This window comes from Hypanus sabinus, chromosome 30 (genome assembly GCF_030144855.1).
Source record: "Hypanus sabinus isolate sHypSab1 chromosome 30, sHypSab1.hap1, whole genome shotgun sequence".
Lineage (NCBI taxonomy): Eukaryota > Metazoa > Chordata > Chondrichthyes > Myliobatiformes > Dasyatidae > Hypanus > Hypanus sabinus.
Window position 1 is genome coordinate 2,817,996 of NC_082735.1, and position 144,179 is coordinate 2,962,174.

The window sequence follows — 144,179 nt, forward strand, 5'->3', positions numbered from 1 at the left end:
CAGAACGTAGATCTCACCATGTCCTGTCCTACCTCTGGTGGAACGTACATTTCACCATGTCCAGTCCTACCACTGGTGGAACAAACATCTCACCATGTCCAGTCCTACCTATGGCAGAACTTACATCTCACCACGTCCTGTCCTACCTATGGCAGAATGTACATGTCACAATGACCTGTCCTACCTCTGGTGGAACGTACATCTCACCGTCCTAGCTATAGCAGAACATACATCTCAACATGGCCTGTCCTACCTATGGCAGAATGTACATCTCACCATGGCCTGTCCTACCTATGGCAGAACGTACATCTCAACATGTCCTGTCCTGCCTATGGCAGAACGTACATGTCAACATGTCCTGTCCTACCTAAGGCAGAACATACATCTCACCATGTCCTGTACTAGCTCTGGTGGAACTTACAACTCACCATGTACTGTCCTACCATTGGCAGAAAGTACAAATCACCAAATCCTGTCCTACCTGTGGAGGAACATACATCTCAACATGGCCTGTATTACCTCTGGCAGGATGTAAATCTCACCATGTCCTGCAGTACCTATGGTGGAACATACATCTCACCAAGTCCTGTCCTACCTGTGGCAGAAATTACATCTCACCAAGTCCTGTACTACCTCTGGTGGAACATACATCTCACCATGTTCTGTCCTACCTATGGCAGAACGTACATCTCACCATGTCCTGTCCTACCTATGGCAGAACGTACATGTCACCATGTACTGTCCTAGCTATAGCAGAACATACATCTCAACATGGCCTGTCCTACCTCTGGCAGAATGTACATCTCACCATGTCCTGCACTACGTATAGTGGAAAGTACATCTCACCATGTCCTGTCCTACCTCTGGTGGAACATACATCTCACCAAGTCCTGTCCTACCTGTGGCAGAAATTATATCTCACCATGTCCTGTACTACCTCTGGTGGAACATACATCTCACCATGTTCTGTCCTACTTATGGCAGAACGTACATCACACCATGTCCTGTCCTACCTCTGGTGGAACGTACATTTCACCACGTCCAGTCCTACCTCTGGTGGAACAAACATCTCACCATGTCCAGTCCTACCTCTGGTGGAACGTAGATTTCACCATGTACTGTCCTAGCTATAGCAGAACGTACATCTCACCATATCCTGTCCTACCTATGGCAGAACGTACATCTCACCATGGCCTGTCCAACCTCTGGCAGAATGTACATCTCACCATTTCCTGCACTACGTATGGTGGAACGTACATCTCAGCATGGCCTGTCCTACCTCAGGCGGAACATACATCTCACCATGTTCAGTCCAACCTGTGGCTGAACATACATCTCACCATGTTCAGTCCTACCTCTGGCAGAATGTACATCTGATCATGTTCGGTCCTACCTATTGTGGAACGTACATCTCATCTTGTCCTGTCCTACCTATGGCTGAACGTATATCTCACCATGTCCTGTACTACCTATGGCAGAACGTACATCTCACCATGTCCTGTCCTACCTATGGCATAATGTACATCTCACCATGATCTGTCGTACCTATGGCAGAACGTACATATCACCATGTCCTGTCCTACCTCTGGTGGAACGTACATTTCACCATGTCCTGTCCTACCTATGGCAGAACGTACATCTCACCATGTCCTGTCCTACCTATGGCAGAATGTACATCTCACAATGACCTGTCCTACCTCTGGTGGAACGTACATCTCACCGTCTTAGCTATAGCAGAACATACATCTCACCAAGTCCTGTCCTACCTATGGCTGAAAGTATATCTCACCATGACATCTACTACCTATGCCAGAACGTACATCTCACCATGTCCTGTCCTACCTATGGCATAATGTACATCTCATCATGATCTGTCCTACCTATGGCAGAATGTACATCTCAGCATGTCCTGTCCTACCTCTGGTGGAACGTACATCTCACCATGTCCAGTACTACCTATGGCAGAACATACATCTCAACATGTCCTGTCCTACCTATTGCAGAATGTACATCTCACCATGTCCTGTACTACCTATGGCAGAATGTACATCTCACCATGCCCTGCACTACCTATGGTGGAACGTACATCTCACCATGTCCTGTCCTACCTATGGCAGAACGTATATCTCTCCATGACCTGTCCTACCTAAGGCAGAACGTATATCTCACCATTTCCTGTCCTAGCTATGGCAGAACGTACATCTCAACATGTCCTGTACTACCTCTGGTGGAACTTACATCTCACCATGTACTGTCCTACCAATGGCAGAACGTACAACTCACCAAATCCTGTCCTACCTATGGTGGAACATACATCTCACCATGGACTGTCCAACCTCTGGCAGAATGTACATCTCACCATGTCCTGCACTACCTATGGTGGAACGTACATCTCACCAAGTCCTGTCCTACCTCTGGTGGAACATACATCTCACCAAGTCCTGTCCTACCTATAGTGGAATGTACGTCTCACCATATCCTGTCCTACCTATGGCAGAACGTACATCTCACCGTGTCCTCTCCTACCTATGGCAGAATGTACATTTCACCATGATCTGTCCTACCTATGGCAGAATGTACATCTCAGCATGGCCTGTCCTACCTATGGCAGAACGTACATCTCACCATTTCCTGTCCTAGCTACGGCAGAACGTACATCTCAACATGTCCTGTCCTACCTAAGGCAGAACATACATCTCACCATGTCCTGTCCTACCTCTGGCAGAATGTAAATCTCACCATGTCCTGCACTACCTATGGTGGAACATACATCTCACCAAGTCCTGTCCTACCTGTGGCAGAAATTACATCTCACCATGTCCTGTACTACCTCTGGTGGAACATACATCTCACCATGTTCTGTCCTACCTATGGCAGAACGTACATCTCACCATGTCCTGTCCTAACTCTGGTGGAACATACATCTCACCAAGTCCTGTCCTACCTGTGGCAGAAATTACATCTCACCATGTCCTGTACTACCTCTGGTGGAACATCCATCTCACCATGTTCTGTCCTACCTATGGCAGAACGTACATCTCACCATGTCCTGTCCTACCACTGGTGGAACGTACATTTCACCATGTACAGTCCTACCTCTGGTGGAACAAACATCTCACCATGTCCAGTCCTAACTATGGCAGAACGTACATCTCACCATGTCCTGTCCTACCTATGGCAGAATGTACATGTCACAATGACCTGTCCTACCTCTGGTGGAAGGTACATCTCACCGTCCTAGCTATAGCAGCACATACATCTCAACATGGCCTGTCCTACCTATGGCAGAATGTACATCTCACCATGTCTTGTACTACCTATGGCAGAATGTACATCTCACCATGTCCTTTCCTACCTATGGTGGAATGTACATCTCACCATGTCCTGTCCTACCTATGGCAGAACGCACATCTTACCATGTCCTGTACTACCCCTGGAGGAACATATATTTCACCATGACCTGTCCTACCTATGGTGGAACATACATCTCACCATGGACTGTCCTACCTCTGGCAGAATGTACATCTCACCATGTCCTGCACTACCTATGGTGGAATGTACATCTCACCATGTCCTTTCCTACGTATGGTGGAACGTACATCTCAGCATGGCCTGTCCTACCTCAGGCGGAACATACATCTCACCATGTTCAGTCCAACCTGTGGCTGAACATACATCTCACCATGTTCAGTCCTACCTCTGGCAGATTGTACATCTGATCATGTTCGGTCCTACCTATTGTGGAACGTACATCTCATCTTGTCCTGTCCTACCTATGGCTGAACGTATATCTCACCATGTCCTGTACTACCTATGGCAGAACGTACATCTCACCATGTCCTGTCCTACCTATGGCATAATGTACATCTCACCATGATCTGTCGTACCTATGGCAGAACGTACATATCACCATGTCCTGTCCTACCTCTGGTGGAACGTACATTTCACCATGTCCTGTCCTACCTATGGCAGAACGTACATCTCACCATGTCCTGTCCTACCTATGGCAGAATGTACATCTCACAATGACCTGTCCTACCTCTGGTGGAACGTACATCTCACCGTCTTAGCTATAGCAGAACATACATCTCACCAAGTCCTGTCCTACCTATGGCTGAACGTATATCTCACCATGACATCTACTACCTATGCCAGAACGTACATCTCACCATGTCCTGTCCTACCTATGGCATAATGTACATCTCATCATGATCTGTCCTACCTATGGCAGAATGTACATCTCAGCATGTCCTGTCCTACCTCTGGTGGAACGTACATCTAACCATGTCCAGTACTACCTATGGCAGAACATACATCTCAACATGTCCTGTCCTACCTATTGCAGAATGTACATCTCACCATGTCCTGTACTACCTATGGCAGAATGTACATCTCACCATGCCCTGCACTACCTATGGTGGAACGTACATCTCACCATGTCCTGTCCTACCTATGGCAGAACGTACATCTCTCCATGACCTGTCCTACCTAAGGCAGAACGTATATCTCACCATTTCCTGTCCTAGCTATGGCAGAACGTACATCTCAACATGTCCTGTACTACCTCTGGTGGAACTTACATCTCACCATGTACTGTCCTACCAATGGCAGAACGTACAACTCACCAAATCCTGTCCTACCTATGGTGGAACATACATCTCACCATGGACTGTCCAACCTCTGGCAGAATGTACATCTCACCATGTCCTGCACTACCTATGGTGGAACGTACATCTCACCATGTCCTGTCCTACCTCTGGTGGAACATACATCTCACCAAGTCCTGTCCTACCTATAGTGGAATGTACGTCTCACCATATCCTGTCCTACCTATGGCAGAACGTACATCTCACCGTGTCCTCTCCTACCTATGGCAGAATGTACATTTCACCATGATCTGTCCTACCTATGGCAGAATGTACATCTCAGCATGGCCTGTCCTACCTATGGCAGAACGTACATCTCACCATTTCCTGTCCTAGCTACGGCAGAACGTACATCTCAACATGTCCTGTCCTACCTAAGGCAGAACATACATCTCACCATGTCCTGTCCTACCTCTGGCAGAATGTAAATCTCACCATGTCCTGCACTACCTATTGTGGAACATACATCTCACCAAGTCCTGTCCTACCTGTGGCAGAAATTACATCTCACCATGTCCTGTACTACCTCTGGTGGAACATACATCTCACCATGTTCTGTCCAACCTATGGCAGAACGTACATCTCACCATGTCCTGTCCTAACTCTGGTGGAACATACATCTCACCAAGTCCTGTCCTACCTGTGGCAGAAATTACATCTCACCATGTCCTGTACTACCTCTGGTGGAACATCCATCTCACCATGTTCTGTCCTACCTATGGCAGAACGTACATCTCACCATGTCCTGTCCTACCACTGGTGGAACGTACATTTCACCATGTACAGTCCTACCTCTGGTGGAACAAACATCTCACCATGTCCAGTCCTAACTATGGCAGAACGTACATCTCACCATGTCCTGTCCTACCTATGGCAGAATGTACATGTCACAATGACCTGTCCGACCTCTGGTGGAAGGTACATCTCACCGTCCTAGCTATAGCAGCACATACATCTCAACATGGCCTGTCCTACCTATGGCAGAATGTACATCTCACCATGTCTTGTACTACCTATGGCAGAATGTACATCTCACCATGTCCTTTCCTACCTATGGTGGAATGTACATCTCACCATGTCCTGTCCTACCTATGGCAGAACGCACATCTTACCATGTCCTGTACTACCCCTGGTGGAACATATATTTCACCATGACCTGTCCTACCTATGGTGGAACATACATCTCACCATGGACTGTCCTACCTCTGGCAGAATGTACATCTCACCATGTCCTGCACTACCTATGGTGGAATGTACATCTCACCATGTCCTGTCCTACCTCTGGTGGAACATACATCTCACCAAGTCCTGTCCTACCTATGGTGGAATGTACATCTCACCATGTCCTGTCCTACCTATGGCAGAACGTACATCTCACCATGGCCTGTCCTACCTATGGCAGAATGTACATCTCACCATTTCCTGTCCTAGCTACGGCAGAACGTATATCTCAACATGTCCTGTCCTACCTATGGCATAACGTACATCTCAATATATCCTGTCCAACCTAAGGCAGAACATACATCTCACCATGTCCTGTACTACCTCTGGTGGAACTTACAACTCACCATGTACTGTCCTACCAATGGCAGAAAGAACAACTCACCAAATCCTGTCCTACCTGTGGAGGAACATACATCTCAACATGGCCTGTCCTACCTCTGGCAGAATGTAAATCTCACCAAGTCCTGCACTACCTATGGTGGAAAGTACATCTCACCATGTCCTGTCCTAACTCTGGTGGAACATACATCTCACCAAGTCCTGTCCTACCTGTGGCAGAAATTACATCTCAACAAGTCCTGTACTACCTCTGGTGGAACATACATCACACCATGTTCTGTCCTACCTATGGCAGAACGTACATCTCACCATGTCCTGTCCTATCTCTGTTGGAATGTACATTTCACCATGTACTGTCCTACCTATGGCAGAACGTACATCTCACCATGTCCTGTCGTACCTATGGCAGAACGTACATCTCACCATATACTGTCCTAGCTATAGCAGAACATACATCTCAACATGGCCTGTCCTACCTCTGGCAGAATGTACATCTTACCATGTCCTGTCCTACCTCTGGTGGAACATACATCTCACCAAGTCCTGTCCTACCTGTGGCAGAAATTACATCTCACCATGTCCTGTACTACCTCTGGTGGAACATACATCTCACCATGTTCTGTCCTACCTATGGCAGAACGTACATCTCACCATGTCCTGTCCTACCTCTGGTGGAACGTACATTTCACCACGTCCAGTCCTACCTCTGGTGGAACAAACATCTCACCATGTCCAGTCCTACCTCTGGTGGAACGTACATCTCACCATGTACTGTCCTAGCTATAGCAGAAGGTACATCTCACCATATCCTGTCCTACCTATGGCAGAACGTACATCTCACCATGTCCTGACCTACCTCTCGTGGAACATACATCTCACCATGTCCTGTCCTACCTATAGTGGAACATAGAGCTCACCATGGCCTGTCCAACCTCTGGCAGAACGTACATCTCACAATTTCCTGCACTACCTACGGTGGAACGTACATCTCAACATGGCCTGTCCTACCTATGGCAGAATGTACATCTCACCATGTCCTGTCCTACGTATGGTGGAACGTACATCTCAGCATGGCCTGTCCTACCTCTGGCGGAACATACATCTCTCCATGTCCAGTCCAACCTGTGGTTGAACATACATTTCACCATGTTCTGTCCTACCTCTGGCAGAATGTACATCTGATTATGTTCGGTCCTACCTATTGTGGAACGTACATCTCATCTTGTCCTGTCCTACCTATGGCTGAACGTATATCTCATCATGTCCTGTACTACCTATGGCAGAACGTACATCTCAACATGTCCTGTCCTACCTATGGCACAATGTACATCTCACAATGTCCTGCACTACCTATGGTGGAACGTACATCTCACCATGTCCTGTCCTACCTATGGCAGAACGTACATCTCACCATGTCCTGTCCTACCTATGGCAGAACGTACATCTCACCATGATCTGTCCTACCTATGGCAGAACGTACATCTCACCATGTACTGTCCTAGCTATAGCAGAACATACATCTCACCATGTCCTGCACTACCTATGGTGGAAAGTACATCTCACCATGTCCTGTCCTACCTCTGGTGGATCATACATCTCACCAAGTCCTGTCCTACCTGTGGCAGAAATTACATCTCACCATGTCCTGTACTACCTCTGGTGGAACATACATCTCACCATGTTCTGTCATACCTATGGCAGAACGTACATCTCACCATGTCCTGTCCTACCTCTGGTGGAACGTACATTTCACCATGTCCTGTCCTACCTATGGCAGAACGTACATCTCACCATGTCCTGTCCTACCTATGGCAGAACGTACATCTCACCATGTACTGTCCTAGCTATAGCAGAACATACATCTCAACATGGCCTGTCCTACCTCTGGCAGAATGTACATCTCACCATGTCCTGCACTACCTATGGTGGAAAGTACATCTCACCATGTCCTGTCCTACCTCTGGTGGATCATACTTCTCACCAAGTCCTGTCCTACCTGTGGCAGAAATTACATCTCACCATGTCCTGTACTACCTCTGGTGGAACATACATCTCACCATGTTCTGTCATACCTATGGCAGAACGTACATCTCACCATGTCCTGTCCTACCTCTGGTGGAACGTACATTTCACCACGTCCAGTCCTACCTCTGGTGGAACAAACATCTCACCATGTCCAGTCCTACCTCTGGTGGAACGTACATTTCACCATGTACTGTCCTAGCTATAGCAGAACGTACATCTCACCATATCCTGTCCTACCTATGGCAGAACGTACATCTCACCATGTCCTGACCTACCTCACGTGGAACATACATCTCACCATGTCCTGTCCTACCTATGGTGGAACATACAGCTCACCATGGCCTGTCCAACCTCTGGCAGAATGTACATCTCACCATTTCCTACACTACCTATGGTGGGACTTACATCTCAACATGGCCTGTCCTACCTACGGCAGAATGTACATCTCACCATGTCCTGTCCTACGTAAGGTGGAACGTACATCTCAGCATGGCCTGTCCTACCTCTGGCGGAACATACATCTCACCATGTCCAGTCCAACCTCTGGCTGAACATACATCTCATCATGTTCTGTCCTACCTCTGGCAGAATGTACATCTGATCATGTTCGGTCCTACCTATTGTGGAACGTACATCTCATCTTGTCCTGTCCTAACTATGGCTGAACGTATATCTCACCATGTCCTGTACTACCTATGGCAGAACGTACATCTCACCATGTCCTGTCCTACCTATGGCAGAAAGTATATCTCAACATGTCCTGTCCTACCTATGGCAGAACGTACATCTCAACATGTCCTGTCCTACCTAAGGCAGAACATACATCTCACCATGTCCTGTACTACCTCTGGTGGAACTTACAACTCACCATGTACTGTCCTACCAATGGCAGAAAGTACAACTCACCAAATCCTGTCCTACTGTGGAGGAACATACATCTCAACATGGCCTGTCCGACTCTGGCAGAATGTAAATTTCACCAAGTCCTGCACTACCTATGGTGGAAAGTACATCTCACCATGTCCTGTCCTAACTCTGGTGGAACATACATCTCACCAAGTCCTGTCCTACCTGTGGCAGAAATTACATCTCACCAAGTCCTGTACTACCTCTGGTGGAATATACATCTCACCATGTTCTGTCCTACCTATGGCAGAATGTACATCTCACCATGTCCTGTCCTACCTCTGGAGGAACATACATTTCACCATGTACTGTACTACCTATGGCAGAACGTACATCTCACCATGTCCTGTCCTACCTATGGCAGAACGTACATCTCACCATGTACTGTCCTAGCTATAGCAGATCATACATCTCACCATGTTCTGTCATACCTATGGCAGAACGTACATCTCACCATGTCCTGTCCTACCTCTGGTGGAACGTACATTTCACCATGTCCTGTCCTACCTATGGCAGAACGTACATCTCACCATGTCCTGTCCTACCTATGGCAGAACGTACATCTCACCATGTACTGTACTAGCTATAGCAGAACATACATCTCAACATGGCCTGTCCTACCTCTGGCAGAATGTACATCTCACCATGTCCTGTACTACCTCTGGTGGAACATACATCTCACCATGTTCTGTCATACCTATGGCAGAACGTACATCTCACCATGTCCTGTCCTACCTCTGGTGGAACGTACATTTCACCACGTCCAGTCCTACCTCTGGTGGAACAAACATCTCACCATGTCCAGTCCTACCTCTGGTGGAACGTACATTTCACCATGTACTGTCCTAGCTATAGCAGAACGTACATCTCACCATATCCTGTCCTACCTATGGCAGAACGTACATCTCACCATGTCCTGACCTACCTCACGTGGAACATACATCTCACCATGTCCTGTCCTACCTATGGTGGAACATACAGCTCACCATGGCCTGTCCAACCGCTGGCAGAATGTACATCTCACCATTTCCTGCACTACCTATGGTGGGACTTACATCTCAACATGGCCTGTCCTACCTACGGCAGAATGTACATCTCACCATGTCCTGTCCTACGTAAGGTGGAACGTACATCTCAGCATGGCCTGTCATACCTCTGGCGGAACATACATCTCACCATGTCCAGTCCAACCTCTGGCTGAACATACATCTCATCATGTTCTGTCCTACCTCTGGCAGAATGTACATCTGATCATGTTCGGTCCTACCTATTGTGGAACGTACATCTCATCTTGTCCTGTCCTAACTATGGCTGAACGTATATCTCACCATGTCCTGTACTACCTATGGCAGAACGTACATCTCACCATGTCCTGTCCTACCTATGGCAGAAAGTATATCTCAACATGTCCTGTCCTACCTATGGCAGAACGTACATCTCAACATGTCCTGTCCTACCTAAGGCAGAACATACATCTCACCATGTCCTGTACTACCTCTGGTGGAACTTACAACTCACCATGTACTGTCCTACCAATGGCAGAAAGTACAACTCACCAAATCCTGTCCTACTGTGGAGGAACATACATCTCAACATGGCCTGTCCGACTCTGGCAGAATGTAAATTTCACCAAGTCCTGCACTACCTATGGTGGAAAGTACATCTCACCATGTCCTGTCCTAACTCTGGTGGAACATACATCTCACCAAGTCCTGTTCTACCTGTGGCAGAAATTACATCTCACCAAGTCCTGTACTACCTCTGGTGGAATATACATCTCACCATGTTCTGTCCTACCTATGGCAGAATGTACATCTCACCATGTCCTGTCCTACCTCTGGAGGAACATACATTTCACCATGTACTGTACTACCTATGGCAGAACGTACATCTCACCATGTCCTGTCCTACCTATGGCAGAACGTACATCTCACCATGTACTGTCCTAGCTATAGCAGAACATACATCTCACCATGTTCTGTCATACCTATGGCAGAACGTACATCTCACCATGTCCTGTCCTACCTCTGGTGGAACGTACATTTCACCATGTCCTGTCCTACCTATGGCAGAACGTACATCTCACCATGTCCTGTCCTACCTATGGCAGAACGTACATCTCACCATGTACTGTCCTAGCTATAGCAGAACATACATCTCAACATGGCCTGTCCTACCTCTGGCAGAATGTACATCTCACCATGTCCTGCACTACCTATGGTGGAAAGTACATCTCACCATATCCTGTCCTACCTCTGGTGGATCATACTTCTCACCAAGTCCTGTCCTACCTGTGGCAGAAATTACATCTCACCATGTCCTGTACTACCTCTGGTGGAACATACATCTCACCATGTTCTGTCATACCTATGGCAGAACGTACATCTCACCATGTCCTGTCCTACCTCTGGTGGAACGTACATTTCACCACGTCCAGTCCTACCTCTGGTGGAACAAACATCTCACCATGTCCAGTCCTACCTCTGGTGGAACGTACATTTCACCATGTACTGTCCTAGCTATAGCAGAACGTACATCTCACCATATCCTGTCCTACCTATGGCAGAACGTACATCTCACCATGTCCTGACCTACCTCACGTGGAACATACATCTCACCATGTCCTGTCCTACCTATGGTGGAACATACAGCTCACCATGGCCTGTCCAACCTCTGGCAGAATGTACATCTCACCATTTCCTGCACTACCTATGGTGGGACTTACATCTCAACATGGCCTGTCCTACCTATGGCAGAATGTACATCTCACCATGTCCTGTCCTACGTAAGGTGGAACGTACATCTCAGCATGGCCTGTCCTACCTCTGGCGGAACATACATCTCACCATGTCCAGTCCAACCTCTGGCTGAACATACATCTCATCATGTTCTGTCCTACCTCTGGCAGAATGTACATCTGATCATGTTCGGTCCTACCTATTGTGGAACGTACATCTCATCTTGTCCTGTCCTAACTATGGCTGAACGTATATCTCACCATGTCCTGTACTACCTATGGCAGAACGTACATCTCACCATGTCCTGTCCTACCTATGGCAGAAAGTATATCTCAACATGTCCTGTCCTACCTATGGCAGAACGTACATCTCAACATGTCCTGTCCTACCTAAGGCAGAACATACATCTCACCATGTCCTGTACTACCTCTGGTGGAACTTACAACTCACCATGTACTGTCCTACCAATGGCAGAAAGTACAACTCACCAAATCCTGTCCTACTGTGGAGGAACATACATCTCAACATGGCCTGTCCGACTCTGGCAGAATGTAAATTTCACCAAGTCCTGCACTACCTATGGTGGAAAGTACATCTCACCATGTCCTGTCCTAACTCTGGTGGAACATACATCTCACCAAGTCCTGTCCTACCTGTGGCAGAAATTACATCTCACCAAGTCCTGTACTACCTCTGGTGGAATATACATCTCACCATGTTCTGTCCTACCTATGGCAGAATGTACATCTCACCATGTCCTGTCCAACCTCTGGAGGAACATACATTTCACCATGTACTGTACTACCTATGGAAGAACGTACATCTCACCATGTCCTGTCCTACCTATGGCAGAACGTACATCTCACCATGTACTGTCCTAGCTATAGCAGAACATACATCTCAACATGGACTGTCCTACCTCTGGCAGAATGTACATCTCACCATGTCCTGCACTGCCTATGGTGGAAAGTACATCTCACCAAGTCCTGTCCTACCTCTGGTGGAACATACATCTCACCCAGTCCTGTCCTACCTGTGGCAGAAATTACATCTCACCATGTCCTGTACTACCTCTGGTGGAACATACATCTCACCATGTTCTGTCCTACCTATGGCAGAACGTACATCTCACCATGTCCTGTCCTACCTCTGGTGGAACGTACATTTCACCACGTCCAGTCCTACCTCTGGTGGAACAAACATCTCACCATGTCCAGTCCTACCTCTGGTGGAACGTACAATTCACCATGTACAGTCCTAGCTATAGCAGAACGTACATCTCACCATATCCTGTTCTACCTATGGCAGAACGTACATCTCACCATGTCCTGTCCTACGTATGGCGGAACATACATCTCACCATGTCCAGTCCAACCTGTGGCTGAACATAAATCTCACGATGTTCGGTCCTACCTCTGGCAGAATGTACATCTGATCATGTTCGGTCCTACCTATTGTGGAACGTACATCTCATCTTGTCCTGTCCTACCTATGGCTGAACGTATATCTCACCATGTCCTGTACTACCTATGGCAGAACGTACATCTCACCATGTCCTGTCCTACCTATGGCATAATGTACATCTCACCATGATCTGTCCTACCTATGGCAGAACGTACATCTCACCATGTCCTGTCCTATCTCTGGTGGAACATACATCTCACCATGTCCAGTACTACCTATGGCAGAACATACATCTCAACATGTCCTGTCCTACCTATGGCAGAATGTACATCTCACCATGTCCTGTACTACCTATGGCAGAATGTACATCTCACCATGTCCTGCACTACCTCTGGTGGAACGTACATCTCACCATGTCCTGTCCTACCTCTGGTGGAACATATATCTCACCAAGTCCTGTCCTACCTATGGTGGAATGTACATCTCACCATGTCCTGTCCTACCTATGGCAGAACGTACATCTCACCATGTCCTGACCTACCTCTCGTGGAACATACATCTCACCATGTCCTGTCCTACCTATGGTGGAACATACAGCTCACCATGGCCTGTCCAACCTCTGGCAGAATGTACATCTCACCATTTCCTGCACTACCTATGGTGGAACGTACATCTCAACATGGCCTGTCCTACCTATGGCAGAATGTACATCTCACCATGTCCTGTCCTACGTATGGTGGAACGTACATCTCAGCATGGCCTGTCCTACCTATGGCAGAACGTACATCTCACCATGTCCTGTCCTACCTATGGCAGAACGTACATCTCACCATGTACTGTCCTAGCTATAGCAGAACATACATCTCAACATGGCCTGTCCTACCTCTGGCAGAATGTACATCTCACCATGTCCTGCACTACCTATGGTGGAAAGTACATCTCACCATGTCCTGTCCTACCTCTGGTGGATCATACTTCTCACCAAGTCCTGTCCTACCTGTGGCAGAAATTACATCTCACCATGTCCTGTACTACCTCTGGTGGAACATACATCTCACCATGTTCTGTCATACCTATGGCAGAACGTACATCTCACCATGTCCTGTCCTACCTCTGGTGGAACGTACATTTCACCACGTCCAGTCCTACCTCTGGTGGAACAAACATCTCACCATGTCCAGTCCTACCTCTGGTGGAACGTACATTTCACCATGTACTGTCCTAGCTATAGCAGAACGTACATCTCACCATATCCTGTCCTACCTATGGCAGAACGTACATCTCACCATGTCCTGACCTACCTCACGTGGAACATACATCTCACCATGTCCTGTCCTACCTATGGTGGAACATACAGCTCACCATGGCCTGTCCAACCTCTGGCAGAATGTACATCTCACCATTTCCTGCACTACCTATGGTGGGACTTACATCTCAACATGGCCTGTCCTACCTATGGCAGAATGTACATCTCACCATGTCCTGTCCTACGTAAGGTGGAACGTACATCTCAGCATGGCCTGTCCTACCTCTGGCGGAACATACATCTCACCATGTCCAGTCCAACCTCTGGCTGAACATACATCTCATCATGTTCTGTCCTACCTCTGGCAGAATGTACATCTGATCATGTTCGGTCCTACCTATTGTGGAACGTACATCTCATCTTGTCCTGTCCTAACTATGGCTGAACGTATATCTCACCATGTCCTGTACTACCTATGGCAGAACGTACATCTCACCATGTCCTGTCCTACCTATGGCAGAAAGTATATCTCAACATGTCCTGTCCTACCTATGGCAGAACGTACATCTCAACATGTCCTGTCCTACCTAAGGCAGAACATACATCTCACCATGTCCTGTACTACCTCTGGTGGAACTTACAACTCACCATGTACTGTCCTACCAATGGCAGAAAGTACAACTCACCAAATCCTGTCCTACCTGTGGAGGAACATACATTTCACCATGTACTGTACTACCTATGGAAGAACGTACATCTCACCATGTCCTGTCCTACCTATGGCAGAACGTACATCTCACCATGTACTGTCCTAGCTATAGCAGAACATACATCTCAACATGGACTGTCCTACCTCTGGCAGAATGTACATCTCACCATGTCCTGCACTGCCTATGGTGGAAAGTACATCTCACCAAGTCCTGTCCTACCTCTGGTGGAACATACATCTCACCCAGTCCTGTCCTACCTGTGGCAGAAATTACATCTCACCATGTCCTGTACTACCTCTGGTGGAACATACATCTCACCATGTTCTGTCCTACCTATGGCAGAACGTACATCTCACCATGTCCTGTCCTACCTCTGGTGGAACGTACATTTCACCACGTCCAGTCCTACCTCTGGTGGAACAAACATCTCACCATGTCCAGTCCTACCTCTGGTGGAACGTACAATTCACCATGTACAGTCCTAGCTATAGCAGAACGTACATCTCACCATATCCTGTTCTACCTATGGCAGAACGTACATCTCACCATGTCCTGTCCTACGTATGGCGGAACATACATCTCACCATGTCCAGTCCAACCTGTGGCTGAACATAAATCTCACGATGTTCGGTCCTACCTCTGGCAGAATGTACATCTGATCATGTTCGGTCCTACCTATTGTGGAACGTACATCTCATCTTGTCCTGTCCTACCTATGGCTGAACGTATATCTCACCATGTCCTGTACTACCTATGGCAGAACGTACATCTCACCATGTCCTGTCCTACCTATGGCATAATGTACATCTCACCATGATCTGTCCTACCTATGGCAGAACGTACATCTCACCATGTCCTGTCCTATCTCTGGTGGAACATACATCTCACCATGTCCAGTACTACCTATGGCAGAACATACATCTCAACATGTCCTGTCCTACCTATGGCAGAATGTACATCTCACCATGTCCTGTACTACCTATGGCAGAATGTACATCTCACCATGTCCTGCACTACCTCTGGTGGAACGTACATCTCACCATGTCCTGTCCTACCTCTGGTGGAACATATATCTCACCAAGTCCTGTCCTACCTATGGTGGAATGTACATCTCACCATGTCCTGTCCTACCTATGGCAGAACGTACATCTCACCATGTCCTGACCTACCTCTCGTGGAACATACATCTCACCATGTCCTGTCCTACCTATGGTGGAACATACAGCTCACCATGGCCTGTCCAACCTCTGGCAGAATGTACATCTCACCATTTCCTGCACTACCTATGGTGGAACGTACATCTCAACATGGCCTGTCCTACCTATGGCAGAATGTACATCTCACCATGTCCTGTCCTACGTATGGTGGAACGTACATCTCAGCATGGCCTGTCCTACCTCTGGCTGAACATACATCTCACCATGTCCAGTCCAACCTGTGGTTGACCATCCATCTCACCATGTTCTGTCCTCCCTCTGGTAGAATGTACATCTGATCATGTTCGGTCCTACTTATTGTCGAACGTACATCTCATCTTGTCCTGTCCTACCTATGGCTGAACGTATATCTCACCATGTCCTGTACTACCTATGGCAGAACGTACATCTCACCATGTCCTGTCCTACCTATGGCATAATGTACATCTCACCATGATCTGTCCTACCTATGGCAGAACGTGCATCTCACCTTGTCCTGTCCTACCTCTGGTGGAACATACATCTCACCATGTCCAGTACTAACTATGGCAGAACATACATCTCAACATGTCCTGTCCTACCTATGGCACAATGTACATCTCACAATGTCCTGCACTACCTATGGTGGAACGTACATCTCACCATGTCCTGTCCTACCTATAGCAGAACATACATCTCAACATGGCCTGTCCTACCTCTGGCAGAATGTACATCTCACCATGTCCTGCACTACCTATGGTGGAAAGTACATCTCACCATGTCCTGTCCTACCTCTGGTGGATCATACATCTCACCCAGTCCTGTCCTACCTGTGGCAGAAATTACATCTCACCATGTCCTGTGCTACCTCTGGTGGAACATACATCTCACCATGTTCTGTCCTACCTATGGCAGAACGTACATCTCACCATGTCCTGTCCTACCTCTGGTGGAACGTACATTTCACCACGTCCAGTCCTACCTCTGGTGGAACAAACATCTCACCATGTCCAGTCCTACCTCTGGTGGAACGTACATTTCACCATGTACAGTCCTAGCTATAGCAGAACGTACATCTCACCATATCCTGTCCTACCTATGGCAGAACGTACATCTCACCATGTCCTGTCCTACGTATGGCGGAACATACATCTCACCATGTCCAGTCCAACCTGTGGCTGAACATACATCTCACGATGTTCGGTCCTACCTCTGGCAGAATGTACATCTGATCATGTTCGGTCCTACCTATTGTGGAACGTACATCTCATCTTGTCCTGTCCTACCTATGGCTGAACGTATATCTCACCATGTCCTGTACTACCTATGGCAGAACGTACATCTCACCATGTCCTGTCCTACCTATGGCATAATGTACATCTCACCATGATCTGTCCTACCTATGGCAGAACGTACATCTCACCATGTCCTGTCCTATCTCTGGTGGAACATACATCTCACCATGTCCAGTACTACCTATGGCAGAACATACATCTCAACATGTCCTGTCCTACCTATGGCAGAATGTACATCTCACCATGTCCTGTACTACCTATGGCAGAATGTACATCTCACCATGTCCTGCACTACCTCTGGTGGAACGTACATCTCACCATGTCCTGTCCTACCTCTGGTGGAACATATATCTCACCAAGTCCTGTCCTACCTATGGTGGAATGTACATCTCACCATGTCCTGTCCTACCTATGGCAGAACGTACATCTCACCATGTCCTGACCTACCTCTCGTGGAACATACATCTCACCATGTCCTGTCCTACCTATGGTGGAACATACAGCTCACCATGGCCTGTCCAACCTCTGGCAGAATGTACATCTCACCATTTCCTGCACTACCTATGGTGGAACGTACATCTCAACATGGCCTGTCCTACCTATGGCAGAATGTACATCTCACCATGTCCTGTCCTACGTATGGTGGAACGTACATCTCAGCATGGCCTGTCCTACCTCTGGCTGAACATACATCTCACCATGTCCAGTCCAACCTGTGGTTGACCATACATCTCACCATGTTCTGTCCTCCCTCTGGTAGAATGTACATCTGATCATGTTCGGTCCTACTTATTGTCGAACGTACATCTCATCTTGTCCTGTGCTACCTATGGCTGAACGTATATCTCACCATGTCCTGTACTACCTATGGCAGAACGTACATCTCACCATGTCCTGTCCTACCTATGGCATAATGTACATCTCACCATGATCTGTCCTACCTATGGCAGAACGTGCATCTCACCTTGTCCTGTCCTACCTCTGGTGGAACATACATCTCACCATGTCCAGTACTAACTATGGCAGAACATACATCTCAACATGTCCTGTCCTACCTATGGCACAATGTACATCTCACAATGTCCTGCACTACCTATGGTGGAACGTACATCTCACCATGTCCTGTCCTACCTATGGCAGAACGTACATCTCACCATGTCCTGTCCTACCTATGGCAGAACGTACATCTCACCATGATCTGTCCTACCTATGGCAGAACGTACATCTCACCATGTACTGTCCTAGCTATAGCAGAACATACATCTCAACATGGCCTGTCCTACCTCTGGCAGAATGTACATCTCACCATGTCCTGCACTACCTATGGTGGAAAGTACATCTCACCATGTCCTGTCCTACCTCTGGTGGATCATACTTCTCACCAAGTCCTGTCCTACCTGTGGCAGAAATTACATCTCACCATGTCCTGTACTACCTCTGGTGGAACATACATCTCACCATGTTCTGTCATACCTATGGCAGAACGTATATCTCACCATGTCCTGTCCTACCTCTGGTGGAACGTACATTTCACCACGTCCAGTCCTACCTCTGGTGGAACAAACATCTCACCATGTCCAGTCCTACCTCTGGTGGAACGTACATTTCACCATGTACTGTCCTAGCTATAGCAGAACGTACATCTCACCATGTCCTGTCCTACCTATGGCAGAACGTACATCTCACCATGTCCTGACCTACCTCAAGTGGAACATACATCTCACCATGTCCTGTCCTACCTATGGTGGAACATACAGCTCACCATGGCCTGTCCAACCTCTGGCAGAATGTACATCTCACCATTTCCTGCACTACCTATGGTGGAACGTACATCTCAACATGGCCTGTCCTACCTATGGCAGAATGTACATCTCACCATGTCCTGTCCTACGTATGGTGGAACGTACATCTCAGCATGGCCTGTCCTACCTCTGGCTGAACATACATCTCACCATGTCCAGTCCAACCTGTGGTTGACCATCCATCTCACCATGTTCTGTCCTCCCTCTGGTAGAATGTACATCTGATCATGTTCGGTCCTACTTATTGTCGAACGTACATCTCATCTTGTCCTGTCCTACCTATGGCTGAACGTATATCTCACCATGTCCTGTACTACCTATGGCAGAACGTACATCTCACCATGTCCTGTCCTACCTATGGCATAATGTACATCTCACCATGATCTGTCCTACCTATGGCAGAACGTGCATCTCACCTTGTCCTGTCCTACCTCTGGTGGAACATACATCTCACCATGTCCAGTACTAACTATGGCAGAACATACATCTCAACATGTCCTGTCCTACCTATGGCACAATGTACATCTCACAATGTCCTGCACTACCTATGGTGGAACGTACATCTCACCATGTCCTGTCCTACCTATAGCAGAACATACATCTCAACATGGCCTGTCCTACCTCTGGCAGAATGTACATCTCACCATGTCCTGCACTACCTATGGTGGAAAGTACATCTCACCATGTCCTGTCCTACCTCTGGTGGATCATACATCTCACCCAGTCCTGTCCTACCTGTGGCAGAAATTACATCTCACCATGTCCTGTGCTACCTCTGGTGGAACATACATCTCACCATGTTCTGTCCTACCTATGGCAGAACGTACATCTCACCATGTCCTGTCCTACCTCTGGTGGAACGTACATTTCACCACGTCCAGTCCTACCTCTGGTGGAACAAACATCTCACCATGTCCAGTCCTACCTCTGGTGGAACGTACATTTCACCATGTACAGTCCTAGCTATAGCAGAACGTACATCTCACCATATCCTGTCCTACCTATGGCAGAACGTACATCTCACCATGTCCTGTCCTACGTATGGCGGAACATACATCTCACCATGTCCAGTCCAACCTGTGGCTGAACATACATCTCACGATGTTCGGTCCTACCTCTGGCAGAATGTACATCTGATCATGTTCGGTCCTACCTATTGTGGAACGTACATCTCATCTTGTCCTGTCCTACCTATGGCTGAACGTATATCTCACCATGTCCTGTACTACCTATGGCAGAACGTACATCTCACCATGTCCTGTCCTACCTATGGCATAATGTACATCTCACCATGATCTGTCCTACCTATGGCAGAACGTACATCTCACCATGTCCTGTCCTATCTCTGGTGGAACATACATCTCACCATGTCCAGTACTACCTATGGCAGAACATACATCTCAACATGTCCTGTCCTACCTATGGCAGAATGTACATCTCACCATGTCCTGTACTACCTATGGCAGAATGTACATCTCACCATGTCCTGCACTACCTCTGGTGGAACGTACATCTCACCATGTCCTGTCCTACCTCTGGTGGAACATATATCTCACCAAGTCCTGTCCTACCTATGGTGGAATGTACATCTCACCATGTCCTGTCCTACCTATGGCAGAACGTACATCTCACCATGTCCTGACCTACCTCTCGTGGAACATACATCTCACCATGTCCTGTCCTACCTATGGTGGAACATACAGCTCACCATGGCCTGTCCAACCTCTGGCAGAATGTACATCTCACCATTTCCTGCACTACCTATGGTGGAACGTACATCTCAACATGGCCTGTCCTACCTATGGCAGAATGTACATCTCACCATGTCCTGTCCTACGTATGGTGGAACGTACATCTCAGCATGGCCTGTCCTACCTCTGGCTGAACATACATCTCACCATGTCCAGTCCAACCTGTGGTTGACCATACATCTCACCATGTTCTGTCCTCCCTCTGGTAGAATGTACATCTGATCATGTTCGGTCCTACTTATTGTCGAACGTACATCTCATCTTGTCCTGTGCTACCTATGGCTGAACGTATATCTCACCATGTCCTGTACTACCTATGGCAGAACGTACATCTCACCATGTCCTGTCCTACCTATGGCATAATGTACATCTCACCATGATCTGTCCTACCTATGGCAGAACGTGCATCTCACCTTGTCCTGTCCTACCTCTGGTGGAACATACATCTCACCATGTCCAGTACTAACTATGGCAGAACATACATCTCAACATGTCCTGTCCTACCTATGGCACAATGTACATCTCACAATGTCCTGCACTACCTATGGTGGAACGTACATCTCACCATGTCCTGTCCTACCTATGGCAGAACGTACATCTCACCATGTCCTGTCCTACCTATGGCAGAACGTACATCTCACCATGATCTGTCCTACCTATGGCAGAACGTACATCTCACCATGTACTGTCCTAGCTATAGCAGAACATACATCTCAACATGGCCTGTCCTACCTCTGGCAGAATGTACATCTCACCATGTCCTGCACTACCTATGGTGGAAAGTACATCTCACCATGTCCTGTCCTACCTCTGGTGGATCATACTTCTCACCAAGTCCTGTCCTACCTGTGGCAGAAATTACATCTCACCATGTCCTGTACTACCTCTGGTGGAACATACATCTCACCATGTTCTGTCATACCTATGGCAGAACGTATATCTCACCATGTCCTGTCCTACCTCTGGTGGAACGTACATTTCACCACGTCCAGTCCTACCTCTGGTGGAACAAACATCTCACCATGTCCAGTCCTACCTCTGGTGGAACGTACATTTCACCATGTACTGTCCTAGCTATAGCAGAACGTACATCTCACCATGTCCTGTCCCTACCTATGGCAGAACGTACATCTCACCATGTCCTGACCTACCTCAAGTGGAACATACATCTCACCATGTCCTGTCCTACCTATGGTGGAACATACAGCTCACCATGGCCTGTCCAACCTCTGGCAGAATGTACATCTCACCATTTCCTGCACTACCTATGGTGGGACTTACATCTCAATATGGCCTGTCCTACCTATGGCAGAATGTACATCTCACCATGTCCTGTCCTACGTAAGGTGGAACGTACATCTCAGCATGGCCTGTCCTACCTCTGGCGGAACATACATCTCACCATGTCCAGTCCAACCTCTGGCTGAACATACATCTCATCATGTTCTGTCCTACCTCTGGCAGAATGTACATCTGATCATGTTCAGTCCTACCTATTGTGGAACGTACATCTCATCTTGTCCTGTCCTAACTATGGCTGAACGTATATCTCACCATGTCCTGTACTACCTAAGGCAGAACGTACATCTCAACATGTCCTGTCCTACCTAAGGCAGAACATACATCTCACCATGTCCTGTACTACCTCTGGTGGAACTTACAACTCACCATGTACTGTCCTACCAATGGCAGAACGTACAACTCACCAAATCCTGTCCTACTGTGGAGGAACATACATCTCAACATGGCCTGTCCGACCTCTGGCAGAATGTAAATTTCACCAAGTCCTGCACTACCTATGGTGGAAAGTACATCTCACCATGTCCCGTCCTAACTCTGGTGGAACATACATCTCACCAAGTCCTGTCCTACCTGTGGCAGAAATTACATATCACCAAGTCCTGTACTAACTCTGGTGGAATATACATCTCACCATGTTCTGTCCTACCTATGGCAGAATGTACATCTCACCATGTCCTGTCCTACCTCTGGAGGAACATACATTTCACCATGTACTGTACTACCTATGGCAGAACGTACATCTCACCATGTCCTGTCCTACCTATGGCAGAACGTACATCTCACCATGTACTGTCCTAGCTATAGCAGAACATACATCTCAACATGGACTGTTCTACCTCTGGCAGAATGTACATCTCACCATGTCCTGCACTGCCTATGGTGGAAAGTACATCTCACCAAGTCCTGTCCTACCTCTGGTGGAACATACATCTCACCCAGTCCTGTCCTACCTGTGGCAGAAATTACATCTCACCATGTCCTGTACTACCTCTGGTGGAACATACATCTCACCATGTTCTGTCCTACCTATGGCAGAACGTACATCTCACCATGTCCTGTCCTACCTCTGGTGGAACGTAAATCTCAGCATGGCCTGTCCTACCTCTGGCGGAACATACATCTCACCATGTCCAGTCCAACCTGTGGCTGAACATACATCTCACGATGTTCGGTCCTACCTCTGGCAGAATGTACATCTGATCATGTTCGGTCCTACCTATTGTGGAACGTACATCTCATCTTGTCCTGTCCTACCTATGGCTGAACGTATATCTCACCATGTCCTGTACTACCTATGGCAGAACGTACATCTCACCATGTCCTGTCCTACCTATGGCATAATGTACATCTCACCATGATCTGTCCTACCTATGGCAGAACGTACATCTCACCATGTCCTGTCCTAACTCTGGTGGAACATACATCTCACCATGTCCAGTACTACCTATGGCAGAACATACATCTCAACATGTCCTGTCCTACCTATGGCAGAATGTACATCTCACCATGTCCTGTACTACCTATGTCAGAATGTACATCTCACCATGTCCTGCACTACCTATGGTGGAACGTACATCTCACCATGTCCTGTCCTACCTCTGGTGTAACATATATCTCACCAAGTCCAGTCCTACCTATGGTGGAATGTACATCTCACCATGTCCTGTCCTACCTATGGCAGAACGTACATCTCACCATGTCCTGTCCTACCTATGGTGGAACATACAGCTCACCATGGCCTGTCCAACCTCTGGCAGAATGTACATCTCACCATATCCTGCACTACCTATGGTGGAACGTACATCTCAACATGGCCTGTCCTACCTATGGCAGAATGTACATCTCACCTAGTCCTGTCCTATGTATGGTGGAACGTACATCTCAGCATGGCCTGTCCTACCTCTGGCTGACCATACATCTCACCATGTTCTGTCCTACCTCTGGTAGAATGTACATCTGATCATGTTCGGTCCTACTTATTGTCGAACGTACATCTCATCTTGTCCTGTCCTACCTATGGCTAAACGTATATCTCACCATGTCCTGTACTACCTATGGCAGAACGTACATCTCACCATGTCCTGTCCTACCTATGGCAGAATGTACATTTCACCATGATCTGTCCTACCTATGGCAGAATGTACATCTCACCATGTCCTGTACTACCTATGGCAGAATGTACATCTCACCATGTCCCGTACTACCTATGGTGGAACGTACATCTCACCATGTCCTGTCCTACCTCTGGTGGAACATATATCTCACCAAGTCCTGACCTACCTACGGTGGAATGTACATCTCTCCATGTCCTGTCCTACCTATGGCAGAACGTACATCTCACCATGTCCTGTCCTACCTATGGCAGAATGTACATCTCACCATGGCCTGTCCTACCTATGGCAGAACGTGCATCTCACCATTTCCTGTCCTAGCTATGGCAGAACGTACATTTCAACATGTCCTGTCCTAACTATGGCAGAACGTACATCTCAACATGTCCTGTCCTACCTAAGGCAGAACATACATCTCACCATGTCCTGTACTACCTCTGGTGGAACTTACAACTCACCATGTACTGTCCTACCATTGGCAGAAAGTACAAATCACCAAATCCTGTCCTACCTGCGGAGGAACATACATCTCAACATGGCCTGTCCTACCTCTGGCAGAATGTAAATCTCACCATGTCCTGTACTACCTCTGGTGGAACATACATCTCACCATGTTCTGTCCTACCTATGGCAGAACGTACATCTCACCATGTCCTGTCCTACCTCTGGTGGAACGTACATTTCACCATGTCCAGTCCTACCTATGGCAGAACGTACATCTCACCATGTCCTGTCCTACCTATGGCAGAATGTACATCTCACAATGACCTGTCCTACCTCTGGTGGAACGTAGATCTCACCGTCTTAGCTATAGCAGAACATGCATCTCACCAAGTCCTGTCCTACCTATGGCTGAACGTATATCTCACCATGTCCTGTACTACCGATGGCAGAACGTACATCTCACCATGTGCTGTCCTACCTATGGCATAATGTACATCTCACCATGATCTGTCCTACCTATGGCAGAATGTACATCTCAGCATGTACTGTCCTACCTCTGGTGGAACGTAGATCTCACCATGCCCAGTACTACCTATGGCAGAACGTACATCTCAACATGTCCTGTCCTACCTAAGGCAGAACGTACATCTCACCATGTTCTGTCTTACCTATGGCAGAACGTACATCTCACCATGTCCTGTCCTACCTCTGGTGGAACGTACATTTCACCATGTCCAGTCCTACCTATGGCAGAACGTACATCTCACCATGTCCTGTCATACCTATGGCAGAATGTACATCTCACAATGACCTGTCCTACCTCTGGTGGAACTTACATCTCACCGTCTTAGCTATAGCAGAACATACATCTCTCCAAGTCCTGTCCTACCTATGGCTGAACGTATATCTCACCATGTCCTGTCCTACCTGTGGCAGAAATTACATCTCACCAAGTCCTGTACTACCTCTGGTGGAACATACATCTCACCATGTTCTGACCTACCTATGGCAGAACGTACATCTCACCATGTCCTGTCCTACCTCTGGTGGAACGTACATTTCACCATGTATTGTCCTACCTATGGCAGAACGTACATCTCACCATGTACTGTCCTAGCTATAGCAGAACATACATCTCAACATGTTCTGTTCTACCTCTGGCAGAATGTACATCTCACCATGTCCTGCACTGCCTATGGTGGAAAGTACATCTCACCAAGTCCTGTCCTACCTCTGGTGGAACATACATCTCACCAAGTCCTGTCCTACCTGTGGCAGAAATTACATCTCACCATGTCCTGTACTACCTCTGGTGGAACATACATCTCACCATGTTCTGTCCTACCTATGGCTGAACGTACATCTCACCATGTCCTGTCCTACCTCTGGTGGAACGTACATTTCACCACGTCCAGTCCTACTACTGGTGGAACAAACATCTCACCATGTCCAGTCCTACCTCTGGTGGAACGTACATCTCACCATGTACTGTCCTAGCTATAGCAGAAGGTACATCTCACCATATCCTGTCCTACCTATGGCAGAACGTACATCTCACCATGTCCTGACCTACCTCTCGTGGAACATACATCTCACCATGTCCTGTCCTACGTATGGTGGAACGTACATCTCAGCATAGCCTGTCCTACCTCTGGCGGAACATACATCTCACCATGTCCAGTCCAACCTGTGGTTGAACATACATTTCACCATGTTCTGTCCTACCTCTGGCAGAATGTACATCTGATTATGTTCGGTCCTACCTATTGTGGAATGTACATCTCATCTTGTCCTGTCCTACCTATGGCTGAACGTATATCTCACCATGTCCTGTACTACCTATGGCAGATCGTACATCTCACCATGTCCTGTCCAACCTATGGCATAATGTACATCTCACCATGATCTGTCCTACCTATGGCAGAATGTACATCTCACCATGCCCTGTCCTACCTCTGGTGGAACATACATCTCACCATGTCCAGTACTACCTATGGCAGAACATACATCTCAACATGTCCTGTCCTACCTATGGCAGAATGTACATCTCACCATGTCCTGTACTACCTATGGCAGAATGTACATCTCACCATGTCCTGCACTACCTATGGTGGAACGTACATCTCACCATGTCCTGTCCTACCTCTGGTGGAACATACACCTCACCAAGTCCTGTCCTACCTATGGTGGAATGTACATCTCACCATGTCCTGTCCTACCTATGGCAGAACGTACATCTCACCATGTCCTGTCCTACCTATGGCAGAATGTACATTTCACCATGATCTGTCCTACCTATGGCAGAATGTACATCTCACCATGGCCCGTCCTACCTATGGCGGAACGTACATCTCAACATGTACTGTCCTACCTATGGCAGAACGTACATCTCACCATGTCCTGTACTACCTCTGGTGGAACTTACAACTCACCATGTACTGTCGTACCATTGGCAGAAAGTACAAATCACCAAATCCTGTCCTACCTGTGGAGGAACATACATCTCAACATGGCCTGTCCTACCTCTGGCAGGATGTAAATCTCACCATGTCCTGCACTACCTATGGTGGAACATATATCTCACCAAGTCCTGTCCTACCTATGGTGGAATGTACATCTCACCATGTCCTGTCCTACCTATGGCAGAACGTACATCTCACCATGTCCTGTCCTACCTGTGGCAGAATGTACATTTCACCATGATCTGTCCTACCTATGGCAGAATGTACATCTCACCATGACCTGTCCTACCTATGGCAGAACGTACGTCTCACCATTTCCTGTCCTAGCTATGGCAGAACGTACATCTCAACATGTCCAGTCCTACCTATGGCAGAACATACATCTCACCATGTCCTGTACTACCTCTGGTGGAACTTACATCTCACCATGTACTGTCCAACCAATGGCAGAACGTACAACTCACCAAATCCTGTCCTACCTATGGTGGAACATACATCTCACCATGGACTGTCCTACCTCTGGCAGAATGTACATCACACCATGTCCTGCACTACCTCTGGTGGAATATACATCTCACCATGTCCTGTCCTACCTCTGGTGGAACATACATCTCACAAAGTCCTGTCCTACCTATGGTGGAATGTACATCTCACCATGTCCTGTCCTACCTATGGCAGAACGTACATCTCACCATGTCCTGTCCTACCTATGGCAGAATGTACATTTCACCATGATCTGTCCTACCTATGGCAGAATGTACATCTCACCATGGCCCGTCCTACCTATGGCGGAACGTACATCTCAACATGTACTGTCCTACCTATGGCAGAACGTACATCTCAACATGTCCTGTCCTACCTAAGGCAGAACATACATCTCACCATGTCCTGTACTACCTCTGGTGGAACTTACTAATCACCATGTACTGTCCTACCATTGGCAGAAAGTACAAATCACCAAATCCTGTCCTACCTGTGGAGGAACATACATCTCAACATGGCCTGTCCTACCTCTGGCAGGATGTAAATCTCACCATGTCCTGCACTACCTATGGTGGAACATATATCTCAGCAAGTCCTGTCCTACCTATGGTGGAATGTACATCTCACCATGTCCTGTCCTACCTATGGCAGAACGTACATCTCACCATGTCCTGTCCTACCTGTGGCAGAATGTACATTTCACCATGATTTGTCCTACCTATGGCAGAATGTATATCTCACCATGGCCTGTCCTACCTATGGCAGAATGTACATCTCACCATTTCCTGTCCTAGCTACGGCAGAACGTACATCTCAACATGTCCTGTCCTACCTATGGCAGAACGTACATCTCAACATGTCCTGTCCTACCTAAGGCAGAACATACATCTCATCATGTCCTGTACTACCTATGGCAGAACGTACATCTCTCCATGTCCTGTCCTACCTATGGCAGAATGTACATCTCACCATGACCTGTCCTACCTATGGCAGAACGTACATCTCACCATTTCCTGTCCTAGCTATGGCAGAACGTACATCTCAACATGTCCAGTCCTACCTATGGCAGAACATACATCTCACCATGTCCTGTACTACCTCTGGTGGAACTTACATCTCACCATGTACTGTCCAACCAATGGCAGAACGTACAACTCACCAAATCCTGTCCTACCTATGGTGGAACATACATCTCACCATGGACTGTCCTACCTCTTGCAGAATGTACATCACACCATGTCCTGCACTACCTCTGGTGGAATATACATCTCACCATGTCCTGTCCTACCTCTGGTGGAACATACATCTCACCAAGTCCTGTCCTACCTATGGTGGAATGTACATCTCACCATATCCTGTCCTACCTATGGCAGAACGTACATCTCACCATGTCCTGTCCTACCTATGGCAGAATGTACATTTCACCATGATCTGTCCTACCTATGGCAGAATGTACATCTCACCATGGCCCGTCCTACCTATGGCGGAACGTACATCTCAACATGTACTGTCCTACCTATGGCAGAACGTACATCTCAACATGTCCTGTCCTACCTAAGGCAGAACATACATCTCACCATGTCCTGTACTACCTCTGGTGGAACTTACAACTCACCATGTACTGTCCTACCATTGGCAGAAAGTACAAATCACCAAATCCTGTCCTACCTGTGGAGGAACATACATCTCAACATGGCCTGTCCTACCTCTGGCAGGATGTAAATCTCACCATGTCCTGCACTACCTATGGTGGAACATATATCTCACCAAGTCCTGTCCTACCTATGGTGGAATGTACATCTCACCATGTCCTGTCCTACCTATGGCAGAACGTACATCTCACCATGTCCTGTCCTACCTGTGGCAGAATGTACATTTCACCATGATTTGTCCTACCTATGGCAGAATGTACATCTCACCATTTCCTGTCCTAGCTATGGCAGAACGTACATCTCAACATGTCCTGTCCTACCTATGGCAGAACGTACATCTCAACATGTCCTGTCCTACCTAAGGCAGAACATACATCTCATCATGTCCTGTACTACCTATGGCAGAACGTACATCTCTCCATGTCCTGTCCTACCTATGGCAGAATGTACATTTCACCATGATCTGTCCTACCTATGGCAGAATGTACATCTCACCATGACCTGTCCTACCTATGGCAGAACGTACATCTCACCATTTCCTGTCCTAGCTATGGCAGAACGTACATCTCAACATGTCCAGTCCTACCTATGGCAGAACATACATCTCACCATGTCCTGTACTACCTCTGGTGGAACTTACATCTCACCATGTACTGTCCAACCAATGGCAGAACGTACAACTCACCAAATCCTGTCCTACCTATGGTGGAACATACATCTCACCAAGGACTGTCCTACCTCTGGCAGAATGTACATCACACCATGTCCTGCACTACCTCTGGTGGAATATACATCTCACCATGTCCTGTCCTACCTCTGGTGGAACATACATCTCACAAAGTCCTGTCCTACCTATGGTGGAATGTACATCTCACCATGTCCTGTCCTACCTATGGCGGAACGTACATCTCAACATGTACTGTCCTACCTATGGCAGAACGTACATCTCAACATGTCCTGTCCTACCTAAGGCAGAACATACATCTCACCATGTCCTGTACTACCTCTGGTGGAACTTACAACTCACCATGTACTGTCCTACCATTGGCAGAAAGTACAAATCACCAAATCCTGTCCTACCTGTGGAGGAACATACATCTCAACATGGCCTGTCCTACCTCTGGCAGGATGTAAATCTCACCATGTCCTGCACTACCTATGGTGGAACATATATCTCACCAAGTCCTGTCCTACCTATGGTGGAATGTACATCTCACCATGTCCTGTCCTACCTATGGCAGAACGTACATCTCACCATGTCCTGTCCTACCTGTGGCAGAATGTACATTTCACCATGATTTGTCCTACCTATGGCAGAATGTACATCTCACCATGGCCTGTCCTACCTATGGCAGAATGTACATCTCACCATTTCCTGTCCTAGCTACGGCAGAACGTACATCTCAACATGTCCTGTCCTACCTATGGCAGAACGTACATCTCAACATGTCCTGTCCTACCTAAGGCAGAACATACATCTCATCATGTCCTGTACTACCTATGGCAGAACGTACATCTCTCCATGTCCTGTCCTACCTATGGCAGAATGTACATTTCACCATGATCTGTCCTACCTATGGTAGAATGTACATCTCACCATGACCTGTCCTACCTATGGCAGAACGTACATCTCACCATGTCCTGTACTACCTATGGCAGAATGTACATCTCACCATGTCCTGCACTACCTATGGTGGAACGTACATCTCACCATGTCCTGTCCTACCTCTGGTGGAACATATATCTCACCATGTCCTGTCCTACCTGTGGCAGAATGTACATTTCACCATGATTTGTCCTACCTATGGCAGAATGTACATCTCACCATTTCCTGTCCTAGCTACGGCAGAACGTACATCTCAACATGTCCTGTCCTACCTATGGCAGAATGTACATCTCACCATGTCCTGTACTACCTATGGCAGAATGTACATCTCACCATGTCCTGCACTACCTATGGTGGAACGTACATCTCACCATGTCCTGTCCTACCTCTGGTGGAACATATATCTCACCATGTCCTGTCCTACCTGTGGCAGAATGTACATTTCACCATGATTTGTCCTACCTATGGCAGAATGTACATCTCACCATTTCCTGTCCTAGCTACGGCAGAACGTACATCTCAACATGTCCTGTCCTACCTATGGCAGAACGTACATCTCAACATGTCGTGTCCTACCTAAGGCAGAACATACATCTCACCATGTCCTGTACTACCTCTGGTGGAACTTACAACTCACCATGTCCTGTCCTACCTATGGCAGAACGTACATCTCACCATGTCCTGTCCTACCTATGGCAGAATGTACATTTCACCATGATCTGTCCTACCTATGGCAGAATGTACATCTCACCATGGCCCGTCCTACCTATGGCGGAACGTACATCTCAACATGTACTGTCCTACCTATGGCAGAACGTACATCTCAACATGTCCTGTCCTACCTAAGGCAGAACATACATCTCACCATGTACTGTACTACCTCTGGTGGAACTTACAACTCACCATGTACTGTCCTACCATTGGCAGAAAGTACAAATCACCAAATCCTGTCCTACCTGTGGAGGAACATACATCTCAACATGGCCTGTCCTACCTCTGGCAGGATGTAAATCTCACCATGTCCTGCACTACCTATGGTGGAACATATATCTCACCAAGTCCTGTCCTACCTATGGTGGAATGTACATCTCACCATGTCCTGTCCTACCTATGGCAGAACGTACATCTCACCATGTCCTGTCCTACCTGTGGCAGAATGTACATTTCACCATGATTTGTCCTACCTATGGCAGAATGTACATCTCACCATGGCCTGTCCTACCTATGGCAGAATGTACATCTCACCATTTCCTGTCCTAGCTACGGCAGAACGTACATCTCAACATGTCCTGTCCTACCTATGGCAGAACGTACATCTCAACATGTCCTGTCCTACCTAAGGCAGAACATACATCTCATCATGTCCTGTACTACCTATGGCAGAAAGTACATCTCTCCATGTCCTGTCCTACCTATGGCAGAATGTACATTTCACCATGATCTGTCCTACCTATGGTAGAATGTACATCTCACCATGACCTGTCCTACCTATGGCAGAACGTACATCTCACCATTTCCTGTCCTAGCTATGGCAGAACGTACATCTCAACATGTCCAGTCCTACCTATGGCAGAACATACATCTCACCATGTCCTGTACTACCTCTGGTGGAACTTACATCTCACCATGTACTGTCCAACCAATGGCAGAACGTACAACTCACCAAATCCTGTCCTACCTATGGTGGAACATACATCTCACCATGGACTGTCCTACCTCTGGCAGAATGTACATCACACCATGTCCTGCACTACCTCTGGTGGAATATACATCTCACCATGTCCTGTCCTACCTCTGGTGGAACATACATCTCACCAAGTCCTGTCCTACCTATGGTGGAATGTACATCTCACCATATCCTGTCCTACCTATGGCAGAACGTACATCTCACCATGTCCTGTCCTACCTATGGCAGAATGTACATTTCACCATGATCTGTCCTACCTATGGCAGAATGTACATCTCACCATGGCCTGTCCTACCTACAGCAGAACGTACATCTCAACATGTCCTGTCCTACCTATGGCAGAACGTACATCTCAACATGTCCTGTTCTACCTAAGGCAGAACATACATCTCACCATGTCCTGTCCTACCTCTGGCAGAATGTAAATCTCTCCATGTCCTGCACTACCTATGGTGGAAAGTACATCTCACCATGTCCTGTCCTAACTCTGGTGGAACATACATCTCACCAAGTCCTGTCCTACCTATGGCAGAATGTACATTTCACCATGATCTGTCCTACCTATGGCAGAATGTACATCTCACCATGGCCCGTCCTACCTATGGCGGAACGTACATCTCAACATGTACTGTCCTACCTATGGCAGAACGTACATCTCAACATGTCCTGTCCTACCTAAGGCAGAACATACATCTCACCATGTCCTGTACTACCTCTGGTGGAACTTACAACTCACCATGTACTGTCCTACCATTGGCAGAAAGTACAAATCACCAAATCCTGTCCTACCTGTGGAGGAACATACATCTCAACATGGCCTGTCCTACCTCTGGCAGGATGTAAATCTCACCATGTCCTGCACTACCTATGGTGGAACATATATCTCACCAAGTCCTGTCCTACCTATGGTGGAATGTACATCTCACCATGTCCTGTCCTACCTATGGCAGAACGTACATCTCACCATGTCCTGTCCTACCTGTGGCAGAATGTACATTTCACCATGATTTGTCCTACCTATGGCAGAATGTACATCTCACCATGGCCTGTCCTACCTATGGCAGAATGTACATCTCACCATTTCCTGTCCTAGCTATGGCAGAACGTACATCTCAACATGTCCTGTCCTACCTATGGCAGAACGTACATCTCAACATGTCCTGTCCTACCTAAGGCAGAACATACATCTCATCATGTCCTGTACTACCTATGGCAGAACGTACATCTCTCCATGTCCTGTCCTACCTATGGCAGAATGTACATTTCACCATGATCTGTCCTACCTATGGCAGAATGTACATCTCACCATGACCTGTCCTACCTATGGCAGAACGTACATCTCACCATTTCCTGTCCTAGCTATGGCAGAACGTACATCTCAACATGTCCAGTCCTACCTATGGCAGAACATACATCTCACCATGTCCTGTACTACCTCTGGTGGAACTTACATCTCACCATGTACTGTCCAACCAATGGCAGAACGTACAACTCACCAAATCCTGTCCTACCTATGGTGGAACATACATCTCACCAAGGACTGTCCTACCTCTGGCAGAATGTACATCACACCATGTCCTGCACTACCTCTGGTGGAATATACATCTCACCATGTCCTGTCCTACCTCTGGTGGAACATACATCTCACAAAGTCCTGTCCTACCTATGGTGGAATGTACATCTCACCATGTCCTGTCCTACCTATGGCGGAACGTACATCTCAACATGTACTGTCCTACCTATGGCAGAACGTACATCTCAACATGTCCTGTCCTACCTAAGGCAGAACATACATCTCACCATGTCCTGTACTACCTCTGGTGGAACTTACAACTCACCATGTACTGTCCTACCATTGGCAGAAAGTACAAATCACCAAATCCTGTCCTACCTGTGGAGGAACATACATCTCAACATGGCCTGTCCTACCTCTGGCAGGATGTAAATCTCACCATGTCCTGCACTACCTATGGTGGAACATATATCTCACCAAGTCCTGTCCTACCTATGGTGGAATGTACATCTCACCATGTCCTGTCCTACCTATGGCAGAACGTACATCTCACCATGTCCTGTCCTACCTGTGGCAGAATGTACATTTCACCATGATTTGTCCTACCTATGGCAGAATGTACATCTCACCATGGCCTGTCCTACCTATGGCAGAATGTACATCTCACCATTTCCTGTCCTAGCTACGGCAGAACGTACATCTCAACATGTCCTGTCCTACCTATGGCAGAACGTACATCTCAACATGTCCTGTCCTACCTAAGGCAGAACATACATCTCATCATGTCCTGTACTACCTATGGCAGAACGTACATCTCTCCATGTCCTGTCCTACCTATGGCAGAATGTACATTTCACCATGATCTGTCCTACCTATGGTAGAATGTACATCTCACCATGACCTGTCCTACCTATGGCAGAACGTACATCTCACCATGTCCTGTACTACCTATGGCAGAATGTACATCTCACCATGTCCTGCACTACCTATGGTGGAACGTACATCTCACCATGTCCTGTCCTACCTCTGGTGGAACATATATCTCACCATGTCCTGTCCTACCTGTGGCAGAATGTACATTTCACCATGATTTGTCCTACCTATGGCAGAATGTACATCTCACCATTTCCTGTCCTAGCTACGGCAGAACGTACATCTCAACATGTCCTGTCCTACCTATGGCAGAATGTACATCTCACCATGTCCTGTACTACCTATGGCAGAATGTACATCTCACCATGTCCTGCACTACCTATGGTGGAACGTACATCTCACCATGTCCTGTCCTACCTCTGGTGGAACATATATCTCACCATGTCCTGTCCTACCTGTGGCAGAATGTACATTTCACCATGATTTGTCCTACCTATGGCAGAATGTACATCTCACCATTTCCTGTCCTAGCTACGGCAGAACGTACATCTCAACATGTCCTGTCCTACCTATGGCAGAACGTACATCTCAACATGTCGTGTCCTACCTAAGGCAGAACATACATCTCACCATGTCCTGTACTACCTCTGGTGGAACTTACAACTCACCATGTCCTGTCCTACCTATGGCAGAACGTACATCTCACCATGTCCTGTCCTACCTATGGCAGAATGTACATTTCACCATGATCTGTCCTACCTATGGCAGAATGTACATCTCACCATGGCCCGTCCTACCTATGGCGGAACGTACATCTCAACATGTACTGTCCTACCTATGGCAGAACGTACATCTCAACATGTCCTGTCCTACCTAAGGCAGAACATACATCTCACCATGTACTGTACTACCTCTGGTGGAACTTACAACTCACCATGTACTGTCCTACCATTGGCAGAAAGTACAAATCACCAAATCCTGTCCTACCTGTGGAGGAACATACATCTCAACATGGCCTGTCCTACCTCTGGCAGGATGTAAATCTCACCATGTCCTGCACTACCTATGGTGGAACATATATCTCACCAAGTCCTGTCCTACCTATGGTGGAATGTACATCTCACCATGTCCTGTCCTACCTATGGCAGAACGTACATCTCACCATGTCCTGTCCTACCTGTGGCAGAATGTACATTTCACCATGATTTGTCCTACCTATGGCAGAATGTACATCTCACCATGGCCTGTCCTACCTATGGCAGAATGTACATCTCACCATTTCCTGTCCTAGCTACGGCAGAACGTACATCTCAACATGTCCTGTCCTACCTATGGCAGAACGTACATCTCAACATGTCCTGTCCTACCTAAGGCAGAACATACATCTCATCATGTCCTGTACTACCTATGGCAGAAAGTACATCTCTCCATGTCCTGTCCTACCTATGGCAGAATGTACATTTCACCATGATCTGTCCTACCTATGGTAGAATGTACATCTCACCATGACCTGTCCTACCTATGGCAGAACGTACATCTCACCATTTCCTGTCCTAGCTATGGCAGAACGTACATCTCAACATGTCCAGTCCTACCTATGGCAGAACATACATCTCACCATGTCCTGTACTACCTCTGGTGGAACTTACATCTCACCATGTACTGTCCAACCAATGGCAGAACGTACAACTCACCAAATCCTGTCCTACCTATGGTGGAACATACATCTCACCATGGACTGTCCTACCTCTGGCAGAATGTACATCACACCATGTCCTGCACTACCTCTGGTGGAATATACATCTCACCATGTCCTGTCCTACCTCTGGTGGAACATACATCTCACCAAGTCCTGTCCTACCTATGGTGGAATGTACATCTCACCATATCCTGTCCTACCTATGGCAGAACGTACATCTCACCATGTCCTGTCCTACCTATGGCAGAATGTACATTTCACCATGATCTGTCCTACCTATGGCAGAATGTACATCTCACCATGGCCTGTCCTACCTACAGCAGAACGTACATCTCAACATGTCCTGTCCTACCTATGGCAGAACGTACATCTCAACATGTCCTGTTCTACCTAAGGCAGAACATACATCTCACCATGTCCTGTCCTACCTCTGGCAGAATGTAAATCTCTCCATGTCCTGCACTACCTATGGTGGAAAGTACATCTCACCATGTCCTGTCCTAACTCTGGTGGAACATACATCTCACCAAGTCCTGTCCTACCTATGGCAGAACATACATCTCACCATGTTCTGTCCTACCTATGGCAGAACATACATCTCACCATGTCCTGTACTACCTCTGGTGGAACTTACAACTCACCATGTACTGTCCTACCATTGGCAGAAAGTACAAATCACCAAATCCTGTCCTACCTGTGGAGGAACATACATCTCAACATGGCCTGTCCTACCTCTGGCAGAATGTAAATCTCACCATGTCCTGCACTAACTATGGTGGAAAGTACATCTCACCATGTCCTGTCCTAACTCTGGTGGAACATACATCTCACCAAGTCCTGTCCTACCTGTGGCAGAAATTACATCTCACCAAGTCCTGTACTACCTCTGGTGGAACATACATCTCACCATGTTCTGTCCTACCTATGGCAGAACGTACATCTCACCATGTCCTGTCCTACCTCTGGTGGAACGTACACTTCACCATGTCCAGTCCTATCTCTGGTGGAACAAACATCTCACCATGTCCAGTCCTACCTATGGCAGAACGTACATCTCACCATGTCCTGTCCTACCTATGGCAGAACGTACATCTCACCATGTACTGTCCTAGCTATAGCAGAACATACATCTCAACATGGCCTTTCCTACCTCTGCCAGAATGTACATCTCACCATGTCCTGCACTACCTATGGTGGAAATTACATCTCACCATGTCCTGTCCTACCTCTGGTGGAACATACATCTCACCAAGTCCTGTACTACCTGTGGCAGAAATTACATCTCGCCATGTCCTGTACTACCTCTGGTGGAACATACATCTCAACATGTTCTGTCCTACCTATGGCAGAACGTACATCTCACCATGTCCTGTCATACCTCTGGTGGAACGGACATTTCACCACGTCCAGTCCTATCTCTGGTGGAACAAACATCTCAGCATGTCCAGTGCTACCTCTGGTGGAACGTACATTTCACCATGTACTGTCCTAGCTATAGCAGAACGTACATCTCACCATATCCTGTCCTACCTATGGCAGAACGTACATCTCACCATGTCCTGACCTACCTCACGTGGAACATACATCTCACCATGTCCTGTCCTACCTATGGTGGAACATACAGCTCACCATGGCCTGTCCAACCTCTGGCAGAATGTACATCTCACCATGTCCTGTCCTACGTATGGTGGAACGTACATCTCAGCATGGCCTGTCCTACCTCTGGCGGAACATACATCTCACCATGTCCAGTCCAACCTGTGGCTGAACATACATCTCACCATGTTCTGTCCTACCTCTGGCAGAATGTACATCTGATCATGTTCGGTCCTACCTATTGTGGAACGTACATCTCATCTTGTCCTGTCGTACCTATGACTGAACGTATATCTTACCATGTCCTGTACTACCTATGGCAGAATGTACATCTCACCATGTCCTTTCCTACCTATGGCAGAACGTACATCTCACCATGTCCTGTCCTACCTCTGGTGGAACATACATCTCACCATGTCCAGTACTACCTATGGCAGAATGTACATCTCACCATGTCCTGTACTACCTATGGCAGAATGTACATCTCACCATGTCCTGCACTACCTATGGTGGAACGTACATCTCACCATGTCCTGTCCTACCTCTGGTGGAACATATATCTCACCATGTCCTGTCCTACCTGTGGCAGAATGTACATTTCACCATGATTTGTCCTACCTATGGCAGAATGTACATCTCACCATTTCCTGTCCTAGCTACGGCAGAACGTACATCTCAACATGTCCTGTCCTACCTATGGCAGAATGTACATCTCACCATGTCCTGTACTACCTATGGCAGAATGTACATCTCACCATGTCCTGCACTACCTATGGTGGAACGTACATCTCACCATGTCCTGTCCTACCTCTGGTGGAACATATATCTCACCATGTCCTGTCCTACCTGTGGCAGAATGTACATTTCACCATGATTTGTCCTACCTATGGCAGAATGTACATCTCACCATTTCCTGTCCTAGCTACGGCAGAACGTACATCTCAACATGTCCTGTCCTACCTATGGCAGAACGTACATCTCAACATGTCGTGTCCTACCTAAGGCAGAACATACATCTCACCATGTCCTGTACTACCTCTGGTGGAACTTACAACTCACCATGTACTGTCCTACCATTGGCAGAAAGTACAAATCACCAAATCCTGTCCTACCTGTGGAGGAACATACATTTCAACATGGCCTGTCCTACGTCTGGCAGAATGTAAATCTCACCATGTCCTGTACAACCTCTGGTGGAACATACTTCTCACCATGTTCTGTCCTACCTATGGCAGAACGTACATCTCACCATGTCCTGTCCTACCTCTGGTGGAACATATATCTCACCATGTCCTGTCATACCTCTGGTGGAACGGACATTTCACCACGTCCAGTCCTATCTCTGGTGGAACAAACATCTCAGCATGTCCAGTGCTACCTCTGGTGGAACGTACATTTCACCATGTACTGTCCTAGCTATAGCAGAACGTACATCTCACCATATCCTGAACTACCTATGGCAGAACGTACATCTCACCATGTCCTGACCTACCTCACGTGGAACATACATCTCACCATGTCCTGTCCTACCTATGGTGGAACATACAGCTCACCATGGCCTGTCCAACCTCTGGCAGAATGTACATTTCACCATGATTTGTCCTACCTATGGCAGAATGTACATCTCACCATGGCCTGTCCTACCTATGGCAGAACGTACATCTCACCATTTCCTGTCCTAGCTACGGCAGAACGTACATCTCAACATGTCCTGTCCTACCTATGGCAGAACGTACATCTCACCATGTCCTGTCCTACCTATGGCAGAACGTACATCTCACCATGTACTGTCCTAGCTATAGCAGAACATACATCTCAACATGGCCTTTCCTACCTCTGGCAGAATGTACATCTCACCATGTCCTGCACTACCTATGGTGGAAAGTACATCTCACCATGTCCTGTCATACCTCTGGTGGAACGGACATTTCACCACGTCCAGTCCTATCTCTGGTGGAACAAACATCTCAGCATGTCCAGTGCTACCTCTGGTGGAACGTACATTTCACCATGTACTGTCCTAGCTATAGCAGAACGTACATCTCACCATATCCTGTCCTACCTATGGCAGAACGTACATCTCACCATGTCCTGACCTACCTAAGGCAGAACATACATCTCACCATGTCCTGTACTACCTCTGGTGGAACTTACAACTCACCATGTACTGTCCTACCATTGGCAGAAAGTACAAATCACCAAATCCTGTCCTACCTGTGGAGGAACATACATCTCAACATGGCCTGTCCTACCTCTGGCAGAATGTAAATCTCACCATGTCCTGTACTACCTCTGGTGGAACATACATCTCACCATGTTCTGTCCTACCTATGGCAGAACGTACATCTCACCATGTCCTGTCCTACCTCTGGTGGAACATATATCTCACCATGTCCTGTCATACCTCTGGTGGAACGGACATTTCACCACGTCCAGTCCTATCTCTGGTGGAACAAACATCTCAGCATGTCCAGTGCTACCTCTGGTGGAACGTACATTTCACCATGTACTGTCCTAGCTATAGCAGAACGTACATCTCACCATATCCTGTCCTACCTATCGCAGAACATACATCTCACCATGTCCTGACCTACCTCACGTGGAACATACATCTCACCATGTCCTGTCCTACCTATGGTGGAACATACAGCTCACCATGGCCTGTCCAACCTCTGGCAGAATGTACATTTCACCATGATTTGTCCTACCTATGGCAGAATGTACATCTCACCATGGCCTGTCCTACCTATGGCAGAACGTACATCTCACCATTTCCTGTCCTAGCTACGGCAGAACGTACATCTCCACATGTCCTGTCCTACCTATGGCAGAACGTACATCTCACCATGTCCTGTCCTACCTATGGCAGAACGTAGATCTCACCATGTATTGTCCTAGCTATAGCAGAACATACATCTCAACATGGCCTTTCCTACCTCTGGCAGAATGTACATCTCACCATGTCCTGCACTACCTATGATGGAAAGTACATCTCGCCATGTCCTGTACTACCTCTGGTGGAACATACATCTCAACATGTTCTGTCCTACCTATGGCAGAACGTACATCTCAACATGTCCTGTCCTACCTATGGCAGAATGTACATCTCACCATGTCCTGTACTACCTATGGCAGAATGTACATCTCACCATGTCCTGCACTACCTATGGTGGAACGTACATCTCACCATGTCCTGTCCTACCTCTGGTGGAACATATATCTCACCATGTCCTGTCCTACCTGTGGCAGAATGTACATTTCACCATGATTTGTCCTACCTATGGCAGAATGTACATCTCACCATGGCCTGTCCTACCTATGGCAGAACGTACATCTCACCATTTCCTGTCCTAGCTACGGCAGAACGTACATCTCAACATGTCCTGTCCTACCTATGGCAGAACGTACATCTCAACATGTCCTGTCCTACCTAAGGCAGAACATACATCTCACCATGTCCTGTACTACCTCTGGTGGAACTTAAAACTCACCATGTACTGTCCTACCATTGGCAGAAAGTACAAATCACCAAATCCTGTCCTACCTGTGGAGGAACATACATCTCAACATGGCCTGTCCTACCTCTGGCAGAATGTAAATCTCACCATGTCCTGTACTACCTCTGGTGGAACATACATCTCATCATGTTCTGTCCTACCTATGGCAGAACGTACATCTCACCATGTCCTGTCCTACCTCTGGTGGAACGTACATTTCACCATGTCCAGTCCTACATATGGCAGAACGTACATCTCACCATGTCCTGTCCTACCTATGGCAGAATGTACATCTCACAATGACCTGTCCTACCTCTGGTGGAACGTACATCTCACCGTCTTAGCTATAGCAGAACATGCATCTCACCAAGTCCTGTCCTACCTATGGCTGAACGTATATCTCACCATGTCCTGTACTACCTATGGCAGAACGTACATCTCACCATGTGCTGTCCTACCTATGGCATAATGTACATCTCACCATGATCTGTCCTACCTATGGCAGAATGTACATCTCAGCATGTCCTGTCCTACCTCTGGTGGAACGTAGATCTCACCATGTCCAGTACTACCTATGGCAGAACATACATCTCAACATGTCCTGTCCTACCTATGGCAGAATGTACATCTCACCATGTCCTCTACTACCTATGGCAGAATGTACATCTCACCATGTCCTTTCCTACCTATGGTGGAATGTACATCTCACCATGTCCTGTCCTACCTATGGTGGAACGTAGATCTCACCATGTCCAGTACTACCTATGGCAGAACATACATCTCAACATATCCTGTCCTACCTATGGCAGAATGTACATCTCACCATGTCCTCTACTACCTATGGCAGAATGTACATCTCACCATGTCCTTTCCTACATATGGTGTAATGTACATCTCACCATGTCCTGTCCTACCTATGGCAGAACGTACATCTCTCCATGTCCTGTCCTACCTATGGCAGAATGTACATTTCACCATGATCTGTCCTACCTATGGCAGAATGTACATCTCAGCATGTCCTGTCCTACCTCTGGTGGAACGTAGATCTCACCATGTCCAGTACTACCTATGGCAGAACATACATCTCAACATGTCCTGTCCTACCTATGGCAGAATGTACATCTCACCATGTCCTCTACTACCTATGGCAGAATGTACATCTCACCATGTCCTTTCCTACCTATGGTGGAATGTACATCTCACCATGTCCTGTCCTACCTATGGCAGAACGTACATCTCTCCATGTCCTGTCCTACCTATGGCAGAATGTACATTTCACCATGATCTGTCCTACCTATGGCAGAATGTACATCTCACCATGACCTGTCCTACCTATGGCAGAACGTACATCTCACCATTTCCTGTCCTAGCTATGGCAGAACGTACATCTCAACATGTCCAGTCCTACCTATGGCAGAACATACATCTCACCATGTCCTGTACTACCTCTGGTGGAACTTACATCTCACCATGTACTGTCCAACCAATGGCAGAACGTACAACTCACCAAATCCTGTCCTACCTATGGTGGAACATACATCTCACCATGGACTGTCCTACCTCTGGCAGAATGTACATCACACCATGTCCTGCACTACCTCTGGTGGAATATACATCTCACCATGTCCTGTCCTACCTCTGGTGGAACATACATCTCACCAAGTCCTGTCCTACCTATGGTGGAATGTACATCTCACCATATCCTGTCCTACCTATGGCAGAACGTACATCTCACCATGTCCTGTCCTACCTATGGCAGAATGTACATTTCACCATGATCTGTCCTACCTATGGCAGAATGTACATCTCACCATGGCCTGTCCTACCTACGGCAGAACGTACATCTCAACATGTCCTGTCCTACCTATGGCAGAACGTACATCTCAACATGTCCTGTTCTACCTAAGGCAGAACATACATCTCACCATGTCCTGTCCTACCTCTGGCAGAATGTAAATCTCTCCATGTCCTGCACTACTTATGGTGGAAAGTACATCTCACCATGTCCTGTCCTAACTCTGGTGGAACATACATCTCACCAAGTCCTGTCCTACCTGTGGCAGAAATTACATCTCACCATGTCCTGTACTACCTCTGGTGGAACATACATCTCACCATGTTCTGTCCTACCTATGGCAGAACATACATCTCACCATGTCCTGTACTACCTCTGGTGGAACTTACAACTCACCATGTACTGTCCTACCATTGGCAGAAAGTACAAATCACCAAATCCTGTCCTACCTGTGGAGGAACATACATCTCAACATGGCCTGTCCTACCTCTGGCAGAATGTAAATCTCACCATGTCCTGTACTACCTCTGGTGGAACATACATCTCACCATGTTCTGTCCTACCTATGGCAGAACGTACATCTCACCATGTCCTGTCCTACCTCTGGTGGAACGTACATATCACCGTCTTAGCTATAGCAGAACATGCATCTCACCAAGTCCTGTCCTACCTATGGCTGAACGTATATCTCACCATGTCCTGTACTACCAATGGCAGAACGTACATCTCACCATGTGCTGTCCTACCTATGGCATAATGTACATCTCACCATGATCTGTCCTACCTATGGCAGAATGTACATCTCAGCATGTCCTGTCCTACCTATGGCAGAACATACATCTCAACATGTCCTGTCCTACCTATGGCAGAATGTACATCTCACCATGTCCTCTACTACCTATGGCAGAATGTACATCTCACCATGTCCTTTCCTACCTATGGTGGAATGTACATCTCACCATGTCCTGTCCTACCTATGGCAGAACGTACATCTCTCCATGTCCTGTCCTACCTATGGCAGAATGTACATTTCAACATGATCTGTCCTACCTATGGCAGAATGTACATCTCACCATGACCTGTCCTACCTATGGCAGAACGTACATCTCACCATTTCCTGTCCTAGCTATGGCAGAACGTACATCTCAACATGTCCAGTCCTACCTATGGCAGAACATACATCTCACCATGTCCTGTACTACCTCTGGTGGAACTTACATCTCACCATGTACTGTCCAACCAATGGCAGAACGTACAACTCACCAAATCCTGTCCTACCTATGGTGGAACATACATCTCACCATGGACTGTCCTACCTCTGGCAGAATGTACTTCACACCATGTCCTGCACTACCTCTGGTGGAATATACATCTCACCATGTCCTGTCCTAACTCTGGTGGAACATACATCTCACCAAGTCCTGTCCTACCTGTGGCAGAAATTACATCTCACCATGTCCTGTACTACCTCTGGTGGAACATACATCTCACCATGTTCTGTCCTACCTATGGCAGAACATACATCTCACCATGTCCTGTACTACCTCTGGTGGAACTTACAACTCACCATGTACTGTCCTACCATTGGCAGAAAGTACAAATCACCAAATCCTGTCCTACCTGTGGAGGAACATACATCTCAACATGGCCTGTCCTACCTCTGGCAGAATGTAAATCTCACCATGTCCTGTACTACCTCTGGTGGAACATACATCTCACCATGTTCTGTCCTACCTATGGCAGAATGTACATCTCACCATGTCCTGTCCTACCTCTGGTGGAACGTACATTTCACCATGTCCAGTCCTACCTATGGCAGAACGTACATCTCACCATGTCCTGTCCTACCTATGGCAGAATGTACATCTCACAATGACCTGTCCTACCTCTGTTGGAACGTACATCTCACCGTCTTAGCTATAGCAGAACATGCATCTCACCAAGTCCTGTCCTACCTATGGCTGAACGTATATCTCACCATGTCCTGTACTACCTATGGCAGAACGTACATCTCACCATGTGCTGTCCTACCTATGCCACAATGTACATCTCACCATGATCTGTCCTACCTATGGCAGAATGTACATCTCAGCATGTCCTGTCCTACCTCTGGTGGAACGTAGATCTCACCATGTCCAGTACTACCTATGGCAGAACATACATCTCAACATGTCCTGTCCTACCTATGGCAGAATGTACATCTCACCATGTCCTCTACTACCTATGGCAGAATGTACATCTCACCATGTCCTTTCTTACCTATGGTGGAATGTACATCTCACCATGACCTGTCCTACCTCTGGCAGAATGTACATCTCACCATGTCCTGCACTACCTATGGTGGAAAGTACATCTCACCATGTCCTGTCCTACCTCTGGTGGAACATACATCTCACCAAGTCCTGTCCTACCTGTGCACAGAAATTACATTTCACCACGTCCAGTCCTTCCTCTGGTGGAACAAACATCTCACCATGTCCAGTCCTACCTCTGGTGGAACGTACATTTCACCATGTACTGTCCTAGCTATAGCAGAACGTACATCTCACCATATCCTGTCCTACCTATGGCAGAACGTACATCTCACCATGTCCTGACCTACCTCAGGTGGAACATACATCTCACCATGTCCTGTCCTACCTATGGTGGAACATACAGCTCACCATGGCCTGTCCAACCTCTGGCAGAATGTACATCTCACCATTTCCTGCACTACCTATGGTGGAACGAACATCTCAGCATGGCCTGTCCTACCTCTGGCGGAACATACATCTCACCATGTCCAGTCCAACCTGTGGCTGAACATACATCTCACCATGTTCTGTCCTACCTCTGGCAGAATGTACATCTGATCATGTTCGGTCCTACCTATTGTGGAACGTACATCTCATCTTGTCCTGTCCTACCTATGGCTGAACGTATATCTCACCATGTCCTGTACTACCTATGGCAGAACGTACATCTCACCATGTCCTGTCCTACCTATGGCATAATGTACATCTCACTATGATCTGTCGTACCTATGGCAGAACGTACATCTCACCATGTCCTGTCCTACCTCTGGTGGAACATACATCTCACCATGTCCAGTACTACCTGTGGGAGAACATACATCTCAACATGTCCTGTCCTACCTATGGCAGAATGTACATCTCACCATGTCCTGTACTACCTATGGCAGAATGTACATCTCACCATGTCCTGCACTACCTATGGTGGAACGTACATCTCACCATGTCCTGTCCTACCTCTGGTGGAACATATATCTCACCAAGTCCTGTCCTACCTATGGTGGAATGTACATCTCACCATGTCCTGTCCTACCTATGGCAGAACGTACATCTCCCCATGTGCTGTCCTACCTATGGCAGAATGTACATTTCACCATGATCTGTCCTACCTATGGCAGAATGTACATCTCACCATGGCCTGTCCTACCTATGGCAGAATGTACATCTCACCATTTCCTGTCCTACCTACGGCAGAACGTACATCTCACCATTTCCTCTCCTAGCTACGGCAGAACGTACATCTCAACATGTCCTGTCCTACCTATGGCAGAACGTACATCTCAACATGTCCTGTCCTACCTAAGGCAGAACATACATCTCACCACGTCCTGTATTACCTCTGGTGGAACTTACAACTCACCATGTACTGTCCTACCATTGGCAGAAAGTAGAAATCACCAAATCCTGTCCTACCTGTGGAGGAACATACATCTCAACATGGCCTGTCCTACCTCTGGCAGAATGTAAATCTCACCATGTCCTGCACTACCTATGGTGGAAAGTACATCTCACCATGTCCTGTCCTAACTCTGGTGGAACATACATCTCACCAAGTCCTGTCCTACCTGTGGCAGAAATTACATCTCACCATGTCCTGTACTACCTCTGGTGGAACATACATCTCACCATGTTCTGTCCTACCTATGGCAGAACGTACATCTCACCATGTCCTGTCCTACCTCTGGTGGAACGTACATTTCACCATGTCCAGTCCTACCTATGGCAGAACGTACATCTCACCATGTCCTATCCTACCTATGGCAGAATGTACATCTCACAATGACCTGTCCTACCTCTGGTGGAACGTACATCTCACCGTCTTAGCTATAGCAGAACATACATCTCACCAAGTCCTGTCCTACCTATGTCTGAATGTATATCTCACCATGTCCTGTACTACCTATGGCAGAACGTACATCTCACCATGTGCTGTCCTACCTATGGCATAATGTACATCTCACCATGATCTGTCCTACCAATGGCAGAATGTACACCTCAGCATGTACTGTCCTACATCTGGTGGAACGTACATCTCACCATGTCCAGTACTACCTATGGCAGAACATACATCTCAACATGTCCTGTCCTACCTATGGCAGAATGTACATCTCACCATGTCCTGTACTACCTATGGCAGAATGTACATCTCACCATGTCCTTTCCTACCTCTGGTGGAATGTACATCTCACCATGTCCTGTCCTACCTATGGCAGAATGTACATCTCTCCATGTCCTGTCCTACCTATGGCAGAATGTACATTTCACCATGATCTGTCCTACCTATGGCAGAATGTACATCTCATCATGACCTGTACTACCTATGGCAGAATGTACATCTCACCATGTCCTTTCCTACCTATGGTGGAACATACATCTCATCATGCCCAGTCCTACCTATGGCAGAACATACATCTCACCATGTCCTGTACTACCTCTGGTGGAACTTACATCTCACCATGTACTGTCCTACCAATGGCAGAACGTACAACTCACCAAATCCTGTCCTACCTCTGGTGGAACGTACATCTCACCATGTCCTGTCCTACCTCTGGTGGAACATACATCTCACCAAGTCCTGTCCTGCCTATGGTGGAATGTACATCTCACAATATCCTGTCCTACCTATGGCAGAACGTACATCTCACCATGTCCTGTCCTACCTATGGCAGAATGTACATTTCACCATAATCTGTCCTACCTATGGCAGAATGTACATCTCACCATGGCCTGTCCTACCTATGGCAGAACGTACATCTCACCATTTCCTGTCATAGCTACGGCAGAACGTACATCTCAACATGTCCTCTACTACCTATGGCAGAACGTACATCTCAACATGTCCTGTCCTACCTAAGGCAGAACATACATCTCACCATGTCCTGTCCTACCTCTGGCAGAATGTAAATCTCACCATGTCCTGTCCTACCTGTGGCAGAACGTACATCTCACCATGTCCTGTCCTACCTGTGGCAGAAATTACATCTCACCATGTCCTGTCCTACCTGTGGTGCAACATACATTTCACCATGATCTGTCCTACCTATGGCAGAATGTACATCTCAGCATGTCCTGTCCTACCTATGGTGGAACATACATCTCACCATGGACTGTCCTACCTCTGGCAGAATGTACATCACACCATGTCCTGCACTACCTCTGGTGGAATATACATCTCACCATGTCCTATCCTACCTCTGGTGGAACATACATCTCACCAAGTCCTGTCCTACCTATGGTGGAATGTACATCTCACCATGATCTGTCCTACCTATGGCAGAATGTACATCTCAGCATGTCCTGTCCTACCTCTGGTGGAACGTAGATCTCACCATGTCCAGTACTACCTATGGCAGAACATACATCTCAACATGTCCTGTCCTACCTATGGCAGAATGTACATCTCACCATGTCCTCTACTACCTATGGCAGAATGTACATCTCACCATGTCCTTTCTTACCTATGGTGGAATGTACATCTCACCATGACCTGTCCTACCTCTGGCAGAATGTACATCTCACCATGTCCTGCACTACCTATGGTGGAAAGTACATCTCACCATGTCCAGTCCTACCTCTGGTGGAACATACATCTCACGAAGTCCTGTCCTACCTGTGGCAGAAATTACATCTCACCATGTCCTGTACTACCTCTGGTGGAAAGTACATCTCGCCATGTCCTGTACTACCTCTGGTGGAACATACATCTCAACATGTTCTGTCCTACCTATGGCAGAACGTACATCTCAACATGTCCTGTCCTACCTATGGCAGAATGTACATCTCACCATGTCCTGTACTACCTATGGCAGAATGTACATCTCACCATGTCCTGCACTACCTATGGTGGAACGTACATCTCACCATGTCCTGTCCTACCTCTGGTGGAACATATATCTCACCATGTCCTGTCCTACGTGTGGCAGAATGTACATTTCACCATGATTTGTCCTACCTATGGCAGAATGTACATCTCACCATGGCCTGTCCTACCTATGGCAGAACATACATCTCACCATGTCCTGTACTACCTCTGGTGGAACTTAAAACTCACCATGTACTGTCCTACCATTGGCAGAAAGTACAAATCACCAAATCCTGTCCTACCTGTGGAGGAACATACATCTCAACATGGCCTGTCCTACCTCTGGCAGAATGTAAATCTCACCATGTCCTGTACTACCTCTGGTGGAACATACATCTCACCATGTTCTGTCCTACCTATGGCAGAACGTACATCTCACCATGTCCTGTCCTACCTCTGGTGGAACGTACATTTCACCATGTCCAGTCCTACCTATGGCAGAACGTACATCTCACCATGTCCTGTCCTACCTATGGCAGAATGTACATCTCACAATGACCTGTCCTACCTCTGGTGGAACGTACATCTCACCGTCTTAGCTATAGCAGAACATGCATCTCACCAAGTCCTGTCCTACCTATGGCTGAACGTATATCTCACCATGTCCTGTACTACCTATGGCAGAACGTACATCTCACCATGTGCTGTCCTACCTATGGCATAATGTACATCTCACCATGATCTGTCCTACCTATGGCAGAATGTACATCTCAGCATGTCCTGTCCTACCTCTGGTGGAACGTAGATCTCACCATGTCCAGTACTACCTATGGCAGAACATACATCTCAACATGTCCTGTCCTACCTATGGCAGAATGTACATCTCACCATGTCCTCTACTACCTATGGCAGAATGTACATCTCACCATGTCCTTTCCTACCTATGGTGGAATGTACATCTCACCATGTCCTGTCCTACCTATGGCAGAACGTACATCTCTCCATGTCCTGTCCTACCTATGGCAGAATGTACATTTCACCATGATCTGTCCTACCTATGGCAGAATGTACATCTCAGCATGTCCTGTCCTACCTCTGGTGGAACGTAGATCTCACCATGTCCAGTACTACCTATGGCAGAACATACATCTCAACATGTCCTGTCCTACCTATGGCAGAATGTACATCTCACCATGTCCTCTACTACCTATGGCAGAATGTACATCTCACCATGTCCTTTCCTACCTATGGTGGAATGTACATCTCACCATGTCCTGTCCTACCTATGGCAGAACGTACATCTCTCCATGTCCTGTCCTACCTATGGCAGAATGTACATTTCACCATGATCTGTCCTACCTATGGCAGAATGTACATCTCACCATGACCTGTCCTACCTATGGCAGAACGTACATCTCACCATTTCCTGTCCTAGCTATGGCAGAACGTACATCTCAACATGTCCAGTCCTACCTATGGCAGAACATACATCTCACCATGTCCTGTACTACCTCTGGTGGAACTTACATCTCACCATGTACTGTCCAACCAATGGCAGAACGTACAACTCACCAAATCCTGTCCTACCTATGGTGGAACATACATCTCACCATGGACTGTCCTACCTCTGGCAGAATGTACATCACACCATGTCCTTTCCTACCTATGGTGGAACATACATCTCATCATGCCCAGTCCTACCTATGGCAGAACATACATCTCACCATGTACTGTCCTACCAATGGCAGAACGTACAACTCACCAAATCCTGTCCTACCTCTGGTGGAACGTACATCTCACCATGTCCTGTCCTACCTCTGGTGGAACATACATCTCACCAAGTCCTGTCCTACCTATGGTGGAATGTACATCTCACCATATCCTGTCCTACCTATGGCAGAACGTACATCTCACCATGTCCTGTCCTGCCTATGGCAGAATGTACATTTCACCATGATCTGTCCTACCTATGGCAGAATGTACAGCTCACCATGGCCTGTCCTACCTATGGCAGAACGTACATCTCACCATTTCCTGTCATAGCTACGGCAGAACGTACATCTCAACATGTCCTCTACTACCTATGGCAGAACGTACATCTCAACATGTCCTGTCCTACCTAAGGCAGAACATACATCTCACCATGTCCTGTCCTACCTCTGGCAGAATGTAAATCTCACCATGTCCTGTCCTACCTGTGGCAGAACGTACATCTCACCATGTCCTGTCCTACCTGTGGCAGAAATTACATCTCACCATGTCCTGTCCTACCTGTGGTGCAACATACATTTCACCATGATCTGTCCTACCTATGGCAGAATGTACATCTCAGCATGTCCTGTCCTACCTATGGTGGAACATACATCTCACCATGGACTGTCCTACCTCTGGCAGAATGTACATCACACCATGTCCTGCACTACCTCTGGTGGAATATACATCTCACCATGTCCTATCCTACCTCTGGTGGAACATACATCTCACCAAGTCCTGTCCTACCTATGGTGGAATGTACATCTCACCATATCCTGTCCTACCTATGGCAGAACGTACATCTCACCATGTCCTGTCCTACCTATGGCAGAATGTACATTTCACCATGATCTGTCCTACCTATGGCAGAATGTACATCTCACCATGGCCTGTCCTACCTACGGCAGAACGTACATCTCAACATGTCCTGTCCTACCTATGGCAGAACGTACATCTCAACATGTCCTGTTCTACCTAAGGCAGAACATACATCTCACCATGTCCTGTCCTACCTCTGGCAGAATGTAAATCTCTCCATGTCCTGCACTACCTATGGTGGAAAGTACATCTCACCATGTCCTGTCCTAACTCTGGTGGAACATACATCTCACCAAGTCCTGTCCTACCTGTGGCAGAAATTACATCTCACCATGTCCTGTACTACCTCTGGTGGAACATACATCTCACCATGTTCTGTCCTACCTATGGCAGAACATACATCTCACCATGTCCTGTACTACCTCTGGTGGAACTTACAACTCACCATGTACTGTCCTACCATTGGCAGAAAGTACAAATCACCAAATCCTGTCCTACCTGTGGAGGAACATACATCTCAACATGGCCTGTCCTACCTCTGGCAGAATGTAAATCTCACCATGTCCTGTACTACCTCTGGTGGAACATACATCTCACCATGTTCTGTCCTACCTATGGCAGAATGTACATCTCACCATGTCCTGTCCTACCTCTGGTGGAACGTACATTTCACCATGTCCAGTCCTACCTATGGCAGAACGTACATCTCACCATGTCCTGTCCTACCTATGGCAGAATGTACATCTCACAATGACCTGTCCTACCTCTGTTGGAACGTACATCTCACCGTCTTAGCTATAGCAGAACATGCATCTCACCAAGTCCTGTCCTACCTATGGCTGAACGTATATCTCACCATGTCCTGTACTACCTATGGCAGAACGTACATCTCACCATGTGCTGTCCTACCTATGCCACAATGTACATCTCACCATGATCTGTCCTACCTATGGCAGAATGTACATCTCAGCATGTCCTGTCCTACCTCTGGTGGAACGTAGATCTCACCATGTCCAGTACTACCTATGGCAGAACATACATCTCAACATGTCCTGTCCTACCTATGGCAGAATGTACATCTCACCATGTCCTCTACTACCTATGGCAGAATGTACATCTCACCATGTCCTTTCTTACCTATGGTGGAATGTACATCTCACCATGACCTGTCCTACCTCTGGCAGAATGTACATCTCACCATGTCCTGCACTACCTATGGTGGAAAGTACATCTCACCATGTCCAGTCCTACCTCTGGTGGAACATACATCTCACGAAGTCCTGTCCTACCTGTGCACAGAAATTACATTTCACCACGTCCAGTCCTTCCTCTGGTGGAACAAACATCTCACCATGTCCAGTCCTACCTCTGGTGGAACGTACATTTCACCATGTACTGTCCTAGCTATAGCAGAACGTACATCTCACCATATCCTGTCCTACCTATGGCAGAACGTACATCTCACCATGTCCTGACCTACCTCAGGTGGAACATACATCTCACCATGTCCTGTCCTACCTATGGTGGAACATACAGCTCACCATGGCCTGTCCAACCTCTGGCAGAATGTACATCTCACCATTTCCTGCACTACCTATGGTGGAACGAACATCTCAGCATGGCCTGTCCTACCTCTGGCGGAACATACATCTCACCATGTCCAGTCCAACCTGTGGCTGAACATACATCTCACCATGTTCTGTCCTACCTCTGGCAGAATGTACATCTGATCATGTTCGGTCCTACCTATTGTGGAACGTACATCTCATCTTGTCCTGTCCTACCTATGGCTGAACGTATATCTCACCATGTCCTGTACTACCTATGGCAGAACGTACATCTCACCATGTCCTGTCCTACCTATGGCATAATGTACATCTCACTATGATCTGTCGTACCTATGGCAGAACGTACATCTCACCATGTCCTGTCCTACCTCTGGTGGAACATACATCTCACCATGTCCAGTACTACCTGTGGGAGAACATACATCTCAACATGTCCTGTCCTACCTATGGCAGAATGTACATCTCACCATGTCCTGTACTACCTATGGCAGAATGTACATCTCACCATGTCCTGCACTACCTATGGTGGAACGTACATCTCACCATGTCCTGTCCTACCTCTGGTGGAACATATATCTCACCAAGTCCTGTCCTACCTATGGTGGAATGTACATCTCACCATGTCCTGTCCTACCTATGGCAGAACGTACATCTCACCATGTGCTGTCCTACCTATGGCAGATTGTACATTTCACCATGATCTGTCCTACCTATGGCAGAATGTACATCTCACCATGGCCTGTCCTACCTATGGCAGAATGTACATCTCACCATTTCCTGTCCTACCTACGGCAGAACGTACATCTCACCATTTCCTCTCCTAGCTACGGCAGAACGTACATCTCAACATGTCCTGTCCTACCTATGGCAGAACGTACATCTCAACATGTCCTGTCCTACCTAAGGCAGAACATACATCTCACCACGTCCTGTACTACCTCTGGTGGAACTTACAACTCACCATGTACTGTCCTACCATTGGCAGAAAGTAGAAATCACCAAATCCTGTCCTACCTGTGGAGGAACATACATCTCAACATGGCCTGTCCTACCTCTGGCAGAATGTAAATCTCACCATGTCCTGCACTACCTATGGTGGAAAGTACATCTCACCATGTCCTGTCCTAACTCTGGTGGAACATACATCTCACCAAGTCCTGTCCTACCTGTGGCAGAAATTACATCTCACCATGTCCTGTACTACCTCTGGTGGAACATACATCTCACCATGTTCTGTCCTACCTATGGCAGAACGTACATCTCACCATGTCCTGTCCTACCTCTGGTGGAACGTACATTTCACCATGTCCAGTCCTACCTATGGCAGAACGTACATCTCACCATGTCCTATCCTACCTATGGCAGAATGTACATCTCACAATGACCTGTCCTACCTCTGGTGGAACGTACATCTCACCGTCTTAGCTATAGCAGAACATACATCTCACCAAGTCCTGTCCTACCTATGTCTGAATGTATATCTCACCATGTCCTGTACCACCTATGGCAGAACGTACATCTCACCATGTGCTGTCCTACCTATGGCATAATGTACATCTCACCATGATCTGTCCTACCAATGGCAGAATGTACACCTCAGCATGTACTGTCCTACCTCTGGTGGAACGTACATCTCACCATGTCCAGTACTACCTATGGCAGAACATACATCTCAACATGTCCTGTCCTACCTATGGCAGAATGTACATCTCACCATGTCCTGTACTACCTATGGCAGAATGTACATCTCACCATGTCCTTTCCTACCTCTGGTGGAATGTACATCTCACCATGTCCTGTCCTACCTATGGCAGAATGTACATCTCTCCATGTCCTGTCCTACCTATGGCAGAATGTACATTTCACCATGATCTGTCCTACCTATGGCAGAATGTACATCTCATCATGACCTGTACTACCTATGGCAGAATGTACATCTCACCATGTCCTTTCCTACCTATGGTGGAACATACATCTCATCATGCCCAGTCCTACCTATGGCAGAACATACATCTCACCATGTCCTGTACTACCTCTGGTGGAACTTACATCTCACCATGTACTGTCCTACCAATGGCAGAACGTACAACTCACCAAATCCTGTCCTACCTCTGGTGGAACGTACATCTCACCATGTCCTGTCCTACCTCTGGTGGAACATACATCTCACCAAGTCCTGTCCTACCTATGGTGGAATGTACATCTCACCATATCCTGTCCTACCTATGGCAGAACGTACATCTCACCATGTCCTGTCCTACCTATGGCAGAATGTACATTTCACCATGATCTGTCCTACCTATGGCAGAATGTACATCTCACCATGGCCTGTCCTACCTATGGCAGAACGTACATCTCACCATTTCCTGTCATAGCTACGGCAGAACGTACATCTCAACATGTCCTCTACTACCTATGGCAGAACGTACATCTCAACATGTCCTGTCCTACCTAAGGCAGAACATACATCTCACCATATCCTGTCCTACCTCTGGCAGAATGTAAATCTCACCATGTCCTGTCCTACCTGTGGCAGAACGTACATCTCACCATGTCCTGTCCTACCTGTGGCAGAAATTACATCTCACCATGTCCTGTCCTACCTGTGGTGCAACATACATCTCACCATGTCCTGTCCTACCTCTGGCGGAATGTACATCTCACCATGTCCTGTCCTACCTGTGGCAGAACGTACATCTCACCATGTCCTGTCCTACCTGTGGCAGAACGTACATCTCACCATGTACTGTCCAACCTGTGGTGTAATATACTTCGCACCATGTCCTTTCCTACCTGTGGTTGAAAATACATGTCACCATGTCCTGTCCTACCTGTTGCAGAACGTACATCTCACCAAGTCCTGTCCTACCTATGCAGAACGTACATCTCACCATGTCCTGTCCTACCTCTGGTGGAATATACATCTCACCATGTCCTGTCCTACCTCTGGTGGAATATACATCTCACCATGTCCTTTTCAACCTATGGCAGAATGTACAACTCACCATGTCCTGTCCAAACTCTGGTGGAACGTACATCTCACCATATCCTGTACTACCTCTGGCGGAATGTACATCTCACCATGTCCTGTCCTACCTGTGGTGGAACGTACATCTCACCATGTCCTGTCCTACCTATGGCAGAACGTACATCTCAACATGTCCTGTCCTACCTATGGCAGTACGTACATCTCACCATGTCCTGTCCTACCTATCGTGTAACGTACATCTCCCCATGTCCTGTCCTACCTCTGGTCGAACGTACATCTCACCATGTCCTGTCCTACCTGTGGTTTAACGTACATCTCACCATGTCCTGTCCTACCTATGACAGAACGTACATCTCACCATGACCTTTCCTACCTGTGGTGGAAAATACATCTCACCATGTCCTGTCCCACCTATGGCAGAATGTACATCTCACCATGTCCTTTTCAACCTATGGCAGAACGTGCAACTCACCATGTCCTGTCCTAACTCTGGTGGAATATACATCTCAACATGTCCTGTCTTACCTGTGGTGGAACGTACATCTCACCATGTCCTGTCCTACCTATGGTGGAACATACATCTCACCATGTCCTGTCCTACCTATGGCAGAACGTACATCTCACCATGTCCTGTTCTATCTGTGGTGGAGCATACATCTCTCCATGTCCTGTTCTACCTATGGTGGAACGTACATCTCACCATGTCCTGCTCTACCTATGGCAGAACGTACATCTCACCATGTCCTGTCCTACCTATGGCAGAACGTACATCGCACCATGTCCTGTCCTACCTATGGTGGAACGTACATCTCACCATGTCCTGTCCTACCTCTGGCAGAACGTACATCTCAACATGTCCTGTTCCACCTATGGCAGAATATACATTTCACCATGTCCTGTCCTACCTCTGGCAGAATGTACATCTCACCATGTTCTGTACTACCTGTGGCAGAACATACATCTCACCATATCCTGTCCTACCACTGGCGGAATGTACATCTCACCATGTCCTGTCCTACCTGTGGTGGAACGTACATCTCACCATGTCCTGTCCTACCTATGGCAGAATGTACATCTCACCATGTCCTGTCCTACCTATGGCAGAACGTACATTGCACCATGTCCTGTCCTACCTATGGTGGAACGTACATCTCACCATGTCCTGTCCTACCTCTGGCAGAACGTACATCTCAACATGTCCTGTTCCACCTATGGCAGAATATACATTTCACCATGTCCTGTCCTACCTCTGGCGGAATGTACATCTCACCATGTTCTGTACTACCTGTGGCAGAACATACATCTCACCATATCCTGTCCTACCACTGGCAGAATGTACATCTCACCATGTCCTGTCCTACCTGTGGTGGAACGTACATCTCACCATGTCCTGTCCTACCTATGGCAGAATGTACATCTCACCATGTCCTGTCCTATCTATGGCAGAACGTACATCTCACCATGTCCTGTCCTACCTATGGCAGAACGTACATCTCACATTTACCTTGTCAATTATGTACGTCAAATCCTACTAAGTCATCTTCAACACTATGGGTTCACCAAAGGAGAGAAAGCTGTCATGTCAGCTTTGTGGTGCACTCTGCTGATTGGTGTCACTGTGCAGTGCTCTCAATCCCCTCAGTATGGAAACTACATACACACAGCGGATTGAAATTGTGATAACATTTACAGTGGCATGCAAGGAAGTCGATAAAAATAGTTCTCAATTCCAATTGTGTCATGATTGTGATCTTACCTCCTGAAGGAATTAGCAAGCTAATATGTTTTGGGTTATCTTAAACCTTCCTTTCATAAATTATTACTGTTTTTATTGCCCTTATAGATGAAATCCAGTTTCTAAACCTTTAAAGCTACCCATACCTTCAAATCTAATGGTGGTTTAATGAGCTATATTATTTTTCAGGGAATTGTTATTTGACACATGATAATTCCATGGTTCTATAAAAACTCTAATCATCAGAAATTTTAGAGCCTCCATATATACTTATTTTAAATTTTAAAGAAAATTAATAAATTCAAAGAATAGTCAAATGATGAAAATGTAATGGAATAATAACATGGTTATAATGGTTTCTTCTCCCATTATCTCTGTCTGCTTGACATCAATACTATCTCCTACTTCGGAGGCTAAATCCAATTGTTTAGAAACTCAGAAGCTTGTTCAATGTAAAACAGCTCTCAGTATATTTTCCGTCTAAAGGTTGGCTACTTGCACCTTTTCCATGTTAGTTAACCTGCCCTTATTGACTGAAGCTTCTCATATATGTTTTTGCAATTTCCCTGAAGAAATTGCTGCAAACAAAAAGCAGAACTACTACTATTATCTGCTCTGTACAGTCTGTTCTTAGGTTAAGAATATCCAACCTATGGACACCCCTACATATGAATGAGTTCTCTTAATGTCATTACATTTAAAAGTCCAACATACATAAATACGTTTAATCCTATGAATGTAGAACAAGTTTACCATTTCACTCTTATAGTAATCACCCTTTCTTATCAGGTTTACATGCATTTCATGTCATTCATTATAATGCTCTGGAGGTGCTGTTAGCACATGATCTGATTTTTGTGTATTTTCCAACTTATGGATCGAATTGACTTACATACATCTGTAAATATGGGGCGGGATCATTACATAGAGATGGCCAGTTGTCTTATGGATTCAACAGTAAAAGCCTTCTGCAGTTTCACCTCTTCTAGGATCATTTTTTGAAATTATCTTAATGTTCTCACTCACTACAGGAAGGATGTGGACACTATATAAAGAGTGCAGAGACTTACAAGGATGTTTCTTTTCTCCTTGGAGGGTGAGAGGATGGAGGATGAGCGGTGACCTGATAGACGTGTATAAGATGAAGAGAGGTATTGATCATATGGATAGCCAGGGGCTTTTTCCCAGAGCTGAAATGGCTAACATGAGAAGACACAGTTTTAAGGTGTTTGGAAGTAAGTACAGAGGAGATGTCAGGGGCAAGTTTTCACACAAAGTGTGGTGGGTGCGTGGAATGCATTGCCAGCAATGGTGGTGTTGCTGGATACTATCCAGGAGTCTCTTAGATAGGTGCATGGAGAAAAATAAAGAAAAATTATTTTACAAAAATAAAGGGCTATGCAGTAGGGTAATTCTAGGCAGTTTCCAGAGTAGGTTACATGGTCGGTGCAACAATGTGGGCCGAAGGGCCGGTAACGTGCTGTAGAATTCCATGTTCTGTGTTCTATGCTCTACAACATTTGTATTAGCGTCCCTATCACAATCTTTGTTTTTTAATTTCTCTTGGCTTCGGATCCACCCTTGCCTCTGAATTTTTTCTTGCTTTTAGCTTGTGATCCTTCCCTGTTAAACCAAAATGCAATTGACATTAAAGGTTAACTTCACAGCCCAAAAAATCCATCATCTTGGCTTTGCTTGCATTCAAACCAACACAGATACAGAAATTAGAACATAGAACAGTACTGCACAGAAAAAAAACCTTTCAGCCCATCATGTTGTGCTGAACTAAAGAAACCAGTAATTAAATGTCTAAGCTAATCCCTTCTGACGGACACAGTGTCCATATCTGTCTATTCTCTGTACATTGATGTGCCAAATAAGAGCCTCCTAAAGGCCTCTGTTGATTTGTCTCACCACTCTCAATGTAAAGTACATGGCCTGCATATCTCCTTTGAACTTATTCCCTCATCCTAAATCTGTGCCCTCTGGTGTTAGATATTTCACCTGTGGGAAAATGATACTGGCTACCTGCCCTATCAATGCCTCTCAGAATTGTATAAACTTTGATCAGATCTCACATCTACCAACCTCTGTATGAAAAACTTGCCGCTTCTGCCTCTCTCAGGAATATTTGTAATTTTGTTTTAGGCACATAATCATAATCAAATATGCTGAGAATCTTTTGAAATCATGACTTCCTAATATTCCGAGTGGATAAAAATAAGTAGAACTCAGCTTGGTCCTGAGATCTGGACTGGATATATCATGAGGGCATATGGTTTATTCCGAAGCCTGTCATTGCAAGAATAACAGAAACATAGAAAACCTGCAGCACAATACAGGCCTTTTGACCCACAAAGTTGTGCCAAACATGTCCCTACCTTAGAAATTACTAGGGTTATCCACAGTCCTCTATTTTTCCAAGTTCCATGTACCTATCCAAAAGTCTCTTAAAAGTTCCTATCGTATCCGCCTCCACCACCATTGCTGGCAGCCCATTCCACACACTCTGCATAAAAAATTTACCCCTGACATCTCCTCTGTAACTACTCTCCAGCACCTTAAACTTGTGCCCTCTTGTGGCGGCCATTTCAGCCCTGGGAAACAGCCTCTGACTATCCACACGATCAATGCCTCTCATCATCTTATACACCTCTATCAGTTCCCCTCTCATCCTCCATCGCTCCAAGGAGAAAAGGCCAAGTTCACTCAACTTGTTTTCATAAGGCATGCTCCCCAATCCAGGCCACATCCTTGTAAATCTCCTCTGCACCCTTTCTATGGTTTCCACGTCCTTCCTGTCATGAGGAAACCAGAACTGAGCACAGTACTCCAAGTGGGGTCTGACCAGGGTCCTATATAGCTGCAACATTACCTCTCAGCTACTAAATTCAATTCCACGATTGATGAAGGCCAAAACATTGTATGCCTTCTTAACCACAGAGTCAACCTGCACAGCAGCTTTGAGTGTCCTATGGATTCCGACCCCAAGGTCCCTCTGATCCTCCACACTGCCAAGAGTCTTACCATTAATACGATATCCTGCCATTATATTTGACCTACCAAAATGAACCACTTCACACTTATCTGGGTTGAACTCCATCTGCCACTTCTCAGCCCAGTTTTGCATCCAGTCAATGTCCCACTGTAACCTCTGACAGCCCTACACACTATCCACAACACCCCCAACCTTTGTGTCATCTTGAATGAATGATAAGGAAATGGAACCATAGCTTTAACTGCTTCACTAGCACCAGCTGATCTGCCATCATTGACATATATACAGAAAGATGCTGGAAAATGGCAGTGACATCATAAAGGATCCTACTCACTCTGCTCACAGACTGTTTGTCCCACTCCCATCAGGGAAGAGGCTACGCAGCATTCACACCAGGATCACCAAACTCAGAAACATTTACTTTCTCCAAACAGTAAGACTGATCAAACCTTCCATCCGTTAACCCCACCACCACTACTTTATCATTTCCTGTCAGTCACCTTATGTACAGATACTCCTGTGCCTAGCATCAATTTATGGACATACATTCAATCTAAGTATATAAGCTATCTTACATATTTATTGTGTTTTTATTATTGTGTTCTTTTCTTTTTCTTTTTTTGTGCTGCATTGGATCTGGAGTAACAATTATTTCGTTCTACTTTACACTTGTGTACTGGAAAGTACATTAAACAGTCTTTAACCCCGAATCTTAAATGGCTACTCAGCCAATGCAACCTGAAGCTTAACAAGCCAAAAGTTAAAACTGAGCAGGTTCCCCAACAAGAAGCACATTTTGCTTTTGATAGTTGAAATTCAATTCAATACCAGGGTCAAGGTACACTTATTATCAAAGTATGCATGTAGTATACAACTCTGAGATTCGTCTTCTCCAGACAGCCACAAAGCAAAGAAAATATTAACCCCCCCCCACAAACAAATTGTGCAGATGGCATAAGAACATCTAACCCCAAACCTGATCTGCACAAGCAAACAAACAAATTGCGCTAACAGCAACCAAAGCATTAAGTCCCAACCCTGACCTATACAAGCAAACAAACAGAAATCTTGCAAACAGCAACAAGAAAGAATGGGCAAAAACACAGAGTATAAGTGTAAAACTGAAGGGTCCAAATTGAACTATAGTCCAATTCATAATCACAGATCCAGAACTTTGGTATCATCCTCTGACAGCATTGCTGGAGAGAGAGAGAGACCCGCGGATGCAGGGGCCTTTCCTCTGGAGCAGCAAGCGAGAGACCATTGCACGCTGACACCTTCCTCACGCAGCAGCAAATGAGCGGCTGGCACCTGGCACTGAACACTTGCTTGCCTTTTGCATTCACCTTGATGTATCAATCTTGCTTGACACTTTAATTGGCAAGATTAGGATGAGAAATGGAATTGATTGTGGGCTCCAAGCTTATAACAATAACCATATAACAACTACAGCATGGAAACAGGCAATCTTGGCCCTTCTAGTCTGTGCCAAACGCTTGCTCTTAGCTTCTCGGCCTTGTGACTGCTTGCCCCCTGGAATGTTCATGGAGACAGCAATGCACCAGATTGCTCCATTGATCTTCAAACTGCAGATCCCAGGCTTCAACAGTACCAGAAAAAAAAAATTAAAATAGAAAGAAAGAAGATGTAGAAGAAGTGAAAGAAACAGTTTTGTAGACGATCTGGAAGTAGTGTAGTTCTTTGTCTGCTGGTGCTATCTTGACTGGAAGATCTACTTTAAGATTTTACTTCACCTCAGTTTTATCAACCAGATATGCTCATATGGGCATGTGATGCTAGTATGATGGCAGTGTTGAAATATTTGTACTGTTCTTTGCAGAGGGGGTTTCTGCAGCAACAGAAACTGAATGAGATGGTTTTCTCTAACACTAACATTGTCTGATATCCAGGTTTGGGGAGGCATTCAAGTAAAATGAGAAAATAAATGTTTAAAAGTCTTCAGTTTCCTTAAACCTTTTTCACATTTCAGCATTGCAAAAGTTCTTTATATATATACAAACGTAAATGTTATCAGAACAGAGAGTTAACATTCTCATTTGAAGATATTCTATGATTTTTGTTATTAACCTTTGATGTTACTTTGGATCTTTTTTTATTGAGAAATATATGATAAATTAGTAACATTGATTGGATGGTAACAAATCCTTTATGGCACCAACTTATTTGTAAGAAGTGATAATGCTAGCCTGTTAGCATTCTTTTGAGAGAACCTTCACAGCCAAAGAACTTGTAGAATGAAGAATTATTCCATTCCTCTCACCCTCCAGCACAGTAATTAACATCATATCCTTGAATGGAGTTTCACACTGGTCCTGTGCATCCTAAGTTAATGTTCATGAACATTAAGTTCTTCAAATAGCCTGAATTTTTTTTCTGCCTAAGTTTCCAAGATCCACTGAGTTTAAGGACAAAGTGCCAATGCTGTTGTCTCTAACCTATTAATAATAAATTGCTGCAGTGTGGTCACAGGATGTTCATGAGAATTATCAGCCAATTAAATTGCTTTTAACGCACAAGCAGAGACTGTCCCTTTCCTACAATAGCATGCTATGTTCAGTTTGTTAAGGTTGTTGTAGCCAGAGGAGATGGTGAGGATAAGTGCTCACTCTCTATTAAATACTCCCAATGGTGCACATCGCAAACAGCCTCTGCTGACTAAGTCCAGCTTCTGGCTTTCCTGAGTGACTTAGCTATTCAGCGTAAAGTTGGGTCACTGGTGCCTTAAAACCAGTTGTTTCAGGCAACTGGGGCTCATCCTCTGTGGTTGGCAGCTCATCTAGTAGAAGGAAAAATTTGACCTGAAACCTCTGCTGCTTTGTGACTCACTGAAAAGGCTTTGGGAGTAAACCCTGAGGAAAAATCTGGAGCTGGAGTCCCCAAGGCAATCCAATGTTGAGTTCAAGGTTGACTGGCATCTCCTAGAGTGTCACTAGCATCAAATTACATCAGTCTCTGCCATTCTTTTGGATCCATCATCTGCACATAAAGGAAGAGCTTTCCGCATGGACATCAGCTTGCTCTTCATAACCTACTGTCCTGGCTTGCATACTGGGGTATGTATCATGTAAATAGCTAAGACTTAATATCCATGGTCAACCCTGACCAATGGAGGGCCTCAAGTTGTGTCCAAGGAGGATTTAGGATGCTGCTGGAGTTTCTGGTGAGTTCAACTGGGTACTCCAGTCAAAGATGTTTGTATGTACTCTAACACTGAGAAAGTGACACAACAAATGCAGATTACATCAAACCTATCTTATAATAGCATTACCCAATGGTCAGATGGTTTGCAATTTATATAATGATACACAGTGTAACACATGGTTATACTGCTTTCCTCGAAAATTAAAAGAACTATATTGTAGATACTGCAATCACAGATTTCCATTTCCCATATGGAAAGAGGCTCTTTAGCCCATCTCATCTCTGTCTGAGCTAGTCCCATTTCCCTGTGTTTGGCCCATATCGCTCAAGCCTTTCCTATCCACCAACCTGTCAATATCTTCTTATTATGCAGATGATGCAAACCTTGGCCAGTGAACATGAGAGAGAAGGGAGAGAGAGAATAAGAACCTGAGCAGGTAATCAGGCTGGTAGCAGCAGACATAAGGAAGATGAAGTTTAGTGCAGAGAAGGAACTGAGAGAAGTATGAGGTTGTGTATTTTAGTTGGAGGAATGAGGAGAGACAATATAGGATGTCTCCTCATTTGCTGTCCTAAAAGCTGCACAGAAGCACAGGGACACAGGAATGTGGATACACAGGTTGTTGGAATTGGCAGAACAGTTTAAGAAATCAATTACTGTTGCATACAGAAGTCTTGGGGGCATTGAATATAAAAGCTTTGACGTTATGCTAAACCATGATACAACGCTAGTTCAAATTCAGATGGAGATTCTTCATAGGACCATACAATATGGAAACAGGCCATTCAGCCCACTCATCTACATATTCCACCTTTTAGCACAATTTGTCTTCTTTGCATTTTGGTGTTTGTACATCCTTGTCTGTTTATGCATACTTTTTTTGTAAAATTCCTCAGTATTTCTTTTTCCTGTTGATGTGTGCAAGGAAATGAATGTCAAGGCAATGTATGATAACATATATGTGCATTGATAATAAAGTTACATTCAAATTTGAGAATATGAAATTTGAAATTTAGCTTACAGGCTTCTCCACCTGAACATTTTAAGTACTAGTCGCTTCTTAGATGATGACGGAGATGCTCTCTGGCAGTGTGTTCCAGTACTCACTACCCTCTGGGTGAAAAAAATTATCCTCACATCACCTCCCCTCTCCTTACCCTGAATCTATGTCCTTTCACCTTATCTCTTTCTGATATGCGGATAGCTCTCTGTAGTCCATCCTTTAACCCCACACTATTTTATTTACACTACTTCAATCAAGTCCACTGTTGACGTCCGCCACTCCAAAGGAAACAGAATTGGCTTCCAAGTTCTCTTCATAACTGAAATGCATCATTCTGAAGTAATATCCTGGTGGTTCTCCTCTACACCCACTCTGGAACAACGACATTACTATATACAATTCTGGTAACCATAATTTAGAGAACTCCTGCTGAGTTCTGGCAAATATTTTATAAAGTTGCATGATAACCTGCTGACTATAAAACAAAAATTGGTGAAATTGTAGACAATAAAGAAGGTTGACAAAGGATATGGCAGGACTGAGATGAGTTACAGGTGCTGGTAGAGAAAGGCAGATGGAATTTACTCTGGACAATTATGTGTTGTTACACTTTGAGAAGATCATGCAGTTAATGGCAGGACCCTGAAGAGCATGCTGTACAGTGAGTGCTTCGGGTGGGAAAGAAGGCACATGCCTTGAAGTATTTAGTGAAGTTCCAGTCTTCCCATTACAAGAAGCAAGTGGAAGCTTTGGAAAGGGGGCAGAAAAGTTTTACAAAGATGCTGCCCGGATTAGAAAGTGTGAGCTAGAAGGAGAGTCATAGAATCACAGAGCAGTATAGCATGTGCACGGGCCCTTCACACAACTACACAGCTAGTCTCAACTTCCTGTGTTTGACCCATATTCCTCTAAGCCTAGGGTTCCCAACCTGGGGTCCACAGACGCCTTGCTTAATGGTATTGGACAATAGCATAAAAAAGCTTAGGAACAGCTGCTCTAAGCCCTGCTCCTGTACATACTTCTTGAATCATAATTTATATGTTCCTCAACCACTTCTTCTGGCAGCTCATTCCATATAAACAGACCATTTGCATTAAAAGGTTGTTCCTCAGGTCCCTTCGCACCTTAACTGGATCCATCCTACTCTTGGATTCCCCTACCTGGGGAAAAGACTCTTATCAGCCACCTCATCAATGTTCCTCATAATCTCAAACATAAGGTTAGCTCTCGTTTTTCCATGTTCCAGCCTCTCTCTATAACTTAGTCCCTCTACTCTTGGCAATGTTTGTAATCTTTTCTGCATTCTTTCCAATTTAACAATGTATTTTCTATAACAGGGTGACCTAAACTGAACAATGGTACCCCAAGTGAAGCCTAATCAATGACTTACACTTTCCAACTGCAACATAATAAGACCATAAAACAATAGGCCAGAGGAGCAAAATCAGGCCATTTGGCCCATCAAATCTGCTCTGCCATTCCATCTTGGCTGATTTATTATCCCTCTCAACTATATTCTCCTCTCTTCTCCCCATAACCTTCGGCACCCTTTCTTATGAATTAAAAACCTGTCAACCTCTGCTTTAAGTATACTCAGTGACTTTGCCTTCACAGCCATCTGTGGCAACAGATTCCATTGATTCACCACCTACTGGCTAAAGAAATCAGTTCTATAGGAATGTTCTTGTATTCTGAGACCTTGCCTTCTGGTCCTAGACTCTCCACTACAAGAAACATTCTTTCTATATCTACATTATCTAGGCCTTTCAATATTTGATAGGTTTTAATGAGGTCAACCAAACACAGCGAGTACAGGCCCAGACCCTTCCTCACACGTTAACCCATTCATTCTTGGGATCATTGTTGTGAATTTCCTCTGGACCCTCACCAATGCTTTCTTAGATAAGGGGCCCAAGGCTATTTACAATACTCCAAGTGAGGTCTAACCAATGCTTTATAAAGCCTCAGCATCACATCATATTTTTATCCTCTTGAAATGAACTCTACCATTACATATGCTTTGTTTACCACCAACTTAACCTACACGTTAACCTTTAATGAATTCTGCACAAGGAATTCAAAGTTAATTTGCACTTCTGATTTCTGAATTTTTTCCCTATTTAGAAAATAGCCTCTGCCTCTATCCCTTCTACCAAAGTACATAACCAAATATTTCCCTTCTTTGTATTCTATCTGACATTTCTTTGTCCATTTTCCTAATCTGTCTGGTCTTTCTGAAGACTTCCTGTTTCCTCAACGTTACCTGCTCCTCTACCTATTTTTGTATCATCTGCAAACATTACCATAAAGCCATCAATTCTGTCAGCCAATTCCCTAATGAAATGGCCACAACACCGACCCCTGCAAAACTTTGCTAATTACTGGCAACCAAACAGGAAAGACACCCTTTATTCCCACCTTTGCTTCCTATCCTTCAGGCAATCTTTTGCCCATGCCAGTATCTTTCCTGTAATATCATGAGATTTTATCTTGTTTAGCAGCCTCATGTGCGGCACCTTGTCAAAGGCCTTCCAAAAATCCAAATAAACAACATCCAGTGACTCTCCTTTGTCTGTGGTACCTGTTATTTTCTCAAAGAATTCCAATAAATTTGTCAGGCAAGATGTCCCCTTTACGAAACCATGCTGACATTGGCCCATTTTTATCATGCATCTCCAAGAACCACAAAACCTCATCCTTAATAATGATCTCCAACATCTTACCAAGCACTGTAAACAGGCAAAATGGTCTCTAATATCCTGTCTTTTGCCTTCCTGCCTTCTTAAAGACTTTTCTAATTTTCCGGTGCTCTGGAACCATAACTCATATACTCAGTGCCATGACTGATGAACCATCCTGTCTACCCGTGTCTTCATGTTCAGTCTATACATTTGTCCTCCTGGGGCTCTTTGTTCCGTTGCCTTCTCTAGTCATCGTATAATTCTAATACTGGTTTAACCTTACAACATGCTCGCCTCACACTTATCTGTATTGAAATCTATTTTCATTTCCTCAGCTCACTTCCCTAAACTGTTCAAGATCCCTGTAATCTTGTGACGACCTTCTTCACTATCGACAACCTTCCCTAATTTTGAGAAGTTAGACAAACTTCAATAGTTTTCTCTGGAGCTTCAGAGGCTAAGAAAAGACAAGATGGAGATTTATAAATTTATGTAAGATATAGTCAGTCAAAATCTTCTTACCATGCTAAAATGTCAAATTCTAGAAGGACTGCACAAGGTGATATTGGGAAAGTTTAAGGAGATGTGTGGGGCAAATATTTTATACAGAGTGGTGGGTGCCTGGAACTTGTTTCCATGTATGATAGGGGCTTAGATAAGCATGAGTATGCAGGGACTGGGATATGGAGCATGAGCAAGCAGAATGTATTGGTTTCATTTGAATGATATTCCACACAACATTATGGGCCAGAAGTTCTGTCCTCTGCTGTGCTATGCTGATCTCTGTTCTATGTTCCTTCTGTATTTAGTGCTCAGTCTGAGAACAGTCAGTATCTGTTTCAAGCATATTATTTAATTGGACTGTTCCCTTCAAAGATCTTTGGACTTGTGTATTGAAGTCCCTGTGTTCCTCAATACTTCCCTAGACCCTACTGTTCATGATGTTTGCCCTAGACGTACTACTCTTTAGTTTTTGTTTTAATCTGCTGAATATATAACTGTATGCTATCTCAAATGGCTATTGATGTATTATTCAAGGGTCCATAGGAGATACTTGCAGCAGTTAGAGTTACTAAGCTAATGAGAGTTTGATATAGTTTGCAGAGCTGATATCAGAGGTATTGCTGTTTTCTTATTTTCCCTTACTGGCTATTTTTAGCACCATAGCATATTATTATCCTTGATAATTGTCTGCATTCACCCCATGTTGGCTATAAATGATTCACGTGGCTGTTGTTTCCCTCCAGGCAGCATTTAAAACTTGCTGGTCTATGAGTCATCACTTTCCCTCTGTTCCCACCAAAATGTTACTGCCATACCCTGTCTCTCTGTGTATTTGGATGTCACTCAGATTATTCACTGCTTGCACGCTTGTGCTGTCTATCCTTCTTGCTTTAATTTAGTGTTAAAAAAACGATTCTACAGATTCTAAGAGTGAGGGCAGAAGTAGGTCCCAGGAGCCTGTCTGTCTGACTCACAGCATCTACACAGTCTGGACTACCTCAGCACACACCCCGTAGAGGGAAACTTCAGAGCCCATTTTCTGCTGCTGTTCCTTTTCCTCCTACAGCTGGAGTTCTTGTTGAGTTGCAGAGTTCTTGTATCGTGAGAATACTCCATTAAAAGGCAGAACATTTACCTCTTTTCTGATTTCAATCCTCATTGTTAATTTTCATCTATTGAAGTGCACCTTGGATACTAAAAAGACAAACAGGAGAAAGTCTACAGATGCTGGAAATCAAAGCAATACACACAAAATGCTGCAGAGGAAGTAGTCAACAGTTTCTATGGAAAAGAGTAAGCAGGCAATGTTTTGAGCTGAGACCTTTCACCAGGACTGGAAAAAGAGATGAGAAGTCAGTGTAAGAAGGTAAGGGGAGGGGAAGAAGAAATACAAGATAGTAGGTGATAGGTGAAACTGGGAGAGGTGTAGGGGTGAAGTAAAGAGCTGGGAAGTCAATTAGTGAAAGATAAAAGGCTGGAGAAGGAGGAATCTGAGTGGACAGGATGGAAGGTCATGGAGAAAAAGGAAGGGGAAGGAGCACCAGAGGGAGGAGATGGGCAGGTAAGGAGGTGTGAGAGAGGGAAATTGAAATGGGAAATGGTGAAGGAGAGATGGGAGGGGCAATCGATGTTCATGCCATCAGGTTGGAGGTCATCCAGATGGAATATAAGGTCAACACGTACAAGTATGCTGGAGGAACTCAGCAGGTCGGGCAGCATCCGTGGAAACAAGCAGTCAAAGTTTTGGGTTGAGACCTTTCATCAGGACTGAAGAAGGAGGGGGCAGGGGCCCTATAAAGAAGGTGGAGGGAGGGTGGAAGGTGTCAGGTGAAAAACCAATCAGAAGAAAGATCAAGGGGTTGGGGAGGGGAAGCAGGGGGGGATAGGCAGGAAAGGTGAAGAAGGAATGAAAGAGGAAAGCACTATGGGTAGTAGAAGAAGGCAGAATCGTGAGAGAGGTGATCAGCAGCTGGAAGAGGAGGCAGAGTGAAACTGGGATGGGGGAAGGGAGAGGGAGGGACTTATCAGAAGTTGGAGAATTTGATGTTCATGCCAAAGGGCAGGAGACTACCCAGATGGTATATGAGATGTTGCTCCTGCAACCTGAGTTTGGCCTCATCATAGTAGTACAGGAGGCCATGTATGGACATATCCAAATGGGAATGTGAAGCAGAGTTGAAGTGGGTTGGAACCGGGAGATCCTGTCTGTTGTAGCGGACAGAGCTGAGGTGCTCGACGAAGCGGTCCCTCAATCTGCGTCGGGTCTTGCCGATGTAAAGGAGGTCGCACTGGGAGCACCGGATGCAATACTATCTGGGTAGTCTCTAGCATGAACATCGAGGGGGCCCCTGCCCCCTCCTTCTTCAGTCCTGATGAAGGGTCTCAGCCCAAAATGGTGACTGCTCATTTCCACGGATGTTGCCTGACCTCCTGAGCTTGTTTGTACATGTTGATTTGACCACAGCATCTGCAGTATACTTTGTGTTTGGAATATAAGATGTTGCTCCTCCAACCTGAGTGTGGGCTCATCATGGCTGTACAGGAGGCCATGGACTGCCATGTTAGAATGGGAATAGGAAGTAAAATTGAAATGAGTGGCCACTGGAAAATCCCTTTTTCTGACAGATAAAGTGTATGTGCTTGGCAAAGTGGTCTCCCAATCTGTGTCGTGTCACACTGATGTCCAGGAGGCCACACTGGGAGCACTGGATACAGTGGATGACCCTAACAGACTCACAGGTGAAGTGTTGCCACACCTGGAAGGACCCTGAATGATAGTGAGGGAGAAAGTGTTGGGGCAGGTGTAGCACTTGTTTCACTCTAAAGGTTTATTTGCTGGTTGAGTCTGCGATGAGGAAGGCAAATGTAATGTTAGCATTCATTTCATGAGGAATAGTATATAAAAGCAACATTGAAGCTTTATATAGAACTGCTCAGGCCTCACATGGAGTATTGTGAGCAGTTTTGGGCCCCTTATCTTAGAAAGGATGTGCTGAAACTGGAGAGGGTTCAAAGAAGGTTCACAAAAATGATTCTAGGATTGAATGGCTTGCCATATGAAGAGTGTCTGATAGCTCTGGGCCTGTATTCCCTAGAATTCAGAAGAACGAGGGGTGACCTTACTGAAACCTATCAAATGGTGAAAAACCTTGATAGAGTGGATGTGGAGAGGATGTTTCCTCTGGTGGGAGAGACTAGAACCAAAGGACTCAGCCTCAGAATAGAGGGGCATACTTTTAGAATGGCGATGGGGAGGAATTTCTTTAGCCAGAGAGTGGTGAATGTGTGAAATTTGTTGTCACAGACAGCTGTGGAGGCCATCTTTATGTATATTTAAGGCACAGATTGATAGATTCTCAATTGGTCAGGACATGAAAGGATACAGGAAGAAGACAGGAGATTGGGGCTGAGTGAAAAAATTGGATTAGCCATGATGAAAGGTCAAAGCAGACTCAATGGGCCTAATTCTGCTCCTAGATCTTATGGTCAAGAGGTTCAGACCAAACACCGGAATGGGGAAAATTTGTGACCTAAGTGACTTTGAATACGTCATGATTGTTCGAGCCAGACGGGATGATTTAAATATGTCAGCTGGGGTCTTGACACCCAACAGCCTCTACAGAGAACTGCAAAAAAAAAATCCAGTGAGCAGGGGCTGTGTGGGTGGAAATGTCTTGTTAGTGAAAGAGGGCAGAGGAGAATGGCCAGACTGGTTCAAATGGACAGAAAGTTGAGAGTCACTCAAATAACCACCAGTCAAAACAGTGGTGTGCAGAAGAACTTCTCTTAATGCACAACATGTCAAACCTTGAAGTGGGTAGACCACAGCAACAAAAGATTATGAGCCTACACACTGTGGCCACTTTCTTAGGTACATGAGGAAAAGTGGTCACTGAATGTGTATCAATTTGACGAGCCCAGATTTTCTAACAAATATTCTGCAACTACAACATGACTTGTAAAAACTTCTACTCAAACCTTTGGCTTCTGAAGTCAAGTATATCAAATGTTCTTTCCACTTGCGTTGCCTCATCCAGAGGACCTTCACCCCAAGATCTTTATGTATAACAATACTCCTAGTGTTCCTACCACTTTTTCCCTATTTCCTCTAAAATGCATTACATCACACTTGTCACTGCTCTACCTATCTTTCCAGCTGATCCTGTGCCATTGTATTAGCTATCTATAACTTCACCAATTTTCATGCCAGCTGCAGAGTTACTGATCAGACAACTTACATTCTGATTCAAGTCATTTATTGTATATACTGCACAGTATGATACGAATTTAAAAAAAACCTAGAACTAATCCCTGCAGTTCCAGTCAGAAAACATTGAACCACCATTATCCTGTGCCTCTCTTCACTGAGCCAGTCTTGGATCAGTTTGACACCTTGCCTTATGTACTATGAAACACAGCGTACATACAAGCAACAAAGCTGAGGAACAGTGGAGAACTTTCAAAGAGCCTCAAGCTAGACAAGTCCCCTCCCTGGTCCTGATGGGATTCAAGTACTGAAAGAAATGGCAGAGGTTATTGTAGATGTATTTAAGGTAATTTTAAAAAATCTGTCCACTGGGCATTTACTGGGTGACAGGAAAGTCACACTACTGTTTAAAAATATATGTAGGCAAAAGGCAGGTAACTGTAGGCCAGTTAGTTCAATATCTGTAGTCAGGAAAATGTTTAGAGCTGTCATTAGCGATTAAGCATTAGGCATTAGGGAGAGTCAACATGACTTTGTGAAGGGTAGGTGATGCCTCAGAAGCATGATTGAATTATTTAATGATGTAACAAAGCACACTGATGAAGGTTGATCAGTGGATGTGGTGTGTATGAATTTTAGTGAAGTGGTTGATAAGATTTTCCATAGAAGACTCATTGAGAAAGTCAACAGGCATGCAAACCAGGAAAACATGGTTGTATGAATACAGAAATGGCATACCCACAGAAGACAGAGGATGGTAGTAGATAGAAAGTATTCTGGCTGGAGGTCAGTGACCGGTGGTGATCCATGGGGATCTGTTGTGGAAGCCCTGCTGTTAGTGATTTTTATAAATTACTTGGATGAGGAAGTGGAAGGGTGCATTAGTAAGTTTGCAGATGACACAAAAGTTGGTGGAGTTGTGGATAGTGTGGAGCGCTATTGTAGGTTGCAACAGAACATTAACAAGATGCAGAGTTGGGCTAAGAAGTGGCAGATGGAGTTCAACCTGGAAAAATATGAAGTGATTAATTTTGGAAGGTCAAAGTTGAAGTCAGAATATGGGTTTAATGACAGTATTCTTAGTAGTGTGGAGGAACAGAGGGATCTTGGGGTCCATGTCCATAAATCCCTCAAAGTTGATGTGCAAGTTGATAGGGATTTTAAAAGGTGTAGAGTGTGTTGGCCTTCAGTAGCTGGAGTTCAAGACTGAGTTCAAGAGCAATGAAATAATTTGATAGTTCTAAAAAAACAGGTTAGATCACACTTAGGATATTATGTTCAATTCTGGTCAAATTATTATAGAAAGGGTGTAGAAGCTTTAAAGAATATTTACCAGAATGCTGTACGATCTAGAGCAGTGGTTCCCAACCTTTTCTATGCCCCACACCCCTAGGAAATGTTTGATTAATGTTTGCACCCCCTACAAAAGTAATATCACATTTGAAGATGAAGAAGTCTAATTTCTAATTTTGAACCACAAATTGAACAACATACAATACTGTGGGCAAACAAATTGAACTTAAAAAACAAGCTTTTAACTCAGTGCATAAAATGCAAATATAAATTGAGCAATTAGATTCTAATTTACTCAGAACGAATTGTATACAGTAAAATCAATCCCAATTGTGAACATAAAATTCAATGACTTCTTTTCTCCTGCTTCTCATTCATGATTTTGTCAAAACGTGGAACTTTCTTGCTGACTGTGATCCGCAGGTCTGCCTGTGGATTCAGGTGATTCATAGATTTTGTCTTGATTGACAAAAGAGAACTGAATCCAGATTCACACATGTATGTTGTTGCAAGTGGAATGAGAACATGAACATATCCAGTGCTGCACACCAAAACTCCTCCAATGTCTTGCTTTCAAATTGCATTTCAAGAGCTCAATTTGTCCGCAAATCAATAAGATCTTCCTTCAGCTCTTCATTATCTGACATTTTCTCCCATTTGTAGGAATATGTATTCATGATCCATTCTTCTGAAATCTTCAGGTCTCCAGCAGCAAAATATCCATCAAACAATTCTGACAGCGTTTCCAAATAAGCCATGATTTCTTCACGCACAGTAGGAGTTATGGATCCAGCATCATCAACCATCTCTTCTAGTGAAGGAAAATTTGAGAGACTGCCCCTTTCCATCCAAAAGGCGTAACTTTTCTTTGAAGGCATTCAACTTTCCATGAGCCTTCAATGTGTCTATCCCTTTTTTTTGAAGAGAAACACTCAGGTCATTCATATGAGTGAAAATGTCAGCTAAGTAAACCAGCGTTTGGGCGAATTCCTGTGATTCCGTTGCCCCAACCAGATCACATTCACGTTCCTCCAGAAAAACTTTGATTTCCTCCCGCAGTTCAAAGAAGCAGGTTAAAGCTTGTCCTAGTGACAACCAACAGACTTCTGTGTGGAAAAGCAAAACTGAATGCTCACTTCCCAGATCCTCACAAAATGATTTGAAGATGTAGTGGTTCAAAGCACGCCCCCTGATCCAGTTGATGATCTTCACACAAGTATCAAGGACTTTCTTCAAATTTGGAGGCAATGTTTTTGATGCCAAAGCATGCTGATGAAGAAAACAATGGGTAACTTGCAAGTCTGGAATCTCCTTTTTCATCAATGCAGAAAAGCCAGATTTATTTCCAAGCATTGCAGGTGCCCCATCAGTGCACACACAACCAATGACTTTGATATCTAAATCATGTTTGGCAAAGAAGTCTTTCACCAGTTGCATCACATCCTTTGCAGTTGTGTTTGTTTTCAGATCTTTACAAACCAGGAAATCTTCTTTCACAGCACCATCATTGACATACCTCACTAATGTGATGAATTGACTACAACTGGAGACATCAGTCGACTTATCCAACTGAATAGAGATTTTAAGAGGTTTTCTGACACCTGAGATGACTTGGTCCAAAATATCTTCACTCAAATCACTGATTCAGTTGTGAATGACATTATTTGATAGGGGCACCTGTTCAAATTTTTTTCTTTGCCCGGGATAATTGTTGCCATTTCCAGTGCACATGGCTTGATGAGGTCTTCCACAATTGTATGGGGCTTCTTGGATTTGGCCACTTTATATGCCACTTGGTATGAAGCAAGAAGTAGTGGTTTTTCAATAGAAATGAAATCTAATTTTGGAAGAGTTCCGTGTGAATCAAAACGAGCTCTTTTGATTTTCAATGACCCAACATCATGTCCTTCAACATCAGCTCCACCATGCTTGTTCTTGAAGAGCTCTTGAAGCTTGGATGGCTTCAGATTTGAGTTGGAAAACAACGCTACGGAGGATGCACTAGGGTTTTTGCAAGCTATCATTTCCTGGTGTGCAAGTGAAGCCAAAGCACACATAGTCATCATTCCATTTCCTTCTTTTGACATGATGAAGGGTTAATGAAGGGTTAAGAGTAAAGAGAAAAATATGAGCTAATATGAGAAAAACTATCTGACTAAGTCAGGGATGACCACTTTACTCAACCAGACACGCCTATAGCAAAGTATTGCGAGAAATACACTTTTGAATATTATATTATGACAATATTTGCGGTTACGCCAAGATAAATCGTCAGGTGGAAATGTTACGGGGACGCGACGTGACTTAGTAGGCTTCGCTCTACTGAATTTACAACCTATTTCCGATGATTACCAGAGATATGAACTCCCATTACACGATTCAAAGTCCTCGGTACTAACCACGATACCACTTCAACTAACACAATTCAAAATTATCAACAATTCAAGAAAAAAACCTTTTAAGAGAAAAAAAACCTTTGAAATTCAAAAACTTCTTTAATGCATTGAGACAAATACGAATGAATGACTTCAGCTGCTTTTTATCAAAATGCGGCTTTTTAAATTTTATAATTGAATAATTTTCCTACTGCAGTTTTGGTTTTAACTCAAAGTTGTTAATGGTTGATTCGAGATGTATAAAGATTTTGGCATTATGAGATGATTCTTAACTCTGAGATGTAACCTTCTAGCTAACATTGATGAGACTCCTCAACTCTGAGGTGTAACTCCCAGGTAACACTGATGAGAATCCTCAATGCTGACTCGGGCATTGGGAGACTGGAGTGAGTTTACGTCTCTCTCGACTCGGACAGTGGGAGACTGGAGTGTGCTTGAGACAAACATTACTACCACTTCTCAAGTCACACTGGCAGCTGGCTGAGTGGCGACTCGTGACTCATCACTCAAGGACACAAGCCACTCTTTGTCGCACCCACTGAAATCCCACCTCACACCCCCTGGGGGTGTGGGCACCCCAGGTTGGGAACCCCTGGTCTAGAGGGAATGTCTTATGAAGATAGACTGAATGAGGTAGAGCATTTCTCTTTTGAACGAAGGAGGATGAAAGGTGACATGATACAAGCTGTATAAGATGTTAAGAGAGAGAGATAGAGTGGATTGCTAGAGTCCATTTCCAGGGAGGAAATGGCTATTACAAGGGGGCCTAATTGTAAGGTGACTGAAAGAAAGTAAATTGAGGATGCCACTTGTAAGTTCTTTCACAAAGGCTGGCGGGTGTGTGGAACTCCACCAGGGGTGGTGGTAGAGGAAGCTACCTTAGGGGCATTTAAGAACCTCTGAGAAAGGCATATAGATGATGGAAAAATGGAGGGTTATATAGTAGAGAAAGATTAGATTGTTCTTAGAGTAGGTTAAAAGGTCGGAATAATGCTGTGGGCCAAAGAGACTGTACTGTGCTGTAATGTTTTACACTCTATGTAAATCCAGACAGAAATGGTTCCATCAGGCAGACATAACATATATTCATGAAGAACAGGCCTTGTTTGACAAAATTACTGGAGTTATTTGAGAATATAATGATTGTAGTGGATAGAGGGGAATAGGTGGTTGTTATGCCGTTCTGTTTTTCAGAAGGCATTTGATAAAGCGCCACATGAAAGACTTATCTATAAAGATAAGGATGCATAGAGTGGGGGCAATGTATTAGCAAGTTGCCTTGGAATTCTTTTACATGAATCACAAAAGGCTGGTTTGAATGTGCAACTGCTTATCAAGAGGGCAGATAGAATGTTGCCCAACATTTTTAGAAGGATTTAATTTAAGTGCAGAAAGGTTATGCAGAGCACTGGAGAGAGCACAACTGGAGTACTGCATGCAGTTCTGGTCTCCTAATTTGAGAGAAAAAAACATACTTGCTTTGGAGATGCTGCAGGGGAGGTCAAAAGATTCATTCCAGAAATGAGTAGCATCACCTATTAGGGGGGTTGAGTTACCCTAGTACCATACTATTGAAATTCAGAAGGTTAAGAGGGGATGTAATAGCGATAGAGTCACAGAAAAGTACATCACAGAAACAGGCTCTTTGGCATGCAAAGTCATTTTAACTACCTACACTGCACTGGAACCATAGCCCTCCATACCCCTATCATCCATGTACATATCCAAACTTCTCTTAAACCTGAAATCGAGCTCACATGCACCACTTGTGCTGGCAACTTATTCCACACTCTCATGACCTTCTTAGTGAAGATGATTCCCATCGTATTCTCCTTTAACTTTTCACTTTCTCCCTTAACCTATGACCTCTAGTTGTAGTCCCATCCAACCTCAATGGAAAATGCCTGCTTGCATTTAGCCAATCAATATCCCTCATAATTTTGTATCCCTCTATTATATCATGCCTTAATCTTCCATGTTCCAAGGAATGAAGTCCTAACTTATTCAATATTTCCATATAATGGTAATTCCTTCAGATCTAGCAATATCCCTATAAATTTCCTCTGTACTTTTTCAAACTTTCTTACATTTTTCCTGTAGGTAGGTGACCAAAACTGCTCATGATACTCCAAATTAGGTCTCACCAATGTCTTACACAACTCCAACATAACATCCTATTTCCTGTACTCAATATTTTGATCCATGAAGGTCAATCCAAAATCTTTCTTTAAGACCCTATCAACCTGTGACACCACTTTCAATGAATTATAGACCTGTATTCCCAGATCCCTTTGTTCTACCACACTTTTAAGTGCCCTACCATTTACTATGAAAGACCTATCTTGGTTAGTCCTACCGATGGGCATCAAATTTCTTCTGCCATGTCTGCCCATTATTTCCACGGGGAAGATCCTACTGTAAACTCTGATTGTCTTCTTCACTGTCTACTACATCCAAATCTTGGAGTCATCTGCAAACAACAATGGACCCACTAATCCCAGGCTTCCAGTCAGACAGTCTCTGGCTTCTCCCACAAGGCCAATGTCTAATCCAATTTACTCCCTCATCTTGAATGTTGAGCGACTGAACCTTCTTGACCAACTTCCCATGCCGACCTTGGCAAATGTCTTGCGAAAATCCATGTCGAGAGCATCCAGTGCTTTACCTTCATCAATTTTCCTGGTAACTTCCTTGAAAACCTCCTTAACATCGGTTACAGATGACCCATCACACGCAAAACCGTGCTGGCCATCCCTAATCAGTTCATGTCTGTTCAAATACTCATATATCTGGTCCCTTAGAATACAATAACTTTCTCACAAGTCTATAAGTTCCTGGTTTATTTTTAGAGCCTTTCTTAAACATTGCCTATCTTCCAATCCTCCTGCACTTCATCTGTTGCTAAGGATGATTTAAATAGCTTTGCTTGGGCCCAGGCAATCTCGTCACTTGTCTCCCATAGGGTTCAAGGGAACACCCTGTCAGGTTCTGGGGATTATTTGCCTCAAAACAGCAAATGCCTTGTCCTCTGTAATCTGTATAGATTCCATGAAATTGATGCCATTTTGTCTTATTTGTATGGACACTGTATCCATCTCCTGAGTAAATACAGATGCAAAAAATGCAGTTAATATCTCTCCCACCTCTTTTGGCTCCACACATGGATTACCATTCTGATCTTCCTGAGGACCAATTTTGTCCCTCGCAAACCTTTTGTTCTTAGCAGATCTGTAGAATCTCTCAGGATTCACCTTTACCTTGTCAGCTCAGGCAATATCATACTTTCTTTCAGCCCTCCAGATTTCATGTTTAAGTGTTATCTTGCATTTTTATACCCCCCAAACACCTCATTTGTTCCTACCTCTATTTTCTTAACCAGGGCTTCAATACCTCTTGAAAACCAAGGTTCCCTACACCTGTTATCTTTACCTTTTATTCTGACAGGCACATACAAACCTTGTACTCTCAAAATTTCACTTTTGAAAGTCTCCCACTTACCTAATATACTTTGCCAAAAAACAGCCTCTCCCGATCACACAAGCCAGAACCTTTCTAATACTGTCAAAATTAGTGTTTCTCCAATTTAGAATTTTGACCCACAGACTAGATCTATCTTTTTATATATATACTTTGAAACTAATGACATCATAATCACTTGATTTGAAGTGTTCACCTACAGAAACTTCTGTCACCTGCCCTGTATTGTCTCATTCCATATTAGAAGATCAAGTTTGACACGGTCTCTTGTTGGGACTTCTATATACTGATTGAGAAAACTTCCTGAATACATTTGACAAACTCTGTTCCATCTAGTCCTTTTACATTGAGTCCCAGGCAAAATGTGGAACATTAAAATAACCTACTATATCAACATTATGTTGCTTGCAACAGTCTGTAATCTCTCTACAAATTTCTTCCTTTAAATCCCTTGGATGGTTGGTGGTCTGCAATAGCGGCAATTAACATAGTCATACTTTTTTAATACTCATTTCCACCCATAATACATCACTAGACAAGTTCTCCAGTCTGTCCTGACTGAGCACTACCATGACATTTTCTTGACTAGAACAACGTACCTTTTCTTTTAATCTCTCCCGCTCTGTTGCGTCTGAAGCAACAGAACCCCAGAATACTGAGCTTCCAGTCCTGCCCCTCCTGTAACAATGGCTACAATACCAGAATTTCAGCTGTTCATCCATGCCCTGAGCTCCTCTGCCTTTCCAACAATATTTCTTACATTGAAAACACAGCTCAGGACAGTAGTTGCAAAATCTTCAACCTTTTGATTCCTGACTTTGTCTGAGGTCTAACAACACCACAATCCTTCCACCATCTGATCTGGCACTTTGATTCCCATTCCCCTGCAGCTCTAGTTTAACCCCATTCCTCCCCCCTCCCCACCCCGTGCAGCCCTGGAAACTCTTCCAGCTAGGATATCATTTCCCTTATTTCCCAGTTCAGGTGCAAGTCAACTCTTCTGTACAAGTCCAACCTTCCCTGGAAGAGAGCCCAGTGATCCAAAAATCTGATGCTTTCCCTCCTACACCAACTCCTGAGCCACATATCAAACTGTATAATGTTGATGTGATGAGACCTGAAGGATTATTCTAAAGTGGACTGTTCTTTTAACGAGAGAGAGAGAGGGAGGGCAAACAGCTTGTGTGCTGATTCAGCAGCAGGGAGAGAGAGAAAATCTGTCAGTTGCCTTGGAAACTGAAAGGTAGAGCAATATGATGGACAGCTCGTGTTCAGCACTTGGAGATATATGTAAGGTCAGTTGACTTTTTAATCAGACACACAAGAGACACACGACACCAGAGGCAAGGAGGACACTGGTGAGCTTTGTGTGCCCATGACAAGGGTGGGGTTTTTGCTCACAGTGTGGACAAAGGAGTGACCGGTAGGGAGCTATCGGTGTGTTTAACCCTGGCCTGGATTGATAGCTCACTGTGGAAAACCGGTATTCTACTTCCTGTGGTCCCAAGGGGTGACTTTAAATAAGTTTCGGGAGCAGGAGGACGATGTGGAGGATCGGCATCGGCACTAGGAAGACGACCCAACTCCCTATCTCGCTCTCTCTCCAACTCTACTCAAACCAAATTCCAGAACTGAACTGATTACTTACCATACCACCGTAAGACTGCATCACCTAATCACCTGAGCTGGGGGAGCTTGGGAACCTGATCTACTCACCTATATATATGCATATACTTTGCTAACCTTATCTTGTTTTATATTACTTTATTCACGTAGTTATCAATAGAGTTTATAACGGAACACTCAGACTACTGTTGTGTCCATTTCTGCTGGTTCTTTTTAACCCATTACAAGGTAGGTAGCATGAGGAAGAATGGAAATCAAGATATATAAGGTCATACAGATCTCAGTGCAAGAGTCTGATAACAGGAGAACTGAAGCTGTTCTTGAAGTCTATGTAGATAAACATCAATCACATTCCCTTGTCAATACATTTTGTTTCATCTTCAATGAAACTGATCAGAAAGGAGCTCTTCCCAACAAAACTGTATTGACCATCTTTAATTAATCTTTGCCTTTCTAAATGTAGATAAATTTTGCCCTTCAGAATTAGTTTCTAACCTACTAAGTACTGATATGATATCCCTACCACTAATGTTAGACCTACTGGCCTGTAATTGCCTGCCTCATCTCTGCTGTCCTTCTTGAATAACAGCACCAGATTTACTGTGCTCCAGTCATTGAGAATGTCAGCAGACTGCCGAAGTTTTAACAATAAAGCTGGAAATTGTTGGAAACACTCGGGATTTTAAGCAGCATCTGTGGAAAATGAAATGTCACTTTATACTTATGACTGTGAGAATAAACACAGCTCCAATGTCATAATTAAGTTTGCTGATGACACTACTGTTGTTGGCTGAATCAAGTGTGGTGATGAATCACATGTTGAAGAGAGACTAAAACCCTGGCTAAATGATGCCAGAACAGCCGCTCACTCAGTATGAGAACTGATTATTGATTATGGAGCAGGAAACCAGAGAGCTCTGCTGATTGTGATATACATGATAGGGGTAGAAGAAACCCCACAGAAAACCTACAGTACAATACAGGCCCTTCAGCCCACAAAGCTGTGCCGAACATGTCCCTACCTTAGAAATTACTAGGCTTACCCATAGTCCTTTATTCTTCTGAGCTCCATGTACCTATCCAAAAATCTCTTAAAAGATCCTATTGTATCCATCTCCACCACCGTTGCCGGCAGCCCATTCCACGCACTCACCACTCTCTGATTAAAAAACTTACCCCTGACATCTCCTCTGTACCTGCTCCCCAGCATTTAAACTGGTGCCCTCTTGTGGCAGCTGTTTCAGCCCTGGGAAAAAGCCTTGGATGAAAGCATGAAGTGTTGGTTAGTAAGTTTGACACAAAGATCCCGGGACATTCTATACATAGTTCAAAAGCAAGTACATAACTAGGGAGTGAGACAAAAACAAGGGAGTAGTACAATTAAATGATTTTACTGAGTCAGTGTTACTAATGGTACATGCCGGGCAACTTACAATGAGGGAGCTTTACCAGGTTCTGGAGCTCCAGTCTCATTTGGGTTGAGTGGTGCATGGACAATGAGCTTGAGGCAAGACACATGGAAGGTAGGAGTTATCCTGAGGGATGGTGGCTGCTGGAGACAGTAAGTGACTGGATTGATGCAATGGGTAATCTTGAGTCGGGGTGAGAACTTGTGGTGTTGTGAAGGGGCAGATCTTGGGTGGACAGCCAGACCAGAGCAGTCTGTCTGAGTGCTGATGGCGGTTAGCCTGGCATAAGTAGGCTTTGTTAGCGGCTATGATTGACCTTAGTGCCCTCTTCCAAACATTCCAGCAGTGGTGAACCAGGACCCTGGTGGACGGGATTTCCAATGGTGGATCCTCCAAGGAAATTGGGATTGGTAGCCATAAAGCACTTCAAAGCTGGACATACACATGGCAGAGGAGGCATTAGATTATGGGGTAGCTTGGCCCAGAGCAGATGATTCTTCTATGTGGAAGAGTTAGAGGCGGCAAAGCATCACAGAGACTTCTCCACTTGCTGATTGGTTCTTTCTGATTGCCCATTGGTCTGTGGACAGTAGCTAGAGGACATACTCACTGAGCTGTAGAGGAAGAGGCAGAAGGCTCACCAGAAGTGGGAGATGAATTGTGGAGCCCGGTCTTACACAATGTACCGAGGGAAGCCATGGCGATGCACTACACATTGGAGAAGGAGTGCTGCTGTCTCACTTGCTGACAGATGTTTGGGGAAGGTAATGAAGTGGGTCTCCCTGGAGAACTGATCCACTACTGTCATAATCGTTGTGGCCACATTGGAACGTGGAAAAGTTGGAATGAATTCTTCAGTTCTTCAAGAGACTGGTAAAGCCACAGGAGCCTAGATGATTGGAGGAATTGGCATGGGCATATTGAGGGCAGGCAGCAACAAACTGACATCCATCTGTGATCATGGTGGACCACCAGGAAAGGCATCACAGAAAATCCAGACTCTGTTATGTGCTTAGATAGCTGGAGAGGGCTGTAGGGTTGGCCCACTAGAGTGCATCAGAGCACATACCCGGAGTTGTCAGGCGTAGCTGCCCGAGCAGCATCATGCTAGTAGATCTGGTTCTGTTGCTCCAAGATGATTGGGATGAAGATCTGAGAAGATAGAAAGATTTGAGTAGATCTGGGGCTCGCTCTCCATTTCAACTGGGTTAAAGAGTCCACTTTAGTTTAGGGAACCAGGTTGGTAGGAGTACCATATAGCCTACTGTATAATATGGGACTATTTTATGTCGTAGTAACACATTATTGAGCATGCACTATTAAGCGCGTATTGATCTGTATATACAGGTCATCCCCGAGTTACGAACGTCCGACTTACAGACAACTTGTACTTATGAACTGAGGAAGGAGAACATCGTCCACCATTTTAAGTCATTACCATTGACACTATACTTGGCTTAAATTTTTCTTAGTAAGAATAACACTGACCTTGCACCCCCCCCACCCCCCACCCCCGTTCCGGTGAGCTGGTTGTGCAGTGAGATCAGTGCCGGGCTGGAGAGTGGAGGTTTCCGAGTTCGATCCAGTGACAGACTGCTCCCGTGCCAGGTTGATGTCGATCCAGTGATTCCCGTACCATCCGTGTTAAGTTGATGTTGAACTCTCAACTCGACCTCATAAAAAAAAACACTGCCACCTCCAGTTTAAATTCCCAAGCGGAATATTGTGGAGGATCAAATACCCAAACCCACTTGTCCCATTTAGCCTGTCTCAGTGCGCTGGTCCTTAGGACCCAGCGGACCTCGGGAGCTGGCGGAACTCGGGACCTGACGCCCGCAGTATTTCTGTACCATTGACGGGCAGTGATCGCGATTGAAAATAAAGTGGAAGTAATAAAGCGTTTGGAAAGAGGTGAAATGTCATCGGTTATTGGAAAAGTGTTAGGCTACCGTCGGTCAAGGACTGGAACAATTTTAAAGGATGACGGATGAAGTGAGAATAATGGAGCATGTGAAAGGCTCTACCCTGATGAAAGCTACGATCATTACTAAGCAACACAGTGGTTTAATTATTGGAATACATGCGTTTCTTAAGTGTTTTATATGAATAGAAAGGTAAAATATATACGAAGACAAATGTTTGACTAACGGACGCTAAATAATACTGGATGTACTTGTTCCGACTTACTACAAATCCAACTTAAAGAAGGACTCAGGAATGGAACTTGTACATAACCCGGGAACTGCCTGTATGTGTTCAGTTCGGGTACCGTAAGTAATGAAAACTCCTGTTAACCTAGCTCCAGTCTCTAGTGATTTTATTTATAGTTTTGTTGTGTAACCGGTCACATACACAACAAATTGGCAAGGAGGTTAATGAACCTACATCGTATTGGAACGCCATGATTTAATTGATAACGGCAATCAGGAGCTCAGCCGGAGTTGGGAACGTTGGGAAGCTGAAAGACACAGGCGGAGCCGCGGCGTGTCCAATCGAGAACACAGCCAGCTCTGAACCCCAGGGCTGAGGGCTTGCCTGCCTCAGAAGGGAGCGAAACACACACCTAGCCAGCATACGCTCGCAACGCTAGCAAAAAAAGTCACGTGAGTCAAAAAGAAAACAAGGGACTGGGGTTCAATCAATAAGGGACCAGGGCTAAATTCACACAAGAAGGATAATCTAACACAACAAGGATGGTGTTAATTGGAACCATGACAGCATTCGATAGTGGCATTAAAGACTGGAGTTATATTGTGATGCTAATGGTATTAGTGATGAAAAGAAAGCCCACTTTTTACTCAGCGTTATGGGCATGAAAACATACGTCCTACTATGGAACACGAACAACATGCTGGAGGAACTCAGCAGGTCGGGCAGTATCCATGGAAATGAACACTCAAGGTTTTAGGCTAAGATTCCTCATCAGGACTGAAGAAGGAGGGGCAGGGGCCCTATAAAGAAGGTGGAGGGAGGGTGGGAAGGAGAAGACTGGTAGTTGTCAGGTGAAAAACCAGTAAGGGGAAAGATCAAGAGGTGGGGGGGAAGCAGGGAGGGGATAAGCAAGAAAGGTGAAGAAGGAATGTAAAGGGAAAGCACTATGGGTAGTAGAAGGTGGTGGAACTACTGCCATGATGAGGCCAAATTCAGGTTGGAGGAGCGTATACCGTCTGGGTAGTCTCCAGCCCCTTGGCATGAACATTGAATTCTCCAACTTCCAGTAATTCCCTTCCTCTCCTTTCCCCATCCCAGTTTCACTCTGCTTCCTCCTCCAGCTGCCTCCTCTTACCATCCATAGTGCTTTCCCCTTACATTCCTTCTACAGTCCCTCTTCAGTTCTGACAAAGGGTCTCAGCCCGAAATGTTGACTGTTCATTTCCATGGATGCTGACCGACCTGCTGAGTTCCTCCAGTGTGTTGTGTGTGTTGCTTTGACCCCAGTATCTGCAGAGTATTTTGGGCCTACTACGGAGCTTGTTAACCCCTGAACAGCCAGCTGACAAAACGTTCAAGCAAATAGTAGACACCTTGCAACAGCATTTAAACGCTAAACCACTGGGCATTACTGAAAGATTTAAATTTTACAATCGGAGTCAGAGCAAAAAAAAACATTTCTGAATATTGTGCTGAATTGCGCAAATTATCAGAACATTGTCAATTTGGAATGGGTCTATCAGATGCATTAAGAGATAGGTTAGTGTGTGGCATGTATTGTGAAACCACACAGAAGAAGTTCCTTATGTTCAAGAAGGCGCTAAACATCACAGTATCATTAGAAACAGCCGCATGAGGTGCTTCAGAGATACAACAAAAATCTCTGGAATACGTTATGAATAAAATGCCACTGCGCAGAAATGAAGGAAAGAGATGTTACCGTTGTGGGAACAGATCACATATAACCATGTAACAATTACAGCACAGAAACAGGCCATCTTGGCCCTTCTAGTCTGTGCCGAACGCTTACTCTCACCTAGTCCCACGAACCGGCACTCATCCCATAACCTTCCATTCCTTTCTGTCCACATACCTATCCAATCTTGCATTAAATGACAATACCGAACCTGCCCCTACCACTTCTACTTGAAGCTCATTCCACACGGCTACCACTCTCTGAGTAAAGAAGTTCCCCCTCGTGTTACCCCTAAACTTTTGCCCCTTAAATCTCAAATCATGTCCTCTTGTTTGAATCTCCCCTACTCTCAATGGAAAAAGCCTATCCACGTCAACTCTATCTATCCTCCTCATAATTTAAATACTTCTATCAAGTCCCCCCTCAACCTTCGACGCTCCAAAGAATAAAGACCTAACTTGTTCAATCTTTCCCTGTAAATTAGGTGCTGAAACCCAGGTAACATTCTATTAAATCTTCTCTGTAATCTCTATTTTGTAGACATCTTTCCTATAATTCAGTGACCAGAACTGTACACAATACTCCAAATTTTGCCTTACCGATGCCTTGTACAATTATTTTTTGTAATTTATTTTTTATTGAAGTTCATCATCAAACAAACATTTCCATTAGATGTATTTCAGACATTATAATATATATCATATAATCATATATTTCACAAATCTCCACAAAGTATTTATCTAAGGTATACACTTATAGAAAAGAATGGAAAGAAAAAACAAGCAAAAGGAAAGAACTATGTACAAGTGGGGAAAGATTTTTTTTACACCAGATTCATTGATTTGTGAGAATAAAATCAGGCCTATGAGGCATTATGTAGTTAAACCATTTTTCCCAGTATGAATCAAATTGTTCTAGCTTATGGTTAACAGATGCTGTTATCGTCTCCATTTTGTAAATGTCCATTGTAATTTCCATCCATGTATTTAAAGTTGGGCTCTCCTGTGATAACCATTTCCTAGTAAGTCTTTTTACCAGTATTTTACCAATTTTACCAATATTTTACCAATATTTTCATTAAATATTGATCTCTTTTCAACCATTCTTGAGGTATATGTCCAAAATATATGGTCTTACTCTCAAAGTGTATTTCACATTTAAAGATGTCTTGTAGGGCATTGTTTTTGATAACAGGGCAGTCCTAAAAATTATGATAATGATTTGCATTTTGATTTCCATAATTTCTCCAGCAAACAAGGAGGTTACTATCATAATAGGATTTCTGAGAGGGTGTATTAAAATATCTTATCAAGTTTTTCCATACAAACTCCCTCCACTTCTATGAACTAGTACACTTCCATTGATATCTCCATATTGTTGTCCATTCTTCCTCAGATATAATTATCCCTCCTTCCTTCTCCCATTTTGTTTTAATGTATGAAGTCGAATGTGTTTTAAGATTTGACAACCCCTTATACATGCTTGAAATGATTCTACTACCATTATCTGAATTATATGCTTTTCTAAAAAGCTTTATCAAGCATGTATTTTCCTTGGTTACATTTTTAAGCGTCTTATTAACATATTGTCGCATCTGTAAATACCGATAAAAATCTTGTTTTTCTAATAAGTGTTTCTCCAAGTATTTCAAAACTGAACAGTGTTCCTTCTTTCATTATGTTGCAAAGAACTGTTATTCCTTTAGCTGTCCAGCCCTTAAATCTAGCTTCCAATTTATTTGATGTAAAATCCGAGTCATATGCACACCATTTAAGAATTGCAATATCTCCCTCTAGATTATATTCTTTTATAGTAGTTTTCCATATTTTAAGAGTCAATTTCACCCATGAGCTATCAATAGTATTTATGTACCTTTGCAGCCAAAATTGCTTGTATGGGGATGGGAAGTACCCGCTCCTCAATGTTTTTCCATTGAGAGTCATATGATGGGTTTCACCAACATATCACAGCTCTCAACTGTGTGGCAAAATAATAATCTCTAAGAGAAGGTAGGCCCCATCCCCCCTTTTCCTTTGCTAATTGCAAAGTTTTGAGATGAACTCTAGGCTTTTACCCTGCCAAATATACCTTGATAGCATCTTGTTCCATTCATTGAATTGATTTTGATTAATCTCTATTGGTAGGGTCTGAAAGAGATATAACAGTCTGGGCAGTGTATTCATTTTAATAGACTCAATCCTTGAACTGAGACTGAAAAAAGGAATCAGATTCCATCTTGCCATATCTTCCTTAATATTTTTATATAAAGGCTGATAATTACATTCTGATAATTTTGCCAAATCTTTTAGCATAATGATGCCCAAATATTTGAAAGACTCTGTGTGCCATGCCCAGGGATATCGACTCCTAATTTCTCTTGGTGGGCTATAGTAATATGAAAGTAATTGGATTTTATCTATGTTGATCTTGTATCCTGATAATAGACCATATTGTTCAAAGGATTGCATCAATTTAGGTAAAGAGTATATTGGTTGCCCTAGATAGGTCAAAATGTCATCCACATAACAAGCCAATTTATGCTCTGTCCCTTTAATAGTAATACCCCTGATATCTTCATTTTGTCTAATATATTGAGCTAATTGTTCCAGATATAACGCGAAGAGTGTTGGTGACCATGCATAGCCCTGTCTCGTGCCCCTTTCAAAGTAAGACTATTTGATAAATATCCATTGATTTTAATCCTAGCAGTAGGATTGTCATATAGTATCTGAATAGTTTTAATAATTGTGTCTTGGAAACCAAATCTATGTAAAACTCTGTAAAGAAAATTCCAATTAACCGAATCAAATGCTTTTTCAGGGTCCACGCTTATCACTATTGCTTTGATTTTATATTTTTGCATATGATCCATAATGTGAAGTGTCCTTCGTATATTGTCTTGTGTCTGGCGTTGTCGTATAAAACCTGTCTGATCATTACGTATCAGTATGGGTAGAAACTCCTCTAATCGTTTAGCCATGATGGAGGTAAATAACCTATAATCTACGTTAAGAACGGATATTGGTCTAAATGACCCACATTTCATTTTATCCTTGCCTTCTTTCAGTATAGCTGAGATTATTGCTTCCTTCCAACTGGGTGGCCTTTGCGCCTTTTTTAGAGCCCAGTTCAGTGTGGGGAGTAAAACAGGAATTAACTCATTTTTAAATTCTTTGTACCACTCTGCCATATACCCATGTGATCCTGGTGACTTGCTTAATTTAAGCCTACTAATTGCAGCTTTTTATTCAACTTCAGTTATGTCAACAGTCATCGTTCTATTTTGTTCTTCGTTTAAAGTGAGTAACTCTAGAGAATTCAAGAAGGTATCAATTTGGGTTATGCTTCCCCCTGGAACTTTGGAATATAGAGTTTTGTAAAGCACTTCGAAAGCTTTTTGAATTTCACTTAGCTTATTTTTTATCATTTTCGTTCTTGGGTCCCTAGTTCTATAAATTGTATTTTCTGCTCTTTTTTTTTCAGTTTCCACACCAGTATTTTCATAGATTTCAATCCACTTTCATAATGTCTCTGTTTCAGAAACATTAAGTTTTTCCTGATTTCTTGCATAGCCAAATTATTTATTTCATTCCTAATTCTTTTAATTTCCCATAATGTATCCTGTGCCAAAGTCAATTTGTGTTTTTTCTCTAGTTCCTTCAGCCTATTTTGTAATTCCTCTCATGTTTTATTCCTTATTTTTCTCTTATATGATATTGCTATAATTTTCCTTCTTAAGACTGCCATCCCCATTTCTAATGATATTTGAAATATTTCTGTCAGAGCCCCTGCTATTTCTACATTAACCTCCCTTAAGATCCTAGGGAATATCCTGTCAGGACCTGGAGATTTATCCACTTTAATATTCCTTAAAAATGCCAGTACTTCCTCCTCTTTAATCATCATAGCTTCCATAACTTCCCTACTTGTTTCCCTTACCTTACACAATTCAATATCCTTCTCCTTAGTGAATACCGAAGAAAAGAAATTGTTCAAAATCTTCCCCATCTATTTCGGCTCCACACATAGCTGTCCACTCTGATTCTCTAAGGGACCAATTTGATCCCTCACTATCCTTTCGCTATTAATATAACTGTAGAAACCTTTTGGATTTATTTTCACCTTACTTGCCAAAGCAACCTCGAATCTTCTTTTAGCTTTTCTAATTTCTTTCTTAAGATTCTTCTTACATTCTTTATATTCCTCGAGCACCTCATTTACTCCATGCTGCCTATATTTATTGTAGATATCTCTCTTTTTCCAAACCAAGTTTCCAATATCCCTTGAAAGCCATTGTTCTCTCAAACGTTTAAACTTTCCTTTCAACCTAACAGGAACATAAAGATTCTGTACCCTCAAAATTTCACCTTTAAATGACTGCCATTTCTCTATTACATCCTTCCCATAAAACAAATTGTCCCAATCCACTCCTTCTAAATCCTTTTGCATTGCCTCAAAGTTAGCCTTTCTCCAATCAAACTCTCAACCCTGGGTCAGGTCCTATCCTTCTCCGTAATTATATTGAAACTAATGGCATTGTGATCACTGGACCTGAAGTGCTCCCCAACACATACCTCCGTCACCTGACCTATTTCATTCCCTAACAAAAGATCCAAGACTGCCCCTTCTCTAGTCGGTACCTCTATGTATTGCTGCAAAAAACTATCCTGCACACATTTTACAAACTCCAAACCATCCATCGTTTTTACAGTATGGGCTTCCCAGTCTATGTGTGGAAAATTAAAATCTCCCTCAATCACAACCCTGTGGTTACTACAAGTATCTGCTATCTCCTTACAAATTTGCTCCTCCAGTTCTCACTCCCCATTGGGTGGTCTATAATACACCCCTATACACCTTCCCATTCCTCAATTCCACCCAAATATTCTCCCTAGACAAACCCTCTAATCTATCCTGCCAGAACACTGCTGTAGTATTTTCTCTGATAAAAGCAATGCAACACCTTCCCCTCTTGTCCCTCAGATTCTATCACACATAAAGCAATGAAATCCAGGAATATTTAGTTGCCAATCACACCCCTCCTGCAACCATGTTTCACTAATAGCTACAACATCATATTTCCAGGTATCAATCTACGCTCTAAGCTTATCCACCTTTCTTACAAAGCTCCTAGCATTAAAATAAATGCATTTAAGAAATTCTCCATCTCTTCCTCTCTGTTTATCTCTAACAAAGAACTTTACTGTCTTCTTTTTCTTCCTTCTCCCATACATCTGTTCCTACACTCTGGTTCCCCTCCCCCCTCATATCTAGTTTAAATCCACTGGAGCCTCTCTAGCAAACCTACCTGCAAGAATATTTGTCCTCCTCCAGTTCAGATGTAAACCGTCCCACTGGAACAGGTCCCACCTTTCCTGGAAAACTGCCCAATTATTTATAAACGTGAAGCCCTCCCTCTTGCACCATGTCTTCGGCCATGTGTTGATCTGCACTATCTTACTATTTCTAAACCCACCTGCACGTGGCACTGGTAGCAATTCTGAGATTGCTATCCTGGAGGTCCTGTCCTTTAACTTGGCACCTAGCTCCCTAAACTCACCTTTCAGGACCTCCTCACTCTTCTTACCCACGTCATTGGTCCCTACATGGATCACAACATCTGGCTGCTCACACTCCCTCTTGAGAATACTGAGAACTCGATCCGAGATATTGTGGACCCTGGTACCAGGGAGGCAACAGACCATCCATTATTCTTGATCTCTTCCACAGAACCTTCTATTTGTCCCCCTAACTATCGAATCCCCTATCACTACTGCTCTCCTCTTTTCCCCCCTTCCCTTCTGAGCCAAGGGTCCAGTCTCGGTGCCAGAGACGCAACCACTGCAACTTGTCCCTGGTAGTTTGTCCCCACCAACAGTATCCAAAACGGTATACTTATTGTTGATGGGAACGGCCACGGGGGTGCTCTGCTCTTCCTGTCTATCCCCCTTCCCTCTCCTGACTACCCAACTACCTGTCTCCTGACTCCTCGGGGTGACTATCTCCCTGAAACTCCTGTCTATTTCTGCCTCTGCCTCCTGAATGATCCAAAGTTCATCCAGCTCCAGCTCCAGTTCCCTAACTCGGTTTGTCAGGAGCTGCGGCTGGATGCTCCTTTTGCAGGTGTAGTTATCAGGGACAGCTGTGCTTGCCCTGACTTCCCACATACTGCAAACGGAGCACCCGACTGCCCTAACTGCTGCCTCTATTACCTACTCCTAAGCTAATTAGATTAATTAAAGGAGCTTACCCAGCCTTACCTCACCTGGAGTGAAGCTCATACTCGGCCTCTGCTCACTATTTAAATTCTCCCGCTGCCTCACTTTCATGCACTTGCGCAGTCGTGCCCCATTCAAACCTCACCTCTGCCTGTTCTCGCTGAAGCCTGATTGAGCCAAAGCCGACCCACTCTGCCTCAGTCCACTCCGACGATGGCCACTGTACATGGCGGTCTTTCTTTTTATACCTTTGGCATGCTACATCACACACCTGCGCAGTCTCGCCTCTTTGCCACGATCAGTTAAAAAAAACAGCTTCTCTCCAAGCTCCTTTTACCTTTTCCCTCTCCTCCTCCTGCTGCGATTTAAAAAATGACCCTGATGGTTGTTGGTTGAAAGATAATGCCGAAACTGTGGCAAACGGGGTCACACTGGCAGAGTAGGCAAAGCTAACCAGCAGGAAAAGGGCAAAGTACAGAGAAACAAGAAACCCTAGAAAGGAAACTACAACAACGTGCAGAAAATGAGAGAAAGCAATTCTGATGTCTGCCACTTCACAGCGTGGAAGAGAAAGGTGATCGAAGAGTAATATGGATCACCCCACAAGTGGCAGGCGAGAAAATAGAGTTGACACAGGCTCAGCTTTAACAGTGATCTCTGTATGCAGCTACAAATGACTGTTTTCACACATTCCTCTGAAACGAACTAAACTACTGCTGAAGACTTACACAGAACAGAAAGTGCATCCTGAAGGGAAAATTAAAGAGACAATGACCCATGGAGGTAAAACACAGCAACTGAACCTTTATGTACTGAAAAATGGAGGACCACCGTTGCTAGGACATGAATGGCTCAGAAAAATCCAGTTGGATTGGCACACTATCAAGGCACTAGTTGTGTCAGCAAAGGAGGACAGCAAGGCTACATCTGAGAGACAGTCACAAATACTTGCTGACTCTGAGGAAGTGTTCATGAAAGGGATAGGAACAGTTCAGGGCATGAAGGCAAAGATTGAGATTGAAGAAAATGCATGTCCAAAATTTCACAAAGCCAGGCCAGTGCCATATGCAATCCGTCCTACAGTAAAGGCAGAGCTGGAGCAGACTGGGGTTCTGTCAAAGGTGGATTGGAGTGAATGGGCCACACCTATTGTTGCAGTGATGAAGAAAACCTCCAGCATAAAACCAAGCAAGGTGCGCATGTGTGGTGACTTTAAAGTGACTGTTAATCCAGTCCTCCACAGGGGTACAGTATCCTCAACCTCGTATTGAGGACATTTTTGCTTCATCAGGAGGGAAACATTTCACAAAAATTGATTTGACCCAGGCTTACCTTCAAATGGAAATCAAGGAAGCATCCAGAAAATACCTGACATTAAATATACACAAAGGACAACAGTACAACATCAGTACAACAGGTTGGTTTTTGGGATAGCATCAGCTCCTGCAATCTGGCAAAGGGCAATGGACCAAGACTTATAGGGGATTCCAGGGACTCAGTATTACCTGGATGGCATCACTGTCACCGGCAAAGATGACGACAAACAACTTTCTAACCTTGAACAAGCACTCACTGGGTTATGAGAATATGGGCTCAAAGTGAATCGACAGAAATGTGAGGTTTTCGAAAAGGAAATCTCATACTAAGGGCATGTGATCAACACGGACGGCTTACACATGTCTCAAGACAAAACAGAAGCGGTGCTAAAGGCGCCACCACCTGAACATGTGTCTCAGCTGAGAGCACATCTGGCAAAGTGAACTACTACAAAGTGAAGACAGTAGTGAACAACTATCACAAGTTCTTGCATAACCTGTCCACAGTCCTACACCCACTAAATGCATTATTATGGACAGAGACACAATGGAAGTGGACTGAGAGCTGAGAGAAAGCTCTTCAAGAAAATAAAAGACTCATAACTTCAGATGGGGTGCTCGTGCACTTTGTCCCCACCTTACCTATCTGGCTGGCTTGTGATGCCTTGCCTCATGGGATAGGAACTGTGTTATTGCACAAGTTTCCTGAGGACTCAGAAAGACCAATAGCCTTTGCCTCAAGAATGCAAACTTCAGCTGAACGCAACTATGCATAGATTGACAGAGAGGCCCTAAACCTCATGTGGGGAGTCAAGAAATTTAGTCACTACCTGTATGGCCAAAAGTTTACCCTGTTGACTGTCCATCAGCCTCTCATGTCAATCTTCAACCTAAGAAAAGGCGTTCCAGGGATGAAAGCACAAAAGCTACAGCGATGCTCCCTTTTCTTAGGAGATCACAGGTACGACATTGAACACAAGGGGACCAAGCAACATGGCAACGCAGATGGTTTGTCACATTTACCACTGCCCACTTCTGAGGCATCTACACAAATGGATCCAGCAGAGATCTTTCACACAACAAAAGTTGAACAACTACCAGTAACAAACAGCCTCATTGAAAGGGAAACACACAATGACCCTACATTGTCAAAAGTGTATGACATCACTGTAAAGGGATGGCCAACACGGGGTAACATACTGTTTCCAGCCTTCTCAACGAGGAAGGCTGAGTTGTATGTTGGGGAACACTAACGTGTGGCTCACGAGTTGTGATTCCTCCCAAGTTACGCACTAGAGTGCTGGAGGAACTGCATGAGGGACACCTGGGTACCATGAAGATGAAAGGTCTTGCCCTTGCCTATGTGTGGTGCCAAGAATCAATAAACAAATTGAGGACATGACCAAGAACTGTTCTAGATGTCAAAAGATCCAGGTCACACCACCACAAGCCTCTCTCCATCATGGGAGTGGCCCTCATCACCATGGCAACGAGTGCACATCGACTTTGCTGGATCAGTCATGGACTCTAATCACCGTTGAAACACATTCCAAATGGCCAGAGGTCATCAAAATGAAGACAAACACATTGGAAAAGACCATTACAGTGCTGAGGACCATGTTCGCTAGGAATGGCATACCAGAACAAATCTGCACAGACAATGGACAAGAATTTGTCTCTGAAGAATTCCAAACTTCTGTGAAGAGCAATGGAATCAAGCACCTTACATTGGCCCTTTACCAGCCATCCACAAATGGCTTGGCAGAAAGATTTGTGCAGACATTCAAGAAAGCCCTCAAGGCAAGGGGCAGTGAAATTCGACCACTACAACACAAGATAGACAACTTCCTCCTTGCCTATCGTAATGCAGTACATGCAACCACTAACCAGACTCCAGCGATGATGTTTCTGAACAGGAACCTGAGGTCCCGCATGGATCTTCTCAAACCAGATGTACGGCGTGATGTGGAGAACAGACAGTTCAAACATTTGAATGCTAAGTCAGCACGGAGCTTCAATGTGGGACAGTCAGTTTTTGCACGGGATTACTGGACTGAAAAGTGGCAGCCGGGTATAATTTCCGCCATAGATGGGCCACTGACGTGTAGAGTACAGGTGGGAGAGAATGTATGAAGACATCATGTAGATCAAATCTTGGATGCTCAGGTGAAAAACTCAACAACATCTTGCCCTGACTCCCTGGACACAGAAGCAAACATTCCTGATGTGACCACATCAACCTCGTCCACAGATAAGCCTGTCATCAGTGTGAAGGACCCACCTGATGTACCTGTGGAGACTAATTCCCTAAATCAAATGTTGCAGGGCAGACATAACCTGGAGAGGCAGAGAAGGCTTGCCCCAGAGACTTCAGTTATAATTATTATTACATTACAGTTATAATTTCATATTATTAAATAGTTGGTCGGTGTTTGTATATTAAAGGTTCACATCCAGTATTTGTTTAGCTTAGTGCCCAGAAAAAAAGCAGTTGATACACTTTTAAAATAAAAGGGGAGGAGTGTACCATATAGCCTACTGTATAATATGAGACTATTTTATGTCAAAATAACACGTTATTGAGCATGCACTATTAGGAGTGTATTGATCTGTATATATGTGTTCAGTTCAGGTTACGTAAGTTAACCCCTGTTAATTTAGCTCCAGCCTCTAGTGATTTTATTTAGTTTTGTTGTGTAACCAATCATATACACAACAGTGAGCTTGATTTGTTCGAAGAAAAAGACACAGTAAGCCTGATGTGGCAGGTTGAGTTGGCAGCTCTATTGTATGGATATGAAGTTCTGGTGGTCTATTCAGATCAGGAAGGGCTTGGTGCTTATGCCTTGTGCTGGTAGAATGTAACCCAGGAAGGAAAAGATTGGGGTATGGAACTGGCAGTTTTCTAATGTGTGTTAAAGTTGAATTTTAAGGAGATGCTCTATGGTGCTGGTGAGAGTACATCTGCATATATGGACAGTGTGGTGTATTTTGTGTTGACAGAGGGAGTGTATGGAAGGGTCATTAGATTGATAGCTGGGGAGAAGGGTAACAGCGTTCCAGTGAGGGCTCAGTTAAAAAGTATGAAGGTTTTTTAGACGTTGGGGAAAACAAGGAAATAGGAAGGTGGTGCTGAGGCAAAGTAATGGATACAATCATAATGAATGGTACAGCAGGCACGAGGGATCATATTAATTGATTTGATTGATCCTGCCAACGTTTCTTATGTAGAACCAAAAAAAACATATTTTATAGGCATGTTCAATAGCTAGCTACAACAGGGCCATTATTTTGCAACAGCTTTGATCTCCTCAACCCCCAGCCCACCAGCCAGCCCCAAAGGGCTGGGATGCTTTGTTATATGGGCATGCTGTCATACACTTTGGTACAGGATACTGAAACCTAAGAGTAAGGAACCAAACATACAAATTGAGTAAGTATTTCAGGTACCTTGGTGGATCTAAAATGGAAGCCAAGTGCTCTGCTCTGCACCACATTTGCCATTGGAGATGTAGATCCACAGGAAGCACAAACTGAAAAGCACTGTGTCTCTTCAGTCAGCGAGAAGGAGAAACGAAATGATGCAGTCAATAGAAGAGATGCATATCACTGCCTTGACCACCAATACTGTAAGGCACTTTCCATAACCAAACATTTCCCCATCTTCAAGATACAAACCCACATTTTGCACCTCCATTTCCCATAATCTAGTTCTGCACATGGTTAAAATAGATCAGTGATAAAGGAAAAACGTTTGACCAAATTTACTTCAAAGCTTAAGAAAATCAGTCAAACAGCTCAATGGTAAAAAAAATCAACAAAGGCAAAAGCAATAAACACTTTTTCTATACCTATATTAATATATTTTTGGCATAATATCTCAGTCTGAAACTGACCTGGAAAATTTACAAAGAAAAATAAGAAACAAAATGACAAAGTTTAGAAAAAATATGTACATTCAAACACACTTAGATTAACACTACCTAGGACAGAAGGGTAAAGAAGAATAACGGACATTAAAGATCTACACAACAGACAGATAAAACTTCTAAGGAGATATTTCCATCAATGAAAACAGGAGTCAGCACTGCACACTAGCATATGTAATTCTGATAAGAAGTATACACAACTAAAGTTAAAAGAGACCACAAACTAGAAAAATGAAGACATTGACATTATCACTATTGAAAGAAAAAGTTAACCAATGGAAGACCATGACCCTCCATGGAAGACATCCACACATCTGAGCAGACCAGATGTCATCAAGAAAACGTCAAATGCCTGGCTCAGCGTTGGAGACCTCTCCCCAGAAACAGAAGGGTTCATTGTGGCAATACAGGTCCAGGTGGTTAACACAAACAAATGATAAAAATACATAATAAAGACCAACAAATTCAAGATGATCAATGTAGAAAATGCCAAGAATAACCAGAAACAATCTGACACATTACAAGATTCTGTAGCAGTTTAACACAGTCTGCTGACTTACACAAGCACAATCAAGTGGCAAAATACAAACTCATGAATGAAATCATATAAAACAAACCAGTTTCAGTTTTAAAATCAGAATACCTCAAATGATGTTATGACTGATCAGTTATTATGGATAGGACAATCCATAATGGCCATCGGATATAATACTACAGGATAAACAGGCAAGAACAACTTATTTAATAGAAACAGTCATTCCAAAACACATAACTTACAGAAAGCAATAACTGAAAAACACCAGAAATATGCTAAATTAAAAGAGGAAATTTGAAAGACTTTGAAACATGAACAGAGTACACATTGTCCCAATAGTAATATCTGGAACTGGTGTCATACCGGAAGTATCACCCAATAGAGGGAGGGGTGGAGTTACTAGTCAGGAAAAATGTCAAGACAGTGCGCAGTCAGGACAGATCGGAGAAGTCGTCTAGTGAGGTTTTGTGGGTGGAACTGAAGAATAAAAATGGTATGACCACACTAATGAGGTGATATTACGCACCCCCAACAGTCCTAAGGATTTAGAGGAAAGAATTTATAGAGAAGTCACAGACTGTTGAAAGAAACATAAGGTTGTTAAAGTAGGTGATTTTAACTCCATATATTTATAGAGAATCCCACACTGTAAAAGGCCTAGATGGGACAGAATTTGTCAAATGTATTCAGGAAAGTTTCCTGAATCAGGGCATAGAAGTCCCGATGAGAAATTGTACAATTCTTGATCTCCTATTAGGGATTGAGACAGGGAAGGTGATAGAAATTTGTGTAGGATGACACTTTGCATCTAATGATTGTAGTGCCATGCCATTAGTTTCAAATTAAATATGGAAAAAATATGGAATTAAATATGGTCTTCAGTTTGAGATTCTAAATTGGAGAAAGGTCAATTTTGATGTTATCAGAAAGGATCTGGCAAGTGGTGATGGCCGCCACCATTGTCCTCGTGCCGAAGAGGTCTTCAGTGTCCTGCTTAAATGACTACCATCCTGTTGCACTTACATCCATCATCATGAAGTGTTTCGAGAGGCTCATCATGAGGCATATCAAGACCCTGCTGACCCCCCACTGGACCCCCTGCAGTTTGCGTACCATCCCAACCGCTCAACAGATGATGCCATTGCCGTCACCTCCACCTGGCCCTAACCCACCTGGACAAAAAAGACACATACGTTCAGATGCTGTTCATAGACTTCAGTTCAGCATTCAACACAATCATCCCTCAGAAACTGATTGGAAAGCTGAGCCTAATGGGCCTGAACACCTCCCTCTGCAACTGGATCCTAGACTTCATGACTGGGAGACCTCAGTCAGTCTGTATCGGAGGCAGTATCTCCAACACCATCACACGGAGCACGGGGACTCCCCAGGGTTGCGTGCTCAGTCCACTGCTGTTCACTCTGCTGACCCACGACTGTGTTGCAACACACAGCTTGAACCATATCATCAAGTTCGCACTGGAACCAACTGTCGTGGGTCTCATCAGCAAGAACGACGAGTCAGCTTCCAGAGAGGAGGTGCAGTGTCTAACAGACTGGTGCAGAGCCAACAACCAACAACCTGCCTCTTAATGTGAACAAAACAAAAGAGATAGTTGTTGACTTCAGGAGGGCACGGAGCAACCACTCCCCGCTGAACATCGATGGCTCCTCGTTAGAGATTGTAAAGAGCACCAAATTTCTTGGTGTTCACCTGACAGAGAATCTCACCTGGTCCCTCAACACCAGCTCCAGAGCAAAGAAAGCCCAGCAGCATCTCTACTTTCTGCGAAGGCTGAGGAAAGTCCAGCTCCCACCCCCCATCCTCATCACATTCTACAGGGGTTGTATTGAGAGCATCCTGAGCAGCTGCATCACTGCCTGGTTCGGAAATTGCACCATCTTGGATCGCAAGACCCTGCAGCGGATAGTGAGGTCAGCTGAGAAGATCATTGGGGTCTCTCTTCCCACCATCACGGACATTTACACTACACGCTGCACCCACAAAGGAAACTGCATTATGAAAGACCCCATGCAGCCCTCATACAATCTCTTCTTCCTCCTGCCGTCTGGGAAAAGGCTCCAAAGCATTCGGGCTCTCACAACCAGACTATGTAACAGTTTCTTCCCCCAAGCTATCAGACTCCTCAATACCCGAAGCCTGGACTGACACCTTGTCCTATTGTCCTGTTTATTATTTATTGTAATGCCTGCACTGTTTTTTTTTGCACTTTATGCAGTTCTGTGCAGGTCTTTAGTCTGGTGTAGCTTTCTCTGTGTTGTTTTTTTACGTAGTTCAATCTAGTTTTTGTACTGTATCATGTAACACCATGGTCCTGAAAAACATTGTCTCATTTTCACTATGTACTGTACCAGCAGTTATGGTCGAAATGACAATAAAGTGACTTGATTTTAAGTGTGGATTGGGACAGGCTGTTTGCTGGCAAAGGTGTGCCTGGTAAGTGGGTGACCTTCCAAAGTGTAATTTTGAGAGTACAAATCTTTTATTTGCCTGTCAGAATGAAAGATAAAGATAACAGGTGTAGGAAGCCATACCTTTCAAGAGATATTGAGGCACTGTTTACAAAAAAAGGAGGTGCATTGCAGGTATAGGCAGGTAGGATCAAATGAGGTACTTATGTAGTATAAGAAATGCAAGACAGCACTTAAAGAAATCAGGAGGGCTAAAAGATGGCATGGTTGCCCTCATAGACAACATGAAGGAGAATTGTATAGGATTCTACAGACATGCTTGGAGCAAAAGGATTGCAAGGGACATAATTAATCCCCTGGAAGATCAAAATAGTAACCTATGTATGGAGTTAAAAAGATGGGAGGGCTATTAAATGGATTTTTGCATCTTGGCTGATGGGCACAGAGTCTATAGAAGTGAGGTAAAGCAGCAACAAGGTCATGAATCCTATACAGAGGAGGAGATGTTTGCTGTCTTCAGGCAAATTAGGGTGTATAAATCCCCAGAGCCTGACAAGACGTTCCCTTGGACCCCAAATGCAAAAATTGCAGGGCCCAGCAGAAGTATTTAAATCATCCTTAGCGACAGCTGAGGTACCAGAGAATTGGAAGATAGCTAACATTGTTCCTCTGTTTAAGAAAGGCTCTAAACATAATCCAGGAAATTATAGGCTGGTGAGCCTGACACCAGTATTGGGAAAGTTATTGGAAGGTATCCTAAGGGACCGAATTTAGGAGCATTTGGATAAATATGGACTAATGAAGGATAATCAGCTATGGGAGGTTACATCTGGCCATTCTTATAGAGTTTTTGAGGAAGTTATCAGGCAGGCCAAGAAGGTTCAGTCTGTTGACATTCAAGATGAGGTAGTAAATTGAATTAGACATTGGCCTTGGGAGAGAAGTCAGATAGTGTAATAGATGGTTGCAAGTCTGATTGGAGGCCTGGGGCTAGTGGAGTGCCACAGGAATCAGTTGCTGGGTCTGTTGCCAATTGTCATTAATACCAATGATCTGGATGATGACGTAGTTAACTGAATCAGCAAATTTGCAGATGACACTGAGATTGGGGGTGTGTGGACAGCAAGGCAGACTATCAGAGCTTGTAGTGGGATATGGACCAACTGGAAAAATGGGCTGCCTCCCTGGTGCCAGGATTAGGGATGTTTCAGACCAGGCCCATGACATTCTCAAGGGCGACGGTGAGCAGCCAGATGTCTTGGTGCATATTGGCACTAATGACGTAAGTGAGGAGGTCCTGAAGAGAGATTTTAGGGACTAGGTTGAAAGCTGAGAAACAGGGCATACAGGGTAGTAATTTCTGGATTGCTGCCTTTGCCATGAGTCAATGAGCTTAGGAATCAGGTGATTTGATAAATGAATATGCGGCTGAGGAACAGGTACAGCGGGCAGGGGTTCAGATTTATGGATCAATGGGATCTCTTCTGGGGAGGTATGACCCATGCAAAAGGGAAGGGTTACAACTGAACCAGAGTGGTCCAATATCCTTGGCTAGAGTTGTTTAGAGGGTTTAAACTAACTTAGCAGGGGGATGGGAACCAGAGTGATAATGCTAAAGATGAGGTAGCCGGTTTACAAACCGAAGTGATATGTAGTGAAGAGAGGCTGTTGAAAGGGCAAAACTGCAAAGGTGGACAAAATCAAAAAGGACTGAATGTTTTATATTTGAATATACACAGTATGCAGAATAAGGTAGATCAGTGCTTCCCAACGGGGTCAGTACCGCTCCCCAAACAGGTGGCAACATATCCCAAGGGGGCGTTATGAGAAATAGAAGTCATCGGGGGGGTGTTCAAGATTCTTGGGCGGGAGCAATAAGCAGCACCCTAACTTGAAGCATGAGATCTGACCGACCGTTAGTGGAGCAGGTACCTCCAAAAATAGGTTGAGGCACTGGGAGACAGAAAGGATTTAAATCATACAGGCTACATTCTCACCAAAATCATTCATGGCTCAGCATGGAGTACCATGGCACACAACTAGTTGCTGGTTTCCCATCACATAATATCAACTTCCCCGTTCACCTTTTCTCCTTTTACCAAGTCAATTTTGAATCCAATTTATTCTGTTATTGGATTGGTGATATTGGATTATTAGTGCCTTGAATTCCCTGGGATCCAACTTTTTGGATTGGTTTCCCATGTGGGAACTCACAAAGGCCTTAGTGAACTCTCCACGGACTATCTCAACAATAAATTGAATAACTGAATAAATTTACATGAATAAATTTTGTTCTTTCTTCAAATAATTTAAACAAACTCGCCAGATGGGATCTCTGCCAAACAAAACCACGCTGACTATCTTTGATTAATCTGCCTTTCCTTGTGTAGGTTACTCCCATCCCTCAGAATATGTTCTAATAACATTACTATCACCAATAGAACCATCCCATCCATCAACATACTTTCAGTGTGAATTTCAGTGTCAAGTACACTAACAGATTTGGCAATGCTTCTTTAATGACAAATACAAAAACCCAGATTAGAGGTAAAATTTACAGCAACATTGATTATTGCATCACTGTTAGCAAACAATTTTACACAAAATATTCAGCACCAAGTATGAATAGTTGTATTCTGCAAATTCAAGGTCAAATTTAATTGTTATTCAATGAGACATGAATACCCATGAATGTAGCCAAACAAAACAGCATTCCTCTGGGACCAACACAGTCATCACCGAGAACATCTTCTCCATCTCCTCTGCAAATGAGAAGCTTGCTGATAGGGTAGATCTGCAGTACCTGAAGTTCATAATGTCTGGCATTGAGCTGTGTTCATCAAAAAGGTATTCAAGTAAGACAAAAACACCTTTTGTTGGCTCTTAAGAGGCCGCCATCTGATCGGAAATTGACAATTCTAACAACAAAATACTATTAAAACTTTTGGCAGTGTGGTTGAGGGATCTTGGGGTCCATAGGACACTCAAAGCTGCTGCGCAGGTTGACCCTGTTGTTAAGAAGGCATACGGTGCATTGGCCTTCATCAATCATGGGATTGAGTTTAGGAGTCGAGAGGTAATGTTCAGCTATATAGGACCCCGGTCAGACCCCACTTGGAGTATTGTGCTCAGTGCTGGTTGCCTCACTACAGGAAGGATGTGGAAGCCATAGAAAGGGTGCAGAGGAGATTACAAGGATGTTGTCTGGATTGGGGAGCATGCCTTATGAGAATAGGTTGAGTGAACTTGGCCTTTTCTCCTTGGAGCAGCGGAGGATGAGAGGTGACCTGATAGAGGTGTACAAGATGATGAGAGGCATTAATCGTGTGGATAGTCAGAGGATTGTTCCCAGGGCTGAAATGGCTAGCACGTGGGCCCAGTTTTAAGGTGCTTGGAAGTAGGTACAGAGGAGATGTCAGGGTAAATTTTTTACACAGAGAGTGGCGAGTGTGTGGAATAGGCTGCCGGCAATGGTGGAGGCTGATACGATCGGGTCTTTTAAGGCACATGGAGCTTAGGAAAATAGAGGGCTATGGGTAACCCTAGGTAATTTTTAAAGTAAGTGCATGTTTGGCATGGCATTCTGGGCCGAAAGGCCTGTATTGTGCTGTAGGTTTTCTGTTCTATGTTCTAAAATTCTATTATATTTGTAAGTGCTACATATTCAAAATGCTCAAAGCTCATTCAGAATTTCTATTTGCTTTTGTTTGTATCCTGCTCTTGAGCAGCTGATACATGTGGGATGTGATTCTGGAATATGTCCTTGTGAATTATTCAGTGTAAATGTCACAAGGTGCTTGGTTTGTCTAGAAGTATAGTTGTGCATAAGACCATAAAATACAGGAGCAGAATTAGGCCATTCTGCCCATCGAGTCTGCTCTACCATTCCATCATCGATGATCCCAGATAGCACTCAACCCCATACAACTGCCTTCTCTCCATATCCTTTGAATCCCTCACGAGAGACTCATTCAGAAAGTCATGAGGCATGGGATCAATGGAACCTTGGCTGTTTGAATAAAAAATTGGCTTAAAGGAAGAAAGCAGAGGGTAGTTGTGGAAGGAAAGTATTCTGCCTGGAGGTCGCTGAACAGTGGACAATAGACAATAAACAATAGGTGCAGAAGTAGACCATTCGGCCCTTCGAGCCTGCACCGCCATTTTGAGAACATGGCTAATCATCTACTATCAATACCCGGTTCCTGCCTTGTCCCCATATCACTTGATTCCACTATCCATAAGATACCTATCTAGCTCCCCCTTGAAAGCATCCAGAGAATTGGCCTCCACTGCTTTCCGAGGCAGTTCATTCCACACCCCCACAACTCTCTGGGAGAAGAAGTTTTTCTTAACTCTGTCCTAAATGACCTACCCCTTATTCTCAAACCATGCCCTCTGGTACTGGACTCTCCCATCATCTGGAACATATTTCCTGCCTCTATCTTGTCTAATCCCTTAACAATCTTATATGTTGCAATCAGATCCCCTCTCAATCTCCTTAATTCCAGCATGTACAAGCCCAATCTCTCTAACTTCTCTGCGTAAGACAGTCCAGACATCCCAGGAATTAACCTCGTGAATCTACGCTGCACTTCCTCTACAGCCAGGATGTCCTTCCTTAACCCTGGAGACCAAAACTGTACACAATACTCCAGGTGTGGTCTCACCAGGGCTCTGTATAAATGCAAGAGGATTTCCTTGCTCTTGTACTCAATTCCCTTTGTAATAAAGGGAATTCCATTAGCCTTCTTCACTGCCTGCTGCACTTGCTCATTCACTGATGAACAAGGACTCCTAGATCTCTTTGTATTTCTCCCTAACCTAACTCTGCACCATTTAGATAATAATTTGCCTTCCTGTTCTTACTCCCAAAGTGGATAACCTCACACATTCACTTTAAGCATCATCTGCCAAGTATCTGCCCACTCACCCAGCCTATCCAAGTCACCCTGAATTCTCCTAACATCCTCATCACATGTCACACTGCCACCCAGCTTAATATCATCAGCAAATTTGCTGATGTTATACTCAATGCCTTTATCTAAATCGTTGATGTAAATCATAAACAGCTGTGATCCCAATACAGAGCCCTGTGGTATCCCACTAGTCACCACCTGCCATTCCAAGAAACACCCATTCACCGCTACCCTTTGCTTTCTATCTGCCAACCAATTTTCTATCCATGTCAATGTCTTCCCCCCAATGCCATGAGCTTTGATTTTACCCAGCAATCTCCTATGTGGGACCTTATCAAATTCCTTCTGAAAATCAAAGTACGCTACATCCGCTGGATCTCCCCCATCTAACTTCCTGTTTATATCCTCGAAAAACTCCAACAGGTTAGTCAAGCATGATTTACCCTTGGTAAATCCATGCTGGCTCGGCCCAATCCTATCACTGCTATCTAGATATGCCACTATTTCATCTTTAATAATGGACTCTAGCATCTTCCCCACCACCGATGTCAGGCTGACAGGTCGATAGTTCTCTGTTTTCTCCCTCCCTCCTTTCTTAAAAAGTGGGATAACTTTAACCATTCTCCAATCCTCAGGAACTGATCCTGAATCTAAGGAACATTGGAAAATTATTACCAATGCATCTGCAATTTCCAGATCCTTTAGTACCCTAGGATGCAGACCATTTGGACCTGGGGATTTGTCAGCCTTCAGTTCCATCAGTCTTCTCATCACTGTTTCCTTCCGAATGTCAATCTGTTTCATTTCCTCTGTTACCCTATGTCCTTGGCCCATCCATACATCTGGGAGATTACTTGTGTCTTCCTTAGTGAGAATAGATCTAAAGTACTTATTAAATTATTCTGCCATTTCTCTGTTTCCCATAACAATTACACCCAATTCATTCTTCAAGGGCCCAACATTGTTCTTAACTATCTTCTTTCTCTTCACATACCTAAAAAAGCTTTTGCTATCTTCCTTTATATTCCTGGCCAGCTTGCGTTCGTACCTCAATTTTTCTCCCCATATTGCCTTTTCAGCTAAGTTCTGTTGTTCCTTAAAAACCTCCCAGTCATCTGTCCTCCCACTCACCTTAGCTCTGTCATACTTCCTTTTTTTTAATACTATGCAATCTCTGACTTGCTTTGTCAACCACTGTGGCCCCTTTCACCCCTTTGAATCCTTCCTTCTCTGGGGAAGGAACTGGGCAAGTTTAACCCGTCTCTCTCTCAAACCCAAAAAGCTGCAGCTTGAATGAACTAACAGTGACTTTTATATTTCCATCGGACAATACATTATCCCCTGGACAATGATTCAGCTATTTCTTATTGTTTATTATTATACCCGCACTTTTAGATTTAGTATTGACAACGTATATTAGCTGTATGTTTGCATTGATCTTATTTTTGTGCCCCTTTATCAATAAATACTGTTAAAAATAGTACCATCAGACTTTAATGGACCTCTCTATCTTTGCTGGTAAGTGACTCAGTTACGGGGTTCGTAACATATCAAATCCTGTTCATTACATAACACTAAATCCAGAATAGTCTTGTCCCTGGTCGGCTCTCGTACAAGCTGTTCCAAGAATGCATCCCGTAGGCACTCTACAAACTCCCTATCCTGGGGTCCAGCACCAACCTGATTCACCCAGTTCACCTGCATGTTGAAATCCCCCATAACTACTGTGACATTACCTTTGCCACATGCCAATGTTAACTCCCTATTCAACTTGCACCCGATATCCATGCTACTGTTTGGTGGCCTGTAGACAACACCCATTAGGGTCCTTTTGCCCTGACTGTTCCTCAGTTCTATCCACACAGACTCTACTTCTCCTGATCCTATGTCCCCCCTTGCAAAGGACTGAATCTCATTGTTCACCAACAGGGCCACCCCACCCCCTCTGCCCACATTTCTGTCCCTACAATAGCACGTATACCCTTGTACATTTATTTCCCAGGTCTGATCTCCCTGCAGCCATGTCTCCGTTATCCCAACAACATCATAGTCACCCATTCGCACCTGAGCTTCAAGCTCATCTGCCTTATTTCTGACACATCGTGCATTCAGATATAGAATTTTTAACCCATTTCTCCTCTCTCTGTTTGAATCGCTGCCTATTGTGCTTAACCCAGCTCCCTGAACTCCCATTGGGCTATACGCCCCTAGAATTTTGTTGTCCTTCCTAAATTTACTTATTCTTTCTGCACATTTAACTCCATGTTCCGTCAGACCATCCCTCTGTACATGTGTCCTCCTTATCACTTGTTCCGCCTCACTTTCTCTACTATACACTTAATATTCCAGAACCGTGTAGTCCCCACCTGTCCTTTATTCTTCCTCTCACTATCCTTTCTCACATTCTGGATCCCTGGCCCCTGCAAATTTAGTTTAAACCCCACCCCCCAAGAAGCACTAGCAAACTTCCCTGCAAGAATGTTAGTACCGCTCCAGTTCAGTTGTAAACCGTTCCTTCGGAACAGATCCCACCTTCCCTGGAACAAAGCCCAATTATCTACAAACCTGAAGCCCTTCCTCCTGCACCATCCTCTCAGCCATGTATTAATCTGTGGAGTGCTGCAGGGATCTGTCCTGGGACCCCTGCTATTTGTGATTTTTATAAAAGACCTGGATGTAGAGGTGGAAGGTTGGGTGAGTAAGTTGCAGATGACACGAAGATTGGAGGAGTTGTAGATGGAACTGCAGGTTGTCGAAGGTTACAAGAGGATATAGACAGGATGCAGAGTTGGGCAGAAAAAATGGCAGATGGAGTTCAGTCCGGACAAGTGTGAGATGATGCATTTTGGAAGGACAAATCAGAAGACTGAGTACAGGATTAATGATCAGTTACTTAAGAGTGTGGATGAACAAAGGGACCTTGGGGTTCAAATCCACACATCCCTCAAGGTTGCTGCACAGGTTGATAGGGTAGTTAAGAAGGCCTATGGGATGCTAGGCTTCATTAACAGAGGGATTGAGTTCAAGAGCAGAGAGGTCATGTTGCAACTCTACAAATCCCTGGTGAGACTGCGTTTAGAGTATTGCGTTCAATTCTGGTCACCTCATTATACGAAGGATGTGGAAGCTATGGAGAGGGTGCAGGGGAGATTTACCAGGATGTTGCCTGGTTTGGAGAACAAGTCATATGAAGCAAGGTTAGCAGAGCTGGATCTTTTCTCTTTGGAGTGTAGAAGAATGAGAGGGGAATTGATAGAGGTCTACAAGATTATGAGAGGCATAGATAGGGTGGATAGTCAGTACCTGTTTCCCAGGGCACCAATAGCAAACACCAGAGGGCATATGTACAAAATTAAGGGAGGGAAGTTTAGGGGACACATCAGGGGTAAGTTTTTTACACAGAGGGTTGTGAGTGCCCAGAATGACTTGCCAGGGATGGTGGTGGAGGCTAAAACATTAGGGGTATTTAAGATCCTCTTGGACAGGCACATGGGTGAAAGAAAAATAGAGAGTTATGGGGTAGTGTGGGTTTAGTACTTTTTTAAAAGGATTATATGGGTCTGCACAACATGGAGGGCTGATCAACAGGAAATGATCAACTTCAGCCTTAGACATATGTATGGACTTGGCCTCCACCACAGTCTGTGCCAGAGCATTCCACAAATTCACCACTCTCTGGCTAAAAAAATTCCTCCTTCCCTCTGTTCTAGAAGGTCGTCCCTCAATTTTGAGGCTGTGTCATCTAGTTCTGACTCCCCCCACAATAGGAATCATCTTTTCCACATCCACCCCATCTAGTCCTTTCAACATTCATTTTCTATGAGATTTCTCTGCATTCTTCTAAATTCCAGTGAGTGCAGACCCAAAGTTGCCAAATGCTCCTCCATGTGGTCACATGCAAACATCTTTTGCTTGGAGTTACTAAGCAATGCCCAGAGCAAAAACTCATAGATATCACGTTTTTGTCATGGTCTGGTCCATTAAGTCTGTATTCCAGTTCACGGTCCGGTCTGTGGACGCCGGACTCCGGGTCTTTCAGCTGTCCCTTGCTTCAGTTGGGTTTCTCATCTTGGGGCTGGAATGTAAGTGGCCCTGGAGTCGAGTGTGGGTGCAGGTTTGCCTCGTCAGTATCCCCTTGGAGCAACTGCTGGTGGAAGGCTAGAGCAGCCTTTTTGGTCTCTAGGCCTGGTTGGAGGACCACCGTTTCATGGAGCCTTGTTGTCTCTCGTTGGAGCAGTCATCGGGGTATGGATTTGGCCATTTCCGGGGTGGGCTGAGTGGCCGTCTGCCCCTCTGAGCTAGATATGGATTTGGCTGTTTCTGTAGCCAGCCGAGGCCACCCTGAGACTCAGAGCCACCCTGGATTGAACTCCCTTCTTGTCCTCGTCTCTGTTGCCTAAGTCAGGCCCCTACGGTGGGATCTGTCCCTTCCTGTCCTTGCCCCTGTTGGGTAAGCCAGACCATCTTTGCTGTTACTCTGAGGCTGGTCTGTTCCCTTCCCCTCTCCATCTGAATCCCTGACAGTTTCCTCAGTGGTTTACCTCCGCAGTCATCCCAGCCCTACAAATGCATTGTGGCCCTGCGTCCTAGGAAGGGTCCTGGCCCTGTGCTCTAAGAAGGAGTGCCTCGTCTTGCCCAGGAATGCCTTGAAGAACCCAAGCCTCATCATGTCCTTGCCTTGTTCCTAGGTCTGAGCCTGTGTCAAGACCCCGGTTTTGGGCCCTTGTCCAGTCTCTGGCTTGGAGTCCAAGCCCAGGCTCCTAGTTCCCAGTTCCTTGTCCTGCTACTGCTTTCCTAGCACAAGTCTGGGTTCCTGTCCCAGCTCCCTTTCTGTGTCCAGTCCCTAACTCTAGTCCAGTTCCCAATACTTCAATGTCTGTGTCTTGCATTTGAGTCTGTTCCCAACGCCACCCACAATCCCCCCCGGTATGACAGTTTTCCTTCTTTTCACCATATTGCTGAGGTTCACGTCCTCTGCTAATTGATATTAACGACTCTAACTGCCAGCGGGAAAAACCAGGTTTTATCCATCTGGATAAGCAGGGCATGTGAGGAGCTCTCTACTTCATCCCTCCCTCCACTTCTTAACCCCCCTCGACCATCCCATGTTACTTCACTCCTGATGAAGGGTTTCAGCCCGAAATGTCGTCACTACCTCTTCCCATAGATGCTGGCTGCCTGCTGAGTTCTGCCAGCATTTTGTGTTTTTATTTATTTTCAGCATCTGCAGATTCACTCGTGTTGCATGTGAGGATCATGTTTTTTAATTTCTCAATCAGTTTCAACACTGTACATCCCTCATTACTGGGGAAAAGCTCTGTTCAATGCAGGTTGGCACTTCCACTGTATCCTGGATAACAGACAAGCTGACTGGCAGACCATAGTTTGTGCAGCTTTGGAGCTGTGTGGCTATAAGCAGCACTGGGGCCCCCACTGGCTCCCTTCCTGTTTACCCTGCATACCTCAGACTTCAGATACAACACTGAGTCATGTCATCTGCAAAAACTCTCTGATGAGTCAGCAATAGTTAGGCAAATAAAGGGAGGATGGGAAGATGAATACAGGGTCCGGATGGAAGACTTTGTCAAATGGTGCAAGCTGAATTATCTGTAGCTCAGCATCAGTAAGACAAAGGCTATGGTGATGGACTTGAGGAAGACTTGACTTGCATTGCTCCTTGCTAATATTAATGGTGAGGACGTGGATATGACGAGAACCAACAACACAGAAGCCAGAGTCGCCTCTACTTCCTGAGGAGACTGAGATCCTTTGGAGCATGCTGGCCTCTCCCTCATGTTCTACCAGTCTGTTATCGCCAATGCAATCTTCTATGTGGTGGTCTGCTGGGGCAACACACGTGATGTCAACAGGCTCAATAAACAGATTTGAAAAGTTGGCTCCATTATAGCAGTCAAAGTGGGCACACTGGAGGCTGTGATAGAACAAAGGACCTTATGTAAAATCATGGCAAAGCTAGACAATGCTCTCACTCTCTGCAAGCTACTTTGGCTGAAGACTGGAGCACTTTTAGTTACAAACTAAGGCAACAGCACTGAGACCCCTCCTGTTCGAGGTAACTTTATTTTTTATTCTTCCTTACTTCTCTTCTAATATTTGTATATCTGTGCACTTGTAATGCTACTGTGACACTGTAATTTCCTTTGGGATCAAAGTATCCCTCCATATTCTCCATCTCAGCATTGGGCTACCCCCACCTACTGCCTTTACAGTTTAAGAGTTTATGGTCTTTATAGATTGAAGCTTTGCTTCAGGAATAATGTTTTAGAATGTAAGATAAGACATAAAATATAGGAGTAGAATTAGGTCATTTGGCACATTCAGTCTGCTCTGCTTTTTCCACATGGTTATTTTATTATCTCACTCAGCCCCATTTTCTTGCCTTCCCCCCCTTAACCTTTGACACCCTTACTAATCAAGAATATATCAACCTCCACTTAAGATATAACAAATGCCCTGGCCTCCACAGCAGTGTGTGGCAATGAAATCCACAGATTCACCAGCTGCTGGCCTTTCAATATGCAATAGGTTTCAATCTTCTAAACTCTAGTGAGTACAGTACTAGAGCCATCAAATGGCCCTCATATTTTAACCATTTCATTCCCGGGATCATTCTCCTGCATCTCCTTCGGATCCTTTCCAATGCCAGGACATCTTTCTTGGATTAGATGCCCCAAACTCGCAAACAGCTTACAATATTCTAAGTGCAGTTTGACCAATGCCTTGTAAAGCCTCAGCATTACATCCTTGCTTTTGTATTCTGGTCCCCTGAAAACGAATGCTAACATTGCCTTTGCTTTCCTTACCACAATTCAACCTACAAGCAGAGCTCCAAGTCCCTTTGCACCCTGATTTTTGAATTTTCTTCCTGTTTAGAAAATAGTCTGTGCCTTTATTTATTCTAGCAAAGTCCATGACTGTACATTTCCCTACACCAAATTCCATCTGATATCATTTTGTCAATTCTGCTAATCTGTCTAAGTCCTTCTGTAGACTACTTGCAGAGCATAAGACCAGAAGATTATAGGACAAAGCAGCAGAATTAGGCCATTCAGCCCATCAAATCTGCTCCACCATTCCATCATGCCTGATCCTGGATCCTTCCCATACACCTGTCTTCTTGAAATATCCATTGATGCCCTGACTGATCAGGAAACTATCCACTTCCACCTTAAATATACCTACGAACTTGGATTCCATTACAGTTTGTGGCAGAACATTCCACAGACTCGCTACTCTCTGGCTAGAAAAATTCCTCCTTACTTCTGTTCCAAAAGGTCATCCCTCAGTTTTGAGGCTGTGCTCTTTAGTTCTGGATACCTCCACCACTGGAAACATCATCTCCACATCCACACTCTCTAGTCCCTTCTACAGTCGGTAGGATTCAATGAGATCCTGTTGCTTTCTTCTAAACTCCAGTGAGTATGGGCCCAAAGTTGCAGATGCTCTTCATATGTTAACCCCTTTAATCCCAGAATCATCCTTGTGAACCTCCTCCTACTTAGAGATACTGCACAGTAGCAGGCCCTCCCGACCCAATGGCCCACACCGACCATTTGCAACCATATGACTAATTAACCTTCTAACATGTACGCATTTGGAATGTGAGTGGGAACCAGAATATCCAGAAGAAACCCATATAAACACTGTACAGACAGTGGTAGAATTGAACCCAGGTTGCTGGAGCTGTAATAACGCCATGTTAACGACTACAGTACTGCGCTACCTAAATTAGCATACCTGTTAATGAGAGAACAGACACATGGAATCCTGCACTGTCTGCCTACTCCCCTTGCTTTTCCTGGTGGTCACCTATCTATCTTAAGTCTGTTCCTTGGGTGTGACCACCTTATCTATGTGGTTCTCAGAATTCCCAATGATCTGAGTTAATTCAGCTACAGTTCCAGGTCCTTGATGTGTCTATCATGATTGCTGCCATGAGGTTCCCTGACATCCCACATCTTACAGAAGGAGCATTCCTCTGCCCTACTATCCTACCTACACTGATTCAAGCATTAAGGATGAATGAGAAATCAAAAAAAATTACCTTACCTTGCCAACATCTTCTAGTCAAAGCCTCACGTTTCTATTCTTATACTCACTCACTGTCCCATTGGCAGTCCACTTACCCCCAACTTCCTTTTATTTGTTGAAATGCTCACCGATTAGCCAATCAATGAGACTTGTATTTATACACGTTCCCTTCCTCAGTCTCAGCTCCCAACTCCTGAAGAAGTACTTTATATCTGTTTTATCCTTAAGTGTCCAACCGTCAGATCAATGTGAGAATTCGGCAAGTGCACAATGTGGCTGATCGATTGCACAGTGCTTTAACTGGGCCTCCTGTTTGCAGGAGGCACTCTCATTTTGTGTGGGCTTTTGAACATGCACTTTGTTTATCTTGGTGGGTCAAGTTCTTAGCTCCCACCTTGTAAGTTGCCCAGTATGTCCAATTACAAACATGTGTGTCAGGGTCCAGTCCAGTCCAGAATCCGCGTTCCGGGTCTCGATCCGGTCCCAGTGCTCTGGACTCCGAGTCTTGCAGCTATCCTGTTCCTGACAATGTGTACCCCTCAGGTTCTCTCAGCTGCGTAAGTCTAGGGAGACAATCTCCAGCCCCACCAAAGCCTTCTGTCTGTGTGGATGCTGTATGTTGAGTTACCCTGTTACAAATCAGTACCATGAAATAAGAGCCAGTACACCATAAGCCATTAATTGATTTAGCTTTATAATTCTTAATTTGACTAAAGGGTTAGTAAAGTAAAACAAAAAGAAAAGGGCCCATTTTAATGAAACAGTCTAATATGCACAAGTTGGAGCTCACAGTTTCCCTTGCATTGGTCCTTCATCGACTTCCCTGCTCTTCATCGACTCCCGGCCCCACTCCAAGTCCACTCCTTTCTGGTGTCTATGACCTCTTGTTCTGGCATCTTCTCTCTTCTTCTTCCGCCGAACAAAAGACCCAGATCACCTCGGTTGCAGGCACACATCAAGATGAAAACATTCCCTTCATTGGATGGTGCATATTCCAAAGCCCCCATTATCTCTAGCCATAACCCAAACACTGCTGCTAGAGAAAAACCATTACAGTAGCAGTGAAACCTTTCCCAGGTTGTTCCACGTAACTCAGTAAAAAAAAATGTTTAATCATATTACTCCATTTGTTATTCTTTCTCAGTGGATGTGTAACATTTTGATGATGAGGATCAAAACAAGGAAGGCTGCAACTGTGGCAAAACTAACTGCAGGACTCTTCCTGGACTACATCAAACTCCTACCAATTTTAATATCAGTGGCAAAGCTGGAGAAAACAATGAAACTCAAAGCTGCTTTACATGCACTTGAGAAATCTTGGGCAGAAATACTTTGATATTCTGTGCCTTCAGAATGAACCTGAACTTGCAGTTGTGTTTGAAGCTTTGGATAAAGCTTGGGGAGTGTAGGACAATGACTTTACAACATGCTGCTGGTTCTCACAGCTGCAACAGCCCTCCAATGAGAATGTAGACAATTTCATCACAAGACTGGTTCAGGAGTGCTCCAAGATATTCTCTTGAGCAAATTCGAAGAGCAATTCTATCCAAGTGTTGGCTGTTGACGTTCAAGATGGGAGGGCACACAAGAGCCTCCTGTCCAAAAAACATGATTTATCCCGGGACAAAGCATGCTTCACAGCTTACCACAAGGGCAGGTGTGTTCCCTATAGATGCTGCCTGGCCTGCTGTGTCCCACCAGCATTTTGTGTTTTGCTCCTTACTTGGTTACAATCAGTGTACAATCAGCCTATAAAATCTGATACCAGATCAGCAGTCAGCTTGGTAAGCAAATTATCCTTATGCCATATTCTAAAACTATGAATGCCAAACTCAGTGTTCCTCGGCTACATTGGAGATAGCGTGCCTTTATAGCAGAAGTGGTTCACCAGCAGGATGTGTTTCACTTACCCATGTACCTTATGTGGTCAGGGGAGGCCAACAGCCTGATTTGCTGGGCAGAACTTGGATTAAAAAGATACCATCAGTACTGTTCTGCTTCAACAGTATTGGGAGGATCCCCAGACAGAACTCTCCATCACAGAAACAGCAGAGGGTTTTTCAAGCTGAGGCTTTGGGTCAATACCGTGGTCCAGTTCTTCATCTGTGTTTGTGTTTTATGATCCAGGATAACCTATAGTGATGAAAGTGATGCCTCACCATATGGGATCAATGCTGTACTCCTATCTCATATGCCTTGTGGAATAGAAATGCCAACTTCTTTTGCTTTAAGGACAATGTCTCAGGCAGAGACTAATTATTTGCAGCTTGCTTGATCAAGAAGGCTTAGTGTCAAATGCTTCCATTTGTATCTATTTGGGTGTTCATTCAAAATCCATGCAGATCATAAGCCTCTGCTCAGCTCCATGGTAGAGACACAAGGTATGCAACTGACTGTAACAATAGGCATTGACCTTACCTGACTACTTTTACATGGTGACATATACCCTGGGAAAGAAGATGTGGTGAACCACACCTTAAGCAGATTACCAATAGTCAAGGACACCACATCAGACACACCACTATTTGAAAATGTGGCCTGGGAAAAAGACCCATCAAAAGTCACCCTATTTGGCAGTGGACAGCCAGGAATCTACTGGTGTCAGTCACAGTTGAAAAGAGCGCTGGTGGGTCGACTGGCCCACCAGCCCTGCGCCCAAATTTCAACTGATCACAAATCACCAAAATGAACTCAGCCTGTTGGATGGCTGCATATTATGGGGCAGTTCTGTCCCCCTCAGGCCACAAGCATGTACTCAGTGACCTGCATGATTCACACCCGGGTGGGTGAGAATGAAGGCGACGTCAAGAATCTATGAGTGTTATCTGAAGCGGACATCGATATTAAGAACATGTGTGCATCTGTCCTATTTATCAGCAGACACAAAAAAAAACATTGCTAAAGATCACCCACTCCCCAACATTCATAAACCATGGGGCTAGCCTGATTCACTGTGTAAGTTCAATTATTTTGGAATGTACAAGGGCCATATGTTTCTGGTTATTGTGGATGTTCATTCAAAGCGGATAGTGGTATTACCCACTAATTTGTCATGTTCTTCCACATCTACCATCACTAAACTTTGGTTGGTATTTGCCAGATTTGGTATTCCAGAAATGATCATATCCAACAATGGCCTGGCCTTCACAAGTGCAGAATGTAAGGAGTTTCTGAAAAAGAATAGCATTAAGCACCTGACAACTAAATCATACAGCATCAAATGGCCCAGTGAAGCTTGCAGTGCAAATTGTTAAACAAGGCCTTTTCAAACTAACACAGTTGACTTCATGACAAAATTAATGTTTCCTTTTCCATTATCAGGTCACCCCTCATGAACCTATGGGGTATCAACTGCGGAATTAACCTTTGAGAGTATCTTACACACCAGGTTTGATGTCCCATAGCCCACTTGTCAGGAATGAATTTATGGCAAGCACGAAGTTATGAAACAACAGTACAATATACACACCAGGCCATGAGTGTTTGATACCAGAGACAAAGACTACAAGTGCATCTTGCAGGAAGAAAACTGGCTACCAGCTGTCATAAAGCTATCAGTCAAGAAGCAGAACCCGAACTGACAGACAGACAAGTTGTTAGGTAACATTTGAAATATCTATGCCAGCAAACTGACAGGACCCCCAGGAAAGCTACAAAATTATACTCTACTGATGAAGCCAGCATACCAGCTCATGAACCAATAGACGCTTCATCAAGAGAAGAGATTTGCAGTCCACTGCTAACCAGGGAGGCACAGAGGGACCATGCACCAAACCAGCACCCTCCCCCACAGGTACAATGGCCAAGTTGACCGGTCAGTGCCACACAGAGTAGACATTTCATTGTTTTTCTCAGTTTACCTCCACAACAGTTCAACAAATCAATTCATCCAAAAATAAGACTAATGACACTCTCATTTTATCTACGACCCTTAACCCTCAAGGGATTGCTATACCTTTAAACAACTCAGAGTATGTATGCAGGAAAATGACCTGCCATGGATCAGAGCTGAAGAAGCCACTCAGATGAATGGTAAAATGTCTTCTAGACAACACAGCAAGTCCAGTTGCCTTGAATTTCTGCTGCTTGATACTACTTGTAGGCTTTTATGTTCAAGGTTTTATATTCCCTGGAGTGTAGGAGAATGAGGGGTGTTTTGATAGAGATTTTTTAAATTATGATGGGTATAGATAGAGTGAATGCAAGCAGGCTTTTCCCACTGAGGCCAGGGGAGAAAAAAGCCAGAGGTCATGGGTTAAGGGTAAAGGGGGAAAAGTTTAAAGGGAACATTGGGGGCGGGCTTCTTCATGCAGAGAGTGGTGGGAGTGTGGAATGAGCTGCCAGATGAAGTGGTGAATGCAGGCTCACTTTTAACATTTAAGAAAAACTTGGACAGGTATACGGATGAGAGGGTTTTGGAGGGATATGGCCCAGGTGCAGGTCAGGGGACTAGGCAGAAAAATGGTTCGGCATAGCCAAGAAGGGCCAAATGACCTGTTTCTGTGCTGTAATGTTCTGTGGTTCTATGGCATTAATATTTCTATACCAGGCTGTGATGCAACCAGTTACTCTTCACCACATGGTCATAGAAGTTTGTTAAAGGTCTAGATGACATGCTGAAACTTTGCAAACTTCTGTTGTTGACCTGTTGTGACCAAATTGTAACCAAATTGGAATGGATCCATGTTGCCTCTCAGATAGAAGTTGATATGTTTCATTACTAACTTCTCAAAGCACTTCACAGCAGATGAATTATCTGAATTCTGAATCCGAATGGCCAGGTCATCGTGAACTCCATGCATAATTTTCTGGATAAACCATAAGGTACCCTAAGCAAGGCTTATTGAGAAAGGAAGGAGGCATGGGATGCAAGGGGACATTGATTTGTGGATCCAGAACTGGCTTGCCCACAGAAGGCGAGGAGTAGTTGTAGATGAGTCATATTCTGCATGGAGGTTGGTGACCAATGGTGTACATCAGGGATTTGTTCTGGGACCCTTGCTCTTTGTGATTTTTATAAATGACCTGGATGAGGAAGTGGAGGGATGAGTTAGTAAATTTGTTGATGACACAAAGGTTGGGGGTGTGGAGGGCTGTCAGAGGTTACAGCGCAACATTGATAAGATGCAAAACTGGGCTGAGAAGTGGTAGATGGAGTTCAACCCAGATAAGTGTGAAGTGGTTCATTTTGGTAGGTCACATATGAGGGCAAAATATAGTATTGTAGTGATGTGCTACACACAGCGCTGAAATAACGACACGCAGTCGGTAAGTCATTTCAAGACTAGTTTATTCAAACTTTGCAGCGCTGGCATTTAATCCCTAGCGCCCGCCCTCTCCAAGCGGAAATGATGTCAGAAGTGCATTACCAAAGTCTCTCCCCGCACGCTGGCTATTTGTGGGCCGGTTCACCTGCGCACAAAGTGGGTCGCCACATAACCCCCTCACCACGACGTTGTCCTTCCCCGAGACATGCTGGATGTCCGTCATCGGACACCTTCGTGAACGCGAAGGTTAACGGTTTGTGGTCAGTGAACACGGTGAATAAGTACCTGAAATGCTGGATTGCCAGGTACAGTGCCAACAGCTCCCGGTCGAAAGCACTGTACTTGAGTTCCGGCGGTCGTAGGTGCTTGCTGACGAATGCCAGGGGTTCCCAGCGCCCCTCGATGAGCTGCTCCAGCACCTCACCGACTGCTGTGTCGGTTGCGTCCACCATGAGGGCGGTCGGAATGTCCGTTCTGGGGTGCACCAGCATCGCGGCATCTGCCAAGTTTTCCTTGGCTTTAACAAAAGCGGCCGCGGCCTCCTCGTCCCAAGTAATGTCCTTGTCTTTACCCGACATCAGGGTGTACAAAGGGCTCATGATACGGGCTGCTGCGGGGAGGAAACGGTGGTAGAAGTTCATCATACCAACGAACTCCTGCAGGCCTTTGACCGTGTTGGGCCGAGCAAAGTGGCGGATCACGTCAACCTTGGTGGGCAGAGGTACTGCCCCATCTTCCTGTGGCCCAGGAAGTCGATGGTATCAAGACCAAACTGGCATTTGGCCGGGTTGATTGTGAGGCCGAAATCACTCAAGCGGGAGTAGAGCTGGCGGAGGTGGGACAGAGGCTCCTGGCGACTACTGCTGGCTATAAGGATGTCGTCCAAATAGATGAATGCAAAGTCCAGGTCGCGTCCCACCATGTCCATTAGCCGCTGGAATGTCTGTGCGGCATTCTTCAGGCTGAATGGCATTCAGAGGAACTCGAACAGGCCGAACGGGGTGATGAGTGCTGTTTTGGGGTTGTCTTCAGAGTGCACCGGGATTTGATGGTATCCCCGGACGAGGTCTACTTTGGAAAATATTCTTGCCCCGTGCAGGTTTGCTGCAAAGTCCTGAATGTGCGGCACAGGGTAGTGGTCTGGAGTTGTAGCTTCATTCAGTCTGCGGTAGTCGCCGCATGGTCTCCAACCCCCGGCTGCTTTGAGCACCATGTGCAGGGGGAGGCCCATGGGCTGTCAGACCTCCGTACGATCCCCAATTCCTCCATCCTCTTGAACTCCTCCTTCGCCAGGCGGAGCTTTTCCGGGGGGAGCCTTTGTGCGCGGGCGTGGAGGGGTGGTCCCTGGGTCGGGATGTGGTGCTGTACCCCGTGTCTGGGCATGGCTGCTTTGAACTGCAGTGCCAGAATCGATGGAAAGTCCTCCAGGACTCTGATTAATTCATTGTCTGACAGTGTGATGGAGTCCAGGTGTGGGCCCGGCAACTTGACTTCACCCAGGGAGAATGTCTGGAAAGTCTCAGCATGTACCAGTCTTTTCCCTTGCAAGTCGACCATCAGGCTGTGAGCTCGCAACAAGTCCGCTCCCAGTGTGAAGTCCGCGGCCAGTGTGAAGTCCCACGTAAACCGGCTGGTGCCGAACTGCAGCTGCACTGTGTGGGTGCCATAGGTCTGATCGTGCTGCCGTTTGTGGCCCTCAGAGTGGGTCCTGGCTTCCTGTTATGGGTGTCGTACCCCGTCGGGGGCAAGACACTGATCTCCGCTCTGGTGTCGACCAAGAAGCGGTGTCCCGACTGTTTGTCCCAGACGTACAAGAGGCTGTACTGGTGGCCAGCTACCATAGTCATTAGCGGCAGCTGGCCCTGGCCTTTGCAGGCCAATGAGAACACCACTGTTCACTAGCCTCCTCACTCCTGCCTCTGTGTTGTGAGCGCCCTGCTGCCGGGCCTGGTCTGGTCCACTGTTGGGCGCGTGGCCTGGTAATCTGACCGACGGACGCCACGCTCTCCCTCTTGGCTTTCCACAGCATGTCTGCCTGGGCCGCCACCTTCCGGGGGGTCACTGAAATCTGCGTCGGCCAGCAGCAGATGTATGTTCTCCGGCAGTTGCTCTAGGAACGCCTGCTCAAACATGAGGCAGGGCTTGTGTCTGTCAGCCAGAGCCAGCACCTCGTTCATCAATGCTGATGGCAGCCTGTCTCCCAAACCGTCCAGGTGAAGCAGGCGGGCACCCCCGCTCATGCCATGAGAGGCCAAAGGTCCCAATGAGCAGCGCTTCGAATGCTTCATATTTGCCTTCTTCCGGGGGCGACTGTATGAAATCTGCAACCTGGGCAGCTGTCTCCCGGTCAAGGGCGCTCACCACATGATAGTAACGCGTGGAATCAGATATCTGTCGAATCTGGAACTGGGCTTCTGCTTGGCTAAACCATAAGCGTGGTCGCAGCGTCCAGAAAGTCGGCAGTTTTAGTGAAACTGCGTGAACAGATGGAGAGTCAGTCACCTTTGGTTCAAATCCCGTTTGGACTGTCGGGGTCACCAATGTAGCGATGTGCTACACACAGCGCTGAAATAATGACACACAGTCGGTAAGTCGTTTCGAGACTAGTTTATTCAAACTTTGCGGCGCTGGCATTTAATCCCTAGCGCCCACCCTCTCTGGGCAGAAATGATGTCAGAGGTGCATTACCAAAGTCTCTGCCCACGTGCTGGCTATTTGTGAGCCAGTTCGCCCACGCAGAAAGTGGGTCGCACAGCATTAATAGTAAGATTTTTGGCAGTGTGGAGGATCAGAGGGATCTTGGGATTCAAGTCCATGGGACACTCAAAGCTGCTGTGCAGGTTGACTGTGTGGTTAAGAAGGCATATGGTGCATTGGCCTTCATCAATGGTGGGATTGAGTTTAAGAGCTGTGAAGTATTGTTGTAGCTATATAAGACCCTGGTCAGACCCCACTTAGGGTACTGTGCTCAATTTTGGTTGCCTCACTATAGAAATAATGTGGAAGCCATAGAAAGGGTGCAGAAGAGTTTTACAAGGATGTTGCCTGGATTGGGGAGCATGCCTTATGAGAACAGGTTGAGCGAACTTGGCCTTTTCTCTTTGGAGCGACAGGGGATGAGAGGTGACCTGATAGAGGTGTACAAGATAATGAGAGGCATTGATCATGTGGATATTCAGAGGCTTTTTTCCAGGGTTGAAATGGCTAGAATGAGAGGGTATAGTTTAAAGGTACTTGGAAGTAGGTACGGAGGAGATATCAGAGATAAGTTTTTTTACGCAGAGTGTGGTGAGTGCATGGAATGGGCTGCTGGCAATGGTGGTGGAGGCAGAAATGATAGGGTCTTTTAAGAGACTCCTGGATGGATATGTGGAGCTTAGAAAAATAGAGGGCTATGGGTAAACCTAGGTAGTTCTAAGGTAGGGTCGTGTTCAGCACAGCTTTGTGGGCCAAAGGGTCTATATCATGTTGTAGGTCTTCTACGTTTCTATATACCTTCTCCACTGCCTTGCTAACATAAATGTAGACACGTCCCACCGCTTCATTGATTATCTTTGTCACCTCCTCGAAAAACTCAATCAAGTTAGCAAAACATGACTTGCCCTGCACAAAGCTCATTAATCCAGTTCCTGAGAAATCCTTTCCAATAGCTTCACTACTGCTAATGCAAGACACTGATGCATAGTTTCCAGGATTATTACTATTTCCCTTCCTGACCAATGGGAAAATTTAGCGACTCACTAGTCTTCCAAGATCTCATCTGTGGCTAGAGAGACAAGAAGTCTTGATCATGGTCCCAATAATCACATCTCCATAACTTCTAGTTTATTCCTTCTGGCTCTGTGGACTTATCCACCTTAATGTTCTTCAAAGGACCCATCTTCTTTATCTCAAAAATGTCCTTGCATATTAGTACACTCCACTCTGATCTTGGTATTCTCCATGTTCTTGTCCTTGGTAAACAGTAAAGCAAAGTGCTCATTTAGGACCTAAGCCACATTCTCTTCCTCCATGTGCGTGTTCCCTCATTTACCCTTGAGTAGTTCTACCCTCTCCCTAGTTATTCTCCTGCTCTCTTGGTGTATGTATAGCATGCCTTAGGATTCTCTTTAGTCCCAATTTGCTAAGGGCTTTTCATGGTTCCTCCTGGCTCTCCTAATCCCCTTCTTAAGTTTTTCTCTGGCTTTTAAAAAAATATATATTCTTCAAGGGCCCTGTTGGATTTTAGTTTTCTAATCCTTATATCTACTTCCATTTTTTATTTGACTAAATTCATTACCTCTGTTGACATCTAAGATCCCCTGACCTTGTCATTTTATCTTGCTGGAACATACATATCCTGTACACTGGAGTTGGTCTTTAAGCATCCCCCACATGTCAGAAGTGGACCTGCCCAAAAACAGTTGTTCCCAACGAACTCTCCTTAGTTCCTCTCTAATAATCTTGACATTTGTCCTCTCTCAATTTAATAATTTCCAACAATGGGAGTCGTAATCATTATTTCCTAAATGTCTCCCCACTCAAAAGTCAGTTACTAGGCCAGTCTCATTTGAATCCTACCTTTCACTAAGACCTCCATTATGTCCCCTCTAAGGGCAGTTGCAAATTTACCCCCAGTTAAGAGCACAATTCCCACCTCCTCTTTTACCTCCATCTTGATGTTTTTAAAACCCTGGAATACAAACACAAGGGATTCTGAAGATGCCAGAATCCAAAGAAACACACACAAAATGCTGGAGGTCAGGCAGAATCTATGGAGGGGAATAAACAATCAGTCAACACAAAGGTTGGAGGTGTTGTGTATAGTCTGGAGGGTTGTCAGAGGTCACAGTGGGACATTGGTAAGATGCAGCACTGGACTGAGAAGTGGTTGGTGGTCTTCAACCCAGATAAGTGTTCATTTTCGTAGGATAGTATTAATATTAAGACTCTTGGCCGTGTGGAGGATCTCACAGACCTTGGGGTCCATGTGCATAGGACACTGAAAGCTGTTGACAGTGTTATTAAGAAGGTGTATGGTGTGTTGACATTCATCAACCATGGAACTGAGTTCAAGACCTGTGAGGTAAATGTTACGGGTGTGTAAGACATTGGTCAGACCCCACTTGGAGTGCTGTGTTTATCTCTGTCATCTCACTACAGGAGGAATGTGGCTACTATAGAGGGTGCAGAAGAGAATTACAAGGATGTTTACTGAATTGGAGGGTGTACCTTAAGAGAATAGGTTGAGTGAACTTGGCCTTTTCTTGGAACGATGGAGGATGAGCGATGATCTGATAGAGGTGTATAAGATGAGAGGCATTGATCGTGTAGATAGTCAGAGGCTTTTTCCCAGGGCTTAAATGGTTAAAAATAGGGAGGATAGTTTTCAGGTGCTTGGAAAAAAGAACTGAGGGGATGTTAGGGGTAAGTCTTTCACACAAAGTGGTGGGTGCGTGGAATGCACTGCCGGTGGTGGTGGTGGTGGAAGCGGATGCGATAGGCTCTTTCAAAAACCTCTTAGATGGGTACATGGAGCTTAGAAAAATAGAGAGGTATGTGCTAGAGAAATTCTAGAGTAGGTTACATGGCTGGTACAACATTATGGGCTGAAGGGCCTGTAATGTGCTGTAAATTTCTATCTTCTATATTCTATGTTTGACATTTCTTCAGGAAACCCTTCTTCAGGACTGAAAAGGAAGAGGGAAGATGCCAGGGGAGTGAAAGAAGGATCGCTGGAAGGTGCTGGTTGAAACCAGGTAGGTGGGAAAGGTAAAAGGCTAGAAATGAAAGATTCATTAAGCAGCCAGTCTTGTCCCTCTTGAATCCAAGTCTGGGTTATGGTTACGTCATAGAAACATAGAAAACCTAATGCACAATACAGGCCCTTCGGCCCACAAAGTTGGCTGAACTTATTAGAATTAGAAATTACTAAGCTTACCTATAGCCCTCTATTTTTCTAAACTCCATATACATATACAAAAGTCTCTTAAAATGCCCTATTCCTCTACCAACATTGCTGGCAGCCCATTCCACACACTCACCACTCTGAATTTTAAAAAAACTTACCCCTGAGATCTCCTCTGTAGATCTCCACCTTAAACCTGTGTCCTCTTGTAGCAACCATTTCAGCCCATGGGGAAAAGGCCTCTGACTATCCACATGATCAATGCCTCTCATCAACTTGTACATCTCTATCAGGTCACCTCTCATCCTCCGTCGCTCCAAGGAGAAAAGGCTGAGTTCACTCAAACTATTCTCATAAGACATGCTCCAATCCAGGCAACATCCTTGTAAATCTCCTCTGCACCCTTTCTCTGGCTTCCACATCCTTCCTGTAGTGAGGCAACCAGAACTGAGCATAGTACTCCAAGCGGGATCTGACCAGGGTCCTATCTAGCTGCAACATTACCTCTCGGCTCTTAAATTCATACATCTTCTTAACCACAGAGTCAACCTGTGCAGCTGCTTTGAGCATCCTATGGACTCGGACCCCAAGGTCCCTCTGATCCTCCACACTGCCAAGAGTCTTACCATTAATACTATATTCTGCCATCATATTCAACCTACCAAAATGAACCACTTCACACTTATCTGGGTTGAACTTTGCCAATTCGCAGCCCAGTTTTGCATCCTATCAACCTAAGACAGCCCTCCACACTATCCACAACACCTCCAGCCTTTGAGTCATCAGCAAACTTAGTAACCCAACCCTCCACTTCCTCATCCAGGTCATTTATAAAAATCACAATGAGTAAGGGTCCCAGAACAGGTACTCAAGGCACTCCACCAAACTACATGCAGAATATGACCCGTCTACAACCACTCTTTTCCCTCTATGGGCAAGCCAGTTCTGGATCCACAAATCAATGTCCCCTTGGATCCCATGCCTCCTTACTTTCTCAATAAGCCTTGCATGGATTACCTTATCAAATGCCATGCTGAAATCCATATACGTACATCTACTGCTCTTCCTTCATCAGTGTGTTTAGTCACATCCTCAAAAAAATTCAATCAGGCTCATAAGGCATGACCTGCCCTTGACAAATCCATGCTGACTATTCCTAATTATATTATACCTCTCCAAATGTTCATAATTCCTGCCCCTCATGATCTTCATCAACTTACCAACCACTGAAGTAAGACTCACTGATCTATAATTTCCTGGGCTGTCTCTACAACCTTTCATGAGTAGAAGAACAGCATTCGCAACCCTCCAATCCTCCGGAACCTCTCCCACCCCATTGATGATACAAAGATCATTGCCAGAGGCTCAGCAATCTCCTCCCTCGCCTCCCACAGTAGTCTGGGGTACATCTCATCCGGTCCCGGTGACTTATCCAACTTGATGTTTTCCAAAAGCTTCAGCATATCCTCTTTCTTAATATTTACATCCTCAAGCTTTTCAGTCTGCTGCAAGTCATCACTACTATCACTAAGATCTTTTTTCCATAGTGAATACTCAAGCAAAATATTCATTAAGTACCTCTGCTATTTCCTTCGGTTCCGTACACACTTCCACACTGTCACACTTGATAGGTCCTATTCTTTCACGCTTTATCCTCTTGCTCTTCACATACTTGTAGAATGCCTTGGGGTTTTCCTTAACCCTGTTTGCCAAGGCCTTCTCATGGCCCTTTCTGGCTCTCCTAATTTCCTCCTTAAGCACTTGCTGTTAGCCTTATAATCTTCTAGGTCTCTAACATTACCTAGCTCTCTGAACCTTTTGTAAGCTTTTCTTTTCTTCTGGACTAGATTTATTACAGCCTTTGTACAGCACGGTTCCTGTACACTACCATAACTTCCCTGTCTCATTGGAACGTACCTATGCAGAACTCCACGCAAATATCCCCTGAACATTTGCCACATTTCTTCTGTACTTTTCTCTGAGAACATCATTATTCCAATTTAAGCTTCCAATTTACTGCCTGATAGCCTCATAATTCCCCTTACTCCAATTAAAAGTTTCCCTATCTTGTCTGTTCCTATCCCTCTCCAATGCTATTGTAAAGGAGATAGAATTATGATCACTATCTCCAAAATGCTCTCCCACTGAGAGATCTGACACTTGACCAGGTTCATTTCCCAATACCAAATCAAGTACAGCCTCTCCTCTTGTAAGCTTATCTACATATTGTGTCAAGAAACCTTCCTGAACACACCTAACAAACTCCACCTCATCTAAACCCCTTGGTCTAGGGAGATGCCAATTGATTTTTGGGAAATTGAAATACCCCATCATGACAACTCTGTTATTATTACCCCTTTCCAGTTTCTGTTTCCCTATCCGCTCCCCGATATCCCTGTTAATTTTGGGCGGCCTATAAGAAACACCCAGTAAAGTTATTTACCCCTTCTTGCGGAAGCGAGGCGAGTGGGCAGGAGTCTGTGCCAGGAAAAAAGCAAGACACAGTGTTGTTGATCCACAGCAGTACTCAAAATATCCCGCTGATCACCTCTCAAACTCTGATCTAAGCTGTTCTCAGCATCATAGATAATCCTAACTTCAGCTCCATTTCCCTAACTGCAGTCAGCCAGGAGCTGGAGCTGGGTTAACTTCCTGTAGGTATAGAAACCGGTCGTCTCCCTGATCTACCACATCCTGTAGGAGGAGTCTATCACTGCACTAGCTGATCTCCCAGCTACACTAAGCAGAAGGTAATTTTAAGAAAAACCTTATACGCACTCACCTGTTCCTTTGCTTAGCCTTTTCAACGAAGCCCCTCAAACTCCGCATTCATGCTTAAATGCAGCCTTTACAGCTCAAAGACAGCCTAAGCAGTCGCTCAAAATGTCCCCATGTTCCATCTTCCCTTTGAGTCCATTGCTGAACTCATTTCTCACTGTGGCAATACAGTAGTGTAGCGTAATGCTTTTCAGCACCTGCAACGAGGGGTTGATTTTGTAAGAAGTTCTTATGTTCTCCCCATGACTGCATGGGTTTCGTCCAAGCCCTCCAGTTTCCTGCCACTTACCAAAGGCTTGCAAGTTAGTAGGTGAATTTATTACATGGGTGTAATTGGGTTCCATGGCCTCTTTGGAGCGGTGTACCTTTAAATAAAATGTTGTGCTGCATCTCTAGATAAAGCCCACTTCCCCATTGGTTTCCCAGTAACAAGCTCTGTATCATTCTCTACTTCTTCTGTCACTCATCTAACAAGGTAGGATTTACAGTGACCAGTTAATGTACCAATCAGCGCACCATGATGATGTGGAGAGAATTGAAAGCAGCATGGGAAATGTACCCACTCACAGAGAGAATGTGCAGATCGCACCCCAGCTCAGGGGCTTTGCAGAGACAGCATTATCTGCTGTGCCACAGGGCCTGACTGACTAATTCTTAATTGTATCTGCACCAATATTCTTGTTGGAACTGAAGGTATTGGTTCTGTGGAGCTAGAACTACAGCTTTGCTTTTAACTCCATAGCAAGAGCCTTTTGGCATTGATTTGTTTCCAGCCTGCGAGGCCACCTGATTGACAGTCTTGGTTTGCAGTTGAGAAGGAGCAGGTAGGCTGTAGGTGGTACTTGTCGAGCAGGCAGGTTACAGATGAAACAGGTAGAGCTGGTGAAATCAGAGACCAGCAGCCTGATTAATACCCTTCATTTCTACTCCTCCTCTTGGGCATAGGCAGAATCTCTACCTCCTTGTCCTGCTCTGGTAAACCTGAAAGATCTGGATGGGTTGTGATCAAGGTTCAGTATGTTTGATCTATCCCAAAACCTCAGTCCATCAATTTTTGTGTTTAAATTCCCTTGAAGGTTTCTCACAACCTGTGGTAATTACATTTTATTGTCAAGTTAGGCCTCACATCCAGATTTAGATGTGTCTGCAGTGGATTATTTATGGGTATTAATTAGCATTCTGCATATTCGGAAGTACTCTCCATTTTGAATTGGAGAATTATTGGCAGTGAAACTGCTGCAACCTCTGCATAAGTGCCTTAAAATGTAAATTCCCCAGTAAATTAAAAGAAAATTATAATTCAAGGAGGACTGCTGGAACCAAGGGTAATGACATTTTTAAACATAAGTACCTAGAGGAGAGTATTTATGTTTCTCATCGTGCAACTAATCACACAGATCCCTTCCAGACATGACTGAAGTTACAATTTAGCAGACAAGAGTATTTCACAGCACAAACCACACAATGCCTTAGGACAAAGTTTGTGTTGTGGAATAAATCTCTCCAAGTACTGCTATTATTTGTTCATATTTTGCTTGGTATGTTGAACATAGGGATATGATGGTTGGATTTTTGAATGGGAGACTCAGAAATAAAGAGACATCAATATCTTTTAGCATGGTGTTAAAACCACAGCTTCAATACTCATCTGCACCAGGTTCTTAGTTTTAAAATGACATCAGTAATTTTTATAATCTGTGAAAATGTTTATGCCTGCTCATGAATCTTTGACTTCCATGTCTGTCTCAGAAAAAGTAAGGGTTAGGAATTGAATTTCTTGTGCTTCAAGCATGTGTCCTCATGGTATTGACTTCAAGAAGCAGGTTTTAGCTACAGCAGAAACAGAATCAGCATCACGACCACATTGGAAAATGTGTTGATTTGTGGTAGCTGTACAGAGCAAGACAGAAAATTACAATGTAAATACCTGAATAAATAAAATTATTCAATAGAGAAATAGTGGGGTAGAATTCATGATCATTGAAGAAACCAAATAACAGAGGGGAAGAAGTTGTTCCTAAAACCTCGTGTCTTTGAGCTTCTGTACCTCCTCCCGGACCATAGTGATGAGAAGAGAACATGTCCTGGATGGTGAGGGTCTTTAATGATGGACATATGCAGACTTCTTGTGGAACCACCTCTGGAAGATGTACTAGTAGAGCCTTTATTATCTGGAGACGGTGATGTACTGATGAGAGTGATGGGGTTGCAGTCCTTCCACTCGTTCAGAAGAATCTGTACAGGCTGTTGAAGATTTGTGCTTTAAGGGGATAAACCTACTTTTTGGCCAGTTGGTTAACATGGAGATGCCTATTGGGCATGTGGGCACTTTGAGGAAGAAAGCAAGGAAGCCACAAACCCTTGCTGTTAAAAGCTAGAGACCCACACCTGAAATCGACATTTGCCACCGTGAAGATGGAGCTTTCCAGTCTGCGCTGAAGCAGGGACAGGAAGTGTTATACGTTGCATGTGCCACCAAAGACAGCCTCAGGCTAGGTTTCTGAAGGTGGTATTTACTTCGAGTGTGTGACGTTATCTGAGGTTCTGGACATCAGGTTTGTATAAACACTGTTCCTGCAAGAGCGTTGATATGAGGGAGTCTGCAAGTGAAGTCCAGGTGAATATCGATAGATAGTTGGATAGGTAGATGTTGATTCATTGATGCAGAAGAAAATTACAGAGTCACAGTAACATTACAAGTGCACAGGTATACAAATATGAGAGGAAAATAAAGAATAAAAAATAACTTACTTCGAAGCAGGGGGTCATCACTTCTCCGACTAAAGGTTGACTCATTATAATGACCAAAGGTAAGAATGAACTCGTATAGTGCTCTTCAGACCATAAGACGTCGGAACAGAATTAGGCCATTGTGTCTGCTCTGCCATTTCATTCTGCCTGATCCCAAATCCTACACCTGCCCTCTCAGCATATCCCTTGATGCCCCGACCAATCAAGAATTTATCAACTTCTGCTTTGAATATACCCACGGACTTGGCCTCCATCATGGTCTGTGGCAGAGCTTTCCACAGATTCACCAAACTTTGGATGAAAAATCTTCCTCACTTCTGTTCTTAAAGGTCGCCCCTCAATTTTGCCCTCTAGTTCTGGCTACCCCCACCAGAGGAAATATCCTCTCCGCATCCACATTATCTAGTCCTTTTAACATTTGGTAGATTTCAATGAGATCCCCATACATTCTTCTAAATTCCAATGTGTACAGGCCCAAAGCTGCCAAACGCTCCTCATATGTTAACCCCTTCATTCCCAGAATTATCCTCGCGAACCTCCTCTGGACTCTCTCTAATGACAACATATCCTTCCTGAGAGAAGGAGCCCAAAACTGTTGACAATTCTCCATGTTTAGCTGGACTAGTGTCCAGCTCAACGAGATGGCCTACAGGAAAGAAGTCATCTGTCTGACACAATGGTGTCAAGAAAACAACCTTTTCTTCAATGTCGTAAAACAAAGGGGCAGGTTGTGGATTACAGAAGGAATGGAGACAGGCTAACCCTTATTGACATCAATGGATCTGGGGTAAACAGCTTTAAGTCCCTCAGTATCCACATCACCAAGGACCTCACGTGGTCTGCACACACCAGCTGTGTGGTGAAAAAGGCACAACAGAACCTCTTTCACCTCAGACAGTTGAGGAGGTTTGGATGAGCCCCCATATCTAAGAACTTTCTACAGGGGCACAACTGAGAGCATCCTGACTGGCTGCATCACTGCCTGGTATGGAAACTGTACCTCCCATAATCGCAGGACTCGGCAGAGAGTGGTGCAGACAGCCCAGTGCATCTGTTGTTGTCAACTTCCCATGATTCAGAACATTTACAAAGACAGGTGTGTAAAAAAAGGCCGGTAGGATCATTGGGGACCCAAGTCACCCCAACCACAATCTATTCCAGCTGCTACTGTCGTGGTTTTTCGTGCCTCACAAATGACCAGGAGACGCAGAAGATTCTTCAAGAAGGGTTAAACTTTAATTTGCAAATCAAAGCTGAGACAGTCATTCAGCTAGTCGCTGATTGCCCACCGATCCTTGGACACAGCATTTTTTATAGCAAAATCCTGGTCCAGTTTCACACGTACATCCCATTGACTTAATCATGTTCCAATCCACATCTCCCAGCTGTCTCTCACCAACACACCATCTTCTACATTCTTAAGATTTCATTCTCCTACTAAATTGGGTACATTCATAGCAAACAGCAAACTTCAAAGCTGACTACATCTCTTCGCTACCTTTCATTAACATATATTAACACACCGTTGTCTTCTATATTCCTAGCATTTCATCTTGGGTACATGCACAGCAGATAACATTTCTTTAGCTACCTCTCATTAACATACTATTGTCTTCTACATTCCTAAGACTTCATTCTACTAAGTTGGGTACATGCATAGCCCACTGACTAGTTACACAGCAAACGATACAAGTTTTATACTCCATAATATTTTTATACTCCAATACTCCAATACTACCATCTGGGAAGCGGTACCACAGCTCAAAAGCCAGGGCCAACAGGCTCTGGGACAGCTTTTCCACCAGGCCATCAGACTGATTAACTCACACTGACTGTACATTGACTGTACTATGTATTATAAGTTATTATAAATTACACTGATTGTACATTTAGACAGATGTAATTAAGGTTTTTTACTCCTCTTATGTGTGAAGGATGTAAGAAATAAAGTCAATTCAATTCAATATAAAATTTCTGCCTTATCTCCTTGCATTTATATTCTATTCCCCTTAAAATAAATGCCAACATTGCATTTATCTTATTTGCCACAGGCTCAACGTATGAATTAACCTTCTGGGAATCTTACCTGAGGACTCCTAAGTCCCCTTGCACCCCTGATGTTTGAATTTTCTACCCATTTGGATAATATTCTACACAATTGTTCTTTTTACCAAAATGCATTGCCATACATTTCCTAGCGCTGTATTCCATTTGCCACTTTTTTGCCCAGTCTTCCAATTTGTCCAAGTCCTGCTTCAATCACATTGCTTCCTCAACACTACCTACCCCTTCATATGATCCACAAACTTTGCTATAAAGCCATCAATTCCATTATTTAAATAATTCACAAACAATGTGAAAAGCAGCGGTCCCAATACTGACCACTAAGCCAACCAGAAAAGGCCCCCTTTATTCCCACTCACTGCCTCCTGCCTGTCAGCCATTCCACTATCCATGCCAGTATATTTCCTGTAAAGCCATGGGATTTTATCTTGTTAAGCAACCTCATGCGAGGCACCTTATCAAAATCTGAAAATCCAAGTAAATGGCATCCACTACCTCTCCTTTGTTATTTTCTCGAAGAATTATAACAGATTTGTCAGGCAAAATTTCCCTTGACAGAAACCATGCTGACTTCAACTTATTTTGTCATTAGTCTCCAAGTACCCCAAAACCTTGTCCTTAATAATGGACTCCAGCACTTCCCCAACTACTGAGGTTAGGCAAACTGGCCTATAGTTTCCTCTTTTTTGTCTTGTTATTTGGTATTTTCCAGTCCTCTGAGTCCATGTGTTTCTTGAAAGATCATGACCAATGTATCATTAACTCTTTAGCAACCACTTTCAGGAGTCTGGGATATAGTCCATCTGATCCAGGTGACTTATCCACCTTTAGACCTTTCAGTTTGCCTGACACTCACGGATCTCTGGCATACAGCAAGTGCCTTCCACAGTAAAGACTGAAATGAAGTATTTATTTTCATCTGCCATTTCTTTGTCCCCCAATACTACCTCATCAGCAAAATTTTCCAGTGGTCCAACATCAACTCTTAAAGAACCCTTTTATTCTTTATCTATAACCATATAACCATATAACAATCACAGCATGGAAACAGGCCAACTCGGCCCTCCTAGTCCGTGCCGAACTCTTAATCTCACCTAGTCCCACCTACCCGCACTCAGCCCATAACCCTTCACTCCTTTCCTGTCCATATACCTATCCAATTTTACCTTAAATGACACAACTGAACTGGCCTCTACTACTTCTACAGGAAGCTCATTCCACACAGCTATCACTCTGAGTAAAGAGATACCCCCTCGTGTTTCCCTTAAACCTGCTCCCTAACTCTCAAATCATGTCCTCTCGTTTGAATCTCCCCTACTCTCAATGGAAACAGCCTATTCATGTCAACTCTATCTATCCCTCTCAAAATTTTAAATTCCTCAATCAAATCCCCCCTCAACCTTCTACGCTCCAATGAATAGAGACCTAACTTGTTCAACCTTTCTCTGTAACTTAAGTGCTGAAACCCAGGTAACATCCTAGTAAATCGTCTCTGCACTCTCTCTAATTTATTGATATCTTTCCTATAATTTGGTGACCAGAACTGTACACAATATTCCAAATTTGGCCTTGCCAATGCCTTGTACAATTTTAACATTACATCCCAACTTCTGTACTCAATGCTCTGATTTATAAAGGCCAGCATTCCAAAAGCCTTCTTCACCACCCTATCTACATGAGACTCCACCTTCAGGGAACTATGCACTGTTATTCCTAGATCTCTCTGTTCCACTGCATTCCTCAATGCCCTACCATTTACCCTGTGTGTTCTACTTGGATTATTCCTGCCAAAATGTAGAACCTCACACTTCTCAGCATTAAACTCCATCTGCCAACATTCAGCCCATTCTTCTAACCGGCATAAATCTCCCTGCAAGCTTTGAAAACCCACCTCATTATCCACAACACCTCCTACCTTAGTATCATCGGCATACTTACTAATCCAATTTACCACCCCATCATCCAGATCATTTATGTATATTACAAATAACATTGGGCCCAAAACAGATCCCTGAGGCACCCCGCTAGTCACCGGCCTCCATCCCGATAAACAATTATCCACCACTACTCTCTGGCTTCTCCCATCTAGCCACTGTTGAATCCATTTTATTACTCCAGCATTAATACCTAACGACTGAACCTTCTTAACTAACCTGCCATGTGGAAGGTTCTCTAACTGAGAAAACTTCATATAATCAACCAGTTTGCACTTATATTACATCTTTTCCCTTCTTATAGCTTTTTTGGTTGCCTGTTGTTGGATTTTAAAAAGCTTCACAATCATCCAACTTCTCATTCACTTTTGTTACCTTACATGCCCTTTCCTTGGCTTTTATGCAATCCTTAACTTACCTTTTCAGCCACAGTTGTCTACCCCTGCCATTTGAGACCAACTTCTGTGGGACATGTCTGTCCTGTGCCTTGTGAACTATTCCCAGAAACTTCATCCACCTCTGGTCTGCCATCAACCCCGTCAGTATCCCCTTCCAATCCACCTGGGAAAACTCCTCTCTCATGCCTCTGTAATTCCTTTTATTCTATTGCGATATTGATACGTGACTTATGCTTCTCCTCAAATTGCAGTGTGAATTCAATCATATTATGATCACTGCCTCCTAATGTTTCATTAAGCTCCCTAATAACATCTGGGAGATGACATAACACCCAATCTAAGATAGAGTTTTCTCAAACTGGCTGAAGCAAAAGCTGCTCTAAAAAGCCATCTCATAGGCATTCAACAAATTCTTTCTCTTCTGATCCAACACCGACCTGGTTTTCCCAATCCCCTTGCATATTGAAGTTAGCCATTACAATTGTGGCATTATCCTTATTACATGCCTTTTACAGCTTCCTTTCTAATCTTAAACCCACATCTTGGTTACTATTTGAAGGCCTATATATGATTCCCATTAAGGTTTTTGTTAACCCTTGCAGTTTCTTAACTCCACACACAAAAATTCAACATTCTTTGAGCCTATGTCACCTCTTTCCAGAGAGGTAATTCCATCTCTTATCAACAAAGCCACACTACTGCCTATGCCTTCCTTCCTGTCCTTTAGATACAAAATATATCCTTTGATATTAAACTTTGAACTATGACCTTCTTTCAGCCACGACTCAGTGATGTCCGCAACGTCATGCTGACCAATCTCTAATTGCATGTCTGTAGAGCAGCACAAGTTGTCTTAGTTTTTTACTAAAAATGTTCCTCTGTCCAGCCAAGGTGGCTTGTAGAGGGTGAGAAACATTGTCCAGAATTTTCTGTATGGTCATTTGTTCAACCACAGCCTCCAATGTGTCCAGTTTGACTCCTATAACAGACTAGCCTTTCTAATCAATTTATTAAGCCTTTTGGCATCACCCACATTGATGTCATTGCCCCAGCACTCCACTGCAGAGAAGGTTGTACTGGCAACAACAGACTGATAGGACATGTAAAGGAGAGGCCAGCATACTCAAGGACCTCAGGAAGTAGAGGTGACTTTGGCCCTTCTTGTACACAGCCTTGTGTTGGTGTTCCTCTCATGTCTGTCATCCAGGTGCACCTCCAGGTACTTGCAGTTCCTCACCACATCAATGCCCTCACCATCAGTAGTAACAGGGAGCAATGCAGACCTAATCTTCCTAAAGTACATCACCATCTCCTTTGTCCTACTATTGTTGAGCTGCAGATGATTCAGTTTGCACCATTTGACAAAGTCCTCCACCAGGGCCTTGTATTCATCCTCCTGTCCTCACTTTATACACCCAAATATTGGTGATTCATCAGAGTACTTCTGCAGATGACATGGCTTAGTGTTGTATCGAAAGTCTAAGGTATACAGGGAAGAGCGCTGCTTATATCCATGTCTGACACACAGCTCTGAAGCTGCACAAACTTTGATCTGCCCGTCAGGCAGTCTATTATCCAGGATACAATGGAAGTGCCAACCTGCATTGAACGGAGATTTTCCCCAGTAATGTGGGCTCTATGGTGTTGAAGGCACCTGAGAAATCAAAACAAAACATGATCCTCACAGTGCTGCCCAGCCTAGGCTCTGTTCGTCTGGTAGGCAAATTGCAGGGGATCTGTTTTTTCCTTTTTCAATATTTTTATTAATTTTTACATAGAAGAATACAGAGTACATGAGGATATATATTATGAATAAAAAAAGATGGAATAGTACCGAAAACATCATATCTAAATCACATTTGCAACCACAGTACGCTATATTCATATTCAAACATGTACATTAATTAAATTGTAATTTGAATTGTAATAATTTTATTATAAAACAGAGAATCTAAACCCACTACCAAAGTGGAAGCTATTTGGTAAAGAAAGAAAGACGGAAAAAAACCCTTATCACATAGTGATTTATGTTATTAGCCAACATCTGTACCTTAACACCAAATTAAAGGTTTTGAAAGTGGTTCAAAAATGGTCCCCACAATGTTTGAAAGTCTTGGTTAGAATCAGAAATTGAACAACAGATCTTGTCTAAATTTAAGCATGACATAACATCACGTAACCATTGAGCATGAGTAGGCGGAACAACATCCTTCCATTTAAGCAACACCGCCCTCCTAGCTACAAGAGAATCTGCCTCCATCACCATTGCTGGCAGCCCATTCCATGCACTCACCACTCTCTGCATAAAAAAGTTACCCCTGACAACTCGTCTGTACCTACTTCCAAGCTCCTTAAAACTGTGCCCTCTCATGCCAGCCATTTCAGCCCCGGGAAAAAGACTCTGACTATACATATGATCGATGCTTCTCATCATCTTGTACACCTCTATCAGGTCACCTCTCATCCTCCGTCTCTCCAAGGAGAAAAGGCCAAGTTTACTCAACCTATTCTCATAAGGCATGCTCCCCAGTCCAGGCAACATCCTTGTAAATCTCCTCTGCACCCTTTCTATAGTTTCTACATCCTTCCTCTACTGAGGTGACCAGAATTGAGCACAGTACTCCAAGTGGGGTCTGATCAGGATCCAATATAGCTGCAACATGGATAGAAAATTGGTTGGCAGACAGGAAACAAAGAGTAGGGATTAACGGGTCCTTTTCAGAATGGCAGGCAGTGAATAGTGGGGTACTGCAAGGCTAGGTGCTGGGACCGCAGCTATTTACAATATACATTGATGATTTACATGAAGGAGTTGAAAGTAATATTAGCAAATTTGAAGATGACTCAAGCTGAGTGGCAGTGTGAAATGCAAGGAGGATGCTATGAGAATACAGGGTGACTTGGACAGGTTGGGTGAGTGGGCAGATGCATGGCAGTTGCAGCTTAATGTGGATAAATATGAGGTTATCCACTTTGGTGACAAGAACAGGAAAGATTCAGATTACTATCTGAATGGTGTTAAGTTAGGAAAAGGGGAAGTACAACAAGATCTATGTGTTCTTGTTCATCAGTCACTGAAAGTAAGCATGTAGGTACAGCAGGCAGTGAAGAAAGCTAATGGCATGTTGGCCTTCATAACAAGGGAATTTGAGTATAGGAGCAAAGAGGTCCTTCTGCAGTTGTACAGGGCCCTGGTGAGACCTCACCTGGAGTACTGTGTTCAGTTTTGGTCTCCAAATTTGAGGAAGGACATCCTTGCTATTGAGGGAGTGCAGCTTAGGTTCACGAGGTTAATTCCCGGGATGGTGGGACTGTCATATGTTGAAAGATTGGAGCGACTGGGCTTGTATACACTGGAATTTAGAAGGATGAGAGGGGATCAGATTGAAACATATAAGATTATTAAGGGATTGGACATGCTAGAGGCAGGAAACATGTTCCCGATATTGGGGGAGTCCAGAACCAGAGGCCACAGTTTAAGAATAAGGGGATAGGCCATTTAGAACAGAGTTGAGGAAAAACTTTTTCACCCAGAGAGTTGTGGATCTGTGGAATGCTCTGCCTCAGAAGGCAGTGGAGGCCAATTCTCTGGATGCTTTCAAGAAAGAGTTAGATAAAGCTCTTAAAGATAGCGGAGTCAAGGGATATGGGGAGAAGGCAGGATCGGGGTACTTAGACAGACAGACAAACACAAAGTACACTGCGTATGCTGGGGTCAAAGCAACACGTACAACACGCTGGAGGAACTCAGTAGGTCGGGCAGCATCCATAGAAACAAACAGTCAACACTTTGGGCCGAGACCCTTTGACAGGACGATGTGTCCCCAACCTTTGTGTCATCAGCAAATTTATTAACCCATCCCTCCATTTCCTCATCCAGATCATTTATAAGAATCATGAAGGGAAGGGGTCCCAGAACAGATCCTTAAAACATGTCACTGGTCACCAACCTCCACGCAGAATATAACCCATCTACAACCACTCTTTGCCTTCTGTGGGCAAGCCAATTCTGGATCAACAGAGCAAAGTCCCCTTTGATCCCATGCCTCCTTACTTTCTCAATAAGCCTTGCATGGGGTACGTTCAGGTTGTTCTGTACAAGGACTCCCAAGTCCCTTTGCATCTCAAATTTTTGTATTTTCTCTGCATTTAGAAAATAGTCTGCACATATACCTACTACCAAAGTGCATGACCATGCATTTCCCAACATTGAATTTCATTTGCCATTGTTTTGCTCATTCTCTAAATGTGCTTAAGTCCTTCTGCAGCCTACCGGTTTTCTCAGCATTTCCTGCCCCTCCACCAATATTTGAATCATCTGCAAAATTGGTAACAAAGCCATCTGTTCCATCATCTAAATCATTGATATACAGTGTAAGAAGAAGTGGTCCCAACAATGACACCTGTGGAACACCACTAATCACTGGCAGTCAACCAGGAAAGGATCATTTTATTCCCACTCGCTGTTTCCTACCACTCAGTCAATGCTCTGACCATGTTAGCAACTTTCCTGTAATACTATGGGCTCTTAACTTGGTAAGCAGCTTCATGTGTAGCACTTAGTCAAAGGCCTTCTGAAAGTCCAAATATGCAACATCTACTGTATCCCCTTTATCTATCCTACCTGTAATCTCCTCAAAGAATTCCAACAGGTTCATTAGGCAGGATTTTCCCTGAAGGAAACCATGTTGACTTTGTGCTATCTTGTCCTGTGTTATCAAATACTCCATCACCTCACCCTTAACAATTGACTCTAACATCTCCCCCACCACTAAGGTCAGGCTAACTGGTGTATAATTTCCTTTCTGCTGCCTTCCTCCTTTCTTAAAGGGTGGAGTTACATTTGCAGTTTTCCAGTCCTCTGACGCCATGCCAGAGTCCAACGATTTTTGAAAGATCATTGATAATGTCTTCACAATCTCTAATGCTACTTCTTTCTGGACCCTGGGGTGCTGTTCATCTGGTCCAGGTGACTTATGTACCCTTAGGTCTATCAGCTTTTTGAGCACCTTCTCCCTTATAATAGCAACCACACTCATTTCTCTTCCTTCACACACTACAATATCTGGCACACTGCTAGTGTCTTCCACGGTGACGACTGATGCAAAATACTTGTAACCCCCTGGGTCACCTCAGGCTCGCTCAGCTCGTTCTTGTCTAGGGGGAGCAGCCTTTGGCCCCGCCAAACTGGGTAATCAGCTGGTGTGGATGCTGTGTGATGTCCCCGCCTCACCCAAAAACAGACAGTACACCATATGCGATTAAATGAGTACAATTTATAAAGGTTACTATAACTAAGTGATTAATAACGATACAGTATATATGAAGAGAAAATTAAAGAAAAGGCGCCAAACTTATCAAAGTCCAAACCACTTCATGCACAACCATTGGAGCTCAATTACTGAAGTCTTCTGGCCACCATTCGATCCCCTCCGAACTCCTCGACTCGCAGCTCAGGACCCTCCAAACTCCTCGACTCTCCAAACAGCTCAGGACCCTCCGAATGGTCAACCAAGCACATCTAGCTTCATCCCCCCCACCTCCTTGGAGAATCTCCCGGCCGCGGACCCCTCTTTGGGGTCCGATCCTCGCCCAGCTTAGAGCATTGCGTCCTCTCTCTCGACCCCCTCGCGCCGATCTGCCCAAAAGCCCGTCAACAAACGCTTACAGACTCAGAAGAAAGAACATTAATCCCCATTTGGTTTACAAAGGAATACCATTCTCATTATCAGTAAATTAGCATTCCTGCTAGTTAACAAAAGGAAACCCTTTCCCAACAGTAACAAAGAAAAAAAAAGAAACCCCCTTTACACACTTCCTCCACCAAATAAAAGTCATGTCCTCATGACTACTAAATAACTCGCCACCTTTCCTGCCAACACACCGTAACCCAAGCACAAACAGTGACATCTCCTCCCCACACAGTAACCCTCATGCCCTGTTCCTCAGGCGCTACTTAGGCCAACTATCTGGGAGTTCCCTAGCCCTTCTGGGGCCTCCGTACCCCCTCATCTAAACCCTTCAGACTCGGACACAACTGGGGATACCCTGGGCCCACTACCAACTCCTCTCTCAACCTCTCACTCATGCCCCACACTGCACACAGCTAACCCTCCCCGCTACACCTGACTCAATGGGAGAAGGGCCAAAGGTCTCCTCCTCAATCGAGGGAAAGTCAGCAAAAGGCAGCATGTACCACACATCCAGCACATCATCCATCGAATCTGTATTCTTCCTCATTCCTGTGATCGGTAGCTGCTGTTTGATCTTCTCCAAACGGAAACACGTGGCCTGCACTGCTCCCGCCTCCTGCTTCAGCCTCCTGTTCAGTATTCACTGCACTTCTCTCCAGATTTTTCTTCCTCATGACTTCTTCCAGATCAACTTTCAGGTTTTGCACTTCATTTGAACTGTCGATGGTCATCTTCAGGTTCCCTTCAAGCTTCCGCTTCTCTCTTCTGAGATTCGTCTGTAATTTCTTCACCTCTGCAAACTCCCCTCTCCGGGTTCTCAGTTTGCTATTACCCTCAGTCAGACAACTTTCTTCATTCTCTCCAACTTGTAAGTCTTCCGAATGGTTCCAGATCACTTTCTCCAGTCTCTCCGTCTTCATTTCAAACTTGATTCCGTAGAGACAGTCTCTCACGAGCTGCGACCTTCGCCAGCCCTGGCACGTGTACCGAAAACACTTTAACTCGGTAGTTCTCAGCTGCTCCTGCAACGACCTCACTTCATATTCTCCTGAGGCAAATCCAAATACCAAGAGATCATCCAAATACACCAAAACTCCAAACGCCTCCACATCCCCTATGGTCTTCCACCTGCCCCGCAGGAAGGTTGCAAGGGCTCCAGATATGCCCTGTGGCATCTTTTTGGACCCGAAGACTCCTAGGGAATTTATAACGGCCGTTTTCTCCTTGTTGGCCCCACTCATCAGGATCTGGCAACATCCACCCCTCAGATCCAGCACCTTAAACCACTTCACACCACTCAGACAGGCCATCGCCTCTCTGGCCCTCAGAGCCATATTCTGGTCACTGACAGTGCGCCTCTTCAACGCAATATAATCCATACACACGCTGCCTACATCTTCCACGGCTGTAGGGGCCAGTCGCCGCAACCTCTCTCTCTCCGAGGTGTCTTCAGCAGTCAACTCCCCTCCCTTGTGGTATTTCGCAGCGTCCACGAAGAGGGTCTCACCCTCAGATACTTCCCCCAGGCCGTACCACCACTGGCTCTTGTTTGAATTCGGTATCAGCCCAATGCTGTTACACACGTCCGCACAAGCAGCTCGAAACCCTGGGTGCATCGACAATGCCTCCAAACAGCGCTCACCCGCCTCCTCCGGGCAGGCTCCCAAGCGCACCAGCAGGATATTGGTTCTCTCTAGAACAGAAACGCTGCCCGTCTCAACAAGGTCCGGACACATCAGCAATAACGATTCATGAACCTCAGTCTCCTCCACATTTGCCTCTAAGAACTCCATTTTCACTGACCAACAAGCGTTGTCTGGATAATCACCGGCACTGGTACCCCGAATCTCCAGTGTCCTCAATGTTGTCAAGTGTAAATGCTTCCAATAACGGTTATGAAACAAACTGTACAGCAACTTCACCGGCGCCCCGGTGCCGAGGATGGCTTTAACTTGACTTCCATCCATCCGTAACAACACCTGTGCGCATGGCCCCTCTAAGCCTTCAGGAATAGGGTCTGTTCCTTTCGGGAGTTCCTTGGTACATTGCTGGGAACGTGCTCCCCCAGAGACCCCAAGCCGTTCCCCCACTGGGCCTCCTCTAAGTTTCCCGACACCTCTCGAATCAACGGAACAACTGATCCCCTTGACAGATCCCCTTGGCACCACAAGCAATTTATCTGCCCCCCTAGGCAAAAAGGGATACCCTAAAAACTTCCCACCAATCTCCTGCCACAGATATAATAAGCCCCCCAGCTGCGGCATTTGACTTCCAGTCGAACCACACGCATTTTCCCACACTTTCCCAGAACTGGCAGCGGTCACTTCGAGGTAATTGCGCCTGACAGTTCTAACAAAGTCACCAGCCCGTCTACTCAAACTTTCAACCCGTCCCTGTCGCTTTTCCTCAGCCAAGCACTGCCACTCACCCAACAACTGAGAGGTCCGCTCCGCCCACGCCTCCGCCCC